This window comes from Dendropsophus ebraccatus, chromosome 4 (assembly GCF_027789765.1).
Source record: "Dendropsophus ebraccatus isolate aDenEbr1 chromosome 4, aDenEbr1.pat, whole genome shotgun sequence".
Lineage (NCBI taxonomy): Eukaryota > Metazoa > Chordata > Amphibia > Anura > Hylidae > Dendropsophus > Dendropsophus ebraccatus.
The window spans coordinates 13,764,373-13,908,551 of NC_091457.1; positions in this window are offsets into that span (position 1 = coordinate 13,764,373).

Below are 144,179 nucleotides of genomic sequence, written 5' to 3' on the forward strand. Positions count from 1 at the left end.
TGCACTATGGAGGAGGAAGAAGAAAGAAGATAGAGGTGTGTTGGAAGGGGAGGACAATCAGTAGTGTGGCGCTTGTCTGGGATGGGGGGACACACAAGAGAGTGTCCAGTGTCTGTTTAGGCGTCTGGCTGTACATTATTCCATACTTAACCCCTTAATAACTGCCCTCTTCAAATATATATCACATTTATATAAACCTTACCTAGTATCTGCAGGTGTAGGGAAGCTTGGCTCTCCAGCTGTTGCAGAACTACAACTCCCATCATGTCTGGACAGCCAAAGTTTTAGCTTTGACTGTCCATGTATGATGGGAGTTGTAGTTTTGCGACAGCTGGGGAGGCAAGGTTCCCTACACATATCTATAAAGCACCTGTACCTGTCATTTTTCTAAATTGTTTCTATTTTGAATTTGGTGATGGCATACCTTACTGGAGGTATTACTGGTGTAGTCTCTGCTGCTGAGTGGAGTTGATGGAACCTTGGTAAATCCTAGATTCTATAGAACTCGAACATTCACAAACCTGCCCCATTACATAGCTGATGCTTCCTGGTCCGTGGGGAAGGAGGAGACAGCCCGGGTACCACCTGGAATTCCTATTACCTAGGCTGAATTCCAGTCAGTACCCGGGCACTCTCCTCCTTCCCCACGGACTGGGAAGGCATCAGCAATCTAAAGCGGCAGGTTTGTGACTGTTTGAGACAATAGCACCTCCTCAGGTACAGACAGCAGGGAGCAGAGACAACGGCGCTTCCTCAGGTACAGACAGCAGGGAGCGGAGACAAGGGCGCCTCCTCCCCCTGTCCTTACTGCGCATACAGAGGGGCGCCAAATTGAATCTTTGCCCCGGGTGCAGGAGAGCCTAGCTACACCTCTGCTTAAAGGGGCTGTTCAGAGTTACAAAAACATGCTGCTTACTCCTTAAAAAAAAAAAAAAAGAAAGAAAGAAATAAAAACACCCCATGTGCCCTTAGGTTCCTATGGGACAGAGCCCAAGATGATAGATGTGGCGCTTTATTTGGCAAATGGAAAATGTGTTGACATCTTGGACAACCCCTTTAAGTAATAAAAATAAAATAAATAAATGAAAAAATAAATATTACAAAATCAATGCCATATGTGGTCAATGCTGTATTGCTACTAGGCACTGATGATCCAGTGTCTTGGATGGATCCTTTGTTGGGGGGTTGGGTAAAATGGTAAAAACTAGAAGACTGCTACTGGGGTCTATATTATACAGGGGGTTTGATACTGGGGCCTCCATTAAACTAGAAGTTTTATACTGTGGTCTGCATTACACAGGGGGTCTAATAATGGGGATTGCATTATACTTGGGTTCTGCTACTGGGGTCTATATTATACTGGAGGTCTGATATTGGTGCTTGCATTGTACTGGGGGTCTGATGCTGGGGTCTACATTATAATGGAGATCTAATACTTGGCTCTGCATTGTACTAGGGGCCTGATACTGGGGTCTGCAATACAATGGGGATCTAATACTGGTGAATGAATTGTACTGGGAGTTTGATACTGAGGAGTGCATTATACTTGGGTCTGATTATGGGTTTAAATGATAAAAAGGGTCTGATACTGGGGTCTGCATTATACTGGAGGTTTGGTACTGGGTATAGATTTGTAATTTTCTTCTTTTTAAAAGTATCCCAGTACTTATCAGCGGCTGTATGTCCTGCAGGAAGTGGTTAATTCTTTCCAGTCGGAAACAGTGCTCTCTGCTGCCACCTCTGTCCATGTCAGGAACTGTCCAGAGCAGTAGCAAATCACCAGAGAAAACTTCTCCTGCTGTGGACATTTCCTGACATGGACAAAGGTGGCAGCAGAGAGCACTGTGTCAGAGTAGAAAAAAAATACCCAACTTCCTGCAGGACATACAGCAGCTGATAAGTACTGGAAGGGGTTTTAAATAGAAGTAAATTACAAATCTATATAACTTTCTCATACCAGTTGATTTGAGAAAACAAACACTTGAGTATCCCTTTAACTAAAGAAAAGGTAAAGGTGGACACATCTGCAGTTTCTCCTCTTCTACTATATTATCCATGAAAAATCTACAGTGACAGGTAAATAGAAACATTTCATTCTCTGTTGTCAGTCAACCAGATAATATTCAAAGCCATAATCTGTGATTTTTATTCAACTACTTAATCTACTGAAGCTTCAAATTTTAATTCACACCTATGGTGAAATCTGCATATGAGTAAAAACGATGATCTTAATGTAGCGGGAAAGCAATTTATTAAATGTTTACATATACAAGGAAATACATAATTGTGGAATCAATTTCCCTGGAGAAACCTCTATTTGCACTCTTTCACAGGAAAAACGGAACAATGAGTTGTTAATGAGTAGCGCGTCTCTAATTATCATTCCCCTTGTTCTGTCATATCCTTGTCATTTGCTCCCTCATCACTATCCCGTTATTTCATCATTCTTCAGCCTTTGACTTTTTTGTCTTTTTTTTTTTTTGCAGAAATTAGAAATTAGAGATTGATTTTTTTTCCGGTGCTGGGTCGTGCCGTGCGGCATCAGATAGAATTTGACTCAACATGGTGAGATCAGAAGAAACTTTAAGAAAGGTGGTAATTGAGTTTTTTTTTCGGGGGGTTAATCTCCAGTGGTTGGATCTTGAAAGCAGTTAGCATGGCGACCAAGATCAATGGGATTTCTTAGAACTTTACTTTCAAAAGTTGACAAGTGCAGTAAAGACTTTATTAACACCTTTTTACGAAATGGAAATGTGATGTTATGTACTTAAATCCCAAAGATGTACTCGAAAAAGACTGAAGGGATGTTATACTGAAAATCCTTGAACGAGAAGCCGCGTTAGGTCCCAAATTAGTTGATTACTGTGTAATGCAAAGTGAAAAAATTCGACTTTGATCAAAACTTATTTCCCAATATTGGAAAAAAAAAGTTTTACTTACGTGAATGATATCATCATGTAGATTTCCCCTTTGCCCAATATTAAAGGAGAACTCCGACAAAAACAAAAACTATAGTGCAGGTAGGGGGGTTGCGAACATAATGAAGAATTTATACTTACCTATTGACTAGAGATGAGCGAACCGGGTTCGGGTTAAAGTCCGAGTCCATCCCAACCTGATCGTTCGGCATTTGATGAGCCGTGGCTGCTGAACTTGGATAAAGCTCTAAGGTTGTCTGGAAAACATGGATACAGCCAATGACTATATCCATGTTTTCCACATAGCCTTAGGGCTTTATCCAAGTTCAGCAGCCACCGCTAATCAAATGCTGAAAGTTCGGGTTCAGATGGACTCGAGCATGCTGGAGGTTCGCTCATCTCTACTAGTGACCATTCATTGCAGCCTGTTGAGGGTATTACAAGTTGCAATTGAATTTCCTTGGTGTAAAAGTTAGAAAAAAAGCACTCCAGATCCCTAGTCCTTAAGTGCCATCTGTTTTATTACAGCACAGTTGTATCAAGTTTTATTACCTTAAATGGGTCATGTGATCACCAGCCTGGCCCACATAAAATAAGAGTGTTTAATGTATCAGAGGAAGTGTTCTGGGTCAGCTGACTTCCTGTGAATGACAGGATAACATCATCCCCTGTTAGATGCCTCTTGATAGCTCACAGACTCCTCCCACAGACCCTTGAGGTTGTATAAGTGAGATAGGGGTGAGATCAGGCTGGTCAGAGATGGTGACATCATTCAGGGGGCAGGGTAGGCGCTCACAGACAAGATCCAGACAAATCCTCTGAGACGGCAGAGAGAGGAGGGAGGACACAACTGCCTCTCATCCTCTTGGGGTAACAAAGCAAAATAGGGCAATTAGTCAGGGCAATTAGGGCAACTATATTGGTAGGTAATTTATCTTGGACTGTTTTTTGTTATGGAATACCCCTCTAAGGCTGGGGTCCTAAGGCATCTTTTGTTTTGATCTTTAGGCTGGGTCCGTAAAAAAAAAATGGATCCGTTTTTCTTATAATAGAAATCAATGGAAAAAGCGGATCAAAACGGATGCACACAAATGCATACGTTTTTCCATCTGTTTTTGTGCAAAAACGGATGAAAATAAAATGGATTACTAAAATGTAGTGTGAACCCAGCCTCACTATAAAATCAAGAGTACACCTTCAAATCACTTTCAAGTTATTTGGGGGCTAAATTGGTGAATCTGTTGAATTTATTTTGAATTCCAATTTTGATTTGGATGCAGAAGTGTCCTGACTGTCCACACAATGTATTGTATGTATAATAGCAGGAACTCCTGTCAAGTGTAGGTGTCCCTGCTCCTTCTACACAGTACATGGCTGGACCAGGTGCCGAGTTAAAGTAAGGGGTGGAAGCTGAGATGTATACAGCATCACGATTTACAGTACCTCTGAGCTGCTCAATATACAGGAAACCAATACAAAGTTCAGACTGTACAGAATTAGAATTTTTGTAAAATTAATTCCTGCCAAATCAATTTGCTCTACTGCAATTGGAATTTACCGTGACTATCTCATGATCTAAATATCTGTGTATGGGCAAATCGCCAACGTGATAGCTGCAACAAGTGGCCTGTGACTCCCCCCATAGGCAATCATTGAGGCTATGTGATTTCTGCAGTAAGCCGCAATTTTTCCACTATGGTTACATAACCCAGAGTTACCATGGAGCCCCAGTCGTAATCATCGGAATTCTGATGGATTACAAACCCAAGAAAATTATTTTGTTCAGCTCTAATCCTAAATTTAAAGCCTGCTCCTAGCTATCATTACTGCTCTCTTTGTAATATGTCATGGATTTTCTCTCCTGCATCTGCAATGAAGAAAGTTATCTCGTTATTTTTACAAATGGTAATTCCTGAACCATTGTCCTTTTCAAGAAAGTGCATCTGCTAGGAGGAGAAATAAATAATGGCTTCTCTCATCCACACCTTCTCATGTCTATCGTTATCTTTTAATCAAGGCAAAACTTTGCCTATACATCGTAAGCATCAACTTTAGCCATTGTGTCGAGATTGTTACAGAAAAGGTTCTGTGACCCGTCTGCAATAATTTTTTTCTAGGGTTTACGTTTTTGTTTTTATTTTCATCTTGAAAAATGTTTTGTATAAATAGGCAAAATTAACAGTTCTCTATCTTGGTAACGTAGTGTAGATTCTTGATAATCTTACAGACTCCCAAGTATGTGTATATGCAAGGAGGAAGGCATAGATACGCCCTTCCTCCCTGGTGTATGCAAGCCATATCCCCAGCTTGCCGGATGGGCAGGTGGGGGGGGACAAGGCTGAAAGGAGGCGTACCATGATTTACGCAATCAGTATCCTCCTCCACTCCAAGGCGGGTAAAACAGGCGCAGGTCCAAGAGGTAATAGTGATATAAAATATCATAAAATTTATTAAAAGAATTATGCCAGTGACACAACGCGTTTCGAGACCGGTCCGGTCTCTTTATCAAGTGTCTCGAAACGCGTTGTGTCGCTGGCATAATTCTTTTAATAAATTTTATGATATTTTATATCACTATTACCTCTTGGACCTGCGCCTGTTTTACCTGCCTTGGAGTGGAGGAGGATACTATCTTTAATCCCTGTGGGGATTAGTCGGGAGTGGCTGCGGTTCATTCACATGCTATCAGTAAGAGTTGTGCCTTACATCAGCACAACCTACTCAGGTGAGAGTTCTATGCGCTTACTTTCACCACTTCAGCCCTGTCTAAGTTATGCTATGGAGCGCTGTCTTATATTTTGTTTCTATGATTTACGCAAGACAGGTGCAGGACAGGCAGGATTCACTAAGAGACGTGAATCCGGCAATGAAATTGGGGCCGGTGCATTATGTAAGACCGGCGTACAGATATGCTCTTCTTTATAACTGTCCTACTACAGCTTCGTAGTACCAGGGTGGAAAGGGCAATTTATTTTTGCCCTCCCAAGCCTGCTATGGTCCAGTCAGGGAGTACCAATTTTGACTCTCCAGGACTGGTACCTGACTCTTTCCAGTACCCCTGGTGCAGTGGGTACTGGGGTTATTATTCAGGGGTAAGTGTTAACCATTTTATACCGGCTAACACTTAGCCCTGGCTTAGTAATGGATGGCATCAATTAGACCGCTCCCACTAGTAAGCCTATTACAAGACACTATTGAAAAATATGTTTTATTCAAAAAAATAGCACCACTCTCCTTAATGACCATTAGTCCACTGAATCCGATGCAATCCTCTGAATATCGATATCTGATAAACAAAAGGGGAGAAAAAAAAAGGCAGCAGCAGAACTCCCATCATTTTCACAGGTGTCCTTACAAGACATCCACACTTAACATTTTCATGATGAGTTGGGGGCCCGAAGCCCAAAGAATTTTAAGTTTAGTTAAAGGGATAAGGGGAAGAAAAAAAAAAGCACTGATTAGTTAATGGGGAGCGAGGGCAGCCAGCCGAGAGCCTCACAAACAGCCGCGGCGCCAAGAAGGTAATGTATGCTGTGGGCCGGGGGCCGTGGGCGGTGGGTACAGGGGGTTAAAGGGGCCGGGTCACATACTGGCATCGGAATGAAAATTCTGCTGCGGGTATGTGACCCATTCACTTCACCCTGCAAACTCGCAGAGTGAAATCCGCTGTGGATCCGGTACGTGTGAAGCTACCCTAAACAGCTACCCTAAACATAACTCAGTGATCACAGTGATCCTTATTCAAGGACAGAACCCAAAGGAAATACAGTATGTGATAAAAATAACCCACCAGAAAATTATTCCTTTCGTTTTGCACAATACACACAGAATAGACCTCAAAAGAAAACTACTGGGTCACGGTCACCTCGCTTCTCCTAAATTTACATGTTATCGAGAAAAGCAATATAAACCTTTATTCTAATAAGAACAAAACATCAGAAATAGAAGAGTAATTGGTTCTACAAGAAGCATTTGCGCTATTTCCGGGCTCCTTCATAGAAATACGTCTCATGCCCTACTCCAGGATTATTGCATCAGTAATTTATCACTGCTTTATAAATTAAGGCTTCAGAGGAAAACCGCAGAAGCAATGGAAACACTTAGTACGTATGTGTCAGGTTTGGCCAAAAGAGGTCACCACTAATGTAGACCCCTGTAAAGATGGTCGACCAATGAGCTGACATTAATTCGAAAGGCTCAGAATTCGAAAGGCAGAATAGAGAGTCTTTGGTGGAGGTTTCTACACCAGGTAGATGTAATTAGGTTTGAGGCGATATATAGATAGATATATATATATATATATCGCCTAAAACTTAAAGCGACTCCGTACCCACAATCTGACGCCCCCAAAACACTTGTACCTTCAGATAGCTGCTTTTAATCCAAGATCTGTCCTGGGGTCCGTTCGGCAGGGGATGCAGTTATTGTCATTAAAACAACTTTTAATCCAGCAGCGCTGTGTCTAACAGCCGGGGCTTACATTTGTATATGCATTAGGCTGGCACAACCTCTCTGTCCTTCCTCCCCACCCTCCTCATCATTAGGAATACTCCAGGCAGATTGCTTCCTATTCCCCAGCTGTGGCAACCCGGCACATGGGCTGGATCGTTAATACACCTGTGCAAAGCTCAAACAGCAGTAAATGTTCCTGGATCCTTCCTAATGATGAGGAGGGTGGGGAGGAAGGACATAGAGGTGGTGCTAGCCTAATGCATATACAAATGTAAGCCCCGGGCGTTAGACACAGCGCTGCGGGATTAAAAGTTGTTTTTATGACAATAACTGCATCCCCTGCCGAACGGACCCCAGGACAGATCTTGGATAAAAAGCAGCTATCTGAAGGTACAAGCGGTTTGGGGGGACAGATTGTGGGTACAGAGTCGCTTTAATTACATCTACCTGGTATAGAAACCTCAGGACCATGGCTGGTGCTTTCACTTCACCAGGCTCCCTGCTCACATAGATGAAGAATGACAATTATTATGAATCCTCAAAGTGTCAAACAGTAGCTGATATCATCCTAATCTGCTTAGATGAGACAGGATGCCCTGCAGAGACAAGTATAAAGGGATTTTAATCCTCAAATACATGTTTTGCTACATGAAAGATGCTTTTCTAAGTGAAGCTGCCAGGTTTAATATGTAAGAAGACAAAACAGCCGATTATGGGAAAAAATTCATTATATAGAGAAACAATTATTATTATAATTGTGTTTAAGTTTTCCTGAAATCAACACAATTTTGATAACAATTATATCAATAATGTGTCTCCTCCCTTCCTTCCTTCCTTTCTTCCTTCCTCCCTCCCTCCCTTCCTCCCTCCCTTCCTTCCTTCCTTCCTTCCTTCCTTCCTTCCCTCCCTCCTTCCCTCCCTCTCTCCCTTCCTCCCTCCCTCCCTTCCTTCCTTATTTCTGTCCTTTTCCACTCCTTCCCATCTTCCTTCTAACTTACTTTCTCTCTACCATCTTTCCTTCCTTCTTTCCTTCTTTCTCCCTCCTATCCCTTCTTTTTCCCTCCATTCTTCCGTCCTTCCTTTCTCTCTTATTCTCCTTCCTTCCTTCCTGTCTCTTCATACCAATTCCCTTCTTTCTCCCTTCCTCCCTTCTTCCTTCCCCTCTAACTTCTTCCTTCCTCTCTACCATCTTTCCTTCCTTCTTTCCATTCTATCTCTCTCCTCATCCCTTCCATCCTTCCTTCCTTCCTCTCTCCTTCCTTCTTTCCTTCCTTCCTCCCTCCCTTCTTCCTCCCTCCCTCCCTCCCTTCCTTCCTTCCTTTCTCCCTCCTTCCCTCCCTCCCTTCTTTACCTTTATTCTTTCCTCTTCCTTCCCCCCTCCATCTTTCGTTTCTTCTTTCCATTCTCTTTCCCTCCATTCCCCTTCCTTCCCCTCTCCATTCTATCTTCCTTCCTCTCTCCCATCTTTCTTTCCTTTCTTTTTTTCTTTCTACCCATTGAACATATAGATTTACATCCAACCTAAATTCCTTTTTCTCAATCAAATATGTTTTATATTCCCCTTCTTTGCCTCCCTTCCCTTTTCCTTCATCCTTCCCTCCCTCCCTTTCTTTCCTGTCTTTATTTCTTCTCCAATTTTTTCCAATCCCAGAACACAAATAACATCCTACCTACCCATTTACCATACAAAGTCACGTCTTCTCAATCCATACATTCCTTCCTTCGTCTTTTCCTTATGCTCTGTTTAACACCCCCATTGGCACTCTCTTCAGACATCACAAAACCCCAACAAGCCCCAAAATCAATCAATTCAAAGCTGGTGGTATTTCTCATATTGTTCAGTATATTGTTGGTTCACATGATAATATAAATGAAATCACCCTATAACATAACCCCCATGGCTCTCAACATACCCCCCATGGCTCTTACATCAATGTACAACTCAGCACTACAATCATTTATCACCACTCTGTGATTTTTTTTTCTTTAGCACAATTCATCTTGTCATACATTGTGTACATGGTTTATGTGTTTTTATACAAATTTCCATACAGAATTTTCATTCCTCTTTTTTTTTTTTTTTTTTTTTTTTTTTTTTTTTTTTTTTTAATTTGTCTGCAGGGACTTGTAATTTTTGAACAAACAGATGTATATGGAAAGATTAAATATACTGTACACTCTATGCAAATCTTTCCTCCATTGTTTGGCTTTGGCTTTTACTGTTTTGTAGCTGGCTTTATTTCTATCATCTATTGAAGCAGAGTCTGCCTTCAAAGGTACTTAATGCAGGGGAAAGTCACTACATCAGAGGGCGGAAGAGAACAGTGAATAATGAGGCAATATTTGTGCTATTCCCCAAATCAAAGCTAAATTTGAAAGTATCAATAAAACGGCACCCTGGGAAGCTCAACCTTATTAATACTAAAGTGCTGACAGGCGGAATCAATTAGCTTCCCTTTCCTATTTCATTTGGAAATGTGCATAGGATAAGCGTTTACCACCAAGATTCAAAGTAACAAGAAAAACCCTTTGTGTCTCTGCACCATGGATGTAAGAGTAGCTCCCTAATAGATATAGCTCAATCTCTTCCCTCCCAAAGCATTTGTTTTCTCTGTTAAAAGGATTATTCTGTTTCCTATTACAGCTCCACAAGACGGCCATACACATGTCTGCAGAAAGAGTAGACTCTCTAACGAACTTTAGGACGACCCAACTTTCCTCCTGAAGAAAACCTAAGGGCAACTCCCTGATCCTGGCAGTGTCTGGCAGCGGCTTTAGCTTCTCTTTCCATTATGTGTATGCAAAGGGGGATCAGGAGAGTTAACTTTTGGTCTAATGAATGAGTAAATGGTAGCTATCTTACAGATGTGTCCCGACTTGCCTTTTCCTTAGTTAAGTGACACAATGTTGTTTCTCATATTTGCCTTTCAACACAACATCCCAAAAGTTTATCAAATGATTCCTCTTTAGCAATAATATTTATGTCTCCTTTCGAAGGCTAACATAGTTTCTGCCCTTAGGGTCAAACCTTCTGTTCAGCGAGCATGCTTGGTTGAGCATTGTTCTCGATTGAGCATTGAGTTGCTTGATCAAGCTTTATGCTTGATCGAGCTCCTTATGATGCTCAGGTAAAGGTGACCATACACCTTCAATAACTGGTGGCCAAACTAATGTTTGGACATCAGTTATATCTCTCCACCGCTGCAGTAACATATTGTCTTTTTGTTTTTGTTTTGCTTTTCATTCTAATCTTTGTATATTTCATCACTTAAAGAACTTGAAAGTACTTTAATGTGAACTCAATAGATGTCGCTAGTCTTCCAAAGTCTTTAAAAGGGGTTTACAGGGAGTGTTAATGATGGACTATCCTTAGACTCTACCCACCCCCACCAGAGTGTTAGGTCCACCTTCTTGTATACCAGACGTAGCTTTATCCCTTAACATGAAACGGTCTCTTTTCTTTAAACCTAACAAAGGAGACAATCAACAAGGTTCCTCCCACTCAGTTTCTACATGGTTTTACCTAGAGTCAACCATAGTTATTAGATATTGTAAGGACAGTTCAACAATATTATAGTCCTGATAACCTTTATAAACTGAATCATATTCATTAAAAATTTACTGACACAACATTATAACTCCTTTTCTAGCATCCCCACCCTTATTATTCCATGAATTTAGTAAATAAATCTAATTCCTCCACACAAAAAAAATCACGCAATTCACATCACAACCACTGGGTGACTATATATAGATGAATATTAGAGATGAGCGAACCTCGAGCATGCTCGAGTCCATCCAAACCTGAACTTTCGGCATTTGATTAGCGGTGGCTGCTGAAGTTGGATAAAGCCCTAAGGCTATGTAAAAACATGGATATAGTCATTGGCTGTATCCATGTTTTCCAGACAACCTTTATCCAAGTTCAGCAGCCACCGCTAGTCAAATGCCGATCGTTCGGGTTCGGATGGACTTGAACCCGAACCCGGTTCGCTCATGTCTAATGAATATATCTAAACATCTTTTTTTTTTTTTTTTCTAGTCCAGTCATCCTAGGATATTTTGAGCTAAAAGGATAGGTAAAGTTAGATACTGACCACTGGGACCCTCGTTGATTCAGAAAGCACAATGGGCTCTGCATAGCAATATTCAACACAGTGGCACATTCTTCCATGTTGGATTGTTCTAACCCGCCCTAACAGTCTGAGATGAACTAATGGCACAGTAGGTAACTTCTTTGCACACCTATCCTGAGGATCAACTGGCGATATTATGTTCTGGAAATCCAACAGATATGGCTGAACTTCCTCTTTTTACTAGAGAAGAGTGAATTTCCTGACATTCATTTCTGGTCCCAAAAGAATTTACACCTGTCAAAGGAATCCCTTCTTTTTTTAAGTAGAATGAGCGGCTGGGACAGGTGCAGTCAATGGTAAGTGTCTGAGGATTGTGACCACAGAAGGGGGACTCTAGATCCCTTTTTGGATCCCAATTCCGAAATCAGGTGAAATTCGTGCCAATTTATTTTGTTCATCCCCAGTTTTTGTAAAATTAAATGCTACAGCTAAATGTATCATCATTCTTAGTCTTTGATTATCTCTGATTTAGTATAACATATTTGTTTTGTACATTTTGGGTGAAAATCCTATTAAAGAAATTAAATAAATAGGCAATAAAATATATAATTTTAAACAAAAAAAAAATGGCTGTCATTTAACATTCGCCTTTTGTTCTTGATGAAATTGTCCAGCCTCCGAAAGACTTTCAGTCAATTCCCACGATAACTTTGTCAAAAAGCAGCCAAGTTTATGTACTCATTTTTTTTCTATTTGCTTTTCAAATCAACAATGAGCGGCTGAATCCATCCATAACTAATGGCTTCTTTGCAGTACAAGCAGTGCAGGATTGGCTCTGACAGAACACTCTAAGATGCAGTTTCATGCACTTTCCAATAGTTCTAATGCAGCTTCTTAATCGGGCAGTTCACTTAAAAAAGTCGCGCCTGGCACATTTGTCAAGTTTTCTAATATGCAAAGTGACATGTGATGGAGAGAAAAGCATCATTACTCTTGCAACAGCCTAAGTGAGTAAACCTTAATAACGCTATGAACGCCCCGCCAAGAACAAGAGGATTTAAAGGAACAAACACACTTCTGGTAAAGAATGGAGACAACCTAAGAGCTTCTATAGTTATTTTAGATAAGTAAATCCGAGGCTTTTACTAGTTGCTGCAATCGTGGATACCTTTTGGTGCAATTGCATTGGAATAAATTGTATGTAGCTTGCACCCTGGGCCTGTATTTCTGACACTGCATGCATCGATGGGGAAGAACTGCAATTCCCATTATTCCTGTCCAGGTGGTGGCCGGTACAAGTCCCGATGATCATGCAGATATTGGATACAGCACATAATTAGAGATGAGCGAACTTTTCAAAAGTTCGTTCCGACCGGACTTCCGTATTTTTTTGGAAAGTTCGGTTTCGACCGAATTTCGGATTTCTTTGGATTTCATAGTTTAACCCTTTAACCTCTTAAGTGCCGCGATCCCGGGTGCCGCGAGTAGCCCGGGACCGCTGCTATTAGCGGGCACGGTCGGATCGCCGTGCCCGCTAATTAGCTAATCGGAGGCAGCTGTCAAAGTTGACAGCTGCCTCCGATTACCGGAGGCAACGTTTCCCTGGTGTCTAGTGGGGGAGATCGCTCCTCCGGGACCTTGTCCCGGAGGAGCGATCTCCGTTACTGATGCTGGCCGGGGACGCGTCCAAGATGGCGCCGTCCTCGGCTCGGCACTCGTTCGTTTTCGGCTGCAGCAGCCGAAAGCAAACGAGTGCCGATCTCATGGATCTCTGCAGCATATCTATGCTGCAGAGATCTCAATGAGAGATCACAGTGTATATACTAGAAGTCCCCCAGGGGGGCTTCTAGTATATGTGTAAAAAAAAAAAATAAAGTGTTGTTTATAGTAAAAAGCCCCCTCCCCTAATAAAGTCTGAATCACCCCCCTTTTCCCAGGTTTTAAATAAAAGTAAACAAATAAATAAATAAATAAACATGTTTGGTATCGCCGCGTGCGTAATCGCCCGAACTATTAATTAATCACATTCCTGATCTCGCACGGTAAACGGCGTCAGCGCAAAAAAATCCCAAAGTGCAAAATTGCGCATTTTTGGTCGCATCAAATCCAGAAAAAATGTAATAAAAAGCGATCAAAAAGACGTATATGGGCAATCAAGGTACCGATAGAAAGATCACATCATGGCGCAAAAAATGACACCTCGCACAGCCCCATAGACCAAAGGATAAAAGCGCTATAAGCCTGGGAATGGAGCGATTTTAAGGAACGTATATTGGTTAACAACGGTTTGAATTTTTTACAGGCCATCAGATACAATATAAGTTATACATGTTATATATCGTTTTAATCGTAACAACTTGAGGAACATGCATAACAAGTCAGTTTTACCCCAGGGCGAATGGCGTAAAAACACATTTCCCCAAAATAAAAGAAATGCGTTTTTTTTTTTTCAATTTCACCACACTTTGAATTTTTTTCTGGTTTCGCAGTGTACTTTATGCAAAAATTCAGCCTGTAATTGCAAAGTACAATTAGTGACGCAAAAAATAAGGGCTCATGTGGGTTTCTAGGTGGAAAAATGCAAGTGCTATGACCTTTTATGCACAAGGAGGAAAAACCAAAAACGTAAAAACGAAAATGGGCCATGTCCTTAAAGGGTTAAGGACCGGGCCAATTTCAATTTTTGCGTTTTCGTTTTTTCCTCCTTGTGCTTAAAAGGCCATAGCACTTCCATTTTTCCACCTAGAAACCCACATGAGCCCTTATTTTTTGCGTCACTAATTGTACTTTGCAATGACAGGCTGAATTTTTTCATAAAGTACACTGGAAAACCAGAAAAAAAATAAAAGTATGGTGAAATTGAAAAACAAACAAACAAATTTTGTTTATTTAGGGGGTATTTGTTTTTACACCACTTGCCCTGGTGTAAAACTGACTTGTTATATATGTTCCTCAAGTCGTTACGATTAAAACGATGTAACATGTATAACTTTTATTGTATCTGATGGCCTGTAAAAAATTCAAACCATTGTTAACAAATATATGTTCCTTAAAATTGCTCCATTCCCAGGCTTATAACTAGAGATGAGTGAACCGGGTTCGGGTTCGAGTCGATCCGAACCTGAACGTTGGGTATTTGATTAGCTGGGGCTGCTGAACTTGGATAAAGCTCTAAGGTTGTCTGGAAAACATGGATACAGCCAATGACTATATCCATGTTTTCCACATAGCCTTAGGGCTTTATCCAACTTCAGCAGCCACCGCTAATCAAATGCCGAAAGTTTGGGTTCGGATGGACTAGAGCATGGTCGAGGTTCGCTCATCTCTACTTATAACGCTTTTATCCTTTGGTCTATGGGGCTGTGTCAGGTGTCATTTTTTTTACGCCATGATGTTTACTTTCTATTGGTACCTTGATTGCACATATGCGACTTTTTATTACAATTTTTCTGGATTTGATGCGACCAAAAATGCGCAATTTTATACTTTGGGATTTTTTTGCGTTTACGCGTTTACCGTGCGAGATCAGGAATGTGATGAATTAATAGTATGGGCGATTACGCACGCGGCAATAGCAAACATGTTTATTTATTTATTTATTTGTTTACGTTTATTTATTACAGGGGAAAAGGGGGCTTCTAGTATAAGTGCACTGATCTCTCTTTGAGATCTATGCTGCATAGTTATGCTGCTGCAGCCGAAAGCATCTGAGTGCCAAGCCGGGATCAGCTCCATCTTGGCGGAGACCCCGGCCGGCACTAGTCACGGAGATAGCGTCCCGGGGGGGAGGGGGGCGATCTCTGCCACTAGACACCAGGGAAGTGCTGCATGTGGTAATTGGATGCAGCTGTCAACTTTGACAGCTGCATCTGATTACTTGATTAGCAGGCACAGCGATCGAACCGTGCCCGCTAATAGCCGTGGCCCTGGGCTACATGCAGCACCTGGGACCGCGGATCCCTGCTGAATGGATGTGTTCCGGGCATCATGGGAAAGCGCGTTTACCGCCCGGAACACTTCCTGCTTTCTAGAATGGGGGCTGTCATTTTAGAAAGCAAGAAAAGAAAATTGGAGAGGATTTCCAAAAATCCGAATCCGATCGGACTCAGATTTTTGAAAAAAATCAGAACCGGATCCCATACCGGCCAAACCGATTTGCTCATCTCTACACATAATGATTGGGACTAACAAAAGTCCCCTCCCATCTCAGAAAGAACGATAGTGTGAGAGAGCAGAAGACTTGAGCCATCTTCTGCTTCTAGTAGGACCTAATGCAGCTCAGTGGCCTGCTTCTTTCAAATCTAGGGGGAAAACAAACCAAAGTTGCCCGATTCTTTCCATAACTAAAGACTAGTGTTTAGCGCACTTGCCAAACTGTTCGGGTTCGGCAACGTCCTCTGGACCCGAATACTTGGTATTTGACTCCTGGTGGCTGGAAAAGCTGGATGCTACCCATATTCCTTGCAGCCCTGGGGCGGCAACATCCAACTTCTATAGCCACTAGGAATCAAATTGAACTCTTGGGTTTAGAGAACTTTGACGAACCTGAACAGTTTAGTGAGTCCACTCAACACTACTAGAGACATGGACAACACCAATTTCAATAAGAGACCACAACTATTTCAATAGGTCAGGGTCACTAATTGGGATTAACCATTTACAAGGTGTTGTTCCCAATAACCCATGGGCACTGTGTTAGCATTTCTAAGTCTTGGCACCATACGCTTGAAGAAAAGTTTCAAATACTGTATCAAATGGCTGACAACAGGAAACCCCTGCAAGATTTAAACATTTCAGAAGATAACAATAAAAGTCCTAACTAGACATTACATTTAAATAAAGGGTTCTAGTTGAAATTCTCTTCTATAAGAGAGGTAGCTAGAATTCCATTCACCCCAGACCAACCCCAGGTTTTTATCCTAGCCCTGTATCTGGCCAATTTTCCTCCCCTACAAATGGGTGCTGCCAGTACTAGGTAATAACGATCTGACATGCTTGGCACCTTTACAACGCATTTCAGGACTGGTTTAGCCCCTTCTGCAGGTACCCAGTGAAAAGTCTGGATTGGCTCAGAAACACATCAAATATGCCCCAATAAAGCATGGGAAAACATTATTACACAAGGGAGCACCTGGGGTACGTTTCTTATTCCTGTGCCTGACCAAGGCCCCAAGGGCATTAAGTACTAAGGGCATATGTTCCGCAAATTATTCCTCTAGCTATGTCTCTGCCTCCCACAGTTTACTGCAATGCATTAAAAGCTGTTCATTTATGCAATAAAATTCTTTCAATCTGGTGAATGATAATAAAATCCAATATGCTGTGGCATTGCACAAAATCAGAAGATTTAGCAGAACGAACCAATAAGTAATACGAATACCAATATGTAACAGCAGCATCTGTGTTATATATAATTCCCAATGACACTCCAGGGATTTGGGAGGGGGTATTGGTTTTTATTAAGATCCAGCTTGTTTATGGGGTTTTGTAGGTAAAGCTCCATGGGAAATAATATGTAAATTAGGTCTCCTACAGAAGTGAAAATTTGGCTCTTCAGTGCCACCTATAGGTAGCTTACCTGTAAGCCAATGTCCAACCCATATAATAGCCTTGCAACAGGAATCGAGAATTTGCAAACCATAATCTTCTATAAGGAGTGAAATATTTCTAATTTTTTAAAAAATAATTAGGCACCTGTGAAATCCCATTGATGTTGCATTAAAGAAGTATTAAAATTACTGAGTTATCAAGTCTATAAGCGAGAATCTACACTAATCTACTAATCATGTTGTTTAGTGACACCACACAAGGAACTGAATCCTATTTTCTTTAGGCATTGGGAATACCCTGCCGTACACTATTGACCCGAAAGAACCAAGTGGGATTTCAGAAAGTGCAGCTGAACTCCACCAGTATATCTTGTTCACCATTGGTAATGGGGTCATGCTAGCAGTATAACCCCACAAAGTCATTGTCCAACTGCTCGTCATTAAAGGGGTTATCAAGGATTGGAAAAACATGGCTGCTTTCTTCCAGAGACAACATGACTCTTGTCTATGTGGGTGGGGTTTTGCAATAAGGCTTATTCATTTAAATGAAACAGAGGTCAAAAACCCAAGCAAAACTGGAGACATGGTTGGTGACATGTATGAAGTAAAGCAGCCATGTTTTTCTAAGCCTGTATAACCCCTTTAATGCCGATACCGCCTGAGGATAAGGGCACATGCAACGCTCCCATGGTCTGCTATGCTTCTTCTAGGAAGAACACTTTGAGTGCTGGGTCTCTTTGAGATGTCAAGTGCTCTTTAGTAGTTCAGAGAGGTCAAGCCATACTTTCTTTTGCTTTCTTCTAGAAATACAACTACAAATCCAAAAAATTCCTGATTCCCCCCTCCCCAAGAGAGATGCCACGTGGGTGGTTGCATTGTGGTAGACAACCGTGCCCTGAATTTTCCTTTAAGAATAAGCACCCTTAGCAGCTCAGAGAAGGCCAGGCATACTTTCTTTGGCTCCAATAAACCATCTTTTAGAAATACAAACTTCTCTGAGCAGCTGTTCAGAATCCCAAAAATTCCTGATCCCCCCTCCTCAAGAGGGATGGAACGTGGGTGGTTGCATTATGGTAGATAGCTGTGCCCTGAATATTCCTTTAAGAATAATGAATGCCACCTTAACACACTGACTGAAGTACACACCAACGCAGCATATTTTACACTGGAACATCTATGAGAAGAGCACATAACCGAAAAAAAAGGTCAACATTGTATTTTTGAAAAGATAAAATATGAAATAAAAGTTCATTGCTGGTGAAGGTTCTCCTTATTTCAGCTTTTAAAGAGCTAAATAATAAAAGGATAAAAAGTATGTACAACTCTTTCTTGTACTTTTTATCTTTGACTGTTCACCCTGACCACATCTACTGGTGTATTGCATAGCAAATTGTCATTTAACATGACCTGTAAGGGTGCCAGTACTTTAAGTAGTTTTACCACAAATTTCTATGGTTTCACAATAGAGAGACAGAATGTCACTATATATTTAAGAATCTTGATACTGCATGATGTGGTCATAGAATTCTTAATACATAATACATATGTGATACCTAAAGAGGTTGTCTGAGGATAAGTCTACGGCAGAGATGTTTGGATGTGTGGTTGGTGAAGGATAAATATCAAAAGGTCATTGTTAATGGTGTGTATTCTGAGCAAAGACTGGTTACAATACATGTGGTGGCCATAAGCGTCTGTTCTGGGTTGTTTCTTTTTAAAATGTTTGTAAGAGACATACGAGAAGCTTTTATAGGTAAGGTTAGTGACAGAGAGGAAAATTAAGTAGAAAGGGTTAGTTATATACAGTACAGTAGAAGAAGGTTTAATAGGTAAGGTTAGTGACATAGGAAAAGATTTGGTAGGTAAGGATAGTGACATAGGAAAAGATTTGGTAGGTAACAATAGTGACATAGGAGAAGGTTTGGTAGGTAAGGTTAGTGACATAGGAGAAGGTTTGGTAGGTAAGGTTAGTGACATAGGAGAAGGTTTGGTAGGTAAGGATAGTGACATAGGAGAAGGTTTGGTAGGTAAGGATAGTGACATAGGAGAAGGTTTGGTAGGTAAGGTTAGTGACATAGAAGAAGGTTTGGTAGGTAAGGATAGTGACATAGGAGAAGGTTTGGTAGGTAAGGTTAGTGACATAGAAGAAGGTTTGGTCGGTAACAATAGTGACATAGGAGAAGATGTGGTAGGTAAGGTTTGTGACATAAGAGAAAGTTTGGTAGGTAAGGTTAATGACACAGGAGAAGGGTTGGTAGGTAACGATAGTAATATAGGAGAAGATTTGGTAGGTAATGATAGGGACATAGGAGAAGGTTTGGTAGGTAAGGATAGTGACATAGGAGAAGGTTTGGTAGGTAAGCATAGTGACACAGTAGAAGGTTTGGTAGGTAAAGATAGTGACATAGGAGGAGGTTTGGTAGGTAAGGATAGTGTCATAGGGGAAGGTTTGGTAGGTAAGGTTAGTGACATAGGAGAAGGTTTGGTAGGTAAGGATAGTGACATAGGGGGTGGTTTGGTAGGTAAGGTTAGTGACATAGGAGAAGGTTTGGTAGGTAAGGTTAGTGACATAGGAAATGGTTTGGTAGGTAATGATAGGGACATAGGAGAAGGTTTGGTAGGTAAGGATAGTGACATAGGGGAAGGTTTGGTAGGTAAGGTTAGTGACATAGGAGAAGGTTTGGTAGGTAAGGATAGTGACATAGGAAAAGGTTTGGTAGGTAAGGATAGTGACACAGTAGAAGGTTTGGTAGGTAAGGATAGTGACATAGGAGAAGGTTTGGTAGATACGAATAGTGACATACTGTAGGAGAAGATTTGGTAGGTAAGGATAGTCACATAGGAGGTTTGGTAGATAAGGTTAGTGACATAGGAGAAAGTATGGTAGGTAAGGATAGTGACACAGGAGAAGGTTTGGTAGATAAGGATAGTGACACAGGAGAAGGTTTGGTAGATAAGGTTAGTGACATAGGAGGTTTGGTAGATAAGGTTAGTGACATAGGAGAAGGTATGGTAGGAACTGATTGTCTGTTTGCTGATGGCACAAAAGAGTGCAACCGGGTTGATGACTAAGTAGCTTAACTAGGTAAGTGGTCTAAATGGTCTTTCCACTGGAGTGGACATCACATGAATGGCTGCAGTCACTTGGTAATGGCAGCCATGACATCAGTAGTACTGCCTGTGACCTCTGACATTGCTAAGGCAGCCAAGTGCACCCCTCAATCCTTCCATGCCGCACTGCTTTTCTAATCAAGCTCCAGTCATCACCCCGGTTTTCCTTATGGAGCTGATTACACTGGGGTGCCACATCAATGTCAGAGGACACAGGCCTTACTTCTGGAATTATGGCTCCCATCACTGAGTGACGATACCAGGAGTATGGCCCGTACCACACCAGCCAATGCAGTTATCACTTGTAGAGAGTAGGAAGATGGCATTCAGCTGGTCATTGGTGCACGAGGTGGAGAGATCCAGTAGCATGTATAGAAGGAACCCGTCACTCACTAGATGCATGGCCAAAATTCATACTTGATGTAACGTGATGCATATTGCACTAAATAAACAAGCTCATATTGATCTGGTGAGTGCCGGGTTCCGTCGATATAATGCAGCTTTCATGTGATGTCCACTTAAGAAAGAATACCGTTAGAGGCAACTGGAGCCTTGACAGATGATCAGCACGGGATCGGAGGAGTGAGTTACTGTACTTGTTGTTTGTTCTTGCTCTTTTTTAAAAGATGGATAACCCCTTTAAGTTTTATTAGTGTAGTTCAATTTCCCAACATCATCATCTGCCACTAATCTGGATCAGCGCTGGAAGAATCTGCATCATTCATACCGTCTATTTTTTAAAGAGCTTTAAAAAATCGAATCACAAAGCAGAAATTAAGAGACATCTATCTTTGTACAGTTGCTTGAAATTAAAAAATTATTTTTAAATTCCAATCCAGGTGCTTTGTTAAAACAAGAGCGTGCTAACAAGAGGCGGTCACCTTTCTGGCAGGATGCAGAACAGTTGGTTTCCATGGTGATAAAAAAAAATATCAGTTCAATTTTAAACATAGGAAAATAGAGAAGTATAGTTCCTCTCCAGTACAGTCTATTCGATTATTTAATTTCTTGGTTTAGCGCCGACCGGTGTTGAGAATGTGACCCCGTTGTGTTTATTAAATCACTTCACACACAAAACAAAATTGAAATTGAATTTACCAAAAAAAAAAAAAAAAAGAATTAGCATAAAGGAAAGAAGTGATAATCTCCATTTTCTATTCATGCCGCTGACAGTAATAAATTGTTATCTCTCTACTCCAGGATGATGGGATTTTAAAGCTCCGGAAGAACAGGAGGCATGAAGCTCTGACAATGGACTGAAGTTAAAATTGCTTTTATTTGTTAATTTTTGTGTGGTGAGAAGTCAGCACGACCACTTTGTCCCTGAAGACGCGGGCGCTGCTGAGAGAGCAGAAGTGTCAAAATATTTAGGTATAAGTACTCACTAACACTGGAGTTTTGCATCTTTAGAAAAAAAATGTAAGAAAGTCACCATAGCCCAGTGCAACTAAGCTGACAAAAAAGTATAACTTTAAGAAACAGATGGAACGGATATTATTTGGTGAAATTTGGACACTTTCTTATAACATGTGCTGCGTGCCTTAAAGGAGAAGTCCGGAGGAAATTTTTATTATGTTTATTGTATTGCCCCCCAAAAGTTATACAAATCACCAATATACACTTATTACAGGAAATGCACATAAAGTGATTTTTTTCCCTGCACTTACTGCTGCATCAAGGCTTCACTTCCTGGATAACATGGTGATGTCACTTCCTGGATAACATGGTAATATCACTTCCTGGATAACATGGTGATGTCACTTCCTGGATAACATGGTGATGTCACTTCCTGGATAACATGGTGATGTCTCAACCAGACTCCCAGAACTCTGGCTGCTGGAGAGGATGATGGCAGGAGAATGCTCAGTGTCCCCCCAGTGCCCTGTGTCCCTCAGTGTCCCCCTGCCATCATCCTCTCCAGCAGCCAACGCCTGCACAGCTCTGGGAGTCTGGTTGTGACATCAACATTTTATCCAGGAAGTGACATCACTATTTTATCCAGGAAGTGACATCACCATGGTATCCAGGAAGTGACATCACAATGTTATCCAGGAAGTGACATCACCATGTTTCCAGGAAGTGTCATCACCATGGTATCCAGGAAGTGAAGTCTTGATGCAATAGTAAGTGCAGGGAAAAAAGCACTTTATGTCCATTCCCGTAATAAGTGTATATTGGGGATTTGTATAACTCTTGGGGGGCAGTACAATACTTCAATAAAAAATTTGGCCGAACTTCTCCTTTAATGTGCAAATGTGCTAGTAAAAAAAAAAAACTACTAGGGTGATGTAACAAAATGCAGATTCAGATGGTCACCCAGTCACCCTGAGGAGGAGATACCGGTGCACTGGGGGTGCTGAGCCTGCCTCCAGTGCATAGAGTGGGCTGAATTGTAGAACAAGAGACCGGTGCAGATAGCGGAAACCAGGTGGTGGTTTGAATAATGGAATACACCAGGTAGTATAAAATTGGGCCGTGACGTTGCAGATGGAAGGGCCTGGTACGTGATGTACCCGGTTTCAAGCAGAAGATGACATTCAATGTCTGTCAACAGGACTCGGTAGCACGAAGACACAGGGATGGGTGAATTTACTTTTTTATCATTTTCTCGCACCAACCTGCCTGCTTGATGTTTTTCAGTTTAATGGGACTCTCTCTTTAAATGTTTTGAGTTCTTGTTACTCTACTTGAGTAACGAACACCATTAAAAGAGAGTTGAGTTGGGAGAGTTGAGCATTTAACCAGGTGCCCCTTGCTCGGCAGAGTGGAGGGTGCCTGGTTAACCTAATGCACGTTTTTGTTCTAATTTTTGTATATTTTGTCCCTTGAAGAGATGCAAATAAAATATATAAAAATTTGTACCAAAAATGTAATAGGTTTCTGCAAGACACCCTAGAACACCAGCGGTTTGCCTGCAATTGCAATTGTCAGTTATTGAAGGTGTATGGCCACTTTCATCTGAGAACCACAAGGTGCTCTATCAAGCACCCCGATGCTTGATCAAGTACTATGCTCAACTGGGCATGTTCACTCAACACTACTAAGGACATGTTAAAACCTTTGTCACATACTCTTTTTTCAAGCATTACTGTCATTTAAAAGTTTTAAAAAAAACTTTTGACATGTTAGGGTATATTCACAACACATTCAACCCATGCATGGATATGCCAGCACCCATTCAGAATCGGGTGTGGATGCATCTGTGCATGGACTTTCATAGACCCCATTAATTTCTATGACCCAAACGTAGTCAGCTGGTGACTACTAGAGGTGATATAGCATCCCTCTGCCATCATCCTCTCCAATATCAGATGATCGTGGTATGAATCTTGCCTAAAATATTTTGGTCAAGGTCTAACCTCAAGATATAGCGGAAAGAAACACACCACACTCTTTGGCTATGTTAACATTCAGTAAGAGACCGCTGTTCCGTGACCTTGGCTGGGTCACAGAATGGCCGGTCCCTGCCCGGATCATCCCGACCGGTACTTAAGTACCGGCTGAATGATCTTTCCGGCATCCACATCAGTGCACTCCCGCATCAGAACCTCCCACAGCACACAATGAAGCGAGCGACCGGAGCCACTCACTTCATTGTGTGAACTGACAGGTCTTTCTGCGGCCGCAATTCACTGAATTGCGGCCGTAGAAAACTGACATGTCAGGTATTTGTGGCCCCATACGAGAACCCAGCCAAAGCGTATACGATGTGTATATGCTCTGGCCGGGATCCCACAGAAGAAAAGGCTATGTCCACACCTTACAAAGTACGGCCGTTGTTGCCGATGGCAATAACGGCCGTACTTATACGGAGTGTGAACATAGCCATACACTTGGTCCAGCTCATTGCAGAAGATGGCTATGTACTTTAGACTTATAGTGAAGCACAGCTCTATCAAAGAGTCATCCTCGGCTGAGGAGAAAAACATTCTATTGCATGCTTCGTCTGGCTATATTACAGGTTAACTATCTCCAAAAGGTGGTGCTAGAAAGCCAACTAACTCTTCTGAAGGAGGTAATTCTCCTACTTCTTTGCTAGTGAGTACTGCCTGACAAGGAGCAAGAACCCTGAACTGTCCACAGATGGTTCCTCTTCCCTTTGGAGATAACTCTGGTTCAGATATACAGTATATTGTATTATTTATACGAAATTATTTTCACATTATTCATTTAATTAAATTTGTGATATAGATGGAATATGGACTTTTAAAATCCTGTGGTGAGTCCATTGTACCCCAGGGTGGGATGAACCTAGTTATAAATGTGACATCTGCTTTAAGAATGATCACTTTAAATTTAAATTCAAGTAAATTGGTCACAATGGGAAAGTTAAAAACAAAACAAAAAAAAAATAATTTCAACCTCGTTGTAATGAGACGCTTACACGCGAAGAAACAAAGAAACGGAAAATGTTAAAGGTAATTAAACGCATCTCCTTCTTTCTCAGGTGTAACTCAATGTCTGCATATCTGACAGCCGTAACTGATTTAAGGGAAAGTTCTCTATTTCTAATTAAGGAGAACAATGCTGTGTACAATAGGAATGTTAGTTGTATTGTACTGTACTTTAACGGCATCTATCCAACGTCACACAGTATGCCATATCTACAAACAAAGGATTAACCCTATTTCTGGATTGTGTTACTACTAGAGATGAGCAAACCTCGAGCATGCTCGAGTCCATCCGAACCCCGAACTTTCGGCATTTGATTAGCGGTGGCTGCTGAAGTTGGATAAAGCCCTAAGGCTATGTGGAAAACATGGATATAGTCATGGGTTGTATCCATGTTTTCCACACAACCTTAGCGCTTTATCCAAGTTCAGCAGCCCCCGCTAATCAAATGCGGAAAGTTCGGGTTCGGATGGACTCGAACCCAAACCCGGTTCGCTCATCTCTAGTTACTACTATAAATTAGGTTGTAACACAAATTCTATATTTGAAAAATCCTATTGTCAAAGTTTTAAAGTGAATTTTTAACTAGATGTTCACAAATGATAGTGTAGACGAGACTCTCGGTACTCCATACCATGCGATGCTCGCAGATCAGTGGATACAAAAGTAGGATAATATTCCCGGAACTCACCACTATCCTTTAAATTATTTATTCACAGAATGATCATATGTACAGGCTGTACACATGATCATTGTGTGAATAAAACATTTGCAGGACAGTGGTGAGTGCCGAGATTTTTTTTTACAAAAAACTTTTTGCACAAATTGATAAAGTGGGATTAATTATTAAATGGGAGCAGGGACGGTGTCCAACTTTTCAACAGATTTAGTAGTGCTGAAAAATTTGGATGAAATCCATGCAAAGGAGCAGGAGTGAATCCTAATTTTTAGTGGTAGGACAGCCCAGGACGTAGTAAATTTATTTATAAAAATAAAAAAAAAATCACTCTTGATAATTTTTTTTTTTTGCATCTCATTTAAAGATGCTTTTGAGCTCTGTATCACAAAGGCTGACAACAATAAAGATACATTCATTTATTGAAATTAAATAATTAAAGGGGTATTCCACTGAGACTTAAAGGGGTTATCCAGCGCTAAAAAAACATGGCCACTTTCCTCCAGAGACAGCTTTACTCTTGTCTCCAGTTTGGGTGGAGTTTTGTAAGTCAGTTCCCTTGAAGTGAATGGAGCCTTATTGCAAACCGCACCTGAACCGTAGACAAGAGTCATGTTGTCTCTGGAAGAAAGTGGCCATGTTAATTTTTACACTTCAGTTTTTTACCTCCTCGTATATAAAAGGCCATAGAGTTTGCTTTCTCTCACCTACAGACCCATATGAGGTCTTATTTTTTTCAACACCAATTGTAATTCCCAATGGCACACTTAATTTTTCCAACTGCTCCATATGCTCCAAAACCAGAAAAATAATTGTGTGGTGAAATTGAAAGAAACACAATATTACATGGGGGTGGGGAGGAGGGTCGTTTGCTCTTTCGGCATGAGTGCCATCTTTACACTTTTCGCTCTATGCCCAGTGACATTTTATCAGTATGAGTCAGTACGATTACAACGATGGTCAATTCATATAGCTTTCATTTTATTTTACTGCTCTTCAAAAATGAAAACATTTTTTAATGCCGTTTACCGTGCAAAATCAGAAACGCGATAATTTAACAGCTCGGGTGATCAGTTCGATAGCTGCATTTAAATGGTTAATTAGGCGGCACAAATGTTTGGTTTGTGTCGGCTAAAAGCTGTGGTCCCTGGCTGCTGATAGCATTCGTGAGCCCTCTCAGTATCCCCTTAGCAGTGCCATGATGGGTTAATATGTTGCTGATCTTGGAATGAACATAAAACCTGCCGATTCTTACCTTCCTGCGCTCCCCAGGTGTCCTCCGACATCATCTTCCGGTCCTACCTCCACTTCCGACTGGTTATGGTGAAGTCCCTTCTCAGTCAGTGATTGGCTGAGCGGGCTGTCACGTCCAGACAAGTCTATGTCTGAAGCAAAAGCCAGTGACTGGCTGAGGGGGCTGTCACTGCCAGACGAGTCCATCTCAGAAGTAGAGGCAGATTGTTTAGCCGGGAACCAAAGATGATGCTGGAGAACACCGAGGGAGCGTGGAAAGGTAAGAATGGGCTTTTTTTTATGTTCACCCCAAGGGCAGGAATATATGAAAAGTAAAGTTTCAGCAAAATACCCCTTCATATGAAATTAATCAGCATATAAGTTGGATAAAAAAAAAATTTTTGAAGAAATTTAAGGGGTATTCTTATGTAAGCTTTTCATCCCCTATCTATAGGATAGAGAATAATACGCGGATCGCTGGGTTCGACTGCCAGAACCAGGATAGGATCCAAGCTAATTGTGATTTATTTGATAATTTGTTTCATTCCTGTTCCTGTACACTAAGCACCCAAAGCTAAGTGGTGAGCTGCTGTATGTCCTGCAGGAAGTGGTGTATTCTTTCCAGTCTGACACAGTGCTCTCTGCTGCCACCTCTGTCCATGTGAGGAACTGTTCAGTGAAGTAGAGGTTTTCTGGTTCAATGTTTTTATTAGGTTTTTAAGAACATATTACAAAAGAGAAAATCTATAAGCACTGACTTTAGTGACAACAGTAAAGTTAACATGTTTGTACAACAAGCTAACATATGGGTTAACAAAGAATATAAAAACAACAGTAATAACATTCGGTATATTAAATAGATATAAAATTGTGGTAACATACATTCAGCAGAATTTACTCCTGCTCTGGACAGTTCCTGTTACTGACAGAGATGGCAGCAGAGAGCACTGTGTAAGAATGGAAAGAATACACCACTTCCTGTGGGACATACAGTAGCTGATAAGTACTGGAAGACCTAGGTTTTCTAAAAAGAAGTAAATTACAAATCTATATACCTTCCTGCCACCAGTCGATTGGCAAACATTTATTTTCTGAGTCCCCGTTAAAGTACAAAAACAACAAAAAACTATAATTTTTCATATCTGTTTACTGGAAAAAGTCATATATTCCATCATTCTGAGTTATTCACAGCAGCAGGTCTCGATACCTTGACCTATAAGTTTGCGAACCTTAAGCAAATAGCGGGAAAAAAAAAAGGAAACAAAGAACAAAAACACTCCACATCTTATTTGTTTTCTTTTCAGATGTTTGAAGCGGGAGCATAGAAACAAGCAATAATGTAAGCGGTATTATGGACTACATGTCAAAATGAACATTCCAGACCATTGTAACGAGCCCTATTGTAATTTATCCAACAATGTGTTGGCTGAATGAAATTACATTATTGCTTGTTACGATGCGGGGACACTTTTCAGCTCTGAAATTGGATTTCTCTTTAACATTTTTACATTAATAAAGGCCACCATTTACACTAATGCACAGAAGAACAGCAGGTCTTTGTCTGCCATGAATGTGTGTTTTGGGCAGAATTCACCATGGTAATACATTTCAGCTCCGCTCCCGGTGACATCACTGAGAGGAGACAAAACAAAGACTTTGATAAAGCGCATATTGTGAAGGAAGGCTGAAAAGGAAATTCATGTACTCGCCAAAGACAAAAAAGAAATGGTCGGAAGATTAAGATCTTTAAGATGTTATCTTCCCTCATTATTCTGGAACCATGCTAGTTCCTGCAGCCCGGCAAGGGTCTGTTAACCAATGACAGCCAGACGAGAAGTGCCGAGATAGTATTGTATGTGTTCTATATGTTCCTTCATTTCACAATGGACAGAGTGTTTTTGAAAAACAAAAATAAAATAAAAAATTAAGTATATTTGGGTAACCTTCCCTGAGCAGACACGTTTTGTTGTTGTTAGTTCATGAAATTTTTTTCTTGTTCAGGTATTCAATTTTTTCTCTATTTTTACTGTATCTCTTTTAATATCGTATGGCCATGTTTACATGGCGTATAGGACCGGCCGTTCCATGACCCGGTCAGGTCACAAAGCGGCCGGACTCTAAAAATATTATCCCAGCCGGTACTGCAGCGCGCACGCATCAGAACTCCTCACTGCACACAATGAAGCTTGCGGCCGGAGCAGCTCGCTTCATTGTGTAAACTGACAGAGCTTTCTGCGGCCGCAATTCCCTGAATTGCGGCTGCAGAAAACTGACTTGTCAGTTGTTTGCGGCGCCGTACGGGATCCCGGCCGGAGCGTATACTATATGTATACACTCCGGACGGGATCCTATAGCAGAGCATGCGGCGTTGCTAGGCGTACAAAGTACGGCCGTTGTTGCCGATTGCAACAAAGGCCGTACTTTTACGCTGTGTGAACATAGCCTAAAATTTTTGTGGTCCTTAAAGGGATATTATCATCGCAACTAATAGTTATACTTGGAGGACTCAAGATACAAATTTTTGCAAATGCATCCATTTAGTAAACGTGTCACCTTCTCATGATGAACCGATCTTTCCTTCCCACTGTTGACAGCTCGTTGTCTAGGTACATTTAAAGTGAAGGTACTGCAGGCAATTACAAAATGACAGAAAGATTTCTATTAGAAATAAGCGAATTGCTCATCTTAACAGAGTGAAGCACTTTGTTCGATCAGCGCTCTGCTCATCAATCCTGCTGGCTTTAACCGCTGCTCTGTTCCCTGTCGCTCCACCCTGGGTGCCTGGGAAAAGCTGGATCCAATCCTGGGACACTGGGAGAAGGCACACTGGGACCCTAGGATTGTATCCAGCTTTTCCCGGCATCCTGGGAGGAGCGACAGGATACAGAGCAGCGCTGAAAGCTGACGGGCTTGAGGAACGCAGCGCTGATCAGACAAAGTGCTTTGCTTTGTTTAGATGACCGATTCGCTCTTCCCTAATTTCTATACATCCTAGTATGCAAATGTGCTTGTTTGATGCACTGAAGGTGGAGCCCAGCGCCCCAAGTGCACCAATATCCCCCCCCCCCCCCTTCTGTGACATGGCCAGAGTCTAAAGGAGGCACGTCACCAAGCAGAAGAGATATTGGTGAACTGGGGGTGTGTGGAATCTCTTTAAGGAAAATGTAAAAAAAATGGATTTATATTTTAAAATTTTAAATACCCTCTTTCTGTTGTAGTAATTTCGGCATAGGGAATGTAAAGTGTCCCACTGCGTGTGTTTTTTTTTTTTTAATTGCCTTACGGGTATATTCTCTGATTGTATTGTATTCTCTGATTGTTGTATTTGGGTCAGGATGCAGAGAAAGGAAGTTGCCCACACACACTAGTCATAGGCTTATACGAAGAGGGGAAAGGCCATGTAAAATGGGAGATCCTATGATCCATTGCAATCCCCTCTTAGATCTGAGAAAGGATATATGGTTGAGAAGGGGAGGAGTTAAAGGTAGAAAGATCTAACTAGCAAGGTATAAGAAGGTAAGGAACCATCAAGACCCTGCATCTCTAGCCTAGTAATGAAGACCACCTAGGGTACCACTCTAATCACAGCCCCCTTGAAGTTGGCCAGTGCAAAACTAAAATAGATACCTCACCATTGTGCCAGTGACCAAAAGGGTTATCCTTTCCTTCTAAAAGTGACACTGACCACCACACAGCTTTGAGATTTCCAAAGCACCAAGGAGTATTACAAGGATCAGGATCCCAATGACACAACACCAAATTTTGAAGAAAAATTTAGGTTCAGTCGAACTGCACTAAAACAGCTAAATTATTACAGGCATTTAACTGTTTTAGTGTGGTTCAGCAATTCGCTCATCAATACCTGTGTTACATTAGGACTGAAGGACACAGGAAAGGTGAGGCCCTGAACTGGCACTCGCCCTGCTGTCCCTGCCTGCTTACCACAATCTGCCCTAGGTGGCAGCAGGTAACTGGGTGACGGTCCCTAACCTAAAGGAGTGCAATACAGAACACTGATAAGACAAACAACCACAATAGTAAGAAAGTGATCAAGCCGGGTCGGTAACAATCAGTAAGTGCGGTACAAAATCAGTAGTCAGGGAGAGTAATCAGAAAGCCAAGCCAAAATCAGAAATACCAGGGAAAACAATCAGAATACATAGCTAACTTGGTCACACTTAGAATGGGACTCTATCGCAAACAAGAAGGCATGATGGGGGTAGTAGTCTTATGAAGGCTGGATTGCCAGCCCCAGAGCTGAAGAATCAATTGGAATGCCACCGATGCGCCCTTAGCAATTGCCCTGCCTGGTTTCTAGGCGGCACGCTCCGGCACTGACAGGAGCCGCGCATGCCAATTGGTGCTGGCTCCTGACAACCTGTTTGCACACCCCATGATGTCCCCCGCAGATGACAGCCGACTCCACTTCCTGATTGAAATGAGAGTCACAGCCTATTCAGCCAATCTCTAGCTGCGGCACTGTCCCGTCAGTCAGTGATTGGCTAAACAGACTGTCACTCTCGTCTCCGGAGTGACAGCCTGCTCAGCCAAACACTGACTGAGCGCTCTGCCACTCGGATGCGTCAGCTCACTCAGCCAATCACTGGCCATAGAGCTGTCTTGTCTCAATCAGTGATAGGCTGAGTGGGCTGAAGGAAGCAACAATCAGCAAGGGAGACCGTTAGAGGAGGCAAGTTATAAGTGAGCATACCCTTTTTTTATTCTATATGTTTATTAGATTGTGTAGCCGCCATCTTGGACCGTGGTTCTCATTATTCAAACAAACTTTTTGCAAGTTTGTGACATATCTTGGTTTGTGAAGTTTGGTTTGCTTATCTATTATTTGGGGTTATGTTTAGAGATGATCGAACATCAGGATTTTGCAGGGTCGATCAAACCCGAACCTTCCGCATTTGATTCCCAATGCCTTCCCGTTCTGTGGGGAAGGAGGAGACAGCCCGAGTACCACCTGGAATTCCAAGATACAGTCTATTACTTAGGCTGTATCCCAGAATTCCAGGCGGTACTAGGGCTGTCTCCTACTTTCCCACGGAACGGGAAGGCATCGGGAATCAAATGCTGAAGGTTTGAGTTTGATCGAACCTGCAAAATCCTAATGTCCGATCATCTCTAGCAATGTTGAGCCATAAGGGCAAGTGAAGGACTCATCTGTATGTGTAGATGCGCTACTCTCATCTTACCACTAATCGTAATATATTTAGTTATACATGTTATGAGATTACCAGCTGTCAAGCAACTTGAGTTCATGACCTTCTCTAAGGTAAAAACATTAATGTCGTTATTGAAGGTGTCTGTAAAACTCGGAGGCGGCAATTGTATTCATTTCTTGCTATCTGTAAAGATGAGACCTTTGATGTTGCAGTCCATTAATGGCCTATACTCTTATGCTTAAAAGTCATGAACTCTCTGCAATCACCTCATCACCTTTATTTTATTGGTAAGGCGATATCTATATACACATTGCCATCTCTACAATTACTAACAAGAGTGAGGCTGAATATTAAAGAAAAGTAGCAACCAAGAGCCTCATTATTTTTATGAAGATTTTTTTTTTTGGCAGTTGGGGGGGCTGCTTTTAACTATTTTCATGTCTGTAGTGGGTCTTTATCTTGCCATTGCGTTGAGCTGTTGCATTTTTCTGTGTTTTTGTGTATTAAAGGAGAAGTCCGTTGATTTCTAAAAGTCGACAGCCTGAAAAGGGGTGGGGTGGGGGGGAGAACTCGTTATAAGTGACAACGTACCTCTCCCCGTGCCCACGATGAGTGGCAGAGGCAGCCACGGAACTCCCATCGGGCTTTGCTATCTCCAGGGTGTCTACATCATGACCTGGCTGACGGACTGGCCGATCAGCCAGTCAGTGATGGAGGCAAGATGCTGCTCTAATCACTGATTGGCTAAGAGGCCAGTTAATCAGCTAGGATGTCATGACATCATCACAGCTCGGGGGAAAATGATGGCCTCCCCCTGCGCTTCATTTATCATGATTTACGCCGGATTGCAGTTTCGGTGTAGATTTGGGATGCCGGGCACGTGCGCATCTTAGTGGATTTGGCTTGGGTAAAAAGGGGTGAGGCCTAAACTACGACTATGCCGGTCTTCATAAATCCCTCCCACCCCATGTGAGTAACCAGCTAACCATCAGCACCTCGGGTCAGGTGTGGGTGCTGACAGATTCCCTTTAAATCCCTTCTGATCAAGAAGTAGCCCCCTACTTGCTTTAAATACCGGAATGGCCTTGTTCCCTGCAATGTTTCTTGACCAATGTCCAGGCTTATTAATGTTGTTTCACAGGTAAGCTCATCGTGAGTGCCTGACGTTGGCACCTGCACTTTATTTTCCGTACTTGAAAACTATTAATTGACTCAAGTGCTTTCAGTGGCAACAGGAAAATGTTTGGTTAGCATTTATTGGGAATAATTACAACACTCCAATCCACTTACTGTCACTTGTAGAGAAATTAGGAGACATATAAATATCACCTTAATGCACCACGGTTGGATTTCAGATGTCAGACTGGTTAATTTGCTGATTCCTCCTGGGGGTGGAAGGCAGCCTGGTAATGCTTTGGCCCGCACTCGATGAAAACCTTTCATTTTCTCCACTCCAACAAGATTTGTAAATAAATTACATGGCGCGATGAAGTCATTACCACCGGGAAGGTAATGCATAGTGTGGATGTACCTTAGCTGTAGTGCCCCATTTAGAGCAATGGCTTTTTTTTCGAGAGATTTCAGAAAATGTTCCATTTATTGACAACTTCAAGGAATATGAAGGATTACGCTGTCGAAGATACTGTAAAATGATGAGCAAAACGTATTCATTGCATGGAGAGCTGCAAAGCACCTACGCTAATACCCAGGGAATTGACAAAGGTTACACATTCATGAGCACGTGTACGAGACAAATAATTTCTGCTTGATTCGGGAGCGGTGGGGTTTTTTGATTATGGCGGATGCATATGAATCACCACGCTGCTTAATATTAATGTACATCATTGAACTGATAGGCAATATTAACCTCGGGTGTTAGGTGTCTGGAAAACTCGGAGGCAGCAATTGTATTCATTTCTTCCTCTGTTATCTGTGAAAATGAGAACTTAGATGTTGCAGTACATTAATGGCCTCTACTATTATGCTTAAAAAGTCTTGTATTGTCTGTAATCACCTCATCACCTTTATTCCATTGCTGAGGAAATAATCTATATGCGCATTGCCGTCTCTACAATTACCAAGAAGAGCGTGGCTAAATATTAACCCTATACAACTTCTATAGATTTTATTCTAAAGGATTTGTGGATCTTCACGTACAACTGTGAATCGTGATTTATCATAGAGACATAGTTAATAAGGTTGGGAAAAAAAGACAATCTAGCTCAACCTATAACTCTACTGTGTTGATCCAGAGGCAGAAAAAAAAACCTCTTGAGGCAGATGCCAATGGCCCCATCACAGGGCGATAAATTTCCTCCCCATCTCAACATGCTCTATAATATACAGAAGTTGTCCTAGATGAATGGGATGGTCACTACACATGTGTCCATCCTCACCTTTCCTAGAGTTAAGTTAAAGATTCAAATATCTCATTAAACAATTTCACCGCAATGTTATGACATACAAGCCAATGCCATTACACACATATGTAGTATAAACACCTCCTGGCAGATATTTTCTTTTGTTTAGACATATTATCTTGAGATAAGCTGAGCAATGAGGAAAGGTGGGAAATGTGACTTTTTTTTAAAAAAAAATGTCTTCTGTTTATACCATGTATGTTTTAGGCATATCATTTATTGATTCTTGTAATTCTCAATCAGGAGTTGTTTATGCCAAATGGAGCTTAATATGGTCATGATGGAGTTGAATTGTGATTGCTTACATATCAAGATTACAAAAAATTAGTAATTTGATTTGGCACAGTTGGTTTAGTTCGAATATCACAAAAAAATGTAATTATTTTGTATGATTGTGTTAAAGACTTACCTGACCTCACTCTAGTAACATCCTGCCCCAGCATTTGTATGCTACAGGAGTGCAACCCATCACTCAGCTCCAGAGCCACCTGTCAGGTGACGTCACAGATACCCAACGGCGTCTCTGGCAACCAGGGATGTTGCGGGTCCGCATCAGTCGGCCAGAGGTGTAAATCTGTGATGTCCCTCTGTGCAGTGTATTGGCTGGCAGGTCTCCCTGTCAGTCAGTGTATTTTGATAAAGGTGCCATTGGTTGAAAATTAGGGAGCTAGTCCAATCACATTCTGGACCAAACCCCTGACCTCCTACAGTATATAACGTCCCCTAGGTCTGTTAACCCTCGCTGGCTATTAGACTAGCTTACAAGCATGCTCAGCATTTCACCTGTTTCTGCTTTGTTATCTGACTTTCCTGACCTCGGCTCTTGTTTAACTGACTATTCTCTGATTTGGTACTTTGATGCTCGTTTGGTTACCTTGGCCTGTTGACTACTCTTTTTTTGTAAGTTTGTCTTGACCTTGTTCTGCGTATTACTGTATCGCACGTGAAGGACTGTCTATTGGGGGGGCACCCCCCCCCCCCCCGGGACGTTGTCGCGGAGGAGTGATCCCCGCGTCTGGTGCCGGCCGGGGTCTGCAACGTAACTATACTGCATAGATCTCAATGAGAGATCAGTGTGCTTATACTAGAAGTACCCCAGGGGGAATAACACTAACCCCAGGGGGAATAATCCTAACCCCAAGGGGCATCTAGTATATAAATAATCCCATCCCCTAATAAAAGTTTGAATCACCCCCCTTTCCCCATTTCATAAATAAAAATAAATAAATAAATAAACAAACATATTTGGTATCGCCACTCGTGTAATCGCCTGAAATATTAATTCATTTCCTTCCTGATCTCGTACGGTAAATGGCGTAAGCACAAAAAAATTCCAAAGTGCAAAATCGTGCATTTTTTGTCTCATCAAATCCAAATAAAAAGCGATCAAAAAGTTGCATATGCGCAATCAAGGTCCCGATAGAAAGTACAGATTATGGTGCAAAAAATGGCACTTCAAACTGCCCCATAGACCAAAGGATAAAAGCGCTATAAGCCTGGGAATAGAGCATTTTAAAGGAACATTAATTTTTTAAAAAAGGTTTTAATTTTTTAAAATGAAATAAAATAAAAGTTATGCAAGTTACATATCGTTGTAATGGTAACAAGTTGAGGAACATGCATAACAAGTCAGTTTTACCCTAGGGCAAACGGCGTAAATACAAATACTCCACAAATTAAAAAAAATGTGTTTTTTCTTTTTCTTTTCTTCACACATTTAATTTTTTTTCTGGTTTTGCAGTGTACTTTATGCAAAAATTAAGCCTGTCATTGCAAAGTACAATTAGTGGTGCAAAAAAAAAAAGGGGGTCATGTGGGTCTGTAGGTGAAAAAATGTAAGCGCCACAGCCTTTTAAACATAAGAGGAAAAAACAAAAGCACACAAAAAAAAATAGTCCGGTCCTGAAGGGGTTGAAGGGATATAGCCCTAACATGCTAATCCTTATAGCACACCCTACACAGAGCCACATAGGCGGAGATTTATCTTCGCTGTACCTAGTGAATACCTATAAATATTTGCTAATGTTTTAAAACATTTGTAAATTAGCACATTCACAAAATTTGCTAATATGTTTATGTATTTGCCACGCACAGCCCCGTCCGCCTAAAGGGTGATCTTGTTGGCCATTTTTATTAACTTTGGGGGACATTTATGAAGGGTCAAACAAGGGCGACGCCAGGGTGAAAGGGCAGATTTGCCCCTTCTCCCTGACATATGCCTTCTGTATCCTCAGTATCCTAGGCAGATGGGTGGGCGGGGGTGCTCGGAGGTTACGGCAAGGCGTAAATCAGGATCCACACCTGCCCGGTGCCCAGTCAGATTCACTAACAGGCGTGCACCTCTTAGTGAATTTGGCCGGGGGAAAGGGGGCAGGGCCTAATTTAAGACTCATACGCCGGTCTTGATAAATCATAATTGTTTAATCAATATGGTAATGCCATTTGGTGCCCCGTATGCATATTAACTGGGCTGGCCCACCATACGTCTTATCATGCCCTCATTGAGAGCATATAGAGGCTATCCCTCTAGGTTTTAGTAACGCCATTGGGTACCCAAACCTTACATTAGCACTTTTCCATTTACAGCTTTTTGAAGGTTCTATATTTATTTGGGAATCGTTCTGCAAAAACATATACACTCCAAGATGTAGGAATAAAAGCATAACAGATGGAAGTTTCCTGAAAAATAATTTACTGGGGAGGCTATGTACCTGTCTGATCTTATTCTGTTTCTTACATGTCGCTTATGTGCTTTCAGGAATGTATTGTCCCCGGTTCTAAGCAGAATGATCCCATTATTTTTAGTCAGATTGCTCAGCAGGATATTTAAAGGTATTGGGGACACAGGCATCTGTTTCTCTAAGATTGGGAGCAAAGAGAGTAACGGAAACATTTAAACTCTGTTCTTTCTCTATTGCCCCAGTTTCAGGATGAAATCTCCATTTATTTCTACTCAACTTGATCAGCTGAATATATTGGGGGCAAAGAAGACTACTGTTGGGCACACCAGCTGGTGGTGTCTTGGGATAAAATCCCAACTAGGACCTTCAGCTACTCTGGTTTCCTCCACACTCCAAACCATACAGAAAGGTGAATTCCGATTGTGAACCCTAATGTGGACATGAATCAACTTGAGGGACAACAATCTCTGTACATTGGCTGTGGAATATGTTGTATAAATGAAGTCATTATTATTATAAGGTGTTCGGACCACCATTAGATTGACGCATTGCAAGATTAAATTACTAACTTGGGGGGGGGGAGGGTACATGATTTTGTGGTGGTCTATCAGGACTTATAAAGGAACGTGGGCTGAAGGAAAACAAGGGGTCAACCAGAGGGGAAAAAAGCAAAGTCAAGAGAAGGAATCTCAGTGAGATGGAGGATAAGAGGAACGTGATTTACTGATCCAGTTGCTCTTATAGGATGACGTTATCAGGAGGAAGCAGAGACACTGGCAGAGACAGAAGAACTGTGCTGAATCACATGACGGTGAGTGACATATGACTTGTATTATGCAGGTGTAAGCAGCATTTAATATGGTCCTGGAGCACTATAGTAATTGCAGGGTATATATAAACATCGTAAAGACAAACCCCCCAGCACTATATTCAGTCATAGAGATATATATTATGTCTACAGCCTGCAGATCCCGAGACCATATACATGACTCTATTGTCTGTTCCCTCTGATGATTTACTGTTGGTATAGTCATACAGATAAGGGGTCAGATTTATGATTACTTTCTTAAACGTAGCTTAAATCTAGTCCAGGCCAGCAGAGGATGCCTCAAATGTATTACCGAGGCTGCTGGTAGCTGATAAATTTGGAACACTTTCCTAGATATGCTGGATACCTTTCCTTTCCAGTTTTCACTTTCTAAAACAGAAAAGATTCATGACTTTTCCCTTAATGTGTAGAGATCAGTGCCACCACTCTGGACGTCCCAGTACAGATCCAAAATGGACATGCCACTTAAGGTTTTCTTTTGTACGCTCTAGTGACCTCTAGACCATTATTGGTCAGTAAAGCATTAAGACGACTGGTCAATAAACCCTGCCTTGTGTGTTCTCACATTACTGCTAGAGAAACAGGGACACCAGTCATTTTGACAGGAATCCCTGTTCCTCCACAGTAAGCAGTGCTTTATCGAAAATGAATTAGAGACGGATACTGAAAAATTTGTAAGCTGTAATCTTTTTTACATTGTAATAGGAGCGGCTGTCTTTTCGAAGCCACTTTTAAAGTGAATCTGTACCACCAGACACCCCCCTTCCCCGAAACCGCAGGTACAGTTCTGTTGCCTTTATTACTGAATGTATGGTGCCAGGGTCTGTCAGTCTCCTGGGGGTAGTATTCGGGCTACTAAAACAACTTTTATTCTGGCAACATGGTGTCAATGAGGCAAGGCATCAGTGCCTAAGACTCCAGAATAGCCAAAGTACCAGCCCCAGGAGAGAGATAATACCCGGGACCAGGCATACAGTAATGAAGACAACAGAATGGTACTGGTGGTTTTGTGGGGGAAGGCTTCTCCACAGTGATATGGGCCTATTGGGGCCTACTGTCCCTTAAAGTAATGTGGTTGAGGTTACTTTAGCCCGTGTTATTCGTGAATGTATAGTGTATAGCTATATAAAACAAAGTAGTAATTAATTCAACACAACGCCTATTCATAAAAACTTTTCTGGGATTTGCTGTAAATTCAGCCTAGATTCAAGTTCATCAGCTTTGCAAGCAATTTGCCGGTAGAACTCACAGAAGTCTATGAATATACATAAGGACTTTAATGCAAATTCTTATTCCATAGAAATAAATTGATGGTATTTATGTATATCGGACTGTATTATATTGTATGGGGAAAATCTATGTTACAGATCTTTATTCTCCCTACAATAAAGTATTAATATGTAGCTTGGTTGGATTAGAAAGCAGGACCACAGTGTTGCAAGGCTATAGTGGTAATGGAGTCAATTGGCTGTCTCAGGTGTCTAGAAACAGCTGTTGTAACAATGGCCGTGATTACTGTGGAACTTACGTAGTGCTGCCTTCTAAGGAATCCTGGCCAGATTGTATACACATAGTATACACTCCGGCCGGGATCCCTAGCAGCTCCACAAGAAACTGACAGAAAACCCTCTCAGTGCACACAATGGAGTGTGTGGCTCCCGCCGCACGCTCCATTGTGTGCAGTGGGGTATTAGGAAGCAGTAAAGATCATCCATCCAGTACTGCAGTATCGGCCGGGATGATTTTCTCTGACACCAGCCGTTCCGTGACCCGACCGGAGTTGGTGTTACAGAGTGGTAGTGCAGTGGCCCAGAACAGAGGTTTTCTCTAATTTCTCTCAAAAGTGTATATTGGTGTCAGGATTTGTTCTTATTTGTATGTTTCCTAATTATTCCTGTTCTGGAAAAGTGGTATCACTGCAAACTGTTTGTATTATGTCGCCCCCCCCCCCCCAGTGTCCAAGTATGGTACTTCTCATGTATATTCATCTACCTATGGTCCAATGGTGTGATAATGCAATAGGCTTGGTGAGTCACGTGACTGTTCCCCTGCTGCCATGGTAACTCTAATAGCCGTCGAGCTTTGGCTGGGGATACCATGTCCCTTCCTGTCCACCTCAGTTCTCTCTTCACCTTCAGGGGAGAAGGACGTGTTTTCTGCTGCTCCTCAGTAGTCTTCTCCCTACCTTCAAAGGAGGAGGCTGTGTAGTCCTTTCCTCTACCTTCGAGAGGGAAGGTTGTGTGTGCCCTCTCTCCCTTGTTAGGAGAAAAGGACGTGTGCTATGCTGCTCCAGTGCTGACCAGAAGTAGTCCAGTCGGAACCTGGTTCCTTATTCTCAAGTTCTCCAAGATTCTCATCTCTAACAAAGATCTGGGCGTTGTTCTTCAGTCACTATTCTCATCATCATCTATTATCATCAACAGCAAGTATTCATTTCAACTCCATTCCGCCTAGTATCATATCTTCAGCACTACTACTCCCATCATTCAGTCTCCTTGCTTCAAGTAACGCTATCATCACAGCCTATTGCAGCATCACCCATTACTCAGTTATATCCAAGTCTGCCTTAATCCTGGTTGCATCCAGAGAGACTGTTGCTATTGGTTACCACTGTTACAATAAACGCACAACTACCGTTGTTTCTGAACCCTGGCATTGGTCTAGTTATTGGTGCCTTGTTTAGGGACAACAAGGAATTGCTCGGGCCCCGCATGGTCAGTTTCCCGTGGGTTAGTCAGTTCCCTTTGTGCCAATACCATGACCTAACATCTGGCAACTGGCTACCCGGGTCCTACCCAGTACTACCACCTACTACTACCCTCAGCGGGAGGCCCCAGCACAGTAGCATAGCCTATCTCCGATCCTTCTCATTACAAAATGAATTCAGAAATATCCTAAATGGCTTCCTCCATTGCTTCTATACATTAGGAGTTTTACAAGATTTACAGCTGCCGAAGTAATTGGTAGCAAAACAAAAAAAATTGTATAACGCTAGAAATTCAGCGCAAGTAGATTTTGACAGTTGGGGTCGTTTTTCTACTTCCAAGTTGTTAAAATGAAGAAAGTTAATATTGCGAAACCCACGAGGTTCACACATTAATCCAGAGTTCAGGATTCTTCCTGTATCGAGTCTAATAAGGAAGGCTGAATCCCGACATTGTGCAGCAGTCCTCCATGTATACTAATCATATACCGTGCAAGTATCCGAACTGACAATTGGTACTTTATATTTGTGTCATGCTCGCTCCATTAACTAGGAAGCGGGCAGCGAGGTCAGACCGGAGCAGAACTATGGCAAATTGGGAAGGGATAATAAAATGGAAAGAAAGCCACCGATCAGCCATATCATTGAAACCACTACCAGGTGCAGTGAATAACATTATCTCGTGACAATGGCGCCTGACAAGGGGTGAGAAGTGTCAGACAGCAAGTGATGTTAGAAACTGGAGAAATAGGTAAAGATCTAAGCGACTGTGACAAGGGCCAAACTGTGACGTCTAGACGACTGAGTCAGAGCATCTCCAATGTGCCAGGTCTTGTGGGGTGTTCCTGATAGTAAATCAGTGACAGGGTCACTGGGACCTAAGGCTCATTGATGTGTGGGGGGTGAAGGATAGCCACAGAAGAGCTGCCATCTATGATAGAAAGAAGTCAGACAGAGCATTGCAGCTTGCTCTATATGATCAGTCAGAATGCCCATGTGGACTCCTGTCTACCCTCACAATGTCCACAATGGGCACCAGACCAAAAACATGGAGCAATAAAAGAAGGCTTCTGTTCTGATTGTTCACATTCTTCATAACGTAAATGGCCAGGTGCCTGTGTGTCACTTACCTGGAGAAGAGATGGTACCAGGACTATGAACTATGGGAAGAAGACAAGATGGTGGGGGCAGTGTGATGGGTAAAATTCTACTGGATTACTGGTGTCCTGGCATCATATGGATGTTACCTCCCACCATGGCTATTCTTGTATTTTGGGATTTGCAACTGAAGCTCCATAGACCCTGTTCTTGCATGTTGAAAGTTTTCAGTTGGCAATGTAGCAATGGAGACTCTTGGTTGAGTACTCCATTGGATTTTTTTTGCTGATCTCCCTGAGGTCAGTGATTGTTGTGTTTTGTTGGTCTACTTTTCATTTTCCCTGTTAGCCAGAATCCTACTCCACACTGACAAGGGCCAATACCCCGGGGCATCTGTCTGTGGATGGATGCCTGGCTTAGGTAATTCCCTTGTCATGTCACAATACTTGCAATTTAGTTAAACTATGACATAGAAGGGGCCACCCTGGTACTTCTCTATTTAGGTTCCAATACTCACAAATGAGTGGGGTAACATATCAGGGTGGTTTGGTGATCTCCTCACTGTGAGGCGCCCCTTGGCTACAGGTTTCCTACCCAGGACGGATATCTGGCTATTGCCGTGTTTTGAAACTCGCAACTGATGCTCCACAGAAGCTGTTTTTGCACACCTACAGTACCTAACAATTGTAAACTTTTCAAAGGTTTGGTTCGGCAGGTTCATCAAACTTTGAAGTAAAATTTGGGTTTGTCCAATCCTAACCTTATCAAACCGCACTAAAATAGCTAAACAATTGCAGGTGTTTAACCCATAGCTGCACCAGGACGTTATTGAACGTCCTCGTGCCGCTATGGGAGTTCAGAGGGGGGTCGCGCGGCGACCACCCTCTGAACTGCCGCGATCCCGGGTGCCGTGTGTAGCCCGGGCTCGCGGCTATTAGCGGGCACGGTCCGATCGCCGTGCCCGCTAATTAAGTACTTAGAAGCAGCTGTCAAAGTTGACAGCTGCTTCTAAATACTTGCTGTTATTCATACCTGGTGGTCTAGTGGGGGGATCGCCCCCCTGCGGCGCGATTGCGGGGGGGCGATCCCTGCATCCATCCCGGGCCGGGGTCTGCTCCGTAATGGCGCTGATCCCGGCTCGGCATTCTATTGCTTTTGGCTGCAGCAGCCAAAAGTAATAGAACACCGATCTCATGGATTCATGCAGTATAACTATACTGCATGGATCTCTATGAGAGATCAGAGTACATATACTAGAAGTCCCCCAGGGGGGCTTCTAGTATATGTGTAAAGTAAAAGAAAAATATATTTTTAATAACACAAAACCCCCTCCCCTAATAAAAGTCTGAATCACCCCCCTTTCCCCATTTTATAAATAAAAATAAATTAATTAATTAATAAACAAACATGTTTGCTATCGCCGCGTACGTAATCGCCCAAACTATTAATTAATCACATTCCTGATCTCACACGGTAAACGGCGTCAGCGCAAAAAAATCCCAAAGTGCAAAATTGCGCAATTTCTGTCGCATCAAATCCAGAATAATTGTAATAAAAAGCGATCAAAAAGTCATATATGCGCAATCAAGGTACCGATAGAAAGATCACATCATGGCGCAAAAAATGACACCTCACACAGACCCATAGACCAAAGGATAAAAGCGCTATAAGCCTGGGAATGGAGCCATTTTAAGTGACGTATATTTGTTAACAACGGTTTGAATTTTTTACAGGCCATCAGATACAATATAAGTTATACATGTTACATATCGTTTTAATCGTAACAACTTGAGGAACATGCATAACAAGTCAGTTTTACCCCAGGGTGAATGGCGTAAAAACACATTTCCCCCAAATAAAAGAAATGCGTTTTTTTTTTTCAATTTCACCACACTTTGAATTTTTTTCTGGTTTCCCGGCACATTTTAGGCAAAAATTACATCTGCCATAGCAAAGTACAATTAGTTGCGCAAAAAATAAGGGCTCACTTAGGTCTCTAGGTTGAAAAATGCAGGCGCTATGGCCTTATATACACGAGGAGGGAAAAACGAAAACGCAAAAATGAAAACTGGCTGTGTCCCCTAAGGGTTAACTGTTTAGAGTGGTTCACAAAGTTCACTCATCAATACTCACCGTTCTGCGCTCCCCCACTGTACGTCTTCTCCAGTGTCCGGTGTCTCCCGCAGCCTCAAAAAGCCCACTCAGCCAATTACTGAGAGACAGGACAGCACTGCAGCCAGTGATTGGCTGAGTGGGTGCTCACTCTTGTCTCAGGAGACAGCCACAATTAATGGGGGATATTGGAGACCCAGAGGACACCACGGTAGCATTGACAGGTGAGCATACAATTTTTTTGGACGGCTGCCACCTTTACAAACTTGTTCCAAACTTTGCAAAAAGTTTAGTTTAGTACTGAACTAAACTTTTTGCAAAGTTTGGAAGGAATCTCAGTATGTAACATTCAATCTGTTCATCTCTTGTATGTACCAAGTCCCCCCATCATAGCAGCAAAACCCCTAATGTCAGCAAATAATTCCCATGGGCATCACTGTAGACATTGTTCAGAGATGAAGGTGCTGACTTCAGATCCCAATCATAACCAATGAACTGTGGAATGTATTGGAGGAACATGGAGGCCACTCAGTGATTAGCTGAATGTCACAAGTTTATTGCAAGTTTTGTTGGTATGCAATTTTATGTTATGTTACATTCCTACCTCTCTAGACTTATTTCCGTAGGGGGAACCAGTCACGACATCATTACTCAAAAAAACTGTTTAGGCAGGTGCCCCTTCTTCTTTATAGTGTTGTGATAACCAGACTAGAGATGATGGAACATTGGAAAATCTTAGGTTCTATAGAACTTGAACCTTGTTGAACCTTCCGCATTTGATTCCCGATGCCTTCCCGGTCCGTGGGAAAGGAGTAGACAGCCCGGGTACCGCCTGGAATGCCAGGATATAGCTTATTACCTAGGCTGGATCACGGAATTTCAGGTGGTACCCGGTCTGTCCCCTCCTTCTCCACGGATCGGGAAGGCATCGGGAACCAAATGGGGAGAGTTCGACAAGGTTCAAGTTCTATATAACCTAAGATTTTCCGCTGTTCGATCATCTCTACATATAACACTGAGAACAAAGTGCCCCTCATCAATTATTGCCACCAAATCCTAGACATTACAATCAAATTATCCCGAAACATCTCAGAGGTTCTAATTATTACTCATAATAACTTCCTATAGGTAAACAAGAACAGAACAGCTTAGTTACGACCCACCAACGATGCTATTCCTTCAGTCACATCTAGTCAGCTTTAGCTGAAAAATATGGCGTCATCTACAGTACGAATTACACCAAGATTCCTTGGTTTCTCAGATCTGAGAATAGAATCCGTTATCACTACGCTCTACGGCTTGGCAAGTGCTACAGCGTTGTGTGAACAATAACTGGTGTGAGAAAAATAAGGAGCGCACAATTTACGGTGAGAAGCCGGGAAATAGTAAAGGAAATGAAATGAAACAGGTCTTGAGTCTTCCTATCAGAGGTGTGCAGTCAGGTCTAAAAAAAGACACTGCGCAATGGACGGTGGTGGCGGTGGTGGTGGTTGTTTGGAAAATCTTAGTGCTTGGGGCCATTAAAGATACTCGGATCGGAGATGAACTGGAATAAGATAAATTAATCATATATACATGTGTATACATATGTAGTCATTATCATACTTGATGTCTTCATCTGATAAATATTGTATGTATCATATTCAGAATTATTTATTTGGAAATTATTTTCAGGATGTGGATTATTGTAGTTTTAAAATTCCTATGTGAGTAAATGAAGGCTAAAAAAAAAAAAAGCCTTGATAACCCACCCGCGCCATTCATTGGGCTATAGAAAACTTCCTCCGAATCGGGCCCTTGAATATTATATATTTACTAGTCTCATGAAAGATGTATATATACATAGTAAGAAAGGAGGTCCCAGCTAGAAGAATCATGATAGCTTGTAAACCCTGATGGCGGAACATACCGTTACATTATGTTAGTTGTATAAGAGGGTTTACACATGGGCTGTAGCTCTTCTCTTCTCCTCTTCTTTACTTTCCTCTTCTTTCCGCACTGTGCCATTCCGCTCTTTACCACTCAACACTCCTTCCTTTTCTTCTCTACTTCTTCCCTCCACTACCCTCCAATCTCCTTTCCTCCCATCTCTCTTCTCCTCTTCTGTGCTTCCCTTTACTAATTTTCTCCTCTCTTTTTAACCTCTCTTTCAATTTTCACATTTCTGCAACTTTTTCTCTCTCTATTTTGTTCTCTTTTCATTGTTTTTCTCTTCTTTCCTTATTTTATCCTCCTTTCATCTCACCTTTCCTTACTCTCTTTTTGTTTTCCTAGTGTCTCTTTTCCTCTCCTTTTCCTTCCTTAAAGGGGTAGTGCGGCGCTAAGAAATTATTCACAGAATAACACACATTACAAAGTTATACAACTTTGTAATGTATGTTATGTCTGTGAATCGCCCCCTTCCCTGTGTCCCCCCCACCCCCGCAGGTGTACCCGGAAGTGTTGGTGCATTATACATTACCTTATCCATGTCGCTCCCATCCGCCATCTTGTGCCACGACATCATCTTCGGCCGGCCGAAGCTCTCCGATCGTCCCAAGTGCCGGCCGCCCAGATGCTCAGCCGCGATTGGCACTCGGGACGATCGGAGAGCTTCGGCCGGACGGCCGAAGATGACGTCGTGGCACAGAAAATCAGGGAAGGGGGTCGGCACGTGAAAGGTATGTATAATGCACCACACTTCCGGGTACGCATGCGGGGGTGGGGGGACACAGGGAAGGGGGCGATTCACAGACATAACATACATTACAAAGTTGTATAACTTTGTAATGTGTGTTATTCTGTGAATAATTTCTTAGCGCCGCACTACCCCTTTAATCTTCCTTCTTTTTCACTCTTCTAATTTTCTTTTCCAACTGTATACTCCTTTCTTCTCTTCTCTTGTCCTTTCCTATTTCTGTGTCTTCTTTTCTTCTGCACTGTTTTTCTCCTTTTTCCTTATGTTATCCTGTTTTCCTCTCTATTCTCCTTTCCTTTCCACTTTTCTCATTTTCACTTCTCTTTCTTCTTCTTTATTATTCTTTATTATCTGTCTTCTTTCCTTGCCTTTCTGATTGTATTTCCTTTCCCTTCATTTCCTTTCTCTTTTTTTTCCCTTCCTTTCCTTTCTTCCTCTACTCTTCTTTCCTCTCCTATATTTTTCTTTCCTTTCTTCTCTTATCTTCTTTCCTTTCCATTTCTTTCCTTTCTCCTGCTATATTCTTTTGTTTCCTTTTCTTTCCTCCCCTCTCCCCATCTCCTTTCCTTTTTACTCCTCTTCTCTTCTTTTCTTTCCTCCCTTCCCCCTTCCTTTCCTCTCCTATCTTCTTACCTTTCCTTTCCTCTCCTATCGTCTTTCCTTTCTTCTCCTTTCCTTTTTTGCCCTATCTTCTTTACTTTCCTTTCTTCTCATATTCCCTTTCCTTTCTTATCTTCTTTTCTTTCTTCTGTTATCTTCTCTCATTTCTTCTTCTATCTTCTTTCTTTTCTATACTTCTACTATCTTTTTTTCTTTCCTTTGCTTTTCTCTCTGCTCTTATTTATTTCCTCTCCTGTTCCCCATCTCTTTCCCTCCTTCTCCTCTCTCTTCTTTTAATTTTCTTTCTTCTCCTTTGCTCTCCTCTTATTTGAGTCATTCTCTTTTCTTTCCTTCCATTTTTGTTTCCTTGCCTTTCCTCTTCCTCTTTTGGGCTATGGTCACACAATATAATTTTCATCAAATGATTGGCCGTTGTTTTTATTTTACACAACGGTTGTTCGTTTCATTATGCCATGAGTGCCAAATAACGGCCGTTGTTTATACATAGTGTGAACGTAGCCTTAGGCTATGTTGACACTATGTATCTGTGCGGCTGTATTGCGGGCTGTAAATCATCGGCCGTATTTTTCCGGTTCATGCGTACGCTGGAAAGTATATGCTATACGGCTGCACAGTGCACACGTAAACGAACCCGTAAAAAATGAACAAGACCATTGTTTGCAGCTGGAACTGTGCAAATTCACGGCCGTGGATTTACAGGCGGTCCATACGGAGTACTTCAAAAATAGCCGGCAATGATGCCGAATGCCGATGCCTCTAATAGTTAATATATTAAATTAATAAAACACATTTTCTTTGTAATAAAGTCCCTTTCGTTGTTCAATAATTTAATTCTAACGAATCCATCATTGTGCAACTAAATATACTGTTCAAATAAATATATATATATATATAAATGTATATTTTTATATATATATATATATATATATATATATATATATATATATATATATTTTTTTTTTTTTTTTTTTTTTTTTGACAGTATATTTAATTACACAATGATGGATTCGTTAGAATTAAAATATTGAACAACGAAACTGATTTTATTACAACAAAAATGTGTTTTATTGATTAAATATTAATTAGTACAGGAAGCTCCATTAAGCCGTTAATTCATATTCCCAGTAAATAGAGCTTTCTGTACTAACCATCACTTTACTTTAATTAAAACATCAAATGTTTCTTCTAATTATGTTATCACAATAGCATTATTAGAAGAAACATTTTGAATTATATGTGCGCTCAAATTTTCCACTTGTGTCTTGTCTTTATTCTTTAACTTTATAGACTTAGTAGTGGAAGCCGTCTAATAGACGGAATCCATCACTAAGTCGGGGCCTAATGTTAGCCGGTATACTGTAAAATGGCTAACACTACCCAATGCCACCAGGGGTACTGGGAAGAGCCGGGTGCCAGTGGTCATGGAGCATCAAAATTGGTGCTCCTGGACTGGGGCGGCAGCAGGCTGATAAGATTTAGGCTGGGGAGGGCCTTAACCAATGGCTCTTCCCACCCTGGTGTTACCAGGCTGCTGTCGCTTGTTTTTTAACCCGGCTGGTTATAAAAATAGGGGGGACCCTATGTGTTTTATTTATTTATTTAAAAAAAAAAACCCACATAGGGTCCCCCCTATTTTTATAACCAGCCGGGTTAAAAACCAAGCGACAGCAGCCTGGTAACACCAGGGTGGGAAGAGCCATTGGTTTAGGCCCTCCCCAGCCTAAATCTTACCAGCCTGCTGCCGCCCCAGTCCAGGAGCGCCAATTTAGACGCTACGGGACCACTGGCACCCGACTCTTCCCAGTTCCCCTGGTGGCATTTTGTACTGGGGTAATAATGGGGGGTTAGTGTTAGCCATTTTATACCGGCTAACACTAGGCCCCAACTTAGTAATGGATTCCGTCTATTAAACAGCTTCCACTACTAAGTTTATAAAGTAAAGAAATAAAGACAAGACTTAAGTGGAATTTTTTTTTTATTCAAATAAAAACACCCCCACACCCCTCATTGACCATTTTATAAAAAAAAAAAAACACCAAACAACCGCTGGTCATCGACGTAGTCCACCGAATCCGACATAATCCACAGGATACCGATATCTGAAAAACAAAAAGGGAGAAACACACAAAAAACACACAAACAGGAGCACAACACCCATCATTGTGAGCAGTGTTGTACTCCTTACAGTATGCAGCATCTTTACAGATTGCTGCTTACAGTCTGGCCCCCAAAGGGTTAAGGGAGGATGCATTGCATCCCCCTTAACCCCTTGGGGGCCAGACTGATGTCAGACTGCACCCATCCAGGCAAGGAAGTGGTTAAGTGACCCCCCCCTTCCTTGCTGGGAGGGGTGCAGTGCAGGGGAGGGGGTGGGGAGAGCTTTATACCCCGATGTGTCCTCTTCGCTGGTCCGCAGCACAATGAAGTCACTGTACTGCGGACCGGCTCTTTATATGTGCGCTCAGCCGATCAGCCAATCAGCTGAGCGCACATATAATTCTAAATGTTTCTTCTAATAATGCTATTGTGATAACATAATTAGAAGAAACATTTGAAGTTTTAATTAAAGTAAAGTGATGATTAGTACAGAATGCTCTATTGCCGGCAATATGAATTAGCGGCTTAATGGAGCTTCCTGTACTAATTAATATTTAATTAATAAAACACATTTTTGTGGTAATAAAATCAGTTTCGTTGTTCAATAATTTAATTCAAACGAATCCATCATTGTGCAATTAAATATACTGTCAAAAAATAAATATATATATATATATATATATATATATATACATTTATTTATATATATATTTATTTTAACAGTATATTTAATTGCACAATGATGGATTAGTTTATATTTAATTATTGAACAACGAAAGGGACTTTTTTACAAGGAAAATGTGTTTTATTAATTAAATATATTAACCATGAGAGGCATCGGCATTACTGCAGAGGATCGCAAACCCCGGTAATAGCGATTCCTGTAAACTGTGTTCCCTGCTTTCCCAGATGCATCCAGAGGTGTTTGCATCACTTTCTAAAGATTTTATTTGTTATTTTTAGTTGAACCAGATTTCCAAGTAAATGACCGTATGTTTTCAGCCGCATGTCTATTTTTTCCCACGGCCGTAGTTTCAGCCGCACATTTCCAGCCGCGTAAAAAATACAGCCGCACACATACATAGTGTGAACATAGCCTTATACTGATCTCCTCTCCAAATCTACCATTACCCCTCCTCCCCTGAAACTCATACCCCACCATTTCCCTTTCTCTGCCTTCTCCTTCCTCACACTCTGGTTTTCTCTCTCTACTACCCTGGTAAAATTCACCTCTTTAATACTACGTATGATTTTTTACTCATTTACCTAAAGAACATTTAAGGGAATAATATACACATTGCAGCCAGTGAATGGTGGAATTACAGAAACATGTGTTACACAAAGTCTGATTGATGAAATGTTAGGAATGTAAATCCTGTAAATGGAGATTGGCCACTAAGAAGAATAAATATATAGCCCGCTATTAAGAGAAGGGATTTCTTTACATTTTAAAGTGTAGCAGTCTATCAGGAAATCTCGACTGTTTTACATCAGACATGCCCCTGTCTGTTTTATGGAGAGGGGAGGGGGGAGGAGGGAGATTAGTCGCCAGCACAGAACACAGAGAACAAAGAATTACACAGCGGGAGCTGTATGAAAGCCTGTATTCAGAGGTCAGAGAGGTCACTGCTGACTTCAGAGGAGATAGCACAGTGATGTAGCTGTAAATTAACTCTATACAGTATGTTATAACCAAAAGAGGTTGTAACTGTATATACTGGCTGTGATGCTATAAGGCAATGTGATATTGGTATACATACATTAGGTCTCATTCACATCTGCATTTCATTCATGTGTATACATCCGTTCCCATTGACTTCAATAGAAATTGTAACTTTTTGTAAATTACTTCTCTTAAATCAGCTGCTGTATACCCTGCAGGAAGTGTGGATTCTTAAGGCTAGGTTCACACTACGGAACCCGAGCGGAGAATTTCCGACGGATTCCATAGCTCCTACCCGTTAATGGCTGCACGCCGCACGGATCCTGCATTCCATCGAAAAAATTGACATGCCAATTCTTTTGGCGGATAGCGGAATTGGGCCGCCTATAGAAGGGTCTCTATGGAGCCGGCGGAAAGGAGTGCGGCCGTGAACGGGTAGGAGCTACGGAATCCATTTTTTACTCGGGTTCCGTAGTGTGAACCAAGCCTTACAGGCTAACACAGTGCTCTCTGCTGCCACCTTTGTCCATGTCAGGCATTGTACAGCACATGAGGATTTGTTCCTGACAGTTCTTGACTGCAAAGAATACACCCCTTCCTGCAGGACATACAGCAGCTGATAAGTACTGGAAGCTAGTTTTTTTTTTGGGGGGGGGGGCAAATAGAAGTAATTTACAAATTTGTATAACTTTCTGACACCAGTTGATTCGAAAGAAGAAGAAAAGAAAATCACCGGATTACCCCTTTAAATCTCTCCCTTTCTCGATCTAAAGACAGTTCTGCTTTTTTTTTTTTTTTTTTTTGCCAACAAAAGGGACATGGAAAAAAAACAATAAGTCACTTTCTTGCTCTGCGCCTAACTATGAAAATGATAAAAACTGAATTATGTAGACAAATAACAATTCCTCTGCTACATAAAGGATATGAAATGCAATATTGCCATAACCAGAGTAATACCGGAACACTTATATAAACAAGGCGTCGCGGCGCTAACATCATTTTTCAGCCGCGCAGTTTACAAGTGAATGTTTGATTATTTGTGTTGGGAAATAGAGGATGGGAGACGCCGCAGGAATACGTAAAAAAAACTACTAGTCGGAGCTGGTACACATCTTCTTCTATTAATCACGGCTCAGATACTGTTCACTGCTGACATTGGGATTAGGACAAAGAATTTGGGTGATAGCTATATCATTTCTTCTGAGATCACAAGGAGATGTCTATATGTACGAATAAGCTTGGATTTAAGGTGACTATTTTGTGTAGGAAAAGTCCAACAGCATCCAGGAGAAGTTGTCAAATTTTTTTTGGCCACCAAGTCTACATAGATGCAACGTTTCGGGGTCGAAACGTTGTATCTATGTAGACTTGGTGACCAAATAAAATTTGAAGACTACCCCTGGATGCTGATGGACTTTTCTTACACAAGATTTACATACCCACGTGGGGACCGTGCATGTACCAGCGGGCTTCCTTCCACCATTGGGACTATCGTGCTGCTGAATCTCTTTCCTCCTAAGCCTTGAGTTGACAAAGGTCTAGTTTCAATGTCAACCAATGAACTGCTCTATACACACTATGGCTGTGTTACTGACGTGCTTAGGTGGTATACAGCAAGTGGGCTCTGGTGTTTTCTCTGGGGCACTTGTCACGGTGGCCAGGAGTGGAGTTACACATCCCTGGACATATTGGCACTGGGCTTTGTAAGGGTAGCCCAATGTGTGGGTGCAGGTTTAAGTGAGCACAGAGCAATTAAAGGATGGACAGCTTTACTTGGGTACTTCAGTGCAATACATGTTCAATAGAGTAAACAGTGTAGGTTGTGCTTGAGGTAAAGACTTATAATAAAAGAAGGTGAAGAAAGTGAAGCATGACTTGGAACAGGTATGGGGGCTCTGCTGAGATTCTGTAGAGTGCTACTTTACTGATTCTTTAGAAATCTACGTATTTATGATTAGAATAACCGAATCGAAGACCACCTTTTGCAACACCAGCCCAGAGACTGTCAGGTTCAGTAGCAAGAGTCCCAGGCTGAACAATTGGGCGAAGCCAACTCCTCAAGTTTTCAGAGTGGGATACATCGGCTTAGGTTTTTTGTCCCACTGAGGATCAATCCATAGACTTTGTAGATTGCCTACATCACAGGCTTAAGCAAGGTTGGCCCAGGTGACAGTAACCCCACCTTTGGGTTAAGCAGTGCATCTTTGTCTGGAGAGTCTCTCTCTGGAAACTGTGTTTTTGTCTCACACCAACTCCACTACTAACAACAACAGACCCTCCCACCGGGAACTAACTAGCTTATATAGGGGTGACTGGGTCTAACCGCTTATTGGTGGGAAAAGTGCTAGAGAAAGGAGAAGGAAGAAGTGTAATAGGTGGATGGTGTGTGAGATACCTGCACCAGTGATTGGTTGAAACAGTGAACAATCAACCCAAACAGTTAACCCTTTAGCCGTGTTTGACAAACAGGGAAGAGTGAGACACCAAAGTTACCTTTGAACAGATGGTATATGACTTAGTGGAACACCCAAGTCATATTGTGGAACACCTGTACAGGGACACTACATTACCCCAATGTCTTTTTAGATTAAATAACGCTCATTGTTTTATGATAACTGCCATTATTTTATAATGATGAGCGTAAATAATTATCATGATTAGAGATGAGAAAATTTTGAGCATCTTCTGGATCTTCCGAACCCGAACTCTCGCCATTATAAGTACCGATGGCTGAAAAAGTAGGTTTCAGCCCTAAGACCCCCCCAAGGATTCCCTAGGGCTACATCCAACTTCTTCAGTCACCAATATTCAAATGCAGAGAGTTCTGAAGTACTCTAAGTTCGCTCACCTTTAATCATGATAATTTTTCATCTTTTATTATATAAAAATGGCAGTTTTTCTCTTAAAAAAGACATTGTATGAATATAGCCTAAGGCCATGTTCACATGGCGTAAGAGACTGGCCGTTTCGAGACACATCAGGGTTACGGAGCAGTCGGTCTGAAAAGATCATCCCGGCCAGTATTGCAGTAGCGGCCGGATGATCTTTCGGCCCGCAGAGTTCTCATGCAGGCGCATCCATGCGTGCCCGCATCAGAACTCCCCAGTGCACGCTATGAAGCATGCGGCCGCAGCCGCTTGCTTTAAAGTGTGCACTGACATGGTTTTCTACGGCCGCTATTGACTGAATAGCGGCCGCAGAAAACTGACATGTCAGTTGTTTGCGGCACCGCTAGTGAATTTTCTCGTATTAACTACGGCCGTTGTTGCAATCGGCAGCAATGGCCATAGAAATATGAAAAAATACGTTGTGTGAACATAGCCTAAGGGTGTACCGTATTATTTAACTGTATTAAAAAAAAAAGGCCTAGGCTGTGTTTTCACAATGTAAAAATAAGGGCCAAAAAAACCTGTTGCTGCAAAACAAGGGACATTATTAATGATCTTTAACATTAGTAACGGCCATTATTTTAAAACAACTTCTGTATTTGTCCTTATTTTTACATTGTGGGAACAAAGCCATCATTTATAATAGGATAAGACAGATGTTTTTTCAACTGACTTCATAGTCAGTACAGCTGTAAAATTACTCCAGCAATATAAAATTTCTTTCAAATCAACAGGTGTCAGAAAGTTATATAAATTTGTAATGTACTTCCATTTAAAAATCTACAGCACCTGCTGTATGTCCTGCAGAAAATGGTGTATTCCTTCCAGTCTGGCACAGTGCTATCTGCTGCCACCTCTGTCCATGTTAGGAACTGTCCAGAGCAGTAGCAAATCCCCAAAGAAAACCTTTACCACTTTGGACAGTTCCTGACACGGACAGAGGTGGCAGCAGAGAGCACTGTGTCAGACTGGGAAGAATACACCACTTCCTGCAGGACGTACAGCAGCTGATAAGTACTGGAAGACTTGAGATTTTTAAACAGAAGTAAATTACAAATCTATATAACTTTCTGACACCAGTTAATTTAAAAGAAAAAAAATTACACCGGAGCAACCCCTTTAGCCTCTTAAGATGACGTACATTTACATCATATCATCGCTAAGGGAGTTCAGAGGGGGCCGTGTCGCGACCTCGCTTTGAACTGCCGCGATCCCGACTGCTATCTGCAGGGACCGTTAAATGCAGCTGTCGAACATGACAACTGCATTTAAAAGTCTTCTGTGCGGCCTTCCCTGGTGTCTAGTGGGGGGATATCTTCCCTGCAATGCGATCATGGAGGGGGATCGCCTTACCTTACCGCCCCGGGACTCAGCGTCGGAATGAAGCTGATCTCAGTTCGGTATTCTATTGATCTGGTCTGCAGCAGGCCAGACCAATAGAGCACCGATCTCATCGATCGGTGCTGTATAATGCATACTACACTGATCCCTATGAGATGAGTGGCGCTCATCTCTACTGGCCACCATTAAAAAGAAAATGAAATTGCTGGACAGCCCCTTTAAGGAGTGAATAAGTGCGTCTCCCTGCCTTAAAATAGTCTCAGAACTCCACAATTTACAAGAGCGTTATTCCATCCATTATATCACTTTAAGACTTTTTTTTTTTTTAAGACCTAAAATAGAAAATCGAAATATTCATGAGATTTTAGTCAGGGTTTTTAGTAAGACTTAATCAAAAATTTCCTTCTCTTTGTAGTGTGTCAGACATGTCTTTCTTAGCGAGCAGAAAGTTTCCAAGCCGATATGAACAATGAAACATTCATGTCCTACATGCATATGTATATCTTTTATTCATATTTGTCATATCCAATGCAAATGGATACAATGTGACTAAGCGCTGAAATCTCACTTTCTTTTCATGTTATTACTTTTTATAGTCACTCAGGCAGCTTGACAAAGAACTTTAATAGCAAATAAAGTGAAACAAAAGTAGGCAGAGTGGGAACGTTAGGCTCGGCGCCATGTTTGGGGGGGTTGTTGGCATCGTCCCTTGGCATCATCATAAATACCGCACTATGGGCGATAAAGAATCAGCAGATAAAACAGATGTGCTTACCGCTATTAGGAGACATCAATCCACATTGTATTCCCTCAGAATGGTTTTATTCTTATCTGAGAAGACAAAACATTTTATGGCGTTTTATTGATGACGCTGTCAGACTTTAATTTTTATTGAGAAGATGTAAGATGGTGCATGGAAGACAATACGTTTCTTAAAGCGAATGTATCACTAGGTACATTGCTTTGTTTTTCTTACATTACCGGCTCGGGGATGCCGGTGCTGCGGTAATTTTTTTGGTTCCTGCACAAGGCGCCAGTTTATTCCCGAGCACCAGTCTAGCATTAAGTACTGGGGGTAGGCCTGCCAACTTTTAGGGTGACAAAACTCCCTCCCTACCAATGGAGTGGCATCACAGAGGGGAGATTGTCATACTGGGGGCTGACGGGCCCACCCCCAGTGCTTCATGCCAGGCTGTTGCTCGGGAATAGACCAGCGATGTGTGCGGTGGTTCAAAAAAAAGGACATCGGCACCGGCATCCCTACGCTGGTGTGTTCATGTAAAAATCACAAAGCGATGTACCTAAAAAAAAAAAAAAAAAAAGAATAGAAATGTTAACAGGTACCTAAATTTTTAGAAAAGTGCAGACGCAACATGTAGAAAGTGATCAAGGGCGGTCTGGCTGCTGCATGGAAACCATAATAGTCTCTATTCCTATATGTGATACTTTTCCTGCTTCAAATGCCACCTACAGAAAGTGATCAGTGGCGGTCCAGCGGCTAAGACCCCCCAACTGCTTGGTTTTCCTCCAATAGTAACAGTCTCATAAATATTATTAGAGACCATTATGGTGTCATTGGCCTTGAACACCATATGGCTATGTTCACACAACGTTAAAAATATTGAAAAGGCGTCCGATTTTCATATTAAAAAAAACGTCCGTTTTTGCCGAGATTTAACTGACTGCATTGGCAATGCATTGGAGTCAATGGGAAGATGGACGTCCAATGCACACAATGCATTGAAAAACGGATGTCAAAATAATGAACATGAACATTATTTTCGGACGTCTTTTGCAAACAGCGGACGTTTTTTATTTGTAGTTCACACACAGTTTTCCTTTTGTCACCGTTCTGTCTCCGTTTTTGCTATTAAATTCAATGAACTTTTCAATTAAGCCCCATCCAACGGCCGATTAGTAACCGAACTAGAATAATGTGCAAATACCAGTCACTGCACTAAGGGGAGGTCAGGAAACTAAATAACGTCCGTTATTTTAGACTCAAAATGACAGACGTCATTTTAAACGGAGCTGAAAAAACTTTGTGTGAACATAGCCTAAGTTTCTATTCATATTTATGAATAGCTATATACTGTACATCTAAATAGAGCAGCTCCATAATGTACATATTGAAGATGCAGTTCCATGCTCAACATATAAATAATACAGCTTGAAACACTGTAAAAATAAATAATAGCTACACACTATACATCTAAAAGATACAATCATATACTAAACATATAAATAATATAGCTCCAGGCTATGTTCACACAACGTATCTTTTGCATAAATCATGGCCGTTGTTGCAATTTGCAACAACGGCCGTGATTAATGCAAGAGATAAGTTGCATTGAATGAATGGAATTCCAACCGGCTGCACGAAAAACCTGACATGTCAGTTTTGTGCGGTCGCTATTCATTGAATAGCGGCCGCACAGACCTGTCAGTTCACACAACGGAAGGTGCGGCTCCGGCCGCACTTTCCATTGTGTGCAATAATGAATTGGGATGCGGGTGCACCGAAATCAACAGAAATGAAGATCATCTTCATGAGGATGATCTTCACTGACACCGGCCGTTCTGTGACACAGCGGGGTCACAGAACAGCCAGTGTTATACACTGTGTGAACCTGGCCCCATACTGTACAGATAAAATGAACTGCAATTTACTGAATTTATAAACAATTCAGCTCCATATTGTACATATAAAATGCACAGCTACATACCTAATATATAAATAATACAGCACAAAAACTGTCCATATAAAAGATGCAGCTATATAGTGTACATATAAATACATATAAAACTGAATCATTAGGCATTGATCACAGTAACAGTCTCTAATCATATTTATGAGACTGTTATGTGACAAGTGATCAGTATATAGAAAGTGATCAGTGGGGGTCCAACTGCTAAGACCACCAAGTGATTGGCACAATGAAAGAACAGAAGCTCCTTAGTTTTCCTCCAAAAACAGTAACAGTCTCATAAATAGGAATAGAGACTGTTATGGTGTCCTTTGTGTTCCATTATTTTTTCACTGATCACAACTATTGGAAAGTCACTAGTTGTCTAGTGTTTTTGTATAAAAGTCAGATTAGTTTCAGATTTAGATTCTGAACAGGGATAAAGGCAGAATCCCCCTGTTCCTATATGGTACAATAAGTAGTACAAACAAAAAAATAATATGTTTTCTTTGCACTATTTATTTTTAGCCTTGGGATTGAGGTTTTCATGTTATGGGGTCTATAGATGTTAAATGGTACAATAAGTAGTCAGGCTAGGTTCAAAACAAGTGAAGCTGCATTGGATACAGTATAGCATCTCCATTTACCGCTTGGAAAAAAAAAATCTGAACCAAATTTAAAAAATCAGATTCCAACAAATTAGAATTTTCTTGTCAAATTCAAACTGGATCTGATTGGTGTTGAATCAATTTGTTGATCTTTAGTGGCGGGATTAGCTCAGGTGGGCTCACGTACATGGGGCTTCCAACCAAGGCCTTTAGGGTAGATGGCATTGTGTGTGAAACTTTCTTCCGGCGTCCACCCCCAACCCCTCCCAGGACCTATCCTTCCATAACCATTTGGTTTCCCTTGGTTATGTTCATGCAACGTTTTTATGGTGATGATATGGCCGTATTTTTTAAATCCGTCAGGGGGGATTTTGATAACGAGTAGGAAACTTTCCTCTCCTCTCCCCGTGTGCGGTGAGTGATGGGACTGACCTTAGCACCCCTGCCTGATGGCATTGTCCCCCCTGTTGTGATGAATTCACAACTCGGGGGAAAATGCCTGTCCCGGCTGATGGACTGACCGCTCAGCCAATCAGTGATGAGAGCAGCGTCCCGCCCCAGTCACTAAGTGGTCAGTCCATCAGCTGTGTGCAATGCCGAGATCCCAGAGCCCAACAGGAGTCCCGCCGCTCACCGTAGGCAAGGAAAGAGGTAACTTCATACTCATTATGAAATTCCTCCCTGCTGGCTGTCGGATTTTAAAAATAGCTGGTTTTCTCCTTTAATTAATGAGCATTATCATTATTTATGGCCACAATGATCAAAATACTGACCTCTAAAATGTTGTGTGAACATAGCCTTATATACTATAGAAACCTAGCATAGTGTTGTCTGGGTCCCACTTCTACTTCCTCTTCCCTCTTGCAATATGCAGTCTCAGAGTTACAAGTAAAAACTGCAGCTGCATACCCCCCTTCCTTCCACCTACTACAATGTTGGACTGGAGAACATACTGTACTGTGAGACGACCAAAGAAAAAGATTCTGATGGCTGGCCCTCTATCTATACAAAAACAATGAATGCTCGGTTTCAGCTTTCAATTATTGGAGACATAATTCCGCTCTTGATGCTCCCTGAAGTGAGGCTTTCCTTTTATGTTGCTCATATATTTAATAAAGCAGTAAATCCCACAGAATTGCTAAATGAGAGTAGAATGTGATGAGCTGAATGTATACACCGGTCACAGCACTTAAGCAGGAACTGCTGGATTACCTGTTATAGTAACTATGAGCTGCACAAAAGAAATGCAGCAAAAAAGAATGTAGAGATGCTGGGAATACAATGGTCCCATGAGTCCTTTACATCTTTTATATATACATGTATTATGAACACAGAGACACACAGTACATATAAATAATAGGCACACACTGTACATATAAATAATAGGCACATACTGTACATATAAATAATAGGTACACATTACATATAAATAATAGTTGCACACTGTGTATATAGTATAAATAATAGGTACACACTGTACATATAAATAATAGGCAAATACTGTACATACAAATAATAGGTACACACTGTACATATAAATAATAGGTACACACTGTACATATAAATAATAGGTACACACTGTACATATAAATATTAGGCACACACTGTACATATAAATAATAGGCACACTGTACAAGTAAATAATAGGCACACACTACATATAAATAATAGGCACACACTACATATAAATAATAGGCACACACTGTACATATAAATAATAGGTACACACTGTACATATAAATATTAGGCACACACTGTACATATAAATAATAGGCACACACTGTACATATACATAATAGGTACACACTGTACATATAAATAATAGGCACACACTATACATATAAATAATAGGCACATACTGTACATATAAATTATAGGCACACACTGTACATATAAATAATAGGTACACACTACATATACGGTAAATAACATGTACACACTACATATAAATAATAGGTACACACTGTACATATAAATAATAGGTGCACACTGTACATATACTGTAAATAACAGGTACACACTGTACATATAAATATAGGTACACACTGTACATATAAATATAGATACACACTACATATAAATAATAGGTACACACTGTACATATAAATAATTGGTACACACTGTACATATAAATAATAGGTACACACTGTACATATAAATAATAGGCACACACTATACATAGAAATAATAGGCACATACTGTACATATAAATTATAGGCACACACTGTACATATAAATATTAGGACGCACACTACATATACTGTAAATAACATGTACACACTACATATAAATAATAGGTACACACTGTACATATACTGTAAATAACAGGTACACACTGTACATATAAATAATAGGTACACACTGTACATATACTGTAAATAACAAGTACACACTGTACATATAAATATTGGGCACACACTGTACATATAAATTATAGGTACACACTGTACATATACTGTAAATAACAGGTACACACTGTACATATAAATTATGGGCACACACTGAACATATAAATATTAGGCACACACTGTACATATAAATTATAGGTACACACTGTACAGTACATACTGTATACAAGATGCAGATATTTAGTGAACATATAAATAATACAGCTCCATACTGTATATATAAAAGATACAGCTATATACTGAACATACTACACAATATAAAGTCGCACAGCGGCCACACTTAACATTGAAGTGAATGGTCAATTGATTTGCCGGCACACCCAACGGTGCCCACAAGCCAATTGTAAAAAACAAAAGTTCCTGCAGCTGATACAGACATCCTGAATGCAGTGCCGGCCATGTCACCGAACAGCCGCTGTCATACACTGTGTGAACCCGGCCTTATACTGAACATATTAATAATACAGCTCCATACTGTACATATAAAATAGACGGCTATATACTGAACATATTCTGGTTTATAGTTGCACACATACAGGGGTATAGGGGGAATAGAAAATGGGAATAATTTGACCAATATGAGAATGAATCAGCCGTCAAGCTTGTCCGCTGACCCTCCCTTCACTATCTATAACACAGATATAGCAGCCCCATAGCAGGGACAGTCAGTGTCAGCTCCTATTCCCAACCACCCATCCATTCACGCAGGAGGACAAGGGTCCCCAATCCTAATACTTCTGGGGGTCCCAACAATCAGATGAATAGGTGACAAGGTTTAATCTTGAGGCAACCCCTGACCCCCAATATGAAGCTTCTCCTATCCCCCAGAGCTGAGATCACAGTGCTGCGCCAGTTAACCTGCCAAAGCTCCACTGTAAATACCCCGGGAGATACATAGAGTAACATGCTGCAGAGCGGCGCGGCACACAGAGACAGACGTGCCATTTGTCACATACAAGATACATTAGTGAAGGAATCTTTTAGTGAGAGGATGATTGAATTTAGGGAAATGATACAGGAGAGGTGACACCGACTGTGACAGAGATTTTCCACTAAAGCGTGTCTGTGGCTCCTCCAGGATAACTCAATTTAAAGGAGGATGAGCTTAATTCCCTGTTACAATGGAAATGACAGAACCTTAATCTTACACGGCTGGGGTAAAGTGAGAGAGGGAGAGAAGAGTCCACAGCGTACCCAGAAGGCACCACGGTCCCATAGTGATTCCTCATACATGTCAAGAAATTCCAAATCTTATACAATGTATCCGAGTGCAAAATATACTACAAACAATGAATCTGGGTGTATCAAATATTACATACAAAATATCCGAGTGTATCATGTATTATATACAATGTATCCGACTGTATCATATACTATATACAATGTATCTGGGTGTATCATATATTACATACAGTGTATCCGAGTGTATCATGTATTATATACAATGTATCCGACAGTATCATATACTATATACAATGTATCTGAGTGTATCATATACTACATACAATGTATCTGAGTGTATAGCGTATCACATACATTGTATCCAAGTGTATCATATACTACATACAATGTATCCGAGTGTATAATATACTATATACAATGTATCCAAGTGCATAATATACGACAAACAATGTATCCAAGTGTATCATATATTACATACAATGTATCCGAGTGTATCATATACTACATACAATATATCCGAGTGTATCATATACTACATACAAAGTATCTGGGTGTATCATATACTACATACAATATATCCGAGTGCATCATATACTACATACAAAGTATCTGGGTGTATCATATACTATATACAATGTATCCGAGTGTATCATATACCACATACAGTGTATCCGAGTGTATCATATACTATATACAATGTATCCGAGTGTATCATATACTACAAACAATGTATCCGCGTGTATCATATACTGCAAACAAAGTATCCAAGTGTATCATATACTACATACAATGTATCCAAGTGTATCATATACTATATACAATGTATCCAAGTGTATCATATACTACATACAATGTATCCAAGTGTATCATATACTATATACAATGTATCCAAGTGTATCATATACTATATACAATGTATCCAAGTGTATCATATACTGCAAGCAATGTATCCGAGTGTATCATAAATTACACACCATGTATCTGAGTGTATCATATACTACATACAATGTATCCGCGTGTATCATATACTGCAAACAATGTATCCGAGTGTATTATATACTACATACAATGTATCCAAGTGTATCATAAATTACACACCATGTATCTGAGTGTATCATATACTACATACAATGTATCTGAGTGTATAGCGGATAACATACATTGTATCCAAGTGTATCATATACTCCATACAATGTGTTCGAGTGTATCATATACTACATATAATGTATCTGAGTGTATCATATACTATATACAATGTATCCGAGTGTATAATATACTACATACAATGTATCCGAGTGTATCATATACTACATACAATATATCCAAGTGTATCATATACTACATACAAAGTATCTGGGTGTATCATATACTATATACAATGTATCCGAGTGTATCATATACCACATACAGTGTATCCGAGTGTATCATATACTATATACAATGTATCCGAGTGTATCATATACTACATACAATGTATCCGCGTGTATCATATACTGCAAACAATGTATCCGAGTGTATTATATACTACATACAATGTATCCAAGTGTATCATAAATTACACACCATGTATCTGAGTGTATCATATACTACATACAATGTATCTGAGTGTATAGTGGATAACATACATTGTATCCAAGTGTATCATATACTCCATACAATGTGTTCGGGTGTATCATATACTACATATAATGTATCTGAGTGTATCATATACTATATACAATGTATCCGAGTGTATAATATACTACATACAATGTATCCGAGTGTATCTTTTACTACATATAATATATCCGAGTGTATCATATACTACATATAATGCATCCGAGTGTATCATATACTACATATAATGTATCTAGGTGTATCATATACTATATACAATGTATCCGAGTGTATCATATACTATATACAATGTATCTGAGTGTATCATATACTATATACAATGTATCCGAGTGTATAATATACTACATACAATGTATCCAAGTGTATCATATACTATATACAATGTATCCGAGTGTATCATATACTACATACAATGTATCCAAGTGTATCATATACTTTATACAATGTATCCGAGTGTATCATATACTACATACAATGTATCCAAGTGTATCATACACTACATACAATGTATCCAAGTGTATCATATACTTTATACAATGTATCCGAGTGTATCATATACTATATACAATGTATCCAAGTGTATCATACACTACATACAATGTATCCAAGTGTATCATATACTCCATACAATGTATCCAATTGTATCATACACTACATACAATGTATCCGAGTGTATCATATTTCCAACTTCCCGTTAGGAGTGAATCCCCCAAAAGCCTGTGAAGTCCGTACTATTAGTGATACCACTATATTAGGTTATAGTATAGGTATATAGGTATATGTTATAGGAGGTGATTTGGGTGAATTTCCTGATATTGGAATATACCTTTAATAAGTGACTTCTGTTCATCTGAGCTCTGCACTGTTACAGTAGCCATATAAAGAAGCACATACTATTAAAGGGTTACTCCGTTACATTTCAAATCAACTGGTTTCAGAAAGTTATATAGATTTGTAATTTATTTCTATTTAAAAAATATCAAGCCTTCCAGTACTTATCAGCTGCTGTATGTCTTGCAGAAAGTGGTTTATTCTTCTACTGGATAACAGAGTGTTTTTGCTTAAAGGGGTAGTAGGGGTAGAGAAAAAAATCGGCAACAGAAAGTCATCCAATACTTATCAGCTGCTATATGTCCTGCAGGAAGTGGTGTACTCTTTCCAGTCTGACACAGCGCTCTCTGCTGCCACCTCTGTCTATATCAGGAACTGTCCAGAGCAGCAGAGGTTTTCTATGCGGATTTGCTGCTGCTCTGGACAGTTCCTAATATAGACAGAGGTGGCAGCAGAGAGCATTGTGTCAGACTGGAAAGAATACACCACTTTCTCCAGGACATACAGCAGCTGAGAAGTATGGGACTTGAGAGTTACAAATAGAAGTAATTTACAAATCTTTATAACTTTCTATAAGCAAAAGATCCTCTTCGGAGTACCCCTTTAAGGAGTCAACGTCTCTGCCTTGTTACAATCCATAGCAGACATTACACAGCCCTTAATGCAGCGGAAGAATCCAGCAGCAGACGTCATTCATTTCAGCCATAGAAATAAGGAGGACCAGGAGGAGGAAATGGATGTGGATTCCATTAACACCTTTTTATTTCCACTTGACAGATTACTGCTCCCCTGGGGGTCTCGCTGCCTTTCCTTCCCACCAGCACAACTTTCATTCCACAGACCCAAGGACCATTCCGGATTTACCTATTACTCTTCCCTATTGTATCTAGTAGCTTACTAGTGAACGTGAGATGTTGTTCCCCAAAGACTTTTTGACTGCATAAGCAGTAGTGTAGGAAATATATATATATATATAAGAGAGGGAGGCATATGGGGGTAAGAGACAAAAGCCGCAGCCATAGCCCTACGTATACATAGTGCAGCAATGTCAATGTAATACTGCAGTACTGCGCTGGAAAGACACAGCAGGTAAGTGATTCCTCATCGCAAAAAGGAAAATGATTGGGCTATTTGGAGCTGTTCATCATAGAAGCCATTATTTATCTGGGCTATGAAACTCATTATCTGGGCTATGAAAGCCGCTATTTATAGGGGTGATGTATGACATGTTGTACAGCGGTACTGTTATTAGAGCACTATATAGTACATGTTATAAAGTAACTGAATTGTATATATTATGTATAGGCCACTACCACTTATCAGGGCGCTGCATGACACTGCCGGAGAGCTGAATGGATGCTTTAATAAGACACTGCTTCTATGCACTGTGCAGCTTTCCTGGGTACTGAATGGCACTTATTATTTGCAAGCTACATGGTGGTATATATGCAGGAGCCAGAGCATGGCACACCCAGATACATGACCCCTGTGGTGCCCAGATAAATTGCTCTTATAATGGGTTGATGTGGAAAAAAAACAACAAAAAAAAAAACAATACCAGAGCAATTTATCTGTGCACCACAGGGGTCATGTATCTGGGTGTGACATGCTCTGGCTCCTGCATCTTTGCCTTCTTCCTCTGCTATTATCATGCAATCCCCATAGCTGGGCATTTAAAGGGATATGGGGCACCAAAGATAAACTTTCTCCATTGTACCCAAATCCTGTTTAAAGGACCCCTTTGGTAATCTTCCTTGCCTGAGCAAAAAGGTTCCCATGCTCCTGGAAGCTGCATTTCTGATTTGTGTTCCCTGTTTCCGACCTGGCTAGTTTCCTGATAACTCTCCTTATCGTCTACCTGCCCTGTAGCCCTATTACACGGAACGATAATCGGATGGATCGGCCCTATCTGGCCGATTATCGCTCCGTGTAATATACACAACGATCAGCCGATGACAAAGATCATCGGCTGATCGTTGATATAGGCTTGGACCTATAATTGTCGGGTGCCGACCGCGCATCGCTACGTGTGATAGCGGTGCATGCCGATGGCTGACTATTTCCAAACTGTATACATTACCTTTCCATGCTGCAGGGCTCCTCTTGCGCTCTGCTTCTCCCCGTGTCCCGCGCGCTCCAGCTTCAGAGCGGCCTGTCTGAGCTGACAGGCCGCTCAGCCAATCACTAGCCGGGACCACTGCTGCCAGTGATTGGCTGAGCAGCCTGTCACCTCAGACAGGCCGCTCTGAATCTGGAGCGCGCAGGACCCAGGGAGAAGCAGAGTGCAAGAGAAGCCCTGGAGCGTGGATAGGTAATGTATACAGTTTAAGCAAGGGCTGCAAGGACATTGGAAACAATATCCATGCAGCCCTTGTTAAACGATTATCGGGCCGAGTAATAGGCCCAGTAAACGAGCGCTGATCTAGCTCGAGTGCTCGTTTACAATTCTTATCGGGCCCCCATCGGCCTGTTTAAACCAGCCCTTTATTCTTCCTGATGATCTACATGTTCTGCCTATGGTAGTGTGTTTCAATATTCCACCTTCTCTGAGGGTAGCGACCTTGGGGTCCACTGCCCCAATGACCAGATCTCCCTGCCGAAGTTAAAAGGTTCCCATGCTCCTGAAGGCTGAACTTCTAAATTGTGTTCCTTGTTCCTGACCTGGCCAGTTTCCTGATAACTCTCCTTGTCTGCTGCCTGCCCTGACCTGTAGCCCAGCCTGTTCTGACCTCCGCTTGTCCATTGTTTTAACCAGCCTATGCAGTGGTGCAGCTACTATAGAGGCAGGGTAGGCAACTGCTATGGGGCCGTGCAGGAGATGGGCCCAGGGGAGAAGGTAAGATCCGTCCTGTATCCTTCTGCTTAACGCCTTTTGTACTGCAGTGTGTAAGTGACCCAATGTTTACTTACATGCTGGAACACAAAAAAAAGGGTTAACAAGCAGCAGACAAAGAGATCTCTGCTTCACTGCACTGATAACCCCTGACCTCTGTTCTGGCTGCCTGCCACAATCAAGTAGGAAAATGTGTAGAGTTTAGAAGTTATCAGTGCACCAGCAGTAAAGCAGAGATCTCATTGTCTTCTGAACATTGGGTCACTTACACACTGCAGTACATCAGGGATTAAGCAGAAGGTAGTCTGCTCCTGCACCTATGTATATAACCATAAGGGCTCCTAGTGGGCCATTACATTCTTTTGCTATGGGGCCCCTATGAATCCTAGCTACGCCCCTGTATAGTAGTGTGTTTGTGTTTTCGGCTTTTCTGAGGGTAATGACCTTGGGGTCCACTGTAGCAATGGCCAGATATCCTCTCCTAAGCAAAAAGGTTCCTATGCTGTTCTTCTTATTTGTGTTCCCTGTTCCAGACCTGACTTCTCCTTTTCTGCTCTGACCTGTAGCCCAATAACTATATGGCAAGAATCCTGACCTCGGTCTGTCTATTGGTTTAACCAGTCCTAGCTTCTTCCTGATCATCTGCATGTTCTGGCTATAGTAGTCTGTTTGAATATTACGGCTTCTCTAACAGTATTGACCTTGGGGTCCACTGCAGCAATGGACAGATCTCTGAAGAGACATTTCACCGATTATCCCTAGATCATAACTGAAGCCATTCACTATTGGAAGGCCTTGTGAATAGAATTAATAGAACTTCAGAAAAGTGTCTGTGTTTGACCACCTGGCCCAACCTGAAGGCTCAGCGTTCGGCTCCCGGCATCTGGAGAAATTGGATGCTGCCCTAGGGCTACCAGGAAAATATGGATACAGCCTAAGGTCTATGGCTGTATCCATGTTTTCCAGGACTCCCCAGGGTGGCATCCAAGTTCTCCAGATGCCAGGAGTTGAATGCCACATGGCTGAACCCAGAAATTTTTCTGAAGTTCGTTAAACACTACTTGCGTTAACTATAAGAGCTATGGCCCCCCCAGATTGTCCCACTCCTTGGCCTGTCTCCCCCTAGTGGCCTTTAGTGTTTACATTCCCCCTCTGCTACATCCGTTTCAGCCTAAAGTAAAACAAAATGTTTGCAGTCTATCTTGGCAATCCTAATAAACTCTCAAAAGAAAACAATCAGCTCCGCATCTTAATAAACTCATTGATGGAAGAAGAATGAGCGGCATGAGTGCGGCTGAAGGAAATGATAATGAAATGCAATAAAAATTGTCCATCAACGTAATCTCAAATGCATTTGTTGTAGTCTTGGGGGGAAAAAAAAACACCAAAAGAAAAAAAAAAACAAAAAAAAAAAACAGCCTTTCCTGAAAATCTAGCGCGTTGTAATGTTTTCTCCGTAGTTACGGGAAGGTTGCCATATTTTCCTTCAGAGGTAACTAATTTAAAATAAAGGATTCCTATACCGAAGGGAAACGAGCGTCGAGCCGACCCAATATTCTGGTTATTGATTCTGAACACAATTATTTCTCTTTAATTTTAAAGGGCCGTTTGGGAAGTCGGAAAAAAATGGATTTTAATGCAGTGTTCTCGGCCCTGCCGGTCTGGGCGAGATGTAGAGATTAGAGATCTCAAGGAACAAAAGCTTTTTCTTACTTTTATTTGTAGTGTAAAATTAGATCTGATCTATTGTCTCTGGGACTGGTCTTGGAACATCAGATACAGTATAGGTGACACACATTAGTCAGTGTTAGAGGCTGTTCAGGCATGCTGGGAGTGGTGGCGTAGCTACCATAGAGGCAGCGTAGGCAGTTGCTATGGGGCCCGTGCAGGAGGGGGGCCCAAGGGAGAAGGTAAGAGCGTGTGTCCTTCTGCTTAACCTTAACCCCTTATGTACTGCAGTGTGTAAATGACCCAATGTTTACTTACATGCTGCAACACAAAGAAAGGGTTAACAAGCAGAAAACAGAGATCTCTGCTTCACTGCACTGATAACCCCTGACCTCTGTTCCTCTGTTCTCCAGCTGTGCAATCAAGTGGGAAAATGTGCTCAGCTCCATGCAGAGGTCAGAGGTTATCAGCAATAAAGCTAAGATCTCCTTGTTTTCTGAACATTGGGTCACTTACATACTGCAGTTCATAAGGGGTTAAGCAGAAGGTCGTCTGCCCCTGCACCTATGTATTTAACCATAAGGGCTCCTATTGGGCCCCTATAGGTAAAAACAGTGGACTGTCATAGTCAATGGTATGTTTAACCTCTTCCCTGACATATAGTGGTGGGAAGGAAGGAAGTACAAAGTGCGCCCAGAGATTGAGACCATTCTATAAATGGGGTGTATCAGCTTATTTATCACTAACTGAGGTGGAAAATAACTTGATCCTTGCTGCTTACCCCCTAGATGCTATGGTCTGTATTGACTGTGGCATCCAGGCAGTTAAAAGGTGTCAACCCACACTGCCATCTGTATATGCACACAGAGTAATTCTCGCGGAATACTCTGTGCTGAATCCACCGCTCATCCCCGTGCAATCCCGCTTTCATCTCCGCCAGCTCAATAGACTCTATTCCATGGTAGGGCAGATTCCACTGTCCGCCCAAAGAATTGATATGTCATTTCTTTGGGCGGAGAAAGAAATCCGCCCTAGCATATATTGGAGATTATATGACGAGTGAAACTTCAAGTGGGAGTGCAGGGGAGCGAGTGGCGGATTCCGTGCGGAGATTCAGCGAGAATTACTTCGTGCACATGTACTCTTACATTGCATTGGTGGGATGCCAAACAGTAAAGATGGCAGGCAGGGTGAAGGGTTTGAGCCATGACCTAACCCCAGTTGGAGGAAATCCCCTCCCCTCTATGACACAGGGTGGTCAAATATGGTTCCATGACTCAGGAGGTCGGGGCTAGAGCCCAGAGACAAGATCCAACCAAGCCTCCTGTGACATTAAAGGATGTATTGTCTCAGAAAAGAGGGAGGAGCCAAGGAGCTGGAGACAATACACATTGTGTCGTTTCCTCATTCAACTTCCTGTCAAGAAAAAAATCTTTTAAATTAACTATTGAAAAATATAATATTACAAGTTATGGGCATTAGATTTCGGGTGATACGTTGATCCAGGGATTATTCTGGTTGCCATTGGAGTCAGGGGGGAGTTTTCTCCCTGTGGTGGAACGGTTGTTGTCTGCCTCGTAGGGGGTTTTGCCTTCCTCTGGATTAACGCAGTTGGTTTTCCCTAGGTTGAACCTGATAGAATCTTGTCTTTTTTCAGCGATGTTTACTATGTTACTATGACAGCAAGTGTAATTTACTTAAATTTATTAATTAAAAAATCTTCAGTTTTTATTACTTATCAGCTGCTGTATGTCCTGCAGGAAATAGTATTCAATCCAGTCTGGAGAGCAGTAGAGGTTTTCTATGGGGATTTGGTGTTGCTCTGGACAGTTCCTGGCATGGACAGAGGTGGCAGCAGAGAGCACTGTGTCAGACTGGAAAAAATATACCACTTCCTGCAGGACATATAGCAGCTGATAAGTTCAATTATTATGATTTTTGTTTTGTTTTGCTTTTGCTGAACTAACACTTTAAGTAAAAACACTCTGTAATCCAGTAATATTAGTGATAGCACTACATTAGTGGGTTATATGTCTCGGGGTGATAGTTTTATTTAAAACAATCTGATATAGGAGTACCCCTTTATTAGGAGAAATTCTGCAGGTGTGAACATACCCTAACTCTATGGCTGTGCAGGAGATTTGGAGCACTGTATATATGAGAAGATATACTAGACTTCTATAGGTTAAGATGGTGTTCGGCCGTGGACGTACACTTTATCTATAGTGAGAACAGAGAGTAACATATTTCTATAATTGTAATGCAATAAAATGTAATGCAATATAATATTTAATACAATTAAATGGATACAACTCTAATTCCAAGAAGCCGAATATGGTTCTCTCGACAGCGCAGAGTCAATTATTTGTAATGAATAAGATCTAAAACTTGTGCAGCATAAATCCAATTATGTTAGAATCTCATATCTAAAATGCCACGTAACTGCGTATTCGTCAAAAGCCCAAACCGGGTAATAAATATTTCCTGTCATTTACAAGACTAAGCAATTCTGACCATTAAAATAACAAAAGTGTACCATAAAATAAATGACAAATCCAAAAAAAATAAAAATCAAACTCATTTCTAGTTTCCCTCTTTAATCTAGTAAACACAGTGGTGGTGGTGGTGGTGGGGGCTTACTAAGACCAGGGGCTCGCACCTAACTCTTAAAGGGGTAGTCTGACGCTTGCCATTTTTTTCTAAGGACGGGAAGTAAATGGCTGAACCTAACTACATGCACCTATACCCCCCTCCCAGCTCCAGTGCTGATGTCCCCCCAGTTCCCCGGTCCCAATCCCCTGGCTGCTTCCTGGTCTGAGCAGTGACCGGGTCATGACATGTCAGGGACCCCAGCACTAGAGCTAGGGAGGTAGGTGCATGTATTTAGATTCAGTCCCCACCTTGCAGGTCTTTGAAAAAAATTTGGGGTGCCAGACTACCCCTTTAAGGAGGCAGTCCTGTTTGCTAACATTATCCCTGCGTCCACAAAATAAGGGAACACTAGCTGGCGGACCACTGGTCTTGGAAAAGGTGACCCCAGAGAAATGGATGCACCTCAAGAGTGCTGTCATATTGATTGTCCTTTACGAATTACAGAGTTATAAATCAAACACCCTGACACACTGATGGTTAAAGGAGAAGTCCGTGGGGGGGGGGGGGGTGGAGGATAAAAAAGACATTATTACGGTCAGGGGGTGGGTGGAAATAAAAGAGACAATGGGGGAGATTTATCAAACATGGTGTAAAGTGAAACTGGCTCAGTTGCCCCTAGCAACCAATCAGATTCCACCTTTCATTTTACAAAGAGTCTGTGAAGAATGAAATGTGGAATCTGATTGGTTGCTAGGGGCAACTGAGCCAGTTTCACTTTACACCATGTTTGATAAATCTCCTGGACCCTTCTCTCGGGTAGGATTTAGCCTGCTCAGCCAATCAGATACTGCATCAGTGTCCCTCCCCCGTCACTGACTAGTAGGACATCCCTCTGTGCCTTGCAACACCTCTCCGTTCCTCGGCCTCGCAAATGTGACACAGGGTTGAAAGTTTAAAAGTAGTTTTTTTGGACAAAAACTGCATCACCTGCCGAACGGACCCCAGGACAGATCTTGGATTAAAGCAGCTATCCGACAGATTGTGACAGATTGTGGGTACAGAGGCACTTTAAATATTTTTTCACTGACTTACCCCTTTAAGGTACCATCTCCAAAGGTGGCACCAGAGAGCAAACGTCCTTCCTTTTAGTGGAGGACTACTTTGCATAATCTGTACATAGCTGTATACAGTAGCTCGCCTTTTCTGTTGTATATACTTGTGCTTTATCTTTTGACACATCTACGCATTTTCTGCAAAAATAGCATTTTCCATAATGAAAAAAATGACTAAATATTTTTCATGTCTATAATTTGGCACCCTCGGAGTAATATACATATTGATTGCCTGCCTTTTTCTGCTGCGAGAGCTCTTTCCTCGCTGCCACCAGCGACAGCACTGTCATCCAATTCCCATTGTCAAGGGGGCAATTCTTAAATGCGAATGGAACTCCAAAGACTGCTCGGAAGCGAGTTATGCTAAAAGCCAGTATTTATTTGGGTCTCCGAGCTCTCATAACCATTACATGCTTGCTGGTGTACTAATAAAGTCATAAAAGGCCAGCTTCCCTCGAACAATTTAATTCTTTCCCCGTTTCCTGGGAAAACTTTCTCTGACTACGCTCTAAACATCACTCCCTTTTGCTGACTAAAGATGGAGGCACGCACCGCTTAATTGTGGACCCCTGCTATCTTTGACAGAGGGAGAGGAGGGGAGAATCCAAAAATTCTCTCCGAGGGGAATCCCACTGGGGTGCCAGACAAGAGAATCGGGGTTAGCGTCTGTCGTTCCAATGGAGAAGATCATCCTTTTATCTTGCCTTTGTCTTTGATCTGTATGGTTAAGTGCAGAAAATGAGTCCGCGATAGCGCTTTATGCTAAAACATACAATAGAGATGTCAAAGCCACATAGTTTTAGGAAAAGTGGACGTTTCCGAAATCTAATGACGTTCCTTTGTCTAGACTAGGATTGGCATTTTCTTTGATCTCGGTTGCTGTTACGGCAATGTAGTTGACTATCAAAGCCATCAACAATGCAATCACGGTGATGGACAGGAAATGTATGTTGAGATGTCTTAAAGGGATTGTAGTGGGTCACCTCTGGGGCCAGGGATTGGTTACAGTAGTGACATGTTCTGAATGAAGAAAAACTAGAGATAACAGGGAACTAGAGGTGAGCGAACTGAACTTCTCAGACTGAGATACCTTTCAAAAAGTTCAGTTCCGTACCAAAGCAAATTTTTTGGGACAAGTCTTGAAAGATGGCAACTGCACGTCTCTGGTGTCTCTAGCCACTTCCAGCAGAGTCAGAACTGCCCCCTGGCCAGTGATTGGCTGGGCAGACTGTCACTCTCGTGTCATCTTTACAGGCTGATGAGACAAGACAGCGCTGCAGCCAGTGATTGGTGGGTCATATTGCATTAAGAGCATATTGTAGAACCCTGAACAGTTTACTGATACTGGTTACTGTTTAAAGTTTACAGTTTACTGTTGCCTCTCACCCCTGAACCTGGCCATCCATCATAATTATCCATGTTATTTTGTAATCTACATGTGCAGATAGATCCACCCTTACCTTCAATGATTTTATTTAAAAACTCCAATTTCTCATTAAAAATAAATAAATAAATAAATAAATAAATAAATAGCAAAGGGGGTGTTGTCTCAGCAAAAGGGAACAGAAGCTTAAAATGTGGCATTGTTTTTAGATTTTTGCTCAGCTGGACAAAATTCCAGGAGCCATGATGACTATCTTTAGAGAGGTTTAGAGGTTTTGGGTCCAATTCAGTGAATTTAACAGTTGTCAGGACAGGGAGGTAGGGATAAGACATGACAGTGAGCCCTAAAGCTGAGCCCATCCACTGTCCCTACTAACTTGCCTCAAACGGCCCTAGGCAGGCACGGACAACCACAAAGGCGGTCCCTGCTCTGATATAGGTGTAACACAGAACGAGACAGACGACCAAAAACACAAAGGGAGAGTCAAACAAGCCAAAGTCCAAACCAAACGGGCAACGCAGTACAGAATCAGTAAACAATCGGATAGTCAAAGGTCAGGTGGGAGGTCAGATAACAGGTCGAGCAAGCAGAGGAATTAGGAACAGGGATCGCAGGAGTAGACAGAGGGAGCTGGGATCAGGGTGTGAACCTTAATAGCCAGCGCTGAGAGACTGGCTCCGCTTTCTTTTATGAGGATCAAGAGCCTGGTCTGGATCCCCATTGGACCGGCGCTCTGATCCTTCAGGTTTAAGACGTCAATCAAAAAGACTTGCTCCACTGCAGCAATCAAGTCTAGCAGAGCTCAGTGTAACTCTTGCATTGACGGAAGCTGAGATGCAATCGGCTGTGTCACACAAAAGCAAAAACCAGGCCCAGTTCACACCAGGCTACTGCACATTCCTGACAACAGTGAATTGGATTTGGATTCCAGTGCAGATTTGAAAGTGTCCTGATTTCCCTGCAACTGCCCACATAAAGAATGTACAGGAGCAGGGACTCCTTTCAAAAACAGGAGTCCCTACTCCAGCACAGTACACTAAGCAGCACTACACATTTTTTATTTTTTATTTTACCATAAAATATTCCAAGTCAGCTAATTTATTCAAGACATCAAAAAAGCGTAAACTCTACTTTTATATGTTTCGTTCACACAATTTGCTTGTTTTCTTCCTATGATGTATGGAGTCAAAAACAGCCAACTGCAGGTTATTACTAATGTTCCGCCTTACATCTAAGCAAAAAAAAAATGTCTGTGAATTCTTCTCGGATAGTGAAGGCGGCATATTGTTAAAGAGAGCGAGTATTTCATCTAAACACTATACAACTTGTGAACTACTAAACCGCATTCCCCGGGATCATTAGCGCGGTCTGCAAAACGGAGGCTGCCGCTCGATTAAAAAGGCAACAAATGTTGAAAAGAACCTGCAAAATGCTAATAGAATCGTAAGGACGTGTCTGTATCCTAACTTATAATCTTATGTGGGCATATACAATTTATACTCTATATACTGTGACTCATCACAATATACAGGAATGTGCATTCTCCTTCATCTTGGTGTAATATGGTTCCATTATAAGTGATCTAAGCCAGCAGAGAAATGTTTTTTTTTTTTTTTTTTTTTTTTTCCCCTACATCATTTTTGCATGTTATATATTACTTAAAGGGGCTGGCCACTTTATAGTAAAATAGTTCAGTGTACAGTATTAGTAAGTGTACTCACTGTATATACCGACAGCAGCTCCCTGTGTACCTCACAGAGTTAATATCAGGCTTCCCTCCTCCAGGCTGTGCTGTCCTGCTCTGTGGTGATTCTGTCCATAAGATGGCTTACATGGAGAAGCATGTGACCATGCTCTGCCCTCCAGTGTCCATCATAGACCTATACAGGATCAGTGGTGGACGCTGGGGGGTGAAGCATGGTCACATGCTCCTCCATGTCAGCGATCTTATGGACAGAATCACTACAGAGCAGGGTAGCGATTAGATAGAGATTAGTGTAGGAAAAGCCATTGATTCTGCCTCTTGGTTTGACTTGTGTCTCCCCAAACCTATTTAAAGGGATATTCTGACTAAGGGTGCGTTCCCACCTACAGGATCTGCAGCAGATCTGCAGCAGATTTGATGCTGTGTTCAGTTATTTAAATGAAATCTGCTGCAGAAAATCAGCTGCAGATTCTGTAGGTGTGAACGCACCATAAAAGCAAATTATCTCCTATCCAGAGAGGATAATATAAGCTAGGGAAAGAGTGTGAAATTGTTAGGGGCCCAATTACTGGGACCCCACCCCCTGCCATCTCTAGAATTGGAACTGCCAAATTTAGTTAACGTTAGATACCCCTTTAAAGGGAATGTGTCATCAGAAAATGACTTATGGTTTAAATAATGTTTATACGTTAACCCCTTCAAGACCGAGCCCATTGATGCACGGATATCCAGGTCAAATAATGCAATGTTCCTCCCTGCCTTCTAAGAGCCAAAGCACTTTTATTTTTCTACCTACAGGGCTGGTTGCGGTGTCATTGTTTGCGCCATGACCTCTAGTTTAATATCGTCATAGTTATTTCATATTGGTGTAACAGAAAAATCAGCAATACTGGTGTTGTTGTTTTTTTCTTCCGTTTACGCCGTTCACCGTGCGGAAACAAAAATGTCATATTTTAATAGATCGGACAATTCCGCATGCTATGATATATATGTTGATTTATTTTATTTTTTTTATATTTTTATATTTATAATGGGCAAGGGGGTATATTAAACTTCTTTTGGGAGGGGGTTTATATATTACACTCTTTTAGATTAGATTTAGATTAGATTGCATGTACTGATCTATGCTATGCCATAGATAGCATAGATCAGTGTTATCGGCGATCTATGCATAAAGCCTGCCTGAGAGCAGACTCTAAGCATGGATGGCTGATACGACAGGATGGAGGTGACTTACCCCCACCCGTCGGTACAAGTGATCGGGTCTGGATTACTCAGTGACAGGAGCTTGTCCTGTCACTGAGTACCTTAAACACTATAGATCACAGCGTTTAAGGAGTTAATGACAGGCAACTGCAGATCACAGCTGCCTGTCATTATGCTGGGCTCCTCAGACACTGATGTGTGTGGGACCACTGTCACTGCAGCCGACCCGCACACATCAAGAGCTCCTGAAGTTAGGAACATAGATATACATTCCTACTGCACGGGGTATGTGCAGTAGGAACGTATATCTACGTATTACTGACGTGAAGGGGTTAAGCATATTTTTTAAGAATTTTGGTGGCATTTTTTCTAATTTTCTATTTATATTTTTATCTATATTATAAAATAATCCTTAGATCTTACAGTTTTCATTCTCACCACTGGGGCTACAACTAGGCTCCCTGTTCTGTCTGTAGTGATAAGGGGAGGCTGCTGTACAGTATCGCAGCAACACTGGTAGGTACTGTAGATAGCATCAATAGAAGAAAAAAGCAGCTCCCTGTGGAATGACCTCTTCAAAGGTCACAGAGTGCGCTCTGTAGTGTTTCACATTCATCTCAATGGGACAGAGTCTGTCTATTGTCATCTATGTCCATGAGTCTTGCTGTAAAGCATGCCACTAAATGCTGTTAACAGCACAGGCAAGATGGCAGCCCCCATAACCACGAACAAAAAGTGAAAAAAAAAAGAAAAATTACAGTCAGAAATGTGAAACAGATTGGAATAAAACAGGGATGGGGAACCTTCGGCCCTCCAGCTGTTGCTTTGGCTGTTCAGGCATGAGGGGAATTGTAGTTTTGCAACAGCTGGAGGGCCGAAGTTTTAGTAATTGACTCTAACAAGTAAAAGAAAATTTAGTTGACACATTACCTTTAAGACACTACCTGTGTGCTGGTCAGTGTGTGTGTCCTCTCCATCCTCTTTGGCTAGTGCAGGTAGCTTCTGGGTGTTCAATCGTATTGTCCTGCCTATGTGGTCCTTCTTATAGATTTGCATGAGTCACTTTACTGAGTACTACCACCACTTTAATTTACCATAATTCTAAGTGAGTAGTCACCCACTCACCCTACAAGTTCTTTGCAGCTGTCTGCCACAGTCATCACGGTAAGTGGTAATTATTTCTGACTTCTCTTCTCGTCCTATTGTCAATGGATCTTCTCCTGTTCTACCATTTAGACCTGGGGGCATCTGAGTACAGAGAACCATTGTTAGGAACTCAGGATGGTGGCCTCTATAGGTGGGGTCTGGTTCTGCAGCCTAGATAACTGTTAATATTGTAACAGCAAGGAAGTACCTAACTGTACATTGCAAAATTTAAAAAGCTTTTTTGAAAGGGAATTTTTAACTTATTAATAAAAAACTGTGAATGAAGCATATAATGAATCCAGTAACTTACACTCAGTGCTTTTGTCTTACTGAATATATAAAGTCCTTGAATATAATATGTCTCTATTTTTCCCCCATGTTCTTTAGGTGTCTTATTCAATACTCAGCGCAGCTTCATACCTCCGAAGCTATGGGAATCCACCATCGGACAATGCCGCGGCTCCGCAGCGTAGCCGAAACCCAACCGGTTTACATGAGTCCTTTATTTTTAAACAGCATCAATTCATCTACTGATTAGCGAGGCCAACAATGATGTTTTTGTTCGAGGCTTGTTATGTAATTTTTTGTCAAACTATATAACCTGCTTAGAAGATTGGAAACCTTTACAAATTTCTTCCCGGCTTTGAAAGAACATTTATTGATATGGAAATGTTCCTGTTTGCTATCTCTTGTTCTGTGCATCTGCCTCGGTTTGTCTTTTGGGAAAAGTAAGAAAGGGATTAAAAAAAAAAAAAGGCTGAATGCAAAGTCAAAATAATTTCAGCATTTGGCAGGCGTCACCGGCAATTTTTGCCAAAATTGACCTCCCTTTAACAACCAACATATTTATTTATGCTCCGGTAAAACCATTGTTAATAATTTCACTTTTTTTACATGGTAGTTCAGTAATGTGACCTCTATTTTTTTTCTCAAATATTTCCAAAGACATTGGCCAACAGGATTAGAGTTGAGCGACCAAACTGGAGAGCATGGCATTTAATTAGCCATGGCTGCTGAAGTTGGATGCAGCGCTAAGGTTGCCTGGAAAACATGGAGCCACCGGTAGTTAAATGCTGCACCCTTGGTTTCGGACAAACTCAGACATACTCGACATTCGTGCAACTCTAGTCGTCTGTAGAGATGATCGAACAGGGCCGAGGTTCAGGTTCATATGAATGCGAACCATCGGCATTTGACTCCCGCTGCCTTCCCGTTCCGTGGGGAAGGTGGAGACAGCCCGAGTACCGCCTGGAAGACAGTGATACAGCCTAGGTAATAGTTTGTATCCCTGTTTTCTAAGAGGTACTCGGGCTGTCTCCACCTTCCCCACAGAACAGGAAGGCAGCTGGAGTCAAATGCAGATGGTTCAGGTTTGTACGAACCTGAACCTCGGCCCTGTTTGATCATCTCTAGTCCTCTGGTCTCCTAGTCCCGATGCCCTAATCAATCACAGAAGTGGATCAGAGCTACATGTATGGCCAGTGGTCAGCTCAGAGGATGTGGTGACCCACGTAAAGGCATGGTTCATGTAGTAGGGTCATGATGGCAGAGAGGTCACAGATGTCATGGGGGGGTTTAGAGTGGATGTATGGACTCCATTATGCCCTTAGTGTCACTACAGTTTGTCAAGGATTGGGTCTGTACAGTAGAGGTTAAAGTAGAACTATCAGCAGGTTAGACTAATCTAACCTGCTGATAGCCCCCTATAGCGTTAGGGATGCTGAGGAGGAAAGTATGTGTCTTACCTTCCTCCTCAGCGCCGGTCCCATGCTGTTAGCTGCTCTGGAGCACCGTTAGGAGCACTGCCGCAACATCCTGCCCGCTCCCTCCCTTGATTATCATTAGAAGGGACAGAACAGATGATGTGGCAGTGCTCCTAAAGGTCCTCCAGAGCGAAGTTCACCCTAACAGCGCGGGTCAGGCATCAGAGAGGAAGGTAACACACATTCCTTCCTCCTCAGTGTCCCCGGCGCTATAGGGGTCTATCAGCAGGTTAGATTTGTCTAACCTGCTTATAGTTCCCCTATAAACAGTTAATCCTCTAGAGAACTTTCTAGTAACAATATTCTGGCTGGCGGTAAGTGGAAGACCCGTGAAGTTGTGTGTGTGCAGTGTAAACCAAGATATTATTACTCAACGGGTGTTGTATCCTAACTGGTAACTTAATAAACATCTTCCACATAGTGAAGTCTTGAACAGTTCCAGTGTAGGAGTTACCAGGGCAGAGTGTTGACATTATGTAGTACAGTTCCTGATATATTAAAGTGAATGGACCACTAGGTACATCGCTTTGGCTTTTTACATGTACAGACTGATACCCTCGCAGGAATGTAGGTAATGCGGTCCTTTTTTTTTAACCGCCACCCGGTTCCCGTGCACGACACCAGTCTATTCTCGAACACTGGCCCAGCACAAAGCACTGGAGGCCCCCCAGGGTGATGTAACCCCCCTCCTCTATGTGACGTGGCTCCATTAGAATCAATAAAGTTATTCTATCTATATTGGGGAATCAGAAGTTTAGCCACAAGTTAAGGCTATGTTCACACTGCGTATATGTCCGGCTGCATATTTTCGTAGCCGGACATATACGCGTTAAACTCTGGCTGGGGATTTACGCTACTTGCAGCTGGCTACGTACGGAGCGCGAACTAACGCCCGAAGTCTACTTACGCTTCCCGAGCGCCCTACATAGCGATATGACAGCGGTCTTTTACTTGGAAATCTTCGCCTAGCCCCGGACACCCCACAGAACCTTTTGGATCAGCACAAAAAGATGGCAAAATGAAGAAATCACCACTACGTACGGGACCGCATGTTACGCTACGGGCGTAAGTTACGGCATTTTCGTCCTCAAACAATGGTTTATTTTTTACGGCGCCGCGTACGATCCTCGCATAAGTTCTTACGTAGTGTGAACTGTGCCGCCTTAGATTGTATACTTTCCATTGTACGCAAACTACGTAAGTCTCCGGCCGCTTATTCACGGAACGCGCTACGTCTGGAGACTTACGTAGTGTGAACATAGCCTTAAAGTGTACATAAACTTTTACACAACTTATTCTTTAGATCAGTGGAGGTCTTAGCAGCCACATTCCCTCAATCACATCTTCTAACATGTTATAAGTATAAAAGTTTAGGTACCCTTTAAGTAGGGTTAGCAATTCCTTTTTAGAGGTCTGGAAATTTGTTAGGGTTCCTAAAAGAAAGCTGGCATTATAAAAAAGACTGTAAATTTGTTTAAACTAGGACTGAGACCTAAAGGATTGTATAGAATAATACCACCATATATGAAGTTTTCACTTCTACGTGATTCCCATCAGTACAGATCCCATGTTATTTCCATTTTTATAAGCCTTCATGATAGATTCATCAAATTACACAATAACTTTGCAAAACTACTTTGTCAGCAAAGTCCTGGGAATCTAATTTTTCTTATTAAGACTAATCACATTATTTTTTTTTCCCTCTTTTACTAGTCTGATTTCATATATTGTACATTCTATATGAGATACAGCTAGATTATTCAAACTACGTATTTCTATTAAGATCAGAACACGTGGATGGTGGCTTCATATGGAAAGCCTCATGGTACATATCCAATTTGTATAGAATACTTGTTAGGAATATGACTTTGCGCTCCTCGGTCCGTGCCGGGCGGTCGAGGAAGCGCTGAGTTTGTCTGTGTTTTTCTTTTTACTCTGTCTGAATTGTGTTGTATTTGCCAGCCACACCCGCTTTTCCTGGCAGACTCCTGGCAGTGTAGGGGTTACTGCTCTGCTTGATCTTCTCAGCTGAACTTGCTGCTGGGATCAGGGCTGGTCCAATCATCTGCTGGACTTAGTCTCTGATCCCAGATAAAAAGCAGCAAGTTTCTCCCTTCCCTGCTGACTATTAGAGTTCACTCGCCTGCTCAGCTCCCTGTTTAGTTACACTGATCTCTGTATTCTGGACCTTCTGCATTTGACCTCGACTATTCTCCTGTTTGCTGTTTTTGTACTTCGCCGCTCGACTGTTGCTGACCTGGTTTGTCTGACACCTCTTATTGTGTTTTGTTTGTCTGTCCGTGCTCTGTGTGTCGCACCTATTCAGTGTAGGGACCGACTCCGTGGTTGTCCGGGCCGTTTAGGGCCGTCCGTGGCAATTAGGCAGGGTCAGTGGGTGGGGTCAGCTCAGGGCTCACTGTCCGTGTCTTGTCAGACTGCCTTTGCCATACTGACCATAACAGAATAGTCAGCCTAATAATTTGTTGGGGTACCTAGCATTATGGACGCCATGAAGACTCTGGTGAACCAGATGCAAGGTCTGAACACGCTGGTTCAGAACCTTGCTGAGCGCGTCCAGGAACAAGAGACTGCACCCCGACAGGTGACCATGACCACCCCTCTACCTCCGGAACCTCCGGTGCAGCTCCCTGAAAAGTTTAAGGGAGACAGGAAGCATTTCCGAACATTTAGAGAGGGGTGCAAGTTGTTTTTTCGTTTGTGCCCCCACTCCTCTGGAGATGAGGACCAAAGGGTGGGCATTATTATGTCCCTCTTGCAGGGTCCTCCTCAGGAGTGGGCTTTTTCATTACCCCCTGGATCCATGGAGTTGACCTCCGTGGATCAATTTTTTTCTGCCCTAGGACTCCTGTATGACGATCCAGACCTAGCAGCGGAAGCAGAACGCCAACTGACTTCCATGAAACAGGGAAAGAGACCTGTGGAGGAGTACTGTGCGGAATTCAGACAGTGGTGTGTGTCATCTGGCTGGAATGACCCCGCACTGCGGTGCCAGTTCCGGATGGGGTTGTCGGACCAGCTTAAAGACCTATTAGTGGTATACCCTACCCCCGACACCTTAGAAGAAACAATGACTTTGGCGATTAGGGTTGACAGGCGACTCAGAGACAGACATAGGGAGAAAGGAACTTCTGAGTCTTCTAGTTCTCTTCCTGTTATTGACTGTGTTTCTCAGCCTCCTCCTTCTGTTCCTCTGTCACAAGAAGAGCCCATGCAGCTTGGAGCCTCAGATACCAAGACCCGACGAGCCTTCCGCCTGCAACACAACCTCTGCCTATACTGTGGTAAACTCGGTCATCGTGTGAGGTCCTGTCCTGCTAGACCTGACCAGCCGGCTGAAAGACTCCAGCGCCTGAGTGACCATCGAGGGGGTCATTCAGGGGAGATCCCGGAGTTTATTTCCGATTGCTCAGATGTGTTTGACGAGAAGGCTGTTGATGTGTTGCCACCTCATAGACCATATGATTGCTCCATTGATTTGATCCCTGGTACTAAATACCCTAAAGGTAGAATTTTTAATTTGTCTAGGCCTGAGAGGGAGGCTATGCGAGAGTACATTCAGGAAAGCCTCCGCAAGGGTCACATTTGTCCCTCCAGCTCTCCCATGGGTGCAGGGTTCTTTTTTGTTGGTAAAAAGGATGGTGGTCTTAGACCGTGTATTGATTACCGAGAACTAAATAAGATCACTATCAAAAACCAGCACCCCCTTCCTCTTATTCCAGATCTCTTTAATCAGATTGTGGGTGCTCAGTGGTTCTCCAAGATAGATCTTCGTGGGGCCTACAATCTGATCAGAATAAGGGAGGGGGATGAGTGGAAGACCGCCTTCAATACCCCTGAGGGACATTTTGAGTATCGGGTGATGCCATTTGGTCTGAGTAATGCCCCTGCAGTATTCCAGCATTTTGTGAATGACATATTGAGGGAACATCTGGGGAAATTCTTGGTGGTGTATTTGGATGATATCCTAATTTTTTCGCCGGATTGGTCTTCCCACGTAAACCATGTTCGCACTGTTATGCATTTGCTTAGAAATAATAACTTGTTTGCCAAACTGTCCAAATGCCAATTCGGAATCCAGAAGGTCTCTTTTCTGGGGTACATAATTTCTCCCAACTCTTTTAGTATGGATCCTGTCAAAGTGGCAGCCATTGAGAAATGGGAACGTCCCACTAACCTTAAGTCATTGCAAAGATTCTTGGGATTTGCCAACTATTACAGAAAATTTATTAAGGGATTTTCCATAATTGCTAAACCCCTTACTGACCTGACCAGAAAAGGGGCTGACCTAGATAACTGGACTCCCAAGGCTATAGAGGCATTTGGACAGTTAAAAAGATGTTTCTCCAAGGCACCCGTGCTCATCCAGCCTGATCTGGAGCAACCTTTTGTTATTGAAGTTGATGCTTCAGAGGTGGGGGTTGGTGCGGTTCTTTCTCAGAGCCCTGAGAGTCTCACCAACCTCCGACCTATAGCTTACTTCTCCAGGAAATTTTCCCCAGCAGAAGGAAATTATGATATTGGTAACAGGGAACTGCTTGCCATCAAGTGGGCATTCGATGAATGGAGGCATTTCCTTGAAGGAGCTAAACACAAGGTCAGGGTACTAACTGACCACAAAAACTTATTGTACCTAGACAAGGCCAAACGCCTAACCCCTCGACAGGCGAGGTGGGCGTTGTTCTTTACTCGTTTTGATTTTGAGATAACCTATCGTCCAGGTTCTAAAAATGTCAAAGCTGATGCCCTATCGCGGAGTTTTGATGCCAGTAATGTCCCCAAAGGTGAACCAGAAAATATACTTGCGCCCGGGGTGGTCCTTGCCATCCTCCAACCTGATCTTGTCGCTCAGGTGGTAGAGTCTCAGTCCCTTGCCCCTGAAAATACTCCGGAGGGAAAACTCTTTGTACCCCCCAATCTCCGGCTTAGAGTCTTGGAGGAAACCCATTGTTCTGTTCTGGCTGGTCACCCGGGAATTGCTGGTACCAAGTATCTCCTCTCAAGGCAATATTGGTGGCCTTCTTGGTCCCAAGATGTAAAATTTTTTGTTGAAGCTTGTGAAGTCTGTGCTAGGTCCAAGGTCCCTCGTAGGTTACCAGAGGGCCTCCTCCACCCTCTTCCTATACCTAGGAGACCATGGACCCACCTCGCTATGGACTTCATTACAGATTTGCCATTGTCCAAAGGGAAAACAGTGATCTGGGTGGTGGTGGACAGATTCTCCAAAATGTGCCACCTTATTCCGTTGAAAAAACTCCCCAATGCTTGTACTTTGGCCACTCTGTTCATAAACCATATCCTAAGGTTACATGGGGTTCCTGAAAACATTGTCTCTGATAGGGGAGTGCAATTTGTCTCCAAATTCTGGAGAGAACTATGTGGTCGTTTGGGGATTTCATTGTCTTTTTCGTCTGCCTTTCACCCCCAGTCTAATGGGCAAACGGAGAGGGTAAACCAATCCTTAGAACAATTTCTTAGATGTTTTGTATCATGTTCTCAGGATAAATGGAAAAACTATTTGCCTCTAGCAGCTTAATAATAGAGAGAGTCAATCTACCAAAATGTCGCCTTTCTTTTGCAATTATGGGTATAATCCCAGGTATTCGTCGGCTCACTCTCCAGAGTCTGTAAATCCTTCAGCTGAATTTATCTATCAAAGACTGTGCACAGTCTGGGCCCAGGCTCTTGTGAGCCTGACTAAGGCCCAGAGGTTGTCTAGCATACAAGCTAATAAAAGACGTATATCTGGCCATGAATATCAGGTAGGGGACAAGGTGTGGCTCTCCACGAGAAATCTTAAGCTCAGAGTCCCTTCTGGGAAATTAGCACCTAAATACATTGGCCCTTATCTAATTACAGAAATCATTAATCCTGTGTCCTTCCGCCTACAGTTACCCAATAATATGAGGATTCACAATGTCTTTCATAAATCATTGTTAAAAAAATATGTAGTTCCTGTGCTTCCAGCAGTCCTCCCTGCTCCTCTGGTCATCCAAGGTGAGCTGGAGTTTGAGGTGGACAAGATTTTGGACTCTCGCCAAGTTCAAAATTCCATCCAATATCTTGTCCAGTGGAAAGGATTTGGTCCCGAGGAAAATACTTGGGTTGCCAGTAAGGACATACATGCCTCACGCCTTATCCGGCAGTTTCATGCCCGTAACCCCTCTAAGCCTGGTCCTTTGAGTGAGGGTCCAGTGGCCCCTCATAAGAGGGGGGGTACTGTTAGGAATATGACTTTGCGCTCCTCGGTCCGTGCCGGGCGGTCGAGGAAGCGCTGAGTTTGTCTGTGTTTTTCTTTTTACTCTGTCTGAATTGTGTTGTATTTGCCAGCCACACCCGCTTTTCCTGGCAGACTCCTGGCAGTGTAGGGGTTACTGCTCTGCTTGATCTTCTCAGCTGAACTTGCTGCTGGGATCAGGGCTGGTCCAATCATCTGCTGGACTTAGTCTCTGATCCCAGATAAAAAGCAGCAAGTTTCTCCCTTCCCTGCTGACTATTAGAGTTCACTTGCCTGCTCAGCTCCCTGTTTAGTTACACTGATCTCTGTATTCTGGACCTTCTGCATTTGACCTCGACTATTCTCCTGTTTGCTGTTTTTGTACTTCGCCGCTCGACTGTTGCTGACCTGGTTTGTCTGACACCTCTTATTGTGTTTTGTTTGTCTGTCCGTGCTCTGTGTGTCACACCTATTCAGTGTAGGGACCGACTCCGTGGTTGTCCGGGCCGTTTAGGGCCGTCCGTGGCAATTAGGCAGGGTCAGTGGGTGGGGTCAGCTCAGGGCTCACTGTCCGTGTCTTGTCAGACTGCCTTTGCCATACTGACCATAACAATACTAATAGGGTTCCGGTTTTAGTGTATAGGGTCAAGGGAAGAAAGGCTTCAGCACAGATCATACCCAATGAATTCATGTCAGCCATGGGCACGTGCTATGCCATACACATGAAAACACATAGCAGAATGTTGGTGGAACTTTCAAGAAAGAGACATTGCTATTTTTAGGGTGCATTTGGTTTTGGAAATTTTTCCAAATCTTACAGTATATATATCCTTTTCTCTAGAAAGGGGAACACTGTCTATTAACTGCCCTCTATTTGAAGCAGCTGCCCTGTAAATTACTGTTTGACACTCGAAAGAGCATTAAAATTGACTATGTAATATGAGCCAAACCAGAAACTTATCCAAAAGGAAGAAGGTCCACCTGTAATGGGTACCTGCCTATTTTCATTAGTATGGAGTAGGGTGCTTATTGGCTGGGTGAGAGAGCTCTGGTTGGGGTCTTTCCACTAGACCTCCCAAACTCCTTGGGCTGGCACAATGATGAGGATGAGGAGGCAGTTGCAAAGCTCTACCAATAGTGTATCTCTCCCATAAGAATGAGGGCAAATAGGTAAAATCCATCAGGTCTGACCCTTCTCTTCTCCGACACCATCTCTCTGGGTAGAGTCAGGAGGCTACAATACACTTTAGACAGTCGACCGAACCTACCAAAATCATTTGGTCAATTTTAGTTTAAGGGGAATAGATCTCAAAGGGATACTCTAGGCAGGAGGCCTTTTTTCACTATGGCCAGGGAGGGGGTAGATGAAAGCGTCATGTCCACTTACCTCCCTCAGTCCTCCTCCTTGTCTGAGATGGTGTTGAGACATGATATTTCAAGCCTGATCAACCATTCAGTGGATGTAGCGGGTTCCTGTCTCTGCCATTGAATTGCTTAGCGTGCCCCATCTCAGACCACTAAGTGGCCGGGCCGTGATGCAGTCCCTAGTGCTGGAACCATAGAGGTAAGTGGATGTCAGTGCTTTCATCCACCCACTCCCCAGCTATAGTGAAAAAAAGGCCTCACACCCGGAGTACTCTTTTAAGTTGATGATAAACCCCTAAGCGGCCTCCAATAGGTAGCGCCATAATGACAGAGTTCTTCCCCCTGAAGACCTTTTTACCAGGGAGCATTGCCTGGCCTATAAGGCCCACTATGCCCACTTGGCAGTCTCCCCAAGGAGACATATTACCCTTTCATATCCAAACTGTGTTGCAATGACAGCTCGAAGGTTTGCAAGCAACACAGATGGAATAACCATACATTTTATGAACCTGGTTTAAATGAGGAATGACCTTCATTTGATAAATATTTTGATCACTTAACATACAGTATATGACTTTGTTAAGCTTGTCCATTAGACTCTTGTCACACACTTTGGGTCACACACAGATGACCCTACACAGTGGACATTTGGATTTGTTGTAGTCCTTCATTAATCTCAGGCAGAGAGTATACATTCCGAGAATGGACTCCTCGGGCTTGTACTTAATTTACTCACTGAACACCGAATCCTTAGATAACTTACTTAAGACAATTCGATGTGCGATAGTAACATCAAGTGACAACAGTGATGGTTGAGTGGTCCCATCTACCATATTTTTCATAGGCAGCAGATACGGCATTGACTAGACCTGGCTGACCTACTTTTGCAAAATACAGATTGGATATGTTCACTGAATTCTAGGATAATCCATGTATCTACATGTAGCCACTGTAATCGCCCCAAGAGGTATCCAGATGGTGCAGCAATGAGCTTGTTGTGGCCAATGCATCGGTCTTCTAATTTTGTGACAGGTGCTTTTTAGAAAAGGGAATGGCTCCAACCCAACATGGACCAAGCATGTAATGTCCATGTGGAGACTAATCCATAACAGCTGCCAGTTTAGTGTTTGGTTGAATGAAAAAGTCCTCAACCAAAAAAACTGGGCTGAGAAAAATGACGGGTTATCCATCAATATGGAAACTGATCTAAGAATAGAGTCCAAGTATTTCTTATGAGTTATTATTTTTGGATTACTTTTGTTGTTGTGACCAACACAGGGTCATACTTTCCCATCGGGATACTAGAAGACCATCTGGTGGAACCACCCATGCTCTGATAATGGGCACCAAAGGTCCGCCAGAAACAACTCCCATTTGGAGCTGACATAGGAGCCAATGCCGCTACACTAGCTTTTGTTACCATATAAAAAAAAGTTATGATACAGTACCTCCAAAAAATGAAAAGGGGGCGGGGGGGGGGGGGGGTAAGTAAGTTGTCTGATCATCAACCAGATATCATTTCCTCTTGGCATGACTTTGCTTGCATTAGAATGGGGTCATGGTATCTGTATTGGCTGATTATTTGGATTGATCACATTTTAAGTTCTCTGATGAACCTCAATATTCATTGGAGGAAACACGTTGGGATGTTTTGATTCGTCCAAATGGAGATTTGTCGATGTTCACACTTTTAAAACATTCTATGAAAACTCTCTCTGAAAAGCCTTGCGCTTTTTCTGCTGGTCATTGTCCTGCTGCTTCCACCAGGGGGCACATGCATGACTTTTTAATGTGTCCTCCACCTATCCCCTTCCTGCTTCACTTTTTTAATACTCCCCCACCCTCTCACCTGTTCCTAAGCAACATTGTTGTTTCTCCATAGCAAAGATATATATTTCTGTTCTGTTATCCTGCATTTCACCTGTTCCTGTTTTCTGACATTGCATCTTCCTGACTCTTGTATACGTCAATGTCGCTCCTAGGTGTACTGGATCAGCTTCATTCTTAGTACTCTGGACTATTCTTTGTCTTCTGCCATTACTACTAGAGTTGATCGACCCTCGGGATATCCTAGGTTTGATCAAACTCGAACATTCACGAACCTGCCACATTTGATTGCTGAAGCCTTCCCGGTCCGTGGGGAAGAAGAGCCTGGAATTCCAGACGGTACCTGGCCACTCTTCTCCTTTCTCACGGACCGGGAAGGCATCAGCAAACCAATGTGTCAGGTTAGTGAATGTTCGAGTACGATCAAACCTAGGATTTCCCGAGGTTCGATCAACTCTAATTACTACCAGGCTACTGGCCTACTGCACCTCAGTCTATGTCCCCGGTGCTTGGCACTGGAACTGTCTGGCATGCCTGGCTAGCTGTTACCTTTACCTGGACCCCTCTTGTGGAGAGAAGGTATCCTATAGCAGTACAAGTCCAGTGGGATAAAGGGTGAAAACCTAGAGAATAGTTAGACTGGCCCAAAGTCAAACCGGTAAGGTAACACAGCGGGTCCACACCTATTGGGTCATTACTGATATCACCATACAGTGGTTACTAAATAATATTACTACAGATTGGCTACGAAATAACAGTACCGTACAGTGGTTATTAACCCCTTCGTGCTGCAGCTAGTTTGGGCCTTAATGACCAGGCTAATTTTTCAAAATCTGACCTGTCTCACTTTATGCTCTTATAGCTCAGTGATGCTTTAACGTATGCTAGCGATTCTGAGATTGTTTTTTCGTCACATATGGCACTTTATGTTAGTGTCAAAATTTGGTCACTACTTTGTGTGTTTTTTGTGAAAAACATCAAAATATCATGAAAAATTAAAAAAATTTGCATTTTATGAACTTTGAAATTCTCTGCTTCTAAAAAAAGATTGTCGTAGCACATAAATTAGTTACTAAGTCACATTACCAATATGTTTTCTTTATTCTGGCATAATTTGGTAAACATATTTTACTTTTTTAGGGTGTTATGGGGCTTAGAAATTTATCAGCAAATTATAACATTTTCGTGAAAGTTTCCAAAACTGATTTTTTTAGGGACCAGCTCTTTTTTTAAATGGATTTAGAAGTCTGGTATCCTGAAAACCCCCATAAGTGACCCCATTTTGGAAACTACACACCTTAAAGAATTAATCTAGGGGTATAATGAACATTTTAACCCTACAGGGGCTGGAGGAAAGTATTCACAATTTGGCAGTAAAAAAATGGAAAATTAAAATTTTCCAATAATATATACGTTTAGATTAAAGTTTCTCATTTTCAAAAGGAACATGAGAGAAAAAGCACCCCAAAATTTGTAACCCAGGTTCTCTTGAGTACAACGGTACCCCATATGTGGGCGTAAACCACTGTATGGGCACACAGCCGGGCTCAGAAGGAAGGGAGCGCCAATTAGCTTTTTCAATGCAGATTTTGCTGCAGAAGTTTCCGAGCGCCAGGTGCGTTTGCAGTGCCCCTGTAGTGCCAGCGGAGTAAAATCTCGCCATAAGTCACCCCATTTTGGAAAGTGCACCACTCAAAGAATTCATCTTGGTGTGTGGTGAACATTTTGACCCCACAGGTATTAGAGGAAAGTATTCAAAATTAGACAGTAAAAATCAAAAACTCAAATTTTTCCAATATTATGTTCTTTTAGTTTAAAATTTCTCAATTTTATGAGGAACAAGAGAAAAAAGTCCCTCAAAATTTGTAGCGCAGGTTCTACTGAGTGAAAAGGTACCTCATATGTGGGCATAAACCACTGCATGGGCACACAGGAGGGCTCAGAAGGAAAGGAGCGCCAATTAGCTTTTTCAATGCAGATTTTGCTGAAGAAGTTTCCGAGCACCAGGTGCGTTGCAGTGCCCCTGTAGTGTCCGCAGAGTAAAATCTCCCAATAAGTCCCTCCATTTTGGAAAGGGCACCCCTCAAAGAATTCATTTTGGGGTGTGGTGAGCATTTTGACCCCACAGGTATTAGAGGAAAGTATTCAAAATTGGCCAGTAAAAATGAAAAACTCGATTTTTTCCAATAATATGTTGGTTTCGTTTGAAATTTCTCAATTTGACCAGGAACAGGAGAGAAAACGTACCCCAAAATCTGTAATGCAGGTTCTTCTGAGTAAAACAGTACCTCATATGTGGGCATAAACCACTGTATGGGCACACAGCAGGGCTCAGAAGGGAAGGAGTGCCAATTTACTGGAGCAAAACCGCAGCTAGTAATGGTTATTAAAATAGCGCAGTTACTAAAATAAAATAAAAAAAATGAGATTACAGGTAATGTGGGGTGAGTACGGACAGTCTGGGGTGGTTATGGGCAACCTGAGGTAGTTACAGGTAATCTGGGGTGGTTATGGACAACATGGGGTGATCACGGGCAACCTGCTGTGGTTACGCCAACCTGGGGTGGTTACAGGCAACGTGGGGTGGTTATGGGCAACGTGTGGTGGTTATGGGCAACGTGTGGTGGTTACGGGCAACCTGCAGTGCTTACAGACAATCTGGGGTGGTTACGGGCAACGTGGGGTGGTTACGGATAAACTGAAGTGCTTATAGGTAATCTCGGGTGGGTACCTGTAATCTGGCATGGTTACCGCAATCTGGAGGGGATCATTGGCAATTTGGGGTGGTCAGAGGCAACCTGCGGTGGTCAGAGGCAACCTGTGGTGGTCAGAGGCGACGTGGCGTGGTCAGAGGCGACGTGCGATGGTCACGGGCAACCTGCTGTGGTTACGGCAACCTGGGGTGGTTACAGGCAACGTGGGGTGGTTACGGGCAATGTGGGCTGGTTACGGGCAACCTGCTGTGCTTACAGACAATCTGGGGTGGTTACGGGCAATGTGGGGTGGTAACGGGCAACCTGCAGTGCTTACAGACAATCTGGGGTGGATACGGGCAACCTGCAGTGCTTACAGACAATCTGGGGTGGTTACGGGCAACGTGGGGTGGTTACGGGCAATGTGGTGTGGTTACGGATAAACTGAAGTTCTTATAGGCAATCTGGGGTGGGTACCTGTAATCTGGCATGGGCACCGCAATCTGAAGGGGGTCATTGGCAATTTGGGGTGGTCAGAGGCGCCGTGGCATGGTCAGAGGCGACGTGTGGTGGTCAGAGGCGACGTGGCATGGTCAGAGGCGATGTGGTGTGGTCAGAGGCGACGTGGCATGGTCAGAGGCGACGTGGCATGGTCAGAGGCAACGTGCGGTGGTCAGAGGCAACGTGCGGTGGTCAGAGGCATCGTGGCATGGTCAAAGGCAACGTGCGGTGGTTACGTGCAATCTGGGGGGTTACGGGGAACCTGGGGGGGTTATGTGCAACCTGGAAGGGTTACAGACAATCTGGGATTGTTACTGATAAACTGAAGTGCTTATAGGTAATCTGGGGTGCGTACATGTAATTTGGGGTGGTTACGGGCTATCTGGAGGGGGTCACTGGCCATTTGGGGTGGTTTCGGGCAATGTGCGGTGGTTACAGGCAAGGTGCGGTGGTTACGGGCAAGGTGCTGTGGTTACGGGCAATGTGCGGTGGTTACGGGCAACGTGCGGTGGTTACGGGCAACGTGCAGTGGTTACGGGTAATCTGGGGGGGGGGGGTTAGGGGTAATTTGGGAGTAAACTGCAATTATTACTATAATAAAAAGTGTGTGTTTTATTTTTTTGTATGTTTGTCACTTTTTGTACTTTACACATTCATTTTCACTGTATTACTATGATTGCTGTGATATTTTCTATCACAGTAATCATAGTTCAGTGACAGAGACCAAATTGGAGGGGGAGGAGGTCGAGGAAGGAGCTCCAGGATCAGGTAACGTATATGGGGAAGGAGGGGTGACTGGGGGACGGGGGTGACAGGGGGGTGGGGGGCAACTTGGGGGGTGGGGGGACATCACTTTTTATCCCCTGTCACCAATCATTCATGGTGACAGGGGATAAAAAGTGCCGGGATGCACGTGGCGAAAGCGATCAACGGTATATAGTATATACCGCTGATCGCTTGTACCGGGACCCCACAGGGGGGTCCCCGATCACTGCCCTATGCTCTCCGCTACCTCCGGTGGTGGAGAGCATGGGGTTTTCATTCATTTTAACTTTTTCATCGCTGTGAACAGACATTAGTCTGTTCACAGCGATGGCGGCGGCCATCTTGGAAATGATGGCCGCCGGGGGAGGGGGGTTAGTTATCGGGGCACTAGGGGGGTCTGACCTGGGGTCTGATATACACTTATTTCATCTCCCCCCGCCGTAGATTCACGGCGGGGGGAGATGAAAGGCGGCGGCGGCACCGGGAAATCCCCTTTATCGTCGGTAAGGGGGGGACGGGGGGACGGGATGGACCCCACACACTGCCCCAACCCCTCAGCTACCTCCGGTAGCTGGGGGGATGGGGTGGGGGCCGTCCCGGCCCCGCAGCCTTATTCTCTGCCATCGCTGTAAAAAGCTGATGGCAGCAGAATAAGGACCCTTAGTGACCGCCGTAAAAAGCCGTATCGGCGGTCACTAAGGGGTTAAATAAAATTACCATAGAGGGACTATTGCCAAAGAGTTGTTTGTAATATCATCCACCGTAACTCAACTTAGAAGTGAATTTCCATCACAATGTTAAAAGAAACAAGCGATTGAAAAGCTTAGCTCTGCTTCATCTGCGGTGGGTAGGTCTTACTTTACTCAATACAGATAATAAGTGAAGTGTATTTGTATTTGTACGGCCGTTCACACAATAGTAAATTCCATCATGGTTCACGTCAATCACATCACAGAGGCAATTTAATCCACCATCACAGAAATATTCATTGAATATCTGGTCAAAAATCTTGACGTAAAAATGTTCTTTGAGAAATCAATGGCGGGGGATGGGGGGGAAGCAGTTATTTACTGGAGATGATAATGGACAAGAAGAATGTGGAATTGATGGCGCTGATGACAAATGTGAAGATATCACCTTTATATACTGTGCACTTATTGTTCTAATGGATGATAATGGCATAGTTACTGTTGTCAACGCCTATGTCTCCAGTCTTAGTACTATAACATGGCACAAATGTATCACACAGAGTTCTATATCTGTACTCCCGCTCCGTAACATGTTGGTCTTCCAGGCGTATGAAAGAAAGCCTGTAACAAGCATGTGATTAGCCTGGCGCTACAATGGCGGACGATGAGTCACAGCAAAATACACATTTTCTCTTAGCTCAACACATTCTAGTAGGAGACACATTAGATGGAGAAAAATAAAACATGACATCCCAATGCTCTGTGAGGGTACGTGCACACACGTGCGGAATTGCAGTGGATAATCAGTTGCGCATTCCGCAGCTCCAACCACACGTTCATTCTTTGGACGGACGATGGAATCCGCCCCTGCAAAGAATGGAGTCTATGACATGGGTGGAGATGCGCGCCCACCACAGTCCGCCGGCAGATGCAAGCTGCGGAATACGCAATGGGTTACCCATCGCCATTCTCCAGTGTGCACGTACCCTCAGATAGTTTGTGCGGAAAATTTTTAAATGTTCAGATTGACTGGTCGCCAAGCTTAAAGCGAACATACCACCAGTACATCGCTTTTGTGATTTTTACATGAATAGACTGGTGTGGGCATGCGCAGTCCGTTTTTTGAACTGTGGCTCGGTTCCCATGTATGGCACTGGTCTATTACTATGCACCGGCCGGGGGTGAAGCACTGGAGGCAAGCCCACTCACTCATCAGTGTGATGATCAGCCCTCCTCTCTGTGACGCAACTCCATTTTTTCTAATAGAGTCATGTCACAGAGGCGAGGAGTTTTTTCTCCCACTGGGGGCGGGCCCATCTACAGTGCTTCAACCCCAGCCGGTGCTCAGTAATAGACCGTTGCCGTACACGGGAACTGGCCATCGGTTCAAAAAAAGTTCCACGGCACAGTCATCCCCACGATAGCGCCATTCAAAAATCCTTTTAAAAATCGCTAAAGCGATGTACCGGTGGTACATTCGCTTCAAGCAAAAAGTTGGGAATAGTCCAAACATGACCTTCTATGCTATGGGGCACGAGGATGGGTAAGTATACTTTGTTTATTTTGATCCCACACCCATTTTCCACCTCTTTAAGAAGGTGTATTATGACGTTCTGCAGCTGCTGAGGTGTATTATGAGGTTCTGCAGCAGCCGTGTTGTATATTATGATGTTCTGCAGCAGCTAAGGTGTATTATGAGGTTCTGCAGCAGCTGAGGTGTATATTATGATCTTCTGCAGCAGCTGAGGTGTATGAGGTTCTGCAGCAGCTGAGGTGTATATTATGATGTTCTGCAGCAGCTGAGGTGTATGAGGTTCTGCAGCAGCTGAGGTGTATATTATGATGTTCTGCAGCAGCTGAGGTGTATTATGAGGTTCTGCAGCAGCTGAGGTGTATGATGAGGTTCTGCAGCAACTGAGGTGTATATTATGATCTTCTGCAGCAGCTGAGGTGTATTATGAGGTTTTGCAGCAGCTGAGGTGTATATTATGATCTTCTGCAGCAGCTGAGAGGTGTATTATGAGGTTCTGCAGCAGCTGAGGTGTATTATGAGGTTTTGCAGCAGCTGAGGTGTATATTATGATGTTTTGCAGCAGCTAAGGTTGATTATGAGGTTTTGAAGCAGCTGAGGGGTGTATTATGAGGTTCTGCAGCAGCTGAGGTGTATTATGTTGTTCTGCAGCAGCTGAGGTGTATTATGAGGTTCTGCAGCAGCTGAGGTGTATTATGTTGTTCTGCAGCAGCTGAGGTGTATTATGAGGTTCTGCAGCAGCTGAGGTGTATGATGAGGTTCTGCAGCAGCTGAGGTGTATGATGAGGTTCTGCAGCAGCTGAGGTGTATGATAATGCACTGCAGCAGCTGAGGTGTATGATGAGGTTTTGCAGCAGCTGAGGTGTATATTATGATCTTCTGCAGCAGCTGAGAGGTGTATTATGAGGTTCTGCAGCAGCTGAGGTGTATTATGAGGTTCTGCAGCAGCTGAGGTGTATATTATGATGTTTTGCAGCAGCTAAGGTTGATTATGAGGTTTTGAAGCAGCTGAGGGGTGTATTATGAGGTTCTGCAGCAGCTGAGGTGTATTATGTTGTTCTGCAGCAGCTGAGGTGTATTATGAGGTTCTGCAGCAGCTGAGGTGTATTATGTTGTTCTGCAGCAGCTGAGGTGTATTATGAGGTTCTGCAGCAGCTGAGGTGTATGATGAGGTTCTGCAGCAGCTGAGGTGTATGATGAGGTTCTGCAGCAGCTGAGGTGTATGATGAGGTTTTGCAGCAGCTGAGGTGTATTACCATGTTCTGCAGCAGCTGAGGTGTATTGTGAGGTTCTGCAGCAGCTGAGGTGTATGATGAGGTTCTGAAGCAGCTGAGGTGTTTGTATATGGTATATGAGGTTCTGTGTTTACACACAATAGGTCAATGTAATATTATATTATATTGTTACTATCATCCTATTTGTTTCTATACAAGAAACTATTTACAGACACCCAGATGTGTTAGATCCCTCCTAACATCTGACCATCTCCATTAAAATCGTCTATCATTCCGATGTAAAGAAACTGCGCTGTCAGGATGAGATGCGGTCACGCTTGTTCCTGGTAAATCCATTATATAATTAAGCTTTATAAACATGATTTCATGGGCAGGCGCGCCATGATAGAATTACAGCACCTGCTGAGTCAGCAATCGCTCTACGAGGGCCACGTCCTCCGCTCCGATCAGTCACACATATCAAGGTTATGTACCCATCATACACCACAGTCTGTAATAGTGGGATAAGAGGAGAACACTTTACATACCATGATGGATGAATTATCCGGTGTCACACATAGTTATGTCCATGAATCATACACAGGTGACAGTCTATGCACAATACATTTAGCTATGAAATTTGCATTTAACCATGAGAATCGATAGATGGACATTTAGATACAGTACATATAGTCCATAAATCACAGCAACGTCTTATTTGATTGATGGAAACCAAAGGGGAGAACACTCTACAGGAGAGAGGTCCCTGCCCATAGGAGCTTACACTCTACAGGAGAGAGGACCCTGCCCATAAGAGCTTATACTCTACAGGAGAGAGGACTCTGCCCATAAGAGCTTACACTCTACAAGAGAGAGGTCCCTGCCCATAAGAGCTTACACTCTACAGAATAGAGGACCATGCCCATAAGAGCTTACACTCTACAGGAGAGAGGTCCCTGCCCATAAGAGCTTACACTCTACAGAATAGAGGACCATGCCCATAAGAGCTTACACTCTACAGGAGAGAGGACCCTGCCCATAAGAGCTTATACTCTACAGGAGAGAGGACTCTGCCCATAAGAGCTTACACTCTACAGAATAGAGGACCCTGCCCATAAGAGCTTACACTCTACAGGAGAGAGGTCCCTGCCCATAAGAGCTTACACTCTACAGAATAGAGGACCCTGCCCATAAGAGCTTACACTCTACAGGAGAGAGGTCCCTGCCCATAAGAGCTTACACTCTACAGAATAGAGGACCCTGCCCATAAGAGCTTACACTCTACATGAGAGAGGACCCTGCCCATAAGAGCTTATACGCTACAGGAGAGAGGACTCTGCCCATAAGAGCTTACACTCTACAGGAGAGAGGACTCTGCCCATAAGAGCTTACACTCTACAGGAGAGAGGACTCTGCCCATAAGAGCTTACACTCTACAGGAGAGAGGACCCTGCCCATAAGAGCTCACACTCTACAGGAGAGAGGACCCTGCCCATAAGAGCTTATACGCTACAGGAGAGAGGACTCTGCCCATAAGAGCTTACACTCTACAGGAGAGAGGACTCTGCCCATAAGAGCTTACACTCTACAGGAGAGAGGACTCTGCCCATAAGAGCTTACACTCTACAGGAGAGAGGACCCTGCCCATAAGAGCTTATACTCTACAGGAGAGAGGTCCCTGCCCATAAGAGCTTACACTGTACAGGTGAGAGGATCCTGCCCATTAGAGCTTATACGCTACAGGAGAGAGGGCCCTGCCCATAAGAGCTTACACTCTACAGAATAGAGGACCCTGCCCATAAGAGCTTACACTCTACAGGAGAGAAGTCCCTGCCCATTAGAACTTACACTCTACAGGAGAGAGGACCTTGTCCATAAGAACTTACACTCTACAGGAGAGAGGACCCTGCCCATAAGAGCTTACACTCTACTGGAGAGAGGACCCTGCCCATAAGAGCTTACACTCTACTGGAGAGAAGTCCTTGCCCATAAAAACTTACATTCTATAGTAGAGAGGATCCTGCCCATAAGAGCTTACACTCTACAGGAGAGATGTCCCTGCCCATAAGAGCTTACACTCTACAGGAGAGAGGACCCTGCCCATAAGAGCTTATACTCTACAGGAGAGAGGACCCTGCCCATAAGAGCTTACACTCTACAGGAGAGAGGACCCTGCCCATAAGAGCTTACACCCTACAGGAGAGAGGTCCCTGCCCATAAGAGCTTACACTCTACACTCTACAGGAGAGATGTCCCTGCCCATAAGAGCTTACACTCTACAGGAGAGAGGACCCTGCCCATAAAAGCTTATACTCTACAGGAGAGAGGACCCTGCCCATAAGAGCTTACACTCTACAGGAGAGAGGACCCTGCCCATAAGAGCTTACACCCTACAGGAGAGATATCCCTGCCCATAAGAGCTTACACTCTACAGGAGAGAGGACCCTGCCCATAAGAGCTTATACTCTACAGGAGAGAGGACCCTGCCCATAAGAGCTTATACTCTACAGGAGAGAGGACCCTGCCCATAAGAGCTTACACCCTACAGGAGAGAGGACCCTGCCCATAAGAGCTTACACTCTACAGGAGAGAGAACCCTGCCCATAATAGCTTACACTCTACAGGAGAGAGAACCCTTCCCATAAGAGCTTACACTCTACAGGAGACAGGACTCTGCCCATAAGAGCTCAAAATCTACAGGAGAGTGGTCTCTACCCATAAGAGCTTACATTCTACAGGAGAGAGGCTACTGCCCATAATAGCTTACACTCTACTGGAGAGAGGTCCCTGCTCATAAGAACTTACAATCAACATGAGAGAGGATCCTGCCCATAAGAGCTTACACTCTAGAGGAGAGAGGACCCTGCCCATAAGAGCTTACACTCTACAAGAGAGATGATCCTGCTTACAAGAGCTTATACTTAACTGAAGAGAGGACCCATAAGAGCTTACAATAGAGAGCTTACAGGAGAGAGGTCCCTGCCCATAATAGCTTATACTCTGCAGTGGAGAGGACCCAGCCCATAAGGCCTTACATTTTATGAGAGAGAGGACCCTGTCCATAAGAGCTTACGCTCTACAGGAAAGAGGACCCTGCCCATAAGAGCTTACACTCTACAGGAGAGAGGTCCCTGCCCATAAGAGCTTATACTCTACAGGATAGAGGACCCTGCCCATAAGAGCTTACACTCTACAGGAGAGAGGACCCTGCCCATAAGAGCTTACACTCTACAGAAGAGAGGACCCTGCCCATAAGAGCTTATACTCTACAGGAGAGAGGGCTCTGCCCATAAGAGCATACACTCTACAGGAGAGAGGACCCTGCCCATAAGAGCTTACACTCTACAGGAAAGAGGTCCCTGCCCATAAGAGCTTATACTCTACAGGAGAGAGGACCCTGCCCATAGGAGCTTACACTCTACAGGAGAGAGGACCCTGCCCATAAGAGCTTACACTCTACAGAAGAGAGGATCCTGCACACAAGGGCTTATACTCTACAGGAGAGAGGACCCTGCCCATAAGAGCTTATACGCTACAGGAGAGAGGACCCTGCCCATAAGAGCTTACACTCTACAGGAGAGAGGTCCCTGCCCATAAGAGCTTACACTCTACACTCTACAGGAGAGAGGGCTCTGCACACAAGGGCTTATACTCTACAGGAGAGAGGGCTCTGCCCATAAGAGCTTACACTCTACAGGAGAGAGGACCCTGCCCATAAGAGCTTACACTCTACAGGAGAGAGGACCCTGCACACAAGGGCTTATACTCTACAGGAGAGAGGGCTCTGCCCATAAGAGCTTACACTCTACAGGAGAGAGGACCCTGCCCATAAGAGCTTACACTCTACAGGAGAGAGGACCCTGCACACAAGGGCTTATACTCTACAGGAGAGAGGACCCTGCCCATAAGAGCTTACACTCTACAGGAGAGAGGACCCTGCCCATAAGAGCTTACACTCTACAGGAGAGAGGACCCTGCACACAAGGGCTTATACTCTACAGGAGAGAGGGCTCTGCCCATAAGAGCTTTATACAGCACCACAAGTAGTACAGTTAATACTTTAATACTCCCAGGGGTGTTTGTTCCATGACCCCTTTTCAACCCAGGCATCGCTCACCATTTCTTTGACTGGGTGATATGATTGACATGGTTTTTTCCTTTGTGCAGTTTTTTTCTCCTCTGTTTCAGACATTGTGATATATACATATATATATACAGTATAAGGGCCGGTATGTATATATATATATATATATATATATATATATATATATAAAATTATTTTTTTTTTTGTGTGTATCTGTGGGTTTTATAACATAATAATTTATACCTGAATTATTTGAATATACTATTTATTTGATACTGATTATTTCTATCTTTCCACTGTATGATATCGGTGTTTTCAGTTATTTGTTTTTGCTGCACGCTGTGCCTGGGCAATAAATTATTATATATCTTCTTACGTATCTTTATTTCGGGTCATGGTAGCAATATTATTTGCTTGCAACCCCCTGTAGTTCACATACCCATTGATAATTATTTGTGTTTGGGTTGACCATGAATTTCTGTGTTCCTGATTGGAATTTTTAATTGTTTTTAACCATGTTTTGTAGTGTTCCGTGTGATCTTCAATAAAATAAAACATATTTGTACTCTTTCATAATTAGCAAGTGGAGTGCACTCTTGATTGATGTCTAGTCTTTGCTTTTTTTGGTTTAGTACAGTTAATAATAGACTTTGTCCAGCAAAAAACAAGCCCCCAAATATCTATATGGATAGATAAATAAAATAGTTATGGTTCTTGTACGTCAGGGGATAGAACAAATAGAAAAAAATGGAATCGCTGTTGCTAAAAAGTGCTGTGTCAGCTAGGTGTTAATACGTGCTATGTCTGCATATAAAAATATTTTGGGATCAGCCGAGGACAGACTTGCCCCCGCAAATCCAACAAAACAAGAAAGAACCATATCTAAGCTCAAATTGTGCCACAGAATCAATACCGTGTGTGAGTAATGTCTGGCAGCTAACCTATTGTGTGGACACTGATAAAGTATCTGGGACAATAGGGACAATCTCATCCCATGTCAGCTGATGCTGAATAATCGGCTGTAGGGAAAGTACATGGAGTCGGAAACAAAATTACATTTTTTCTTATGCTTTTTCTATTTTCTCCCATGGCCCTGCCTGCAACCTCCAAATGAGGCCATCAATCTTCCAAATCTGGATCTGCAAACATCTGCAAAAATATATGCTAAATTCTGTATGCTTTATTGTAGGATTCCCAGCAATGTGTATTGTTTTATACAAATACTCTGTCTATCATCTGTCTGTCTGTCTATCTCCTATCTATCTATCTATCTATCTATCTATCTATCTATCTATCTATCTATCTATCTATCTATCTATCTATCTCTTCTATCTATCTATCTATCTATCTATCTATCTATCTATCTATCTATCTATCTATCTATCTAACTTTCTATCTCCTATCTATCTATCTCCTATCTATCTATCTATCTTTCCATCTCCTATCTATCTATCTATCTATCTATCTATCTATCTATCTATCTATCTCCTATCTATCTATCTATCTATCTATCTATCTATCTATCTATCTATCTCTTATCTATCTATCTATCTATCTATCTATCTATCTATCTATCTTTCTATCTCCTATCTACCTATCTATCTATCTATCTATCGATCTCCTATCTATCTATCTATCTATCTATCTATCGTGCATATTTTTTAAACCTGTTGTTACTTTTCCTTTAACATCTATGGCAAGGTTTTCTAGGCACCCTCTGTGATCTGTACAGAGGTCATTGTGCACAGTGGGTAAGAGAAGGATCTGTTACCATTACCACTTGTGAATGACTATAAGCCATCCTATCTATTGTACTGTATGTACATTATAATCCAGCCTGTAATATGTGTAACAAGTGCATGCAAGAAGTCATTTAAAGCTAAACTAACAGTACTGTAGGTTCTCCCATGGTATGGTGCAATAGGGCTAATGAAACAGATTCTAATGGTACCTTTGTTATCCTAAACTGTTGCACCATTTTGGATATACAGTGGTCCCTCAACATATGATATTAATTGGTTCCAGGACGACAACTGTATGTTGAAACCGTTGTATGTTGAGACCAAAATTCTATGGAAAACTATCCCAGCTACACAGCAGCACAAGACATGTAGTATCACACTATACTCTGGAGAATCACTACTAGACAGCCAACCAGTGCGGGCATTTCACTAAAAATGGGGTTTTACCACTAAAATGGTCAATTTCATTGGTTGATCATTTAGTTATTTATATGTTTCGCAGATCCTGACTGTCTATAGCATCGTATTTTGAGTCTGGTCTCAAGTTACGATGGTCCAGAAAGGACCATTGTATGTTGAGCACATTGTATCTTGAGGCCATTGTAAGTTGAGGGATCACTGTATATGCAAATTAAGAAGATAGAGGCTCTCAGCTCCATAAAACACTGCTATGCTTTTACTTGTTTGTTATTTTAAGATGCATTCGTAATAAAAATACAAGTTTTATGTAGCTGAGAGCCTCTATCTTCCTTTGGATATAGAACGGGTGACGGTCCGCCATACTTCTCTATGTGCTCCTAACCTGGAGAGAGTTCAGAGCACACGCATCACGCTGAAGGGGTGAGCTGATTCCGTATTTCCTCTGTCTACTATATGCAAATTAGCCTGTTTGGTGCACTCTCCGGGCCTCTAAATGTGCTACACTGCTAGCCTCCTTCTAATAAATATTTATGGGCCTCCCCGAAGTGGCATATCTGTGGTTTTTATTAGGAAACCTGGGACAGGTACAGACAGCCCCCAACCTCCAAGACTGTCCCCGCCTACGTGCCATCCCGATGCTAGGTGGTTGGCAACAATTGGATGATGTCCTTTTTACTAGGTAAGTGGAACACAGAAGAAGACAAGACATACAAACACAATAAAGAATAATCAGGCAGAGACAGGTGAAACCAGTGATAACAGAACAGTACAAAGAAAAATGGCAAAAATAGAGTTCAGAAGGACAGGCAAAGAGATCAGAATTTCAGGCAATCCAATCCAATATGAAACAGCAGCTCAAGCTACAAGAGGCTATCCCAAGGAATGTCCAAGAGCACAAGTGGACTTCTTATGAGAGTCCTGGTCCAGGGCGTGATTGGACCAGCCCTCTGACATACAGCTGTTACAAAACACAGAGTGACAGTGAAGGGAGATAAGTGAAAAAGTCAACTGTTCATCAGTACTCAGTCTAAACCATCTGCAGCTTGACTCAGGCAAGCAGAAGAGAAGGAACCAGCAAGTACTAGCATAAAACACCGTTCAGACTGGTGCAAATGAAACATACAATTCAGAATCATGGCCAAACAAGCTGTCTTAGCTGTACTGTACTTTACAGGCAGAGTACCGTTTTGAGGTCTGAACAGGCTCCATCATAACAATTTTTTTCTGAGATTCCGTACCTGTGCAGTAACACTGAAGGGACAACACACTAAAGGTCCTATTCCACGGAACGATTATCGGGAGTATTCAGCCTATATCGGCCCCGTGGAATAGAAGGCAACGATTAGCTGACATTGTTCATGTCGGCTGATCGTTGCGTCGTTTGTGTTTCAAACATGTTGAAAAACAAACGACCAGGATAGCAGCGATCTGCTGCCATTGCCCCCCGGAATAGGAGCGGCGGCAGCAGTCCACCACTATCCTCAATGGGCTGCCCGGACGATCTAGCGATCACCCTGGCAGCCCCCCTCCCGCGGCCCCTCCCGCACTCACCCGCAAGTGGGGAACAAGGAGCTGACAGCGCTCATTTGCTCCTCTCCTTCGGCCCGTGGAATAGGGCCTTAAAGGGCGGCACACTTTATCCTCTGAAGACTACAACATTATCAGTAGGTCGGCCACCTTCTCCAAATGGTTGTGCAAAAAAAAAAAAAAATTAAAAGCATTTTTTCTTCTTATTTATAAGTGACCCCACCTCATTGTCACTTCAGCCGCCCACCGAGCCCTTTTTCCTGTTTTCGGCTATCAAGCTCTTCCTTCTGTATGTACATAACATATTTTCTGATATTTTTCCTATTTACAGCAATGGCGCAGTATATAAAATAATTTAGCAAACAAAAAGTATAAAATAAACGAAAGAACGGCTAAAAGTTCGGCATTTTGGTATGAAATCATTATAATGTCGACAAAGGGACTCCACAGAAGGTTAGCTCATATCTACAGGAGACACAGAATATAACAAATAGCCGGGGAAATAAGAAAATACATTGGTATGATTAAATGCAATGTTAATTTTATTTTTCCTTGGGGTTGCCTTAGTTACAGATCATCCCTATCCTTGAAGTACTATTTATATAGCCTCCTGGCTTCCTCTGTGAGTACTCGAATTACTGAGGAGTAAAATGACATATTTGTAATCAGAATTGTCTGTTAACCTCCTCATATCGTGTACATTCTCCTATCGGAGATATCATTGGCATGTTCAACTATGTGGTTCTCATCAACCATGGAAGGGCTTGTGGTATCAAGAGTTATAATTAATTAGAGTTTTAATTAATGAGAGTCAATTTGATCCAGAAAATGTGGGGTCAAAATTAAATGGGAGACCCAGTTGGCAGCAATTACTATGGAGATTTTGTTTTCCGTTTCTCCTTCTCGAGTAGCTGGGTCTAAGGGGGTGAACTGTATGAACGTGTATTCATTCATCCTCGATATAAACATCAATGATGTAATAAACATGGTAGACTCTGTATATACCATAAAAAATAATTGGATAATCCTTATAATTTGTAGCCAATTAACCATTAGAATTCCGGTGAATTAATTTTGATCATCATGAACACAGCAACCATCTTGTATCCCTAGGATTTCCCTCCAAAACAGATCCCAAATAGAAGGCACCTATGTAAACATGTATAAACGGGAGGATTTCCGGTGGCTCTGTGGGCACCCTGTGTGGGTGCTCCAATGTTGGGAGGTATACATCATGTGAAGTGTTGTGCGAGCATGCTCAGTCAAGCATAGTGGTCGATCAAGCATCAGGGGGCTTGACTGGACTCGACGCTCGACTAAGCACTTTGTGGTGCTTGAATAAAGGTGGCCATACACCTACAATAACTGATGCCATTATATCTTCCACTGTAACATATTGCATTTTTACAGTCCAATTTTTTTTGTATGCTTCGTCCCTTGAAGGGATGTTTAAAGGGAATCTGTCAGCTCCTGGGCCCTACCTAAGGTGCTGATAGTGTGCGGTAGCTGGCAGTCCCCTAGTGAGCATGGTACCTTTTGGTTATTTGTCCGTGCAGTAGATTATTTACAATCTCAGGTCTCCTACTGTAATGAAGAGTCAAAGAGGAGTTGTGGCTCAGGATTTGTGCCGCACTCTGGCACACCTCACCACTCCCTTCTCCTCTCTCCTCCCTCATGAATAAACAACGTGGCTTAGACTCCTGCTCGTTCAGCTGTCAGCCAGTGTCTCTGATTGCAGATAAGTCCTCTGTAGACAGTTAATGTCTGAAAGAAACACTCAGATATACAGTAGTTGGATCTCTGAACACAAATGTGTTTGAGCTGTGGTCTAGGGGTAACTCACCTGTTTAGAGACCTGCCAGAAGATCATTTTTTGGTTCAAATCCCCTGATGGAAATGAAATATAGGTCTTTTTTTAATGTCATTAATGTATAATTTTTAAGGCTATGTTCACACTCAGTATTTTGGTAAGTATTTACAGGTGTTGTTTTAAAATAATGGCAATTACAGTAGTAGACCGGAGACCTGATACAAACACATTAGAATGAAAAAAAAAAATGCAACACAACTGGATTTCTAATAAGTCTTACAGTATTACTTTTTTTTTTCTTTCATTCAAATTTTTGTGTTTTGTTTAAACATCCCCTCAGGGGATGAAATGTACATTAGAATTAAATTATATTAATTTGAAAAAAAAAAGTGCAATGGGTTAACAAGGAACCCTGCGCTCTGCCAAGCAGGGTCTACCTGGTTAGATGTTTGAATCTCCCATCGGTTTCAACGGGACTTGTTACTCAAGTTGAGCACTCGAGCAGTGAAAAATGCTCAACTCTAATAATGAGAACTGGAGCATTTTTGTGCTCGCCCAACACTAATCATGTGTTATGCCTAATATTATTTTAAAGGACACAGCATGATACAAGCCCCTACTCTTCTTGGCCAATGTCATTGCCATTGCTCTTTAAACGTGCTTGGTCTCCTTAAAGGGCTATATGCAATCATTACCCCAACTTAAGATAACAATAGGTAAATAGTAAGTAAAAGCCCACTTTGTGGAATAAGCACTGGTGGGGGATAACATGTACACAATAAATAATTACATCTTCTACCTTACTTCTGTAGCTTTTTTTATAGCTCCCAGCTACCAAATTGGATGGATAGGTAAACCCAAAAGTGATGTCTCCACCACACTGTGACATCATTTGCCAACTCCAGTCAACTACACCATGCTATCATGTATGTTAAGCATCACCATAGTCTTAGACTACTGCGACAAGTCAGAGAAAACTAACAGATGATATTGTGATCCTAAAGTAAAAAAAAAAAGATGTGAGGAATAATCATAACTAGAGCATACACCATTTCTGTTTCTTCTTAAAGAGGTTACTTAGAACGGTCTTACCAGTTCTGCTCTCCAGCTTTCCACTTCCTCCATCTGGCCATCTTGGAAGCACCAAGACAAGATGGTGGTGGAAGCATGTTGCAAGCATTGCCTAGTATTGTTGAGCAGACATGGGGAGATTGCCCAGGTTCGGCAGCTTCTCCGAATGGTTACCATCAACCCAACGTCTGGAGAAAATGGCTGCCGGTAAAAAATATTTTCCAGGATTCCCTAGGGCTGTATCCAACTTTTACAGACACCATAGGCTGTATCCATGTATCTAACTTCTCCATATGTTTGGAATAAAATGTCAAGTGCTTAGAGAAGTTGCCGAACCCAGTTTCCTCAAGTCCGCTCAACCCTATTGCCTCATAATGCAGGTAAATCATTTGACCATTACCTGCAACATGCACCTGCTCCCTTCTGTCCTCTTGGAATGTATATTTCAAGATGGCCAGAGAGAAGAAGAGGAGCACCGGAAAGCTGAACAGGTAGGACCTTTTCTGATCTCCAGATAACCCCTTTAAGAACTGTATGTCTTTGGCTCTCTTTGTAGAACTTCCCTTTTAGCTTGATCAATATCCCCTAATTTTTTTTTTTTCTATATGACAATTCAAAGAAAATACCTTTATTTTTTTCCACTGCCGTTCAATTCTTTAAATCCGAAAATCGAAGAAGGAAAAATCTGATGAATTGGCTCTCAGCTGAAGATTACAAGAGAGCTTAAACAGGAAAGAAAATGCCATTTAACTAGAATTACCCAAAGGATGTATTTTCTAAACATGTTTTAGCATTGCATATGCTCATTTGGTGAAAACATGTCCCTTTTGGGCTACAAAATCATTTTCATTATCCACATTTCCAATCCAACATAAAAAATAAAAATAAAAAATCAAGCTTAGCCCCAAGCAGCCACATTTCAGCCACTACAGCAATTTCATTGTGTATCGGGCTCGGACTACACACATCCTACAGTTTTACTCTGTCACATTTTTGTTCATCAAATCCAAACCAAATTTTTTTGTTAAACTGCTTTGGTCAACAGTCGCTCATTGATGTTTTACTGATCCAGACGGCAGGAAAACAGGGACATAATCACTATACAGAATGTCCGCAACCTAGTAAAGCCAATTAAATGTGTTGTTCCCGGTTACTTGGAAACTTCTGCAAAATAAAATTATAGGAACATAAAGTCTAGGTCTAAATCCAGAGCTTTTAGAGCTGAAAAACAAGAACAATTTTGTCTCTAAGACGTCATTTTGTTATTGATCAACTAAGTTAGAAAAGTTCCCGACACCTTTCTCATATCATTTAGCCACCGGCTTCACACTTTTTATGGCTTTCTCTGACCTTCATGGTTTGCATTTCACGCTTTCAAAAAAAAAAGTTAGAAATGAAATGGATAAAGTACTAGATTTACTTCTCACCCTTCATTTCAATATCGAGAAAGAAAAGGCTTGAATTACTGCGGCTATTTGTTTCCCTTCCTGCTTATATCAGTCACGGGAGCTGATAAATGGAAAGAGATAAAGTTCATGGATACAGAATTAGAGCTGAAATAACATGATAATCTTATTCAAATAGAATATTTCAAATAAATTATGATTAATTATATTTCTAGAGTAGCTACTAATATTGTGTGATTACAGCAGCCTCTGCGCTGTTTTTAAGCAGCCTCTGCAGTAGGTGAGAGATGAGGTAACAGGAAAAGATTAAATAAAGTACTAGATTAAGGGTCCTTTTATACATAAAGATAAATCAGAAGCTTTTAATCCAATCCTGGAGTCTGTTCGGCAGGTGACGCAGTTATTGTCCTAAAAAACAACTTTTAACTTGAAGCCCTGTGCCAAACTGCTGTGGCCTAGAGGATCTGTGCCCTAGTCCTGCCCTCCATCTCTCCTCCCCGCCCTCTTCATCATTTGGAATTGATCACTTGTGTGTTCTGACAAGTAATGAACTGGAAAAATCCTGCCAGTGGCGTCTCTAATGATAAGGATGGTGGAGGAACGGAGGGGTGTCGCAGGCCTAGGGCACAGACATTCAGCATCAAAAAAACATGGCCACTTGCTTCTAGAGACTACACCACTTGTGTCTCCAGTTCAGGTGTGATTAGCAATTAAGCTCCATTCATTTCAATAGAACTGAGTTACAACCCCCCCACTCAAGCTGGAGTCATGAGTGGTGAGGTCTCTGAGAGAAAGTGACCATGTTTTTATAGTGCTGGATAAAAACAAAGTAGAGATCCACGAACGGCACTTCACCTAAAATCTTCACCTTTATTTCATATATAGACAGTTAGGACATGGACATCATGGAGGAACTTGCTCCCAGCCTTGCTCCCAGCCAGGCTGGGAGCAAGTTCCTCCATGATGTCCATGTCCTAACTGTCTATATATGAAATAAAGGTGAAGATTTTAGGTGAAGTGCCGTTCGTGGATCTCTACTTTGTTTATGTCTACATGGACTACTTTATGAACTGAGCACCACCAGGATCACCGTATGTGGTATATCCAATACTGACCCAAGCGATTTACCTGTGATTCGTAGTGCCGGTGAGTTCTTTCTTCATGTGAACTATAGTGCTGGATAACCCCGTTAAGTAGCACAGAAACATAGCAGAGCTGTACATCAGCTGCTATATTATCAAGGCTGTTATTAATTGTATTCCATGCTTTTACACTAAGACACGTGTATACAGGAGATAAATGGGCACTGACATAAAAAAAGTACTTTGGCCATCTCAACAGATAACTCCCTAGGGCTGCATTTAACTTCTCCAGCCACCTATAGTCAAAGGCAGAGCTCTTAGGTTCAGATGTACCCCAATGATTGGTAAGTTCACCCATTACTAGTCATTGTAATTCATAGCACCATATGGCATTAAGGAAGTATATTATCCAAGACTTTCTCTAGTTTATGTTGAGAGGGTATCTGTTTCTACACCGGTGTTCCTACTCCGAGAGAGTGAAGCTCTCAGAGTACTCCGAGATAGAAGCTATGCTCTTCTGTGACCACTGGGCTCTTGTGGGCTTCTGGCTGGAGTCAGTGTCACATGGCTTACTTCTTTTTTCCCCTTACCCCCTGCAGTAGAGAATCGTAATGCTCAAACCGTCACAGTCTACTATATATTAACCACAGTGATGCCTCATGCATCAAACATAAACCATGTAAAACTTTATCAACCTATGCTGTAAGCAGTCGGATTGTATTGGCGTGCACAGTGGACTTAAAGATTATCCCAGTTTTCAAGTTTTGGATAAAGTTATTTGCACAAACAATTATAGGTCAACCAGCACCCAGACACCACACAATATGGCCACCCTAGGGTCAAGGACTTCCATAATTGTGCAGACTCCCCATAGGAGGACCTACAGGACCACAGGACCTTGTAATCACCTAGAGGGACATTTATCAAACCTACGGCCAGGGCATACTCCAGGCGTAGATTCAACCCTTCACCCTAGTGTATGTCTGCCGTATCCCGCCTTCACCTGGTGGGCTTGGGGAGTGCGGCAAGGAGGGAAGGTGGCCTCCCGCGCCTAATATATCATGATTTACACCTGCTTGCAGGTGTAAATCATGATTCAAATCTACACCTGCTGAAAGCATGTGTAGATATGGTACGCAAGTCACAGCATCGGGTGTATGGCTGGCCGGATTCCGTAAGAGCCCTGTGCCTCTTAGTGAATTTGTCTGGGGAAAAGGGGAGGGCCAAATTTAAGACTTGATGAATCCTTGATAAATCCTTACCACAGCCTTTGCTAAGTTACCCTCAGCTGCCCTCATCTACTACTCCTATCATCTTTGTGGACAAAGTAACAGTCATAAAAATTTTGGCCAAAAAATAAAATCGCAGTAAAGAAGACATAAAATACAGAAAGGAATAATTGTTCTATTTTTATGAAGCAATTAATTGTAATGTTACATGGGAGAATTACTTACTAAATACAATTAAAGGCTCCTATAATAGCTAAACGTTATCAGCAAACAGCATTTACGTTTTTTTTTTAGGTTTTCATATGTAAAAATAAAATTAATTGCACAAAATTAAATAATAATAACAATAAAAATCAAAACAATAATAATAAAAACGATTTAAGACATCTTTATCTGCAGCGAGCGCGGAACCCCTTGGGAGTTAAAAGATGTTTTTGGTAAAAACAATTTTGCGATTTCGAAAAACACATTTGATAAAAATAAACCCAGAAGCGAGAGAAAAACAAAAGAAGCCAAAACAAGAGTAAAGAGAAAAACTTCGAAAGAATGGGATTTTGGAAACAGATGGCTTTGGATATTAAAAGATAAAAACTTGTAAAAACAGAATCACAGTCACGAGGTGTTAGAATTCATTTTGCATCTGATTTTTTTTCAGTTTTATTTAGTTATTATTATTATTTTTTTTTTAATGTTTGTTTTGTTAAGGCAGGAGATCAGCTGAGGGGAGAGTGATGACTCGGCTTGAGGACACGCTGTCTGTGTTGAGTTCTTTAGCCGCGGGTCAGGCTTTACTGCTCTTGTGTTCAGGGCAAACCCTGCTCTGGGTTAACTGATTGGAAATGGCAACGCGAGGGCACCATGGGTGTATATTTAGACAGGGAAATAAAGATGCATCTGAGCATGAGAATACTACAGGGGATTTAACAGAACAAATATTCGAACAAATTGGGCAAGGACGCTACATACATTTTGTGCATGAATAAAACTTATTTGACTGTAATGAGAACTTATTTTTATCTAAGTGCATGAAATGATATGAGAAACGTTGTAGGATTTGGGCTCCATTTTGCTACTTTGATGTGATGAGACAACCTCTGTCTGATTGTATTATTAAGAAATATGGATGATATAGTGTGGGGACACCCTCTGTCCTATCTATCTATCTATCTATCTATCTATCTATCTCCTATCTATCTATCTATCTATCTATCTATCTATCTATCTATCTATCTATCCAGTGTCAGACTGGCCCACCAGAGGACCAGAGGATCCTCCGATGGGCCCCCAGCTTTGGAACCTGCACTAACATGTCGTTTCCCACTGGTTCTTTATTGGTGGGCCCCCAGGATCATTTCTTCTGGTGGGCCCCAGATAGATCTATCTATCTATCTATCTATCTATGAATTCCAACAGCACTTCCGGAGTAACTGCAAAATGTGCAGATTTATTCCATAAATTCCAAAAAGGTGCAGCACCAGTACAGCAGGTGCTTTTTTTTGGAACCTATGGAATAAATCTGCACGTTTTGAAGTTACTCCGGAAGTGCTGTTGGAATTCTTTAGTAGGTTTTGCACAATCTGTGGTCAGGATCCTCCAAATGGAACCCATATTCCTGATGAGCTCAAAGCAGTGCCGCACACGTTCTTGTTGATCTATCTATCTATCTACAATTTATCATGTTTCTATCTCATGACCCTCGATTTCTCTGGTCTATCTATCTTTCTCTAAAGAAAAATTTGCAAAAATGTCCCCCGGTTCCCGGTAACAAGCCTCAAAACACAGGAGTAGCCAAATATCCCTCCAGGGAAGGACTTAGCAAAGGGATGGCTCCTGTAAGGAGACCACCAAAACCATCTCATTAAAGGACAACTCCCACAAAAAATTTTTTAGCTTATTTAACACACATTACAAAGTTATATAACTTTGTAATGTGGTTAAATACCCGGTCTGGCCCCCTTCCCCCACTTTCGGACCAAAGAACCCCCCGGAAGTTAAAGAATGTATACATTGCCTATTACGATCGTCACGGGTCTTCTTCCTCCTCGGCGTCTTCATAGAGAGTGAATGGGACGGAAAAGGCTGCTGGTGCACATGCGCACCAGCAGCCTTTTCATTGGCTGGAGCGCATCACATGGCTTCCAGCTTGCTCAGCCCTGATTGGCTGAGGTTGCTGGAAGCCATGTGATGCGCTCCAGCCAATGAAAAGGCTGCCGGTGCACAAGCGCACTGGCAGCCTTTTCCATCCCCGGGACCCGAAAGTCAGAGACATCGCTGGACGGCGGACACAGGTAACGGTGAGGCGGACGGCGGGCGAATGGAGTGGCGATCGTCACCAGAAGGATGGTGAGTATGGTGTCTGTGTTTTTTTTTTTTTTTTGGGGGGGGGGTCCCGCGGGAGTTGTCCTTTAAGTGGCCCCTTCAGTCAAAGCCAGGTATCCATTCACAGACAGCTGTTTTGGGATGTTGCCCCTCACCAGTGTGGCATAGGACTCTGGCTAGGTGGGAGCAATGCCTAGTAGACCAATATGGCAAACAGACTACTGATCTCAGGGAGACCAGCCAAGTACAGCACTTGGCTCTTTTTGGCAGCTCTATAGAGAATGAAAAGAGCCATGGGTTATGTGCCGTACCCATGGCTGTATTAAAAAAAAAGGTACCCAGGGGCCAATCTGAAGACCGCCAGGGGGTATAGAGATTGGACCCCCTGCAATCTCTTATTTGTCCCTTATCCTGTGGAAAGGGGACAAGTTAATTTTAAGTGGAAAACCTTTTAAAAGGATGACTATTGGACTCAAAGTGCCCTGATACAGTATCCCAAACCATAGAGGAAGCCCCCAAGAGGTTTGATAGTAGGTGTAGAGGTTCCAATTGTATCCAAGTACTGAGAACGGTGACAAGGATGAAGGTAAGAAGATACCGTTCATTTTCATAGTCTCCAGAGATCTTGCCAACTACAAAGAATTGATACAGAATGTAAATTACAGTATTGAATGATTTTCTATTATTATGAAGTTAAAAAAAAAATTCTTTACATTACAAAACTGGAAAGTCCCTTTAAGCAAAGTGTGAGTAAAGCGTCTACTTTAGTAATGACTACATCGTTCCCACACAGACATGTTGAAGAAATTCTGATCAGAAGTGGCCCCTGAACACTTCATTAAATTAAGCTTTCGCCCTTGAGAAACTTGAAACATGATGCTATTCTAAAGCCAATGGCTGTGAGAGGGCCTTCACCGATGATGCAGCTGCTCCGTAGAATTTGCCGGCACTGAAGTTGAATGAGTTTGACAGGAAGATCTCTCTGTCATCTCTCGGTGCGAAGGCTCTAGCGTGTTTTTTTTTTTCTTTTTTCCGAAGCTTCTGGCATGACACGAGCACAAAAATAATGAAGAGCATGATATTTGAAAAGTAAAGTCTTGGAAAACTGATGAGACTTTTCAGACCCCAGGGATCTGCTCCGGCAGAATAGAAGAACATTCGTTTTGCATTTCTGGAGTGTCGCTCCATTATCCCTCTCAGATATGGACATTGTCAACAGCAATTAAACAACGGATGAAAGTTTACTTAGATCTTGGAGATGCAGTCAGATATGTCCGTTTATACCAGTCGTCTAAACTGTTCATATTGGCTGTTGTATCTACAGTATGTAACTCATGTATGGAAACTAGAGCTATAAACATTTGCATTAACTACATTATATGGTCACTGTAGTTGCAACAAAGGGGCCTGCTAGGTGGTGTAGGGCAGAGCTAGCAGACGTTATGGCATTGCTGCTAGCTTCCCAAGATCCCTACACATAGTCCAGAGATAACTGCAGAACACAACTTTACTTAAAAAGTTCTTTCAAAGGTGCAATACATAGTACAGTCACAGTTCAAAAAATGCAATTTTCTTGGTTTAGCTTGGGAACAGGTCTGGCAGATACCTTAGACCTCTGCATTAGCAGTTACAGACATGGGGCTTTTAGTAGACTTTAGACTTGGGAATAGGCAGTTTCTGGGTTATGTAACTTAGACAAAGTATTAGGAGCAGTTTCAGGGCTGACTACCTAGAGGGCTCTGTCTAAAATATATGGCACTCTGCGGGAGAGGATCGTGGCAACTTTGGTTAGGTTGCAGTGACTTTAAGACAGAGGAAGAAGATCAGTACTTATGGTAAAGAGTCTCATCTTTCTGTGATGAGTATACGGACCAGCGAATTACCTGATAGGAGCGGACCTTTAAGGTTTACCAGAAGCAAAAATTGACAAAAGCATAGAGGTACTTCGGCAAAATGCAGCTTCTTCAACCTGTGACCTAACTTGAAACACTGTGGATTGCAGGAGTTGACTGAGGACATTAGACTGATAACCCTTTCAGCATGGACATGCTGGGTCCCTCTGATGGTGTTCTCACCTCTGGTGGCTTAGCAATCCATGCTTAGATAGACAAGAACATAGGAAACTGGAACAACAGCAGCACAATCCTGTACTACACTCTAACTGTAACTTGACAGATAATTAGACAGTGCACAACTACTCCCACTGCTCCCACCACTTCATTCATATACATGATGGGCTTTGCTGCTGCCACAGGTGCTGCTCCTGGCACAGTAAGAATTACTAATCAGTAATAGCTTAAGGCTATGTTCACACTACGTAAGTTTCCGGCCGTAGCGCGTTCTGTGAATAAGCGGCCGGAGACTTACGTAGTTTGCGTACAATGGAAAGTATACGATCTACGGCGGCACAGTTCACACTACGTAAGAACTTACGCCCGGATCGTACGTAGTGCCATAAAAAATGGACCAGACCATTGTTTGAGGACGAAAATGTCGTAACTTACGCCCGTAGCGTAACATGCGGTCCCGTACGTAGTGGGGATTTCTTCATTTTGCAAGCTTTTTGTGCCGATCCAAAAGGTTCTGTGGGGTGTCCGGGGCTAGGCGAAGATTTCCAAGTAAAAGACCGCTGTCAGATCGCTACGTAGGGCGCTCGGGAAGCGTAAGTAGACTACGGGCGTAAGTTTGCGGTCCGCACGTAGCCGGCCGCAACTTGCGTAAATTCCCGGACGGAGTTTAACACGTATATGTCCGGCCGCGAAAATATGCAGCCGGACATATACGCAGTGTGAATATAGCCTAAAACTATAATATTACTGAGCAACGGCAAGATTTGGCTGGGTCTGGACCAACATCAACAGTAAAGTCTGTCATGCATATTTATGAGGAGGTGGGTCCAGTGGGCAGAAGTAGCAGTACATTGAGGGTTTTGGATCACCCTTAGTTAATCAAAGGAACTCATTTGCATATTAGAACTTAACATGGGGACAGAGCTGCAGATTAATATACCCAAAGCACCAATATATTCAAGATTCCTGGGGCAACATATCATAAGGTCTGCATGAGATAGTGATTGAGGGGCTTAAGTGAGATTAGAAAAGGCATTATAACTTTCTTGCAAAAACAGCTCTATCCCTATCCTCCCCCGGTTGTGTGGGGTATTACAATTTACCTCCATTCATTTCAATGGAACCAAGCTGTCAAACCACACCCAGGGTAAGGGTGGTGCTGTTTTCCTAAACCTGGATAACCCCTTTAAGAAAATGTACCAGTTTTATGTTATGCCACATCATAGTGTCCACAGTAACATGGAACCATTATTTTGCTGCACTGCTTTGTTGTAGATCAAACTAATGTAATGATCCATACTATGCAAAAAAAAACACACATTTCCTTTGACGTCCTAAGCCCTGGCCGGCTCTGGGTCCATATGATGCAGCGCCAGGTGATAAAACAATGCCAGAATATTGTGTGTAAAGAGAGCAGATGTTGAATGGCACCACAACACCTGCTACACCTGTATCCTCAACTACAAAGAGGATGATACAATAGCACAAGCGATCCTGAAAAAAAAAAAAAAAGCAATCAAAAAAAGGAAACGTACAGAAAATTACAAATCGACTGAAATATTCTTTCCACTTTTTTTCGGATAAAAGGACAAAGTTACTTTTTGTAGCTTTTTTTGCATTGACGTTAAAATTAATATAAGGAACAAAGGCATCTCGTAACCAGTGGAAATCCACCATGCATATGGCGGATGTTTATTGGTCACAATATCCAGGCTGTTAATGATTAGCGGCTATTAACCTGAAAGTCTATTAATGATCAGACGAATAAATGACGCCTTAATGAATACCATCTGGTCGCGGAGTAAGATGTTGGCTGTGTGATGCCTCATACAAACACTGTGTCAGATGTAATGACTCCTTGACACTTTGGTATCGGAGAACGGGGACTAAAGCTTCAAGTAATGGAAACAAGTTCAAAGTATCAAGTGCATATAAAGAATATACCTTAAGCATTTGCTGTCGAAATTTAATTTACCAGAATTTTTTTTTCATAGTTGTGCTGACAGCATAACTTCTGAAGGTATCCGGCCCAAGAGCCAAACCATTACCATAAAGTATTGTCACAGATGGCAGCTTTCCTGATGGGTCATCTTAATGGCTGGGAACCTGTCAGTGATTTCCTTTCAAAAAAAGTCTGGATGTTATCCAAACGCTGTGAAGTATTTGTTTTCCCAAGGATTTGCTTCTCGCGCTTATTGTTTGAGCAAGACAAGAGAGCCGTCATTTGTAATGTTGAGAGCCAAAGCACTACATGAAATTCCATCAAGGGCAGGGCTCTTTAATACCTCTTTGGTATGAGTATCAAACATTTGCTAAGCTTAAGAATTGCACTTTGCAAATATTTATTCTTCTTTCGATTGGTGGCCATGTCAAAATTAAAGGAAATTAAATAGGTGGTGGATGGGTTACATTGTTTCTTTTATTTCCAAGGAGAACAATGAGAATTCACCTTCTAGTCAAGGAATGGGGAACCGTGATAGGAGAAGGTAGCCTATAACTGGTTGACACTACTGGGGAAAGTGGAATATTGTTGCCCATCCTTCCCAGTCGGAGAGTATTGTTACTTGGGATAAGGGTCTTAGCTGTTCTCATGGATGTCGTACTCCACATCCCAAGGCTTATTACTTGATGTCTTCCGTCTTCCGTCTTCCTATCCAAAAAAGTGTAGTGATCCTTGAGCTGAAAATTATCATTTATCCACAGAATAGAACCACTGTTATCCACCTCGGCCACCACTTTGTTTACTCGCCATGCAACTTGCCTATTATTAGCACTCCATAGTGAATAAATAAAGTAGCAACACGCTTACTGCTGCCTTATTCACTTGGGTGACAAAGAACGGTTGGACCTCTACCAACCAACTTAAAATCTTGTAGATAGATAATAAGTGGAATGGACTGACAGGGTGGTGCAATTGACTGTAAAGTGCAGATATATCTGGGGAGAAGATGAACAGAGGGGAGCTCTGACGCCGGAGTGTGGACATTCCCTGGGACACCAGCTCCTGCGGACGTCGCCAGTGATGGGGTCCAACCATAATACGTTGATACTGGATGAGAGACCACCATTTAACACATGAGTGTAAAGGAGCCTATAGTTTTTCTATAACCAATGAGGGGCTAGATTCTTGAGTTGGGGGATACACTGTTCTGAATGAAGGGCGAGACCAAGCAAGCCTTGCCTTGCTCCTAGGAGGTAAATTATCAGTCGCACTCCTAATATATATATATATATATATATATATATATATATATATATATATATTGGGTTGATGTTTGACAGGCAGTGAGATGACCATCCTGTATGGGACTGTTAATCTTAAAGAAGCAGTTCACAAAAAAATATTATTGGCCCCCGCAGCGCGGATCAAATACGGTGCGGGCTCACATCTGCCTCTGCTGTGACTCCTCTTCTCTGTCCTGTGATTATACGCCGGAACTCACACGCTTCCATGCATTCTCTATGGAAGCGCGTGACTTCCGCTGTTCAAGCTGAGCGGCGGATTTGACTGGGACCGGAACTAGGCCGTGCCGCGGGACACCGATCAGCTGCAGTGAGTATATGTTCCAGCACCTACTGGGGGGGGCAATATATTTTTTTTTTTGTGAACTACTTCTTTAACATTTCCACTTTGACTATAGGGTAGCCACATTTTCCGGGTCCTTCTTTAGCCCTGCAATGATGTGTTTTCTCCAGCTTTTGTTATTACATTCAAGGTATTTAGCTGTCAGTGGTCATCTTTCTCTGGGTAGTGCTAATTGGCTTTGGGGTTTACTATGTGGCAACCTCAGATTATCGCATTAAAATGTATGTATTAAGAGCCGGCCTTATTTAACCCCTTCCCCCCTTTTCAGGATCCTGGTATCGAAAGTAAATTAGATAGTGAACCTAATGCAAGGACAGTATTAAAAAAAAAAATACACGAATCCAAAAATTTTTAAATTTATTTTCTGTATAGATTCAGAAGACAGTGTCAGAGCACATAAACTGCAAGACTTATGACCAGGCATCATTACAAAACACCTCCGATATGTCTGATGACTTCACATGTGGCATCTGCACAGCTTGACGCCCTGTCCTGGCACTGATAAAATAGCCTACTTATTTTAAGATGTGAATGTAGGTGAAGTCAATTTTTTCCTCTAAGAAGGCAATACTTTAGCCATGGCTCATACTGTCACACACAGAAGTTTTAGCTGAAGGCAAGTTATATAATGAGGTCTCCTAGAACAAATGTATGTACAAAGAGAAAAGGTGAGGACTGAGGAACAGAGGTAACCTCCAGGCAATAAAAATAGAAGGGAACCCATGAGAAGGAGCTTAATTATCCCAGGAAGGAACATATAAGGGAACACATAAAATACATAGAAAAGATTGGTTAAAAAGTCAAAGAAAAATACTTCAATTTTCAAAACGTGTGTGATTTTCTTTGAAGAACCAATAACTAATAATTTTTTTTTTTTTTACTTATTGAGTCAAGTAGATCCCATAGGAGCCAGTCCTGTAATAGAAGGTGCCCTGTTTGGTACATTCAGTTGCCCCCAAATATAGTGTACTGTAGTAAACAACTATAAATGAGCGCAACTCGAGCATGCTTCATTTCAAACTTTTGACATTTGAATACCAATGGTTAAAAAAACATGGACACAGACATAGGCCATAGGCTGTATCTATGTTTTTCCAAACTACTTAGGGCTCCATCCAACTTCTTCAGCCGCCAATATTCCAAAGATCTGACTTGAGTTGAGCTTATCTTTATGAGCTCAACTCTGCTGCTGGACCACAAAGGTGACAAAAACAGCAAAAAAAAAAAGCCATATACACAGCAATGGCGTTTTTGAGACAACCAGAACAATCCCATTAAAGTCTATGGGACAGAAAAAAGCCACAGTTTGCCCCCCAAAAAACGCCACACCCTCAGCATGGTTCCTTTTGGAAAAACTGAAACAGAGCCACAAAAACACCAGACAGGAGAGAAAAACACCAATTTAAAAAAAAAAAATGTCATGTGTATGAGGCAGATCATAAACTTCAATTAACTTCCAACTAAAATCTGGCCACTGGTATTTTTTTTTTAAAAAACTGCGTTTTTTTTATTGCCATTTTTCCAAGATTCTAAGGCAGTGTGAAGCCAGCCTCATACATTAAGCCAAGTGTTGGTCCTGGTGGGTGGTGCATAAATCAAAGAACACCAATACTTCCAGTAGATGTGGTAGGTAAATATACAGTACAAGAATTTTAACTTGCCTGGGATAAACATATATCTATCCTTAGATAATAAGATAGTAGCTAATAGGGCAGACTAGATGGACCAAGTGGTCTTCTATGTTTCTATAAGAATCTATGTGTGATGACCCGCCCCCTCGGAACCTGAACGCTGAAGAACACAATTTTATCAGTGTGTTCTTGCTCTGTTCCTTTAAACTTGCATAGGAAGTATAATTCAACTCCTTTTTTTATTATTACATTGATAATTTCACAGGATTTTCCAGCATTCGAATGAAGTTTTTCTACATTTATTTGTCATAATATCTATTTTCTCATTTTGAATCACTTGAACAATTACAGCTCTTTCTCTGGCGCATGTTTTCTTTGCAGTTGTTTAGTGTCAATTCTTGTAGCAAGTCAATTCCGCCTAATTCCCCGATACGACGGAAACAATGGCGTTCATAATACCTCCGAACATTAATAAAAGAGCAAATACTTTATTAAGGTAAATGAATCCGCGAAAAGTAGAAATCTGCTGTGCGCATAAATGTGGTGAAATAAATGCACAGTAGCTAATTGTGATGGAGACGGCTTAATGTCAGAACGCAGAATAAAAATATTGTTACAGAAGTTTTAACAATAGCAGATCAAAAGCAGGGAACATTACAGCGGCGTTCCTCGGAATGCGATAAAGTGAAACCTGCTGACAATGTCTCACTATTACAGGATGTTAAGTAGTTAACAATAGGAAGTCCAGAACACTTAATCTGCAAAACTTAAGTAACTTTATAAATACTTTTTGAGGGGAGGGGGCTGATTGCATTACATAGCTTTGCATTATACCTATGTCAACTGTAAGGAAGGAAAAACCCTTAAAGGTACTCTGATCCCCTAAAAGTTTTTCAATCACAATCTATTGATTGCCAATCATAGGTCATTTAAGGGAACCAATCAACTCCCTAAAGGAGCGTGACCTGGCTTCACTACCTTACAGATGTTGGGTACAGATGCTCGGCAGTCTCAGTCTCTGCCTGGTGTCCATCGGGGCTCTGCGAAGTGATTGCAGAGCCCCAATGGTAGCCATAGAAACAGTAAGCCTCAGGCTTCTGGTTTCCTGGCTATGGAGGCCGGGTGGGTGGGGGGGTATAGGGTGCGCACCGGGCGCACAGACGTGCATTCTGCCCCCTCCCCTCTCTCCCCTGCAGCTGTCACAAGATTGTGACAGAGGCAGGGGACAGAGGAGAGGGGGCAGACATGGGGACATTAGCTATCCCATAAGCTGATGTCCAAAAACAACCTGGGAATTGAGGAATCAATGACCCATGGTCGTGAAATGATTAAACATGATTTTTTCCATGGCTGGCACAGATTCAGAGAGCTGTGCCCAGCAGCTAAGGTACTAAGGCCAGATCCCACTCCACTAACTTACCCTTATAGTGTTATCACTAATCATATCTCAAGAGGTTTGGCTGGATCTTATCTCAGAGCTCTAGCCCAGCCCCTGAGTGATGCCATCATCTTTGATCAACTTCCCCAGTCCACATCTACCGTACCTCCCCATCTCCCTGCCATATACGCAGATACATATTTATCTTTATTGGGACATATAGGGAACAATGAGGTATGATTACAGCATGCTGCCTTATGATGAATGATGCCACAGGTAGAAGAACAGATAGGAAATGAATGCAGCAGGCATTTGATTTACTATCTAAGATTTTACAGACTAAAAGTCTGCTGTATACTGAAATGTTTTGCAACAGTTCTGAGTAGAAAACTAGCAGGAGTGCTGTGGGAGCATGCAGGATGGTTGTCCTGAGTAGTTGCTTACCCAGACAGTGGTATGAAGACACAAGATCCAATCAGCTGTATATTAACCAGAAGCAGACAACTCCATATATTGTGTAATGACTGTGCTCAATGACTGCAGCTTAGCTTTCACTGGAGTTAATGGGAGCTAAGCTGCAGTAACCCAGCATGGCCACTACATAAAGAATGGAGCTGTCTACATCTGACTCTCTCTGTTTCTCAGAGTGTGCAATAGCCATGGCTTGGGCAAATAGGTAATCGGAGGCATGTAAGATGTTGATACCCCATTTATCAGAGGTCCATGACCTCTTCTGAGGATAGGCAATCAATATGTTGATTCATATGAATCTTCAGTATATAGACAGCTAGATGACGCCAAGGGCTTAAAGGGATTTTCCACTTCTGCACCTGCTGCTATGATTTTCATTGTGGACATGATGCTACATGCACTATAAATGAACTATATTCATTGCCCTCAAAAATTAATAGTGCCAAGTACATTGTCAAAATAATAAAGGAGAAGTCTGGTGTCTTTTAAAATCCAGCAGCTGGCAGGAGGGAATTTGATTTCAGGTAACAACTTACCTCTCCCCGTGCCCATGGTGAGCAGTTAGAGAGGCCTCGGGATTCCCGCATTTTTGGCTGATGGGCTTGCCACTCAGCCAATCATTGACTGGAGCGAGTCCATCAGCAAGGTCGTGACGTGGACACCCCGGAGATCCCAGAGCCTGGTGGGGGTCCCGTGGCCGATCCTGCTACTCACAGCGGGCACGGGGAGAGGTAAGATGTTACTTGAAATCAATTTCCCCCATCCCCTTGCAGGCTGACAGCTTTTAGAAAATGCTGGACTTCTTTAAATACATTAACAGCTAAAATATCTTCGTCGAGCTCCATGGAGCCCCACAGCAAAATTTGCATTGTCTCATCCCACAACAAATGTGGCCCCTTGGTCCACATTGCCTGGTGGCTAGGCTCATTGTGTTGTAATAGGGCTCTATTTCAATTTGAAGCTGAAGGGCATAACAAAAAGTTAATGGGTGGCAGTCACTTCCAAGTATTGGTGGCTACATCAGGTCCATGCTCCCTGTGCCTATTAGAGTATGTAAATCTTGGAGTTACACCTGTATACAGTACCTTAAAGGTAGTACCTTAAAAGTATTCCCATGAGGATATCCCTCATCTACACAACAGGGAATAACAAGCTGTTCCAAAGAATGGGGACAGAATTGACCTCCGAAATTAATGGAGTTCAGATCTCAAAAAATTTTGGTAAGTCCATTGAGAATAAATTGAGTGAGCGTGTGCAATGTACTTCATCATTCCCAGAGACAAATATTTTCCTTTTCTCAGGATTAGTGAGGACATCAGAGGTCAGATCGCCACCAATCAGCTTATTATCCCCATGCTATGCATAGAAGATAATTCCATAATATGGCAAGATAACAATGGAAAGGTTTTTTGGGGGTTGGAAGGAAAAATATCATTAGGAAGTTCTAACATTTCTCAGACTTGGAAATGTACAGTAGATACATACAGTATATCCATGACCACCATGAACAGTAAGTGAGTTAAGGACATGAAAACACGTATGGTCTTGTCTAGTCTTGTCTCTGCCCTTTGACTTTTTTTTCCAAAAATTGCATCCTTCAATGGAGACAGACCACTAGGCATAAGAGCCTCATATCAGCTGCTATGTCTTCTACGCTACATTACAAACCTGCCCCCCACCCCACGCTGAAAAATTCTGACCCCAATCCAGAATAGTTTACATGATAAAAGATCCATTCTTAACTTTCTATTTTCCTTAAAACAATATTCCGGCTTAGAAATGGACATATTGCAAATCTGCTGGTGAATGGAGCTTTCACCTCTCCGAGCCTCTGATTTCCGCTGGCAGAACGTTCTATTGAACAGCTTTTCCCATTTGAGAGGCCATTTGTTTAAATAAAAACACAAAAATCCTCCCGATAATTAGATATTCCTCTTTATTTATTGAAACGAAGTGAACTGGCTGCCGCTAAACAAGCTGATTCTGATCAGTCTACTGTGAAATCAATAGCTGGGATGGTCAGATGGGTTTTATGGCACAAAAAGTGCAAAACACTAGACAGACCGGTTCTTTTCATTTCATACAATCAAACAAATGGCATTTTTAGATAGATAGATAGATAGATAGATAGATGATAGATAGATAGATAGATAGATAGATAGATAGATAATAGATAGATAGATAGATAGATAGATAGATAGATAGATAGATAGATAGGAGATAGATAGATAGGAGATAGATAGATAATAGATAGATAGATAGATAGATAGATAGATAGATAGGAGATAGATAGATAGATAGATAGATAGATAGATAGATAGATAGGAGATAGATAGATAGATAGATAGATAGATAGATAGATAGGAGATAGATAGATAATAGATAGATAGATAGATAGATAGATAGATAGATAGATAGATAGGAGATAGATAGATAGGAGATAGATAGATAGATAGATAGATAGATAGGAGATAGATAGATAATAGATAGATAGATAGATAGATAGATAGATAGATAGATAGATAGATAGATAGATAGGAGATAGATAGATAGATAGATAGATAGATAGATAGGAGATAGATAGATAGATAGATAGATAGATAGATAGGAGATAGATAGATAGATAGATAGATAGATAGATAGATAGATAGTACAGAGAAAAAGCCGCACTTCCAAGGAAAAGGAGTGGGTGCTTGCAGAGAAAATCCCTTGGCCGGGGGTCCCAGACACAGTACAAAAAAAGTCCGCAGCACTCCAACATAAAGTGAGGTGGTTTATTCCATCAACACAGGTACAAAAGAATTAGCAACGTTTCGACTCCCTCACAGAGTCATTCTCAAGCATGCTTGAGAATGACTCTGTGAGGGAGTCGAAACGTTGCTAATTCTTTTGTACCTGTGTTGATGGAATAAACCACCTCACTTTATGTTGGAGTGCTGCGGACTTTTTTTGTACTGTAGATAGATAGATAGATAGATAGATAGATAGGAGATAGATAGATAGATAGATAGACATAGATTAGATAGGAGATAGATAGATAGATAGATAGATAGATAGATAGATAGATAGATAGATTAGATAGGAGATAGATAGGAGATAGATAGATGGATAGATAGGAGATAGATAGATAGATAGATAGATAGATAGATAGAAGATAGATAGATAGATAGATAGATAGATAGATGGGAAGTGAATCTTGAACCTCTGTCAAGGAGTGGGAAATATGACCTAGTAAGTGAACAGTCACTTCTTGAAGTTGGTTGAGCTGAAAGCAGGAAAGCCTGCCAAAGTTCCTATCAAGGCTCTGCTGTGCAGACTTTAAGTAAGAAGAAAGATGGAAGGTGATTGCCAGAGAATTGTACTCTTGGAACATCAACCCCACTGAATGGCTTCAATGAACCAGACCTTGGGTGGAGATATGATCCTTGAAACCTGATGTCAAGAATAAACTATTGCATCTCCATCTGAAGTATGGTGCTGTGCTTATGGAGAACTAATAGGAAACATGGCTTTAGCAAGACACCTCGTACCAATTATACAATTTTATAACATTTTAGCAGAAGATGATGGTTGTTCCCAGCCAGCTGTGTAAAACTAAAATTACCCAACAAAACAAATTAAAACGAAATTAGTAAAAACAGTAGTCAAATGTCAAGATGTGAAAATGAGATTTACCTGTAGAAAAGTCAATTGAAAACCGGCACTTACCCAAACTTAAATGGAAGAAAACAAGGTTATATGGGGCTAAATCTTGGCGTGTGATGGATTGGATGAAAGTGGTGTCACTGATCAGTCAACAATCTGCGTTGGCTATCTAGGACCAATGACCATTTAGGATTCATGGTTTTGTTTGAGGTAAAGGTCCATGGTGGATTGGACCATTATCTCAACAGTCAAAAGGACAGACACATTTTCAATACTTTTTTCATTCCACCACCCAGAGGTTGGGTGTTGAGAGCTAGCACATTACATCAGCTCAATATAATGGAGAAAACCGTTGAATTAAAACTTTTTGGTGAAAATGATAAAAATTGGTCCATGTCAAGGTTCCACGCCTTTAAGACTTAAAGTAACAGGAGGACGTTTTACATATTTTTTCCGATACACCATAATATTTGATATGATCGGTCCCCCTATTACTGAATTAAAGGAAATTTCTCTTATACCGTAATTTTTCCTCCTCCTCCGCAAACTAGACCAACGTGATTATAAACTCCTACAATCCCGACTCCTCATCTTGGTTTGCGGTACAGAAGCATTTACCATGGTAGAGTGGGGGAAGAGATAATGAGAAATGTTATCAGACTCCACTTTAAACCAATAATACGTCTCTCTATCACTTCACATCAATATTACCTCGCGGGGAAAACTTCCCGAGAGGTCATATGGCCATAACAAAAAAACATTTGTAGAGACGCTCTCATCGCATGACGTCAGAGCTCTCGAATCCCATTTGGGTAGATAAGTATTGAAATAATGTTCTTAATATCTCTTGAGAAAGGCGCAGAGAGCCCTTGTGTATTACAGCTTGGTATCCATTATACTATGCCGAGCTCGCGTACGTATGGATAAATGCATGCCGCTTTCAAAGCCTCTTGTACTGCAATCTTTGACACTATTCACACATAATGGATCCACTTTCCCAGGGTAAATGGATTACTGGGTTTAACCCAATCAATGCTGTGCTGCTGTCAATGTGAAATATGTTTTGATCAATTGTTTTTAGATCAATACTTATCAATTTGGTCTCAGGCCCTAATGTGATTGAAGAAAAAAACTGGAAGAAAACAAATGGTGAGGATGAGAAGTAAGAGCTCTCATGGTAGGGATGATCGCTACTATTATTACTGCTACTGGTCATTAATAATTAAAAGGGTACTCCGGCCCAGGGGTATTTTTGAGCTATGGCCGGGGGTGGGGTGGTTATGGACGGCGGAGGTCACTTGCCTACCCGATTCCAGCGCCGGGTCCCGGACTACGCCGCCCGGTACACCCGTCTCGCGGCCGCTTCCTGGTGTGAGCTGCCACATGAGACGTTATGTCTCAAGGCAACTCAGCCATTCTGCGGCCATATCAAAGTCCCACAGGATGGGTGTACCGGGCAGCGCAATCCGGGACCCGGTGCTGGAACGGGGCAGGTAAGTTACCTCCGCAGTCCATAACCACCCCATCCTCGGCTATAACGGAAAAATGCCCCCGGGCCGGACTACCCCTTTAAAGGAGTTATCCCAAATTTGATAGTTATTATCTATACTGTAATTCATGTTAAAAGGGGTACTCCAAAAATTCTTTCAAATCAACTGGTTATAGAAACTTATATATATTTATAATTTATTTCTATATAAAAATCTCCACTCTTCCAGTACTTATCAGCTTCTGTATGTCCTACAGGAAGTGGTGTATTCTTTCCAGTCTGACACAGTGCTCTCTGCTGCCATCTCTGTCTGTGATAGGGGTTGTCCAGAGCAGTAGCAAGTCCCCATAGGAAATCCCTCCTGCTTTGCGCAGTTCCTGAGATGGACAGAGGTGGCAGCAGAGAGCACTGTGTCAGACTGGAAAAAATACACCACTTCCTGCAGGACACACAGCAGCTGATGAGTACTGGAAAAGTTTAAAATACTTTTATATAGAAGAAAATTACAAATCAATATAACATTCTGACACAAGTTCATTAAAAAAATAAAAAAAAAATTATATATATATATATATATATATATATATATATATATATATATATATACATATATATCACCAGAGTACTTCTTTAAGTATCTGATCATTGAGGGCCCGACCCCCACAGACATCACTTCATTAATCTTGGGATAACCCCTTAAAATTGAATTTTAAGAGGATTATGATGATACAACCCCCTGTCTATATGGCAGCAATTCTACAGATCAGCAGTCTACACATGGAAGGAACATAGAGATAAACAAGGAGGTGGGAGCTGGGCAGGGAGGATTCTGATAGGTAGAGATGTAATCTTGAAGTTTATAGGAAGTCAGGAAAGACTGAATTGCTACTGTCTACACATTAGTTCATGTCATTTTGTGGAGATCAGATTGTTGATCACATGACCCTACTGCAGTAATTAAATGTCTAGTTGTTGCTGAGCTGGGATGAAACAGATGACACTGCAGACTGAGGTTAAGTGTGCATTATGTGGACATGGACTAGTGTGACAGTTGCCATTTGTAGCTGGATATACAGTATACTTTCTCCGAGACTATACTTAGAAGATCTTAGCATTAGACAGCTACAACCTCAGAGGAACAACAACAAACAAGTGTCATCATATCTGTATTTAACAGAAGAAGCCAAAAGCTGCTGTACCAATAATGGTTTTCTATTTGACTTTATAAGTCTTTCTTACATCATTCTGGAGGAATTTGTGTATTTCTATTTTAGTTCATGTGGTTTACATAGAGTGTATTCCTATTTCCCCACTAACATGGTTTCCTAATGCATCTTGTCACAATTTCCTTTATAGTTCATTACACTTGTGTTGGATGAGGCTGTGGTCGTGGCTCTTTTCGGCCAGTCTTTCACAAGTTCTTTCACACCAGACTTCCCCTCCATGGCTTTGTGGAATTGACAATTGTCCATAGCTGGTGATGGAAGATCTAAGAGGGAAGACATTTCTGCTTCTGATCGAGATGTAGAGATGGCTGAAGTGAGCTTCGCTAGGGTTTGTAGAAGCCAGACAATCGGCTTTTGAATCCTGATGTCTGCCCACTCCGTAGAGAAAAAAAATTTGCCAGAATCCTACTCCACACTGATGAGGGGCAAATCCCCCGAAACAGCTGTGTGTGGATAGATAGCTTGCTTGGGTGGTTTTCTTGATTGGAGAAATTCCTTGGCTTGGTTGTTCCTTCCCAGAGGAAGGTCTGGCTAGTTCACTGACATCGAGACACGTGATGGTGTCTCTGCAGTGTTCTTTTGCATATTTGATTTCCCAGGGGGCAATGTTCTAGAATACACTGACGTTGAGACACGTGATGGTGTCTCTGTGGTGTTTTGGTTGATCTCCCTGAGGTCAACCAGCGTCCTTTTGTATGCACTTACTAGGCATTGCTCCCACTAGCCAGACTCCTACTCCACACTGATGAGGGGCAAATACCCTGAAACAGCTGTCTGTGGATAGATACCTTGCTTGGGTGGTTTCCTTGATTGGAGACATTCCTTGGCTTGGTTGCTCCTTCCCGGAGGAAGGTCTGGCTAGTTCACTGACTTTGATGGTGTCTCTGCAGTGTTCTTTGGCACTTGGTAGAGAAGGCAGATACAGCCCTAGGACCACCTGTAAAACATAGAAACAGCTATACACCATAGGCTGTATCCATGTTTTCCAGACGATCCTCCAGCTCTATCCACCTTCTCCACAGAGTAGGCAGACATCAGGATTCAAAAGTCAATCGTTTGGCTTCGTACGAAAACTAAAGAAGCTAACTTTGCTCATCTCTCCCGAAATGAAAAATGGAGGTGGAGTTCTGAGACTTTTTGCATTTGCAAGTTTTGGAAAAATTTTCACTATCTTTTTTTCTTGCGCCTCATGCACCTCCTATTCATCGCTTTAAACTATTTTCTATCTAAAATTTTTACCAAGTTCCATTTTGAATTGGCGAATTATCAGGACAGAAAAGCAAAGAAATGCGTTGTAGTATTTATCCCATAATGATGTATCTGGCAGTTTACTCCTCATCACCACAAACCGCTAATGTCCCCAGTAAATGTCTTGGACTATTTATTCTCCTCAGATGGAACGACGGTAATTTTTCTAATTATCTCTTCTGACTGGGGATTTACTGTTTTTGATTTGAAAACATGGAATTTTTCTAATGTGCCTCTTTATTAAGATGTTAATTAATATGGATTTTTTTTTCCCACTGTGTACAAAAGATTTGTTTTTCAATTAATCAAACAGGAGATGAATATTTAACTGAACGTTCAGCATTTTAATGTTACAAATGTAATCAGCGACAATCAATATATCCGTGTAGATTTGTGGCCGCCTCGCCATACGCTACATTTATTAAAAAAGGTGGACTATTTACAACCTCACGGAGAGGACTTAATTGTAGACGTAGAGTGTCAAATCCACAAAACAAACAAACTACTGTATATATAAAAAAGAGAAGAAATCTTTGCTCAATTAACAAAAGAGAACGAAAAAATGTAAGCCTCTTGTCCCATAACTGATGACTAAGAAGCAAAAAAATTTAAAGTTTACAGTAGGTGATCTGAACATCTGCTGGTCACCAGTAGTGATTTGTTCTGCCTCTAAGTGGTGTTGAGTTTGCTAAGAGTATTAAAAAAAAAAAAAAAAAACGATCCGAGACCCGGCAAACACCGCACCACTCCTTTCCTTGGGTTGTATGCATTATTGCAATTTAGGAATACCTGTTGCCAGTGGCGTTTGTAGAAGAAAGCGGCCATATTTTTGTCATTCTTTAACTTCTTAGCCTGCCTGGGCTGGACGTTCTAAACCCTTGCATGGGCTGAACTTTCAACATCCCTGCATGGACTGGACGTTCTACACCCAGCCCTGTGATTATTGGGCTTTATTTGAATTGACATTGAATCCAAATGCATACATATCTGACTTCCTATATTTGAGTGAAACCTCCATATGTGTTAACCTGTGGCAAGTTAAAGGGAATCTGTCACTAGGATTATTCTGTTGAACACATCAGTGTATCACTTACATCATTCTGTTCAGCCGTTCTCCTAATATGCAGGAGAATAGGATTCTTGCCACACCCCTCCAGCTGCTGATTGACAGTTGATATATACATATACAGCATGGATAGATAACTTCCAATCGGCAGCTGTAGGGGCAAAGTTATCTGCTTCTCATGAATATCCAGGACTACTGGGCTCATGCACATAATGGAGAGGACTACTTATTGTCAATGTTATTTATGAGGAGATCTCTGGATCAGTTGTACAGAACCATGTAAGTGATAAATCATTCTGTTCAGCTTCTCTGTCACTAGTTTATGCTACCCTGAGATAGGACAGCCTAAACCTGCTAACAGAGTCTCTTTAAGGTCTGTTAACTTTTATCTGTGTGAATTTATCCTGTGCTCTGTCTGATGTACTGCTGTAACTGTACTGCTGTGTTGATGGTAACAGAATATAAAGTCAGTAGCTCATACAGTAGATAGTCGGGAAATGGTCACATACATTTCAGTGTTTACTGCCTAGGTGAATGAGAGCATAAAGTAGTGATTTTGCTGTCATGGGAACCTCCGGTGACACTAGCCAAAAAAAAGAACAGAGTGGCTTGTGCAATCTGGTGAGTACACTCTAGGCTATGCTGAAAGAATGAGTTGGGCCTAAGCCAGCAGCCAATCTGACCCTCGGTAAATCAGTGGCATATTTTACTGACCTTGGTGAAGAATGTCTTACTGACCTTGGTGAAGAATGTCTTAGAGTAGAAGCGCACAATTGACTTCCATATTTAAAAGGTCATAACTAGGGATGAGCAAAGCTGGATCCGCAAAAATTTTTTTTAAAAAATTGCTTACTTTACAGAGCAAATTTTTGCAACATTAGTTTCTAAATTTGTTCAAAATGGCGGCCACACAGAAAGCTCTTGCATGATGGTGGCCGCACAACTAAAAACAGTAAGAATTGTATGCTCACCTGTCTTGGCTCCCCCAGTTTCCTCCTATGTGTCTTTGGTGTCTCCAGCCCACTCAGACAATTACTGACTGACATAGGACAGACAATAGTGACAACCTTCTCAGCCAATCACTGGCCATGGCACTGTCCCTCAGTCAGTCATTGGCTTAGCGGGAGTCCAGAGTGAAAAGACACTGGGGGACCGCAAACTGGTAAGTATTGATGTTTTTTAAGATTGTTCTGCAACCATCATTTTGCTATATTTTATTTTATTTTTTTTAAATCATCTAATCTGCGATCATTTACTTCGTAGGGAAGCCTGTGCTCTACCCTTTACGAGAAACACTGCTATAGCTATCCTTTTCATTTTGCAGATAATTTTTTTTTTTTAGCGCCCATGTTGACTGCGGCACTCAGTTTCTGTGGATGTGTCCGCCTGTACTTTATATACATGATAAAGCAATGCAGGAAGATCTGAAGCTAGTTGATGTTATTCGTTTCCATGCAGAATCCTGGTGCCCAGCCATGCTGAAAATGATCCCAGTGCTGCAAAGTTCTAATGACTGATTATAGCGGGAATGGCCCCAGCGATGCAGCGGAGTAGGGACTGCTTATAATTCAGCACTGCATTAAAGATGATGGATGGGTGAGAAGAGGAGCCGCTGATCATAAAGATGATTGCCAGTATAAACTATTACGTGGATTTCCTATAGAGAAGATGATGAGTTTGTTGTTGATGATCAGTCACACTAATTTAACTCAATAATCGGTGAGACTTTTCTAGAAGAGGTGATGATAAATCCACACTGGGAGGAGAAAGATGAAGGAAATAATGAGTGCGCCTTCCTTGTTATTCAACCTAATGCGGCACAAGAATAAAGTAATGACTGAGGTTCCGGAGGTCTCTGCGGAACAAGGTCAGCCATAAACCGCAACATATGTCCTGCGCTAAAGTAGAACATTACATCTGAACTTACAAAATTGACCCCCTTCCCCAAATGGTAAAATTGTTGAGAGTCAATTTGAACTGTTTCTTAGTTACATCTGGTAACTAAGCTTTATCTGGTAGCTTTCCTAATCAAAGAAAAAAAAAATTTGAATTTTCCAAAATGATGGAAAACCCATTTGGGGCCCCTGTTGCAGATTTACATTCAGCAGTCGCCAACAGAGCAGGTTGGTCTTCTCGGCAGCCACTAACAGAGCCCAACGGACCCCAATGATAGTGTTGAGTGGACCTGTTAAACTGTTCGGGTCTGCCAAAAGTCTCCAAACGCAAACTTTGGCATTTGATTCCCTAGGGCGGCTTCCAGCTTTTGAAGCCACAGGGAAATGTTGGCTGGGACTACAGTAGCACTGCCTGGTTGTGTAACCTCTTCACTGATACAAGTCAATGGAGTTGCGTGGCAACTCTTAGGTAGAGTTGATTAAACCTCGGAAAAGGAGGAGCGTCCCCGGGGACCGCCTGGAATTTCAGGATTCAGCCTAGGTAATGGGTTGAATCCCGGAATTTCAGGCAGCCCCCGGGCACTCTACTCCTTCCACACGGACCGGGAAAGCATCAGCAATCTAATGCGAAAGGTTCAGGTATATTCAAGTTCGATCGAACCTAGGATTTTCCGAGGTTCGATCCACTCTACTCTTAGGCTGCCAACATGGTGACTCAGCAGTTGCAAAACTTTCCATCCTGTGACAGGCAGTGTGACAGGAATTGCGACTAGGAATTGCCATGGAGCAGTAGCCTAAAGGGTTGGGAAAAGAGTTTCTTGAGAAGTTGCTCAGCTTGCAGGAAAAATTACAATGAAATAAATTTGCCCACTCTCCCCACCGATATAATTTTCACAAGCAGCCGGAGAAAGAAGAGAGTAATCAATAAGAGAAGGGGAGTGGGTACTTGTTAATTATTTTCCTATTTTCAGCCAAATAACATATTGAAAAACACTCCCAGGAAACCGCTTTAAGCTGTACTGTCATTTATACAAATTTTTGATATGTTCTCCAGACATGTCAAAACTTTTTATTGCATTGGGTGTCAATCCTTAAACTGCAATAGTGAGATATTGCCAGGTAGAGCATATGGCAGCATGTTTCACTGCCTGGCCAGCTTACTGTTCAAATAGATAGAAGGGACCCGGCTCCTGTAATCAGCGGGTCAGGGGCCATCCAGTTATTGCCTGCCACCTGGTTTATCTCGGGTTTGGTGGTTATTGTCCCTTGTGAGTACGGAATAGAGTACTGGCTGGCTGTTGAGAGGCCTATCATTGTGGGACCAACCCACCCGACCCCGCATGGTCCTACCCCTAGTCAACCAAACTTCCTCACCCGATCAGTGTTTTTTTCACTTCTGCCATCGGAGGTTCCGAAAACTATGGATACAACCACGTCGGGTCATCTCCAATCCAACAGGGCTTGTGCATGAAACCGACCCAGCATGGTCCTACCCCTAGTCAATCAAACTTCTTCACCTGATCAGTGTTTTTTTTTCCACTTCTGCCATCGGAGGTTCGGAAAACTATGGCTATAACCACGTTGGGTCATCTCCAATCCAACAGGGCTCGTGAATAACAATGAACCAGCATGGTCGTTTCCCTAGTTACCTAAACTTCCTCACTTGATCAGTGTTTGGTTACTTCTGCCACCGGAAATTTGGGAAACTATGGATACAACCACACTGGGTCATCTCCAATCCAACAGGTCTCATGCATGAAACCGTCCCAGCATGGTCATATGCCTAATTACCCAAACTTCCTGACCCGATCAGTGATTGGTCAGTTCTGCCACCGGAAGTTCAGGAAACTATGGATACAACCAAGCATGGGGTACATTTTAACGCAAATGCTCCTTTAAAGTATTAATCTGTAGTGATAATATTCCAACCAATTTTCTTAGCTGCCAGTCTGTATAATGATGGATTTTGGACTGACAGGTTGGTTTTTTAAATAGAAATCTTCTATGTCTTCCTCTAATGTTCTCTAAATACAGTGATACAGCTCGTGAAGAATGCATCGCCCAGGGCTGGATTCATACAAGCATTGGCCTCCTGCATTCTTTTTTCATAAGTTGTTGCTTTGCATTTGATCCACTAGACACTGAAATGTAGAGATCATACATTAATACATGAGGTAATATCAGAAGCCAGAGATCAAGCTGGAAAGTGCCATAAGGAATAACGTTAAGGCCATATGCTGTAGAACCATCTCAGACATCTGTGATTGGTGTAAGCCTGGTGGACCCCAAAGTACTGGATGATAAAGAATAATACTGGTTGATATATTAGACCTTCATATTGGTTATTATTTGCTGATATAGCTTGACATGATATCATTCAAGGAGCCATCAGTGGGGTATACAGAAGCCTGTGGTCCTCCAATGTAAAAGCTACAGTGGTATACATAATAGATATGGGGCCCTGTAGCAACAATACAATTTGACCCCTTTGGTTTTTTCTTCCGAGTACTGGAAGGTCTTGTTAGTTTCCCTTTCCATGACCCCCAGTGTTTGCCTACAATGTTGTCCTTCTTGACAGACAGTTGTCATGTCCATGTCTATTGAGACCTCCGCAGGATTATCTGCTCGTAAAAAACTGTCGAGACTTTTGCTTTTGGCCATGATTCAGCGCTTGATTCTATGTTTCATATGAACTAATCCTGATATCTTGTAGTTTTCATTCTCCCCACTGGGGTTAAAACTAAGCAGAGACTTTCTGTTCTGTCTGATAAAGAGGAGGCTGCTGTAAAGTTATCTGTACAGCATTGCAGCGTCATGTGACACCAGTAGATAGAGGAGACAATAGCAGCTCCCTGTGGAATGACCTTTTCAAAGGTCTCAAAATGCGCTCAATGATGTTTTACAAGGGGACAGAGTCTATCTATTGTCATCTATATCCATGAGTCTTGCAGTAAAGCATATCACTAAATGCTGTTAAGAATAGCCCAGCCAAAAAAGCAGCCCCAATAACGATATACAAAAAAAAAAGAACCCCCCCCCCAAAAAAAAAACAAAACAAACAGAAATAAGATAGTTAAAGAAACACGTTTTGGTATCCAACTCTAATCAGTAAACAAAAATTAAGGTGACACATTCCCTTTAACATCCCATAAACAGTTCTGTAGCCCAGACTCCATTGCTTGCTATTGTTCTCTGTTGCACGTGCTATCCTTTCTTCCTGTCTTTCTTATCTACTGACATAACAACAGTCCTATAACGCTTAACCGAGACTAAACCGCTCTCTCCAAGGACTTCATAAAAGCCCCACCCCTACCGTTCCTGGAACTTTTATTAAAGGGTTTGTCTGGGCAAAATATAAAATTACAGGACATCGGGGAAGAGGGGGTGTAGGAATAAAAACAAGTTATCTACACCTTAATGCTCCCGCACCCCTGCTGGTCATCTCACCACAGGAAATGCCTACTCGGCCAATCACTGGTCACAAAATTGTCAGTAATTGTGATGTCACAGAAGCCAGAAGATAAGAGGAGACCAGAAAAAGGTCTGAGAGTGGTGGCTGTGGTAAACTGGGACTTGTGTGTAATATGTCTTAGAGGCTTATTTAACGGAGCGATAATCGGCCAAATCGACCTATTATCGCTCGGTGGAATAGAAAAAACAATCAGATCGTTTATTTATGCCCAAACCTAAAATTATCGGTCACCCACTTCGCATCGCTTCATGGAAAAGGGGTGCGTGGCGGGCGACCGTCGATTTGAGAAGCAGCATACATTACCTAGCATGGCTTTTCCTCCGCTCCGTCTTCATCCCTGGGTCCCGTGGAGCAGCATCAGCTTTGGTGCGGCCTGACTGAGCTGAACCCGGAGAGCAAGAAGGAGCGGAGGAGAAGCCCTGCTGGGTAATGTATGCTGCAAGGGCTGCAGGGACATTGGTAACGATGTCCCTGGAGCCCTCACTAAACGATCATCGGGCCGTAGAATAGGCACAGTATTAAATTGTTAGATCGGCCCTCGTTAACACTGTTGATCAGGCGTGTGGAATAGGGCCCTTATTCTTACACTTTACCTTGCTGTCCTGCACTTTTTTTAGGGCCTGGAAATCCCCTTTAAAGACTCCACTTTGTCACAATATTAATTTTTAAATTTCAAATCAACTGGTGTCAGAAAGTTTTATAGATTTAAAAAATCTCCATAGTTTCAGTACTTATCATCTGCTGTATGTCCTGCAGGAAGTGGTGTATTCTCTCCAGTCTGACACAGTGCTCTCTGCTGCCACCTCTGTCCATGTCAGGAACTGTCCAGAGCAGCAGTAAATCCTCATAGAAAAACTCTCCTGCTCTGGACAGTTCCTGACATGGACAGAGGTGGCAGCAGAGAGCACTGTGTCAGACTGGAAAGAATCCATCACTTCCTGTAGCACATACAGAAGCTGATAAGTACTGGAAGAATGGAGATTTTAAACAAATGAAATTTTTAGTTTAAGTTTAATCTTTACTCTACATTGTTTTATCTCTGGTAACTAGAAAACCTATGTAATATGTTTCCTGTAAGTCTTCGTAATAGAAAAGCTGGATGCCGAGCCCCAACGGGATAGAAAAAGTGCTGAGGAATATGATAGAGCTGTATAAATATTGTATCAAAGCTATTGAGTGACGAGGACGAGATACATTGTAGCCCGGCCATACAACCTGACATCGCATCCCCTATGTATAGGCTACATAGAACATTGCCCCAGCGTCTTCCCTGTGCCACTTACCCAACACATCTGTACTCAGCCAAACCAAAGGCCTAAAAGGGAAATTGATAAAAAGCAGTAAATAAAATATTATAGATTTCAATTTTAATACAAGCGATTGCCCAGAGGAAAAGAATGGGAAGTAAATGGCAATAAACACTAAGAGATAAAGACAGGCTGTTCCTGAGGGACAGGAGGTGAATGAGAACACCATCTGCCGAGCCCGGCCGGCAACTTATTCTTAGAAAGCTTTACAGTAATGTCTTTCAGGCTTTTCCCATAGACTCCCGCACACCAGCTTTCACATTGAAAGGGAATCTGTCGCTGCGTTTACCGTGCCCTATCTGAAATAGTGACTATGGCAGCGCGTCCCATAACTGTGAATGAGCCATTGTTTCTGAAAACTCTGAACACTTTAATAGTTGTAGCTCTGATCTATTCCTGATACTAGCTCCTCCCACCGGTGATTGACAGCTCCCTGTGCATAGTAAGGGTACGTGCACACTACGGAATGGTGACGGAAAACCGTTGCGCATTCCACAGTTTGCATCTGCTCGCGGACTGTGCCTCCGCCCATGTCATAGACTCCATTCTATGCACAGTTGAATTCTGTCGTCCGTCCAAAGAATGAACAGATTCCGCGAGCGGGTGTGAGCTGCGGAATGCGTGACAGGTTTTCCGTCGCCATTCCATAGTGTGCACTTACCCTAAGGGTGAGAGGAGCTCACAGGGCAGGTATTTAGCGGACAATTCTTGAATGGATTGATATATGATAACAGTAAAGATGAGTGAAGCAGGCGGAAATTCATTTCACGAGGTCCGCAAATTTTGGATCAAACTCGTTAAGATTATCGAATCTTAACAAATTTCATTTAAACAGCCAAAACTATAGGAGCTGCAGTAGTGGGACTATTACAGAAGGATGAATTTGTTAAATCATGTTGTTGTAAAAGTGTCAAAATCAGAAAATTACTATTTAAAACAAAATGTCACTCATCCAATTTTCGCCTTGATGGATCAGCGGCGTAATTTCATTTTTTTCCAAGGACAGGAGTGGAGTGCGAGCACTGGTTATGTCAGGCGCACACTCAGTTCAGTAATGGAACCAAACTTGTATAACACAGTAGGAGTGGAGTGCGAGCACTGGTTATGTCAGGCGCACACTCGGTTCAGTAATGAAACCAAACTTGTATAACACAGTAGGAGTGGAGTGCGAGCACTGATTGTGTAAGGCGCACACTCAGTTCAGTAATGGAACCAAACTTGTATAACACAGTAGGAGTGGAGTGCGAGCACTGGTTATGTAAGGCACACACTCGGTTCAGTAATGAAACCAAACTTGTATAACACAGTAGGAGTGGAGTGCGAGCACTGGTTATGTAAGGCACACACTCGGTTCAGTAATGAAACCAAACTTGTATAACACAGTAGGAGTGGAGTGCGAGCACTGATTGTGTAAGGCGCACACTCAGTTCAGTAATGAAACCAAACTTGTAGAACACAGTAGGATTATGTAAGGTGCATGCTCAATTTACTGATCTCAGTAATTGGTTTAACTCAATAGGAGTTTACAATGCAGAACGAAGCAAATTGATGACCCGATTTTGATTCGCTGGATTCGCTTCGCTCATCTCTAGCTAACAGTAATGAAACCATGATTAAGGAGCCTGCGGTTGAAACCTGTCAGTGTTTTAATGTGAATACAAATAAATCATTGCCAGAAAATATAAATTTCAGATACCAGAGAGTGCTGACCACAAGACTTTTGTTCCTTCGGATACAGCATTGTCAGCCTCACTTCCTGGTGGATCACTTTTTGTTCCATGCCAACACATGCCCAGATTTATTATGTTCATGTGATTTTGAACATTAAAGAAGTCTCGGTACCCTTGTGTGTATATAACGGAACAGATTAAGCTTTATCCGGCATAACTGGACGTGTTGCGGCTCACACTCCATCCGCATTCATGCTGCATAAAACTTAATCCTTTCTTGAAGACGCATACAGGAGTGCTTCATTACTGGATTACTACACCCTCCATACTGCAACTTTGCTTATGTGATTTGTTTTATGCGAGACAACAAAAACAAAAAAAAACCAATACATTTTTGTTTGTTGCTGGAGTTTAAAGCTATAAAGATCTGTTCTTTTTTACCCTTCCTCTTGGCTACAAATATACTGATGAGTGAGACACATTTTTTTTGGAGGGGGGACGACATGATTTTATTTGTATTCTGCCGGGGGTTGTTTATAAATTGGTCTGTATGGGGCCACCCAGTGGTTGTGATGTGGGTTGCATCCCGTCAATGGTTTTGGGAAGCCTGTTGCAATACCGTATTGAACCATACGTACATCATATTATGAGAAATTAGAGTGCCTTATGTAAGAGGTGATATTAGGTGAGGACCAAGGCTTGAGCAGCCCTGCAGTAACTAACGCAGTCGTTAGTGGCAGCAGAGGTGCAGGCACTAGTGATGCGTAAGCCGCGCCAAGGAACGGAGTCTAAGGGGCCACTGGTCTTCACCGGGATGGACTTGGAGGCAGGTGACCCCCAGGTCGCCTCCCCTGGATTGGCCTGCTAGGGGTGGCGGGGTAGGTGCAGCTGGAGAGACGTAGGCAGGACAGCAGGCGGAACACAGCAGGAATCTCAAGCAGGGCTCAAAGGCAGGAGGACAGGGCAGGTACCAGAGTGTTTGGCGCCACTATCCAATAAAAGACGCAGTCCGTTTTTTTTTTTGTTTTTTTTTTAAATTAATTCTTCCCAGCTGCAGGCTGCCACATATACTTACCAATGATGATCAGTGTCCCGTGAAGCAGCTACGTTTTAGTCCAATGGTGCTGCTCGGATCCCACTGGTACCCACATGACCTCTTCAGCTTCAGTTCTGCAGCTCAGGAGGCCAGAAGTCAGGGTCTCCAATGCATCTTTATGAGACCGCTCTCATTGAGATGCATTGGAGACCCTGACTTCCATCCTTCAATAGACCTGTAGAAAGAAGAGGGTCAGAACAGCAGTGACGTCACCGCCAGCAGGATCTGAGCAGTGCCGTAGGATTGCAATGAAGCCGCGCCTTGAGACACTGATCATCATTGGTAAGTACGTGCTAGCTTCCAGCGGGGAAAGAATAATAATTTTTAAAAAATAAAAAATAGGATTTAAGTGCATACTGCCCCTTTAAATGTCACTGAGCAGGAGCACGGACGGGTAAGGCTCCGAAGAGGAGGTGGCGCTGGGCACTAGTGTATGGGCTCCAGCGTTTTCCAACAACAGAGGCCCGATAGAGACGGTTCGGCAGCTTCCCGGAGCATGGGTAACCGCAGCCATAACAAATGCGTCCCAGTACATAACAAGACCTGCGGCCGCCCTGAAAAAAAAAAACGCAACACCGGGAATGTTTTCTTAAACAAGCTCAAAATTACAACCTTTTCTTCCACTTCAACGTTTCCCATGCCTAAAACTTTCCGAGTAACCTGCCAGGATGTTGTAGCCGGTACAGGTGCGTTTTTATGCTTTGATATGAAATTACAGCTCGCTTTTGTATGTATTTAACCTAAGAAAAAAAAAAAAAAAAAAAAAGAATAGAACAAGTTGGCAATAAAATTGCAGGTATTCAATTTAGGTTGCCTGGAATGCACCCTGTAATATCTACCGCAGTGCATGTGTTTATCTAGTTTGTCAAGGCAACGACCAGTATTTGCTCAGCTTTGGCAGGCGCTGGGTAAACGCTACAAAACAGCTCTTCAGAGAACATCCAATTGTATTATTTTGGCTGAAGGCTAAGACGTTGGCAAAGGTACAAACCAATATCACATACCGAGCGTTTAACATCAGAACAATAATCGGAGGAACTCACGGCTAGTTCTTCATTCCGTCTTGACTTAACAGAACGGGAGCAGGAACAAATGAACAGACGAATGAACTATTGAACTGATGAAAGGGTAAACCAACAATAGAATACATTTAGTTTAAATGCGTAATAAATGCAAAACCGATTGATGGAACAACTTGTACAAGGTGTCTGAGCATAATCCTGCCTCTGCCATTAGGAGATCCCACAGCGATGAAGTGGGGGTGAACAATGATTAGGTAGGCTATACGTGTTAGGCTGGGTTCACATTACATTTTTGTTATCTTTTTTTGCAAAAAAGGAAAAAACGATGCCTTTGTGTGCATCTGTTTTGATCCGTTTCTCCATTGACTTCCATTATAAAAAAAAAAAGAAAAACAGATCAAAATGCATACACAAAAATAACCTTAAAAAAAAAATACGTTTTGAACCATTTTTTTTTTTTTTTTTAGAGTGTAAGTCAACTGGAATAAACTGGAATAACTGGTGCAAAAACAGATGAAAAAGAAAAACAGATTGCAAAAATGCATTTTTTTGCAGTCTGTTTTTTTCATTCTTTTTTTGTGAAAAACATGAATTTGTGTGCATCTGTTCTTATCCATTTTTTATTTCAATTACAAAAAAAAAAAGATCAAAATGCATTTGTTTATTTTAACGTACACAAAAAAAAAGGTCAACCATGTTTTTCTGCACACTAAAAAAAACGGATGCATTTTGATCCTTTTTTTTTTTTTTTTTTTTTACAATGGAAGTTAATAGAAAAACGGATCAAATTAATGTTTTACTATCCTACTGCTAGGCTAGGGCCTCACAGGACTTCATGCTAGGCCTAGTTTTTATTATCATTAAGAAGAAGCAGTTTAAGGATCGCATTGCTAGTCTAGGGCCTCAGGGGATTTAAAGTGACTCTGTACCCACAATCTGACCCACCCAAACCACTTGTACCTTCGGATAGCTGCTTTTAATCCAAGATCTGTCCTGGGGTCCGTTTGGCAGGTGATGCAGTTATTGTCCTCAAAAACAACTTTTTAAACTTGCAGCCCCGTGCCCAATGGCCGGGGCTTAGAGTATCTGTGCCCTAACTTTGCACCACCCCTCCGTACCTCCTCCCCACCCTCTTCATCATTAAGAGTGCCACTGGAACATTTTCTCCTGTCTAAACATTGCCCAGGTGTCTTAAAGATCCAGCCCATGCTCAGTATTTACACAGCTCACAGGTGATAAATAGGAGACAATGTGCCTGGAGCATTCCTAATGATGAGGAGGGTGGGGAGGAGGGGTGGTGCCAGCCTAATGCATACACAATCTAAGCCCCGGCCGTTGGGCACGGGGCTGCCAGTTTAAAAGTTGTTTTTTAGGACAATAACTGCATCACTTGCCAAACGGACCCCAGGACAGATCTTGGATTAAAAACAGCTATGTGAAGGTACAAGCGGTTTGGGGAGGTCAGATTGTGGGTACAGATTCGCTTTAAGGCTAGGCCTAGTGTTACCACCATTGAGAAGAAGCTGTTTAGGTATCTCACTGCTAGTCTATTGTCGCACAGGACATCAGGTTAGGCCTAGTATTTATTATCATTAAAGTGTACCTGTCATCATAAAAAACTTTTGATATGTCATAGAGACATGTCAAAATCCGTACCGATCATGAGAAGTACTCCATGCTCTGTGGGGCTTTTTATGAGGAGCCCGACTCATCAAGTGACAGAGCTGGGAGAGGACCGCACTTAGCACGGTCTCCTCCCGGCTCATTCTTCTGATCGGTACGGGTTTTAACACTCAGACCAAGACCTATCAAAACTTTTGGCGTCTCTCTATCTTCTTAAAGGATCCCACTGCTAGTCTAGGGTCTCACAGACCATCAAGTTAGGCCTAGTATTTATTATCATGAAAGTGTACCAGTCATCATGAAAAACTTTTGATATGTCATAGAGACATGGCAGAAGTTTTGATCGGTCCGGGTCTGAGTGTTCAGTGCTCCACGCTCTGTGTCACAACAAAAAATTTGGGCGCTATAGAGGACCACACTTAGCAAGGTCTTCTACTGGCTCATTGTTATGATCAGTATGGCTTTGAACAGTGAGACCTGGACCAATCAAAACTTTTGACACCTCTCTAGTTACACTTTAAGAAGAAGCTGTTTAGGTTCCCGTTTTTAGTCTAGGACCTCATAAGACTTCATGCTAGGCCTAGTATTTATTACCAATATTCTTTTTACGTTTCCCATCGCTTGGCTAGGGCCTTAGAGGACTTCATGCTAGGCCTAATATTTATTATCATTAAAAATAATCTGCTTAAGTTTCCCACTGTTACTCTAGGACCCCACAGGAGTTCATGCCAGGCCTTGTTTTTATTACTATTAAGTTTACAAAATAAGCAAGAGAGGGAGCCATCTATACACTACGCTATTACCTCGGAGGCCGTTCCCTGCTGCAGTCATTTAACATGAAGTTGTTGGAAGTGTACGCTGCCAAATACTGATATCTTATTAGCCTTCTGAGCCACATAAAGTTTTAACATCTTTAGCCTTGTATATCGTGTAATTCCGCACTGTAACATCATCACATCTGACACCACTCAGGATGTGTCCCAAGGAACAGTAACTAACATCATCAGTGTGACCTCCTAGCTTGTCAGATGGGCCCATGGGGCATGGACAATCTTCAGAGCTCTGGAGCCCACCTGACCGTGAATGACTGTGTCACTTCAAGAACAGCCAGCCCGCAGGCCCTCTCCCCAACATGCCGTTCCCTCTGGGTTGTGCACCATATCGACGTAGGAGTTATAGACAGACAAAAGGTTTGGGATCAGAGTATTTTAAAAGTTGTTCTATTTCGATTTACTGTAGATTAAATAAATTAAAAAAAAAAGTGGAAAATGGAATATACTAAATATACTGTATAAATAAATAAATATATAAAATATAATAAATA